Genomic DNA, 144,179 nt, shown 5'->3' on the forward strand with positions numbered 1-144,179 from the left:
TATTCAGGCCTGGACATTGACCTTGTTTGAAGAGGTGGAGGAGGATATGGAGAGGCTGAGGAGGATGATGGATCTGCTGCTGCTGCTGCTGTGGAGTTTTGGGAATTAAGAAGGATGGAAGAGAGAGTGCATTCATATGACATTGGCTGAGAGGTATGAAGCAGCAGATTGTGACTGGTTGACAATGACGGGTAACAATAAGTAGCAACATGGTAGTCCACAAAAGCCCCTAGTTCAGACATGTCAGACTCAGGCCTGGGGGCTAAATTTGGCCTGTGATATAATTATATTTGGCCCACGAGATCATTACAAATATGTATTAGAGCTGGTCCGCCGGGTTCAGACAGGCTCTAGACAGTGTTGGGGAGTAACAGATTACATGTACCAGAGTTATGTAATCAGAGTACAAATTATGAGTAACTGTATTCAGTTACAGTTACTGTTTCAGTTAGTGGTAATTGGATTACAGTTACTTTGTTGAAATAAATGGATTACACGGTGATATTTTCCTGTTTTCACATTTTGGGCTATATCCCCCCTTTTTTTTCGGTAATTCCACTCACTGCCAGACACTAAACCAGGTCTAAAACCAGGTTTAAACCAAGACTAAACCAGGACTAAAACCAAGTCTAAACTAGATCTAAACCAGGTCTAAAACCAGGTCTAATCTAGATCTAAACCAGGTCTAAACCAAGACTAAAACCAGGACTAAACCAGGACTAAAACCAAGTCTAAACTAGATCTAAACCAGGTCTAAAACCAGGTCTAAACTGGATCTAAACCAGGTCTAAAACCAGGTCTAATCTAGATCTAAACCAGGTCTAAACCAAGACTAAAACCAGGACTAAACCAGGACTAAGCCAGAACTAAAACCAGGTCTAAACTAGATCTAAACCAGGGCTAAACCAGGTTTAAACTGGATCTAAACCAGGTCTAAAACCAGGTCTAATCTAGATCTAAACCAGGTCTAAACCAGGATTAAAACCAGGACTAAAACCATGTCTCCTCCTCTTCTGGGCTTTTTCATTGTCTTTTAGCAGACAAAACATCTCGTGAAGATTTCCTCGTCTTTGCTTCTCTACAGCAAATCAAGTCATCTAAAGTATTCAGATTACATTACTCCCCTGAAGTAATTTAATGGATTACGTTACAAACCACATTCTGGAGTATGTAATCTGTAATCTCTAGGGGAATACATTTTAAAAGTCACCTTCCCAACACTGGCTCTAGAGACATTATTTATTTATTTTTGTGATTATTTTATATGATGCTTGTTTTGGATTCAATGTTTAAGCAAAACTATTATTAAACATTTATTTTAATAAGAAAAGGTTTAACATTACATTTCTCGAAAGAAGAGAAAACAGATAAAAATTTTCAATAAATATTTAGTTTGGCCCATGACATAAGTCCCAGTTTTTAATTTTGGCCCTCTGTGAATTTGAGTTTGACAGTCCTGCTCTAGTTAAAGGTCCCATATTACAAAACAATTGTCTGTTGTGAGTTTAAGTCATATTGTAATGCTGTTATCTCCTCAAACACATACCCAGAGTTGTGTTTTGCTTCATTCATACATGTTTGAGTAACCCTGGATTACTGGGATGTCTGGACCCCCCCAAAAAGCTCAAAATGTTCCACCTTGTGATGTCATGAAGTGGTAGTTTCCAGGTTATCAGCTGTCTTTTACCTTTAATTCACTAAAAAATGGCAATTCCAGGACTGAAATTATCCATATAATTCCAGTGAAGGTGTATGTATGGAGTTTAAAAACACAGTGGAGCACTTCCTGTATGACCACATGACATCATAAGGTGGAACAGAGTATTTTCTGTTTGAGAGACATCAAAAGAACTCAGCCTAAGCATGTATGAATGAAACAACTAAACTCCAGGTATGTTTTTGATGACATAGATCAGAAAATAGTGTAATATGGGCACTTCAGGTTCCTTTGACCCAAACGGTGGGACGTTTCAGAAAGTCCGAGGAGGCGGCTGCAGCATTTCCTGTTGAACTGCACAAACTCATTGTGTTTATTGACTAAAACCGAATTATTTTTTCCCATATAAATAATAGAATCTGGAATCCATTGTGTACTCCAATATTGACTCTGAGATCACAATAAAAACGTCAAAACATCCAGTGGCTTTTGTCAGTATGTTGTAATCTAGTCCTTGTGTCTTTTTAAAGTGCGTATAAACATTCACAGGAGAGTTTTTGTTTTGGAAAAAAAATCTATGCAACATTTCCATTTTTCTCAAGCATTTGGGAATTATTATAAACCCCTACAGCTGTGTGATTGAGCCTTTTGTGTGCTGGTCTGGCACACAAGATTCATATGACAACTTAATCTGAACTTTTTTTGTTTGTTTCAAGTCCATTTTGTAATGCCGATGTTTAAAGGTGCACTGTGTAACTTTTTGGTTGGGGTCCATCACCTGCTTGTTTCTGTCACCTGCTTGACGAGCCATGTAAGATCTCAGAAGTTAAACAGGGCCTGGTGAGTACTTGGATGGGAGACCAATGGAAAAATCAGATGCCACAGGGGGGTGACGGTTGCAAAAACTGTCATTGTGTCCTTAACCAAGTCTTCAACTAGCCATGCTGGTGCCACCTAGTGCCTCCGCTCAATTTCATTTCTCTCCAGCGACTAGGTTAGGAATCGGAATACACTAGACGGTTTGCATGAACCCCGAAAGTGCAAGTTCGGGCACCAGCCAATCAGCGAAGAGTCATACATTCCGTGTTGGCAACGATTCTCGAGATCAAGGATTTAAAGCTGGAACAAAAAGAATGTTTGGTGAATTTTATCAAGGAGAAAGACATTATTGCCCTTCTTCCTTGGGAAAAGCTTAATCTACCAGTTAGACCCGTTAGCGGCGCATTACATACGTGACGACCAAATATCAGCGATTGGTTAAATGAAAAAAAAGTACCCGCCTACCGTCGAGCGAACGAATCCTGACACTGCGAGGTCAGACGGTTTCTATGAAGTGAAACCGGCTGATGAATCAGGCTCGTCTTCAACCACATTGCCTATGAAAGCAGTGTGTGCGTGAGTGATGGTGGTGGTTGGGGGGGGGGGCAGCCTCACTTCTGTCAGTCTGGCCCAGGGCAGCTGTGGCTACAATAGTCATTCACCATAACCGAGTGTGTAGTGAGTGTCTTTGAGTGTCTGAAAAAGCACTCTACAAAACTGATGCATTATTTTTATTATTACCTGCTTGTTTCTATGGAGATGTCATTGCTCTGCCTGGAATGTTCCACAGTATGATGTAATTCAAACAACATATGCTTTTGTTTCTTCTTTTACGCACTAAGAGTTGTTGTTTTTCTTATCTTCAGTGTAACTAAGTGTATTTTCTTATTTCAACAACCAAAAAGACTTCATAGATAATGTGACTTGTGATGTGAAACTTTTCGTATGGGGGTCCGTCACCTGCTTGTTTCTATGGAGATGTCATTCCTCTGCCTGGAATGTTCCACAGTATGATATTAAACAGCTCTACCTTACATTTATTCAATTACATTTCGTTTTATAGCTCAAAAATAACTAGAAAACTGGCATTCTGACTGTGAGCGGGGTCGCCTCTCCACAGATCTGACCTGTAACTTGGTCTGGTTTAAATGGTAAAATGGTAAACGGTCACATTTTTATATAACACTTTTCCACCTTCAAGACACTCAAAGCGCTTTACATAAGAAGCCACTCACGCATTCACACGTACGAGTGTACACAGACACTGGGGGCGAGGTTGGTTAAGTGTCTTGCCCAAGGACACAACAGCAGCATTTATCTGGGAGCAGGAACCAATGATGCGGGATTTGAACCGCCAAACTTTAGATCAGTGGACAAACCCTCTTACCCATTGAGCTACTACTGACCTTCCACCAGAAAAGTTACACAATGCACCTTTAAGCGAGGCGTGTTATGTATTATTATATTTTAACCATGTTAGAATGTAGAGAGGGTTTCATCTGTGCTCATCTGGACTTCATCTGGATCAAGACATTTTGGCTGCATTCCAGAAGCCATTTTCAATTGATAGAACTGGTTTAAAGCACTGGGAATTTATCTGACTCTGAGTAATAATAAGTCCAACCCCAAATGGAGGAGATTTAATGTGAAACTCCCTCTCTCTAAAGCTCCTCCGTTGGGGCTGGACTTCAGAGTAGGATAAATTCCCAGCGCTTTAAATGTACATTGTGTGACTTTTCCGTTGGAGGGTCTGTCTGCATGGAGATGTTATTGCTTTGCCTGGAATGTTTCACAGTATCACATTAAACCTTTCTATCTTCAAGAAGACCAAACTCAACCAAGCTACATGTCAGATCTGTGGAGAATGCCTGTTTTTCTGGGGATTTTTGAGCTACAAAACAAACGGTATTTTAATAAATGTAAGATAGAGCTGTTTAATGTCATACTGTGGAACATTCCAGGCAGAGCAATGACCCCCCATTATCTATGAAGTCTTTTTGTAGTTGAAATATGAAAATACTCTTAGTTATACTAAAGATAAGAAAAACAACAACTCTTAGTACTTAAGAAAATAAAAATAAGAAAAGAAATCATATGTTGTTTGAATTAAGATGAAAAAAAAAAGAGACTGAATTTTACTTGTCAAGAGAAATCTACTCAAGTCATGTTAAATCTTCTTAATTTGAGTCATTTGGATTTAAATATTAGCTTTTGCAGTGTACCATGTTATAATGTTTTTCCTCAACATGCGCTTAGTTAAAGTTATGTTTCAGAACATGACACCTGCATGTTTGAATAAGTCTATATCGTTCTGCATTCGACGCTTGAGCGCTGAGAAAATTTACATTTTTATCAACCTCTTATCTCCGCCCACTTTTCATAAATGAAAATCAGCTGCTCGTTCTGGTGAAATGCGACTGTGGATGGGATATAATAAGTTCTGCAGTTTTGCCTAGGAAGTCAAGTGACCTGTGTCTATGATTAAGTTGTTTTAGATCAATATTGTGATTTGCAATGAACAAAATGTTAAATTATGATCTAAATATGCTGTAGTTCAATACAAATTACTCAATAAAAACTATATGTCTTCTTTAAAGGGTCCATATTACGCTATTTTCTGATAAATGTTACAGTGTTTTGTCATCACAATCATACCTGGAGTTGTGTTTTGTTTCATTCACATGTTAAACACATAAACCCTGCAGATTTAGGCCGAGTTCTTCTCTCTAACAGATGATGTTATGTGGTAATACAGGAAATACTCCACTGTGTTTTTAAACTCATTGTCATGGTGTTAATTTTCATGGAATTATTTTACTATTCTTCACCTGGTTTTATTTTGTATTTCTCTAGCCGTGTGAGTGTTTTGAGTTTTACTTCCTGTTGTATTGACTGTTTGTCCCGCTCAAACTTGTCTCGTCTGTGTCTCATTCATCTGTGTGCATATAAACCCTGTGTTCTCCTTTGCCCTTTGTTGGTTCATTTGTCATTATCAGTTTCATGTCTGTTTGGATTTTTGCGTTTGGTTATTCTTTGTCTTATTAAACAACTTCAGAAATGCAGTCTCGCATTTTGGGTTCTACTTCTGCTCTCTTACACCTTCACTAGAATCATTTGGAGGATTTCAGCTCTGGAATTGCCCATCTCAACTGATCTAAAGGTAAAAAGTAGCTTAAAAACGAATGCTTCATAACATCACAAGGAGGAATTGGGCATTTTGAGCTTTGGAGATGTAGACAGACTAATAATGCAGGATTATTCAAACGTATGAATGAAGCAAAACACAAATCCAGGCATGTTTTTGATGAGGCAACAGCATTATAACATGACTCAGAGCTTGTCCATTTAGCATCATATTGGTCCTCTAAGTCATTGTTTCCCAAAGACTGGGTCGCAACCCTCAGGTGGGTCGCAAGAGATTTTTTTGGGGTCGCCTTGTCACAATTTGAATGTAGATCTGCAATATACAGTTCTGGCACATGTTGAAATGTTAATACATGTTTTGTACAATTTCAGATCTTTTTGTAATTATTTTATTGTCTGTTTTGTTCCAGTATTGCTGGTTCAACTGAATGTTGAAAAGAAAAAGAAATGGTCTGCATTTAATGTCCAAATATGCGACTTATGGATCCTTTTATTGCTGGTTCAATTACTGTTTTTTAGTTAATACTAATTGAGTGCGTATACATGCACATCAATAACCCGGTTATTAGCCATATCCCGGTTATGTCAGTATTCGGGTTACTGCGTGTACATGCGCACTGAGAAACCGGGACACTCATATTCGCGTATACATGATCAAATGGAGTATCCCGGTTTCTTGACATAATCTTACAAATGCGCAGGCGCAAAAATTAACTTAAATCAATTTCATAAACCAGGAAAAATACAAACCGTGAGCTCCTTTAGCATAAGAAGCTAAGGAGCTACGAGATCTCCCACAATCCACTGTGCAGATTCTTCATTAAAATCTTCTGCATAAATAAACTCAACTTTACAACATATAAACCATAAACACTATAGAGCACATCAGCCCGTTTGATCAGATAATTCAGCTGTGATCACATTTGTTTACGTTTTACAGAAACGAAACTTAAGACCGTTTAGGCTAATTAGCATAAACTGTTAGCGGCGATAAAAACAACTCGCTCCTTGCGCCGCTGATGTGATCAGTTTCTTTTGGACTAAATGACACGACTCTGTGGATTATGTGTGTTATTTCTGTGACAGAAGAGGCGCTAATGATGGTAAGTGTGTTTCTGTGCGTATAGAGTATAGGAGATAGTTCATGTTTTAGCTTTTCAGCGATCACACGAGTGCAGGTCGTACGAGTGCAGATTGTACGTGTGCAGGTTTAGCGCAGCTCTTAATTTTACAGTCATTTCACTCGTTTGGTCACTTTATTTATGTTGGTCAATTTATTTATGTGACTACTGTTGTGGTGAAAAGGCTGGAAAGTGTCTTTTGGACGCATGCGCACTCAACTTTATGTTGCAGTAACCGGGGTACTGCGTATACATGCCACAAGTAACCCGGTTACTATCGGAAATAAACCAGCTACAGTAACCCGGTTTCTAATAACCGGGATACTGCCATAACCGGGTTACTGAAACCGGGTTACTGTGTATACATGCACCATCAAGAAACCGGGATACTCAAAAAACCCAATCATAACCGGGTTATTGATGTGCATGTAAACGCACTCACTGTTGAGAGAGACACGATCACACAGTTAACAATAAAATATCCTCTGTAAATAACCTATAGTATAATTTGTCTTGGTCAAAACCTCTTGTGACATTTTTAATGATTATTTTTATATTGCACTATTTTCTGTTTTTAAGCATTAACTTACGCGTTTATGTTTAGCGCTTTTATTTTGAAGGGTTTATTTTCGTTTATTTACCTTGACAATGAGAACGGAAAGACGTTATACGGAGCAAAAGCATACATATATATTTTTAGATATTTTTCTATGTAGTTGTTTTGAATAAATTTGTGTCTCTAGATGTTATCGTTGTTGATTGATGCTGTCAAGATAAATGTAAATAATAATCAAACTTGCATTGAGTTTTTGTATGCATATTTACACCCTGTATTTTGTATTCCTTTTAGCTCTTACGGTAGATTGGAGGATTTATTGCCATTAAATTAAAAAATCGCCAGTTCAAGTGTCAGTCTTCATTCAGAGGGGTGCGCTACATCCTCGTTAATGGTCAATAATGGTCAAATCCACCTTTATTTTTTCTTTACGAATAATGTCTATTGACTTGGGTCGCGAAGGTTTCACTTTTAAAATATGGTTCCCCAGAAAAAAAGTTTGGGAAACACTGTTTTAAAGGTTGTATGAAGGATTTTTTTTTGTTTTTTTTGTTTCAAATTGTCATTGAAAGTTTAAAATGCCATTACAGAGATGCAGCAGCCTTGTAATCATGACTAAAAAAAAAAAAAAAAAAGAATGAAAATCTACCAACTGTGAACATAGTGAGGTGAGATAAACATCAGCCAATAGACAACAAGGCTCCCTCTTTATCTATTGGCTGTTAGGTTGTCAATCAAACTCCCTACGATTCTAGTGCAACTGACTCGCGGGGATTACGTGGTTTATGCAGCATTCTTAGAGGCTTTTTCAAACTGTCGCTTCCTCTCAATTTGCACAAAGTTTGTTGCGATGGCGGACGAGAATCCATGACCAGATCACCGTTTTTGAGGTCGCTGAAAGAAGAAGAGAAGGGGAAATGGAGCGAAGACAAACTGAGGTGATTCTTGGAGATTTCTTCCAGTGACTGATGCAGATGAAGGGTCTAAAAACTGACACGTCGGTCGCCAAATTATTTCTAGATGGGTCACTTCAACAGTAATTATGAACGCGCACTGGCTGTAAACAAGCGTGATTTCTAGGGTAAAGAGGCGGGAGGAGATGTTTCTACTGAGGGAGCGGTGGAGGAGGAAGGTGGTGTCGTGCATGAACAACATTTGAAAAAGGACTGTTGCTGTATTTCACTTCCCTTAAAAAAAACCTCTATACAACCTTTAAGTGTTTTAGATCAATATTGTGATTTTGCAATGAACAAAATGTAAAATACTTAATAAATATTCTTAGTGCTGTCAAGCGATTAAGAAAATTGAGAGATTAATTCATTATGATCTTATAATTAATTAATCTAATTAATCTCTTTTTAAATCTCACCTAAAAATTGCTGAGAAAAGCCTTCAACTTGAGGTATTTTCATTTAAATTCATTATTACATTATTTTCATATACTATCATTAACGTTTTTATATAAGTATCATCATTATTACTATTACTAATCTGCAAAAATAAACTCAACTCTAGAGCCACATCGGCCTGTTTGACATTATAATGTGTTTAACGCAGCTTTGCACAAGTCTAAAAGAAATGAAACTTAAAACCGCATGGCTCATTTGCATAAAGCAGAGAAAAACAAAACAAAAAAACACTCTTGTGCGCTGATGCGGTTCAGCTTCTTAAGCCAGTGATGTTCATTTTGTCTTCTTATATACTTTAACTTCTTAGGTTCTTTTTAAAGACAGTGCAGTTCAGCTTCTACTAAAGGACACGATTCAGTGGAATATAGATGTTCTTTCTGTGACAGAGGGATGATGATGAAGGTGAGTCTGTTCTGTGTTTTTAGAGATCAGACGTGTGCAGGTTTGTCGCAGATGCGGCGAGAACGGGAATGAAAATTAGGCTACAGTTCTTTGCGGGAGCGAGCAGAGCAGGACTGCACAGTGCGGGACTGTGTCCTAACAACACATAAAAACAGATTTTATAATAAAGCAACTCGCATACAGAAACAGTAAAGTTAGAGATTAAAAATAAGATTAACGCGATTAAAAAACATGATGTGCTAAATATTATTCCGCTCTTCTTGCATGTTTCTAACACAATTTAGCGGTAAGCGTAACTCCTTTTTGGAAACATGCGCAGAATCACAATATAGTGTCCATAGCTCCAATTTATTTCTCCACAAGATGGTTCCAAAAAACAGAGTAAAACTGCAAAACAGAAAAAACTGTACTTAGCACAGTGCAAAATATAACTGAGGTTATCTTAACTACAAGCCACTACACCATATAATACCTAATCTTCAATAAAAATACATTTCTAATAACCATCCTTTACAAATATAGCAAAAATATAATTCTTATCTGTATAAAGAACAACTTACAGACAGTGAGGTCAAAGGCACGAACAAAAAGGCAGATGTCAGAGGATGAACACATGTGCTACTCAGGGCAAACAAAAACAACACATGGCTGACTTCCTGTCATGACTTCCTGTCTCTAAAGAGGCCTTCAAAATAAAAGACTGACAGCAGTAAATGCAATCTACTGTAAAAACAACTGTATAGAACAACATTTTAAACATTTTTAGGGCAAAACAATGACTAATTAATTAATCGCAATTAACGTGATAATTTGACACCCCTAAATATTCTATAGTTTGATCATACAGTAAACCACATATATCTTCTTTAAGCTGATTATTGTCGTGCATATTTGCTTACGCTCATGTCACTCCGCTGGGCCGTGTTGTGTTGAAGGGTTTTTCCAATGGGAGATGTCATGTATGTTTTATTTCTCACTCCCACTCAGTGTTAGTGTGGCTCAATGGGTGGACACACTCTTCTGTCTAATGCTTCATGACTGTACGGACCCCCGCCCCACTGCCCCCTCTCCCCCCTCCCCCGGGCTGGAAAACACTTGCATAATCTGATTGAACATACACTAGGACATCAGATACAGCTCGATGATTTACACGCGGTATTACAGACATCTTATCGGCCCTGAAATAACTTTGACGTGTTTGAGTAGAAATAATGATCATTTGAAGGCTCCACAGGCTTTTAAGAGCTAGTTTTGGACTGTAAACTCTTTAAGTGGCTGTGTGAGGGTGGTCCAGCCTCCCACCAGTGGAAATTGTACCAAAAATGTAGTGCTTATATCTATCATTTTCATCATCAGTATCATGAACTGTAAAATGGACATCGCTAACGTGCTTGCCGCAGCGTTCCAAATAAGAAGTAAGCATGTGTGTGTGTTTCTGGCTCTATTGATTCTAGTTTCCATTTACTTTGTATTGGAAAAAAAACTATGCTTCCACCCTCTATAACTGCCCCAACCAATTAACCCACTCTACATGATTTTTTATTTCACTACCGTAATTTCTGCACTATAGGGAGCTCTGGATTATAAGGCGCACTGTCATTAAATGGTCTAGTTTCGAACTTTTTTTACAAATAAACCGCACCGGACTTTAAACGAAACACAAGAGTTCGATGGGTCAGTTGGACTTTGTTTGTCGTGTTCACGGTGACTCTGGGCTTTGTTCAGTTGTGGCGTGTAGGGAGGGTGCTGTCTGGGACCGCTGGATTGTCGGCGTGTTCGCAGTGACTCAGTTGTTCAGTTGTGTCTAGAAGTGGCACATTGCACTCGCTTTTTCGGTTCGTTCCTCCGTTCCGTTCCTCGTCGGCGTGGAGTGATGAGTGTGGCTGTGGGTGTTTTTCGCTGTGCGGTCGCTGTCTGCTCCGTGCGTGTTTGCGTGTGCTGCGGGTGGTGTGGCTTTGTAGTTTACTGAAGTTGTGCTGGTTTTGTGTATGGGGCGCTCTGGATTGTGGGGCCAGCAGTTGTTTTTTGATGGGGTTAGAGGCTTAAGAGTGCGCCCTATAGTGTGGAAAATATGGTACTTTATCTGTAGAGAAAAATCCTGCACATCATCTTAGGGCCTGTTTACATGAGAATGTGGGTAAAAATGACAAAATATTTTATCGGAAGTGCCTTTCGTTTAGATGGTGAAGGCGTTTTTGGGGCTAAAAAATGCTAAAATCTGAAACCACCCTCCAGAGTGAATAGGCTCCACTGTAGCATTTCTCTCTACACTGCCCAAGACGCAAAACTCTGGTCAGATCTGCTCACGTCGCGTACACGTTTATGTCACATTAATACAGTACACAAAAAACTGGCATGCATACCCAATCGAATTCCACACACTTTTACATCACCGTATGCACGCAGATTTCCTTCCAAAAACATTTGTCTAAACGCAAAATAAAAAGTGAAGACGTGATGCTACTTTTGCATCTTCTGTTCAGACCGTCATCATATAAACGTGGCCTTAATTGCAAAATGTGAGATTTATTAGGACAAACGTACTTGTAAGAGAGTGTGCAGGATTTTTCTCTATGATCTTGGGCTGCTCCTGCTCCTCCAACGCACCGTCTCAAGTTACTGATGTGTGAAGTCATCTTTTTCTTTTAAACTATTTTGTCCGTAAATCAAGATATGAACAATAATAACAGACAAATCTGTTGCCTTCTTTCCATGAGGTCGCTCCCGCTAGCATTGCAACTGGTTTGATTGACAGCATTGCTAAGCGTGCTGGCAGGAAGGGGCTCTATCTTCAACTGCCTCACACCGGATTGGCTCTTTGGTTGCTATGATATTTCCAAATTTCCTAATATGGAACTCAGCTCCAGATTCTCCAATATAACTGGAAAGCCTAAAGGAGCTTCGTTTGACTGGAGCACTTAGTCCACTTCTCTGTACAGTCTGTGGTTCTTGCTGTGAGTGGGCTTGCATCTCCACAAACCTGACTCTTTTCCTTGCCTACACTCTGGCATAAAACGTATCTCCACTGAGAATAGGGGTGTGCAAAAATATTGAAATATCCATATATTGTATCATTTAATTTGATGATACAGTATCGATATCGTTGGCTGCTATATCGATATATCGCCAAGAGTGTTTTGTTTTTTATGTATTTTACAAAATTATTTTGTTACAGAGCTACAGTTTTGTTACATGTTCAGGGGAAGGAAACTCATTTTTTCAGTTTTCGATTTTGTGTTTAAATGAATAATGGAAAAAATGGATAAGGACCGTTTCCTGTTTCCATGATTTCAACTGCGATCCCGGACTGAACCAGGAGTGAACCTGGACTGAACCAGAACTAAAACACGACTGAACCAGGAGTGTTGGGACGGGCCCAGAGATGCACCTGTGTAAACTGTTGTGTGATCAGGACTAGGACCAGGACTGAGATCAGGACTGAGACCGGTTTAGTCATGGTTTAGTCTTGTTTCAGTCCTGTTTTAGTCCAGCATCACAGTTTAAGTCAATGAAACAGGAAACTACATACTCCCCCCCTCCATTATTCATTTAAACACAAAATCGAAAACTGAAAAAAAAAAAAAATCGTTATGCGTTTTTTCATTTTGGTTTTGGAAACAAATAATCAAGAAAACTGTTGTTTTTTTCGTTTTCTTATTTTTTGGTTTTATATTGAAAAACGAATGAACGAATGATACACGGATTCTTATAGTACCACAGCCATGATTTAGTCTTTAATTTTTATTGAACAGTATCGAATCGTGGCCTATGTACCGAAGTATGTATCGTATCAGCAACTTTTGTATGATATCCATCCCTAACTGAGAATGATCCAAAGTATGGCTTTCATTTTGTATTGGAATCAAACTGATGACGTGCAACTCCAGACTCCAGTCTCCAGTGTCGCTTTTACAGACTTTACTTTTTATTGTATTTTAAAACCAACAGTAGGCCTACTGTACTGCACATTTCTATTCAGTGGTTTACTTTACTTTTCTATGTAACTCTCTCTCACAAATACGTCAGTCTAAAAAATACAATACAATACAAAAGTTGAATTTGCACTGGCCCAACAGTTTGAACAGCTCATATTGAGTCATTAATAACTCCAAATAAACAACATTTATAGTGTATGATGTATAATGATGTGAGTTTGAGAGAAGACAGATGCTGATCGTTAACCAGAGCTGAAGCCAGGCGCCAAATATTAAAAAAAAGAAATAAAAAAAAAATCAGGAAATTGGTCAAGTGTGAGTAGATGAGTTTGAGTTGGGGTTTTATTGGTTATAGTGTGTCATATTTGGATTGAAGCGCAGTCACACACAAAGCCGTGCTGTTTCGGTGTTATGATCTCGTGCCATGAGTAGAAGTGATTTTAAGGCGTTGAATTCTCCTGACCTGACTGGACCTGTGTTTTTGCCATGCGGCGTGAGAGTGCCGCTCGAACTGTGTAATGGCTCTAAAACTAAATGTCACTTGGGCAATTTTGTACATTCATCTTTAAAGTTGCACTGTGTAAGTTTTTAGGTCGGTATACGCAACACTTTTCTCCATGGAGGTATCGCATGTTCCACAGTATTGCAATAAACGTGCCTATCGCCATGGAAACAAGCAGGTGACACCACTAGGCCAAGTTACGAGTCAGAGCTTTAAAAAGTAAAGATGCATGTTTTACTACTCAAGTTATTTTAATTAAATTTTAATTTGATTTATTTATGTATTTATATATTTATTTATGTATTTTTATTTATTTATTGTATTGTATTTATTTATTTATTTTTCATTAAAGACAACAGAATATAACATTTAACAAAATACAATAATCAACATAAAAACAAAACTCAAAAACATAGAGCAACACCCACAACAAATGCAAAACAACACGGACACAAATTTAATTAAATAAAACAAAAGTAATGTGGTAGTGCAGCATAAAGACATTGCTAGGCCCCTTTATATTGATTTTTTATATTTTGGCCAGTTTATTAATTTAAATTCCTTTTCTCTCTCTCTCTTTTGGCAAGTTATCTTTGATGCCACACTGAGGAACATTCCAGCCAAACTACATCTCCATGGCAACAACAAGTAGCGGCCGTGCTCCAGGAAAAGTCACATAGTGCACCTCAAGTTTCTTCTCCAGTCAGGAACTGTTCTAACATGTGGTTGTAATTATTTTATTAACAACTTTGTTCAGAAATGAAGTGTGAGAGTCGTGTTTGTACTGCGTCGGATGAGTTTGTATTAATAATTATAATTGATTAGCATACTTAGTTAACTTGGAACTGTTATTAGGCCTGAAATCTCTAGAAAGAAGCTACACTGCTGTACCTAGTGCCTCCGCTGAATTTCATTTCTCTCCAGTGACTAGGTCAAGAATCAGAATACAGTAAACAAAGCGGTCGAGATGGATGTAGACGAAGACATACATTCTGTGTTGGCAACAATTCCCGAGATCGAGGATTTAAAGCCGGAACAAAGAGAATGTTTGGTGAATTTTCTCAAGGGGAAAGGCATTATTGCCCTTCTTCCTACGAGATTTGGCGCATTACATACTTCACGACCAAATAGCACAGATTGGTTAAATGGAAAAAAAGTACCTGCCTACTGTCGAGCGAATGAATCCTAATGCTGCAAGGTCAGATGGTTTGCATGAAGTGAACCCGGTACTGATGAATCAGGCTACTATACTGCCCTACAAAGGCAGTAACATCATGTTTGGTCAAAAATGAGTGAATGTCATTTTGGGGCTATTTGAGACCTCCTTTATCATGTGAATAAATATCGTGAAAAATATTGAGCTCAAAATTGACCTTTGACCCTTATTTGTCAGTTCCTGGTCTCTACCTTTGTATCACGAGCCAAAAATAAGGAGTTGTGCAAAGACAAAAGGCAGTAACAGTGTATTTGTTTTGTTTGTGATTTAGTTAATAAATATATTTTATTTTAAAATCCAACCTCTCGCCTCCTTCTTTTTGTTGCAGCTTTGGCACAGGGTCTTAACACTTTAAATAAATAAACCTTTGTATCCAATTATACTTAAATTATCTTTAATGTGAAAGCACATGGTGTATTTATTCACACTGTACATACTATACTGAAAAAGTAACTCGTCTGTCAAACTGTTGAACTGTGTAAGTGTCACCGCACGATCCTGGAAATCCAAAATTCTTCCATATAATTTCAAACAAACACCATGATGCCTTGGTGAGGTGTTTTTCTTATAATGGATGGATGTCTGGGGAAAATCAAACAATAATGATCATGTCTATTCCCGCCTTTTTCCTTTGCACAACTCCTTATTTTTGGCACAAAGGCACAGTACAGGAACTGACAAATATGAGTCAAAGGTCAATTTTGAGCTCAATCTTTTTCGCATACAAATATTTCTTCAACATAGCAACTAGTTGTCAAATTTTGGGAGCCGTACCATTATACTTTTGTCTGGACTTTGAATTGTTCTCAGTTTCCCACTATATATTGTTCTGAAAGGAGATTTGGACAGTAGAATGTTGGGTGGGATGAGTATTTTGTGTTTATTTGGTTGCGTGTTACCTTCAAATCAGCAACCCAAGTGTGTAGTGTCCCAGTTCAGGCTACTTGATTTAAGTAAAGGTGCATTATGTAACTTTTCAGATGGATTATGTGCTTTTCTCCATGGAAATGTTATTGCTTTGTCTGGAATATTTCACAGTATGGTATTAAACCTTTCTACCTTCATGGAGAACCCCACTCACAGTCAGTTTTTCTAAGTATTTTTGAGCTATAAAACCACCTGTAATTGAATAAATATAAGGTAGAGCTGTTTAATGTCATACTGTGGAACATTCCAGGCAAAGAAATGACATATCCAAGGAAAAAAGCAGGTGATGGACCCTCCACCAGACAAGTTCACCTTTAAGGACTTATTTCCCAAAATAAGTCTGCTGTCTGCATCTAATTACTCATCGAACACTGCTAGTTGCTGTTACCGTATGAACTCATCACCGTGAATAATGAGAATATTGGAAATGCATAAAGTCAGGGACAGGGTGATCAGATTTTCAAATCAAAAACTGGGACACACCTGCTTTGGGGTGGTTTGTAAGAATACAATTGTGAAACGAGTGCGTAATTAAAGAAAATTGTTTGGCACTCATGACTTATTCAAGACTAACATGTGAGTCAGTAGAGTCACATTTTCTTTCTTTTGGTCGTTTTTAAGCAGCTTTTCTGTATTTTACCTAAACAAATGATACTTAATGTGTCTTTTTGGTGCTGGGAGCTATCGGATTGGTCAACAATAGGGACACCAGGGACATTTCTTGTATAAAACTGGGACAAATCACTGGTTGTGGATAAATCTGCTGGTACAGAGGACACAGGCTCAAAACTGGGACTGTCCAGAGTAAATAAGGACGTCTGGTCACACTAGTAAGTGAGGACCACTGCAAACCCTTTAAAATGAACTAGTTATATTCATGTTTTTAAGGTTAAAAAAAAAAAACTAAACAAACAACACACAAAAACAAAAAATAAAATACATAATAAATAAATACATTAATTAATTAATTAATAAACAGGTATAGAGTACCCACTGCACTAGACTATAGAGTTATGTAATAGATAATACTCCCTACAGCTGTTCAACAACAACTCACCCTTATGTAACAGATAATACTCCCCACAACTGTACAACAACAAGTCACCTTTTATGTAACAGATAATACTCCCTACAACCATACAGTAACTCACCCTTATGTAACAGATAATACTCCCTACAACTGTACAACAACTCAGACTTATGTAACAGATAATACTCCCTACAACTGTACAACTCATCTTTATGTTACAGATAATACTCCCTACAACTTAACAAATCACACTTATGTAACAGATAATACTCCCTACAACTGTACAACTCACTCTAATGTTACAGATAATACTCCCTACAACTTAACAAATCACACTTATGTAACAGATAATACTCCCTACAACTGTACAACTCACTCTTATGTAATATAATACTCCCTACAACTGTACAACAACTCACCCTTATGTTACAGATAATACTCCCTACACCTTAACAAATCACACTTATGTAACAGATAATACTCCCTACAACTGTACAACTCACTCTTATGTAATATAATACTCCCTACAACTGTACAACTCATCTTTATGTAACAGATAATACTCCCTACAACTGTACAACTCACTCTTATGTAATATAATACTCCCTACAACTGTACAACTCATCTTTATGTAACAGATAATGCTCCTTACACCTGAACAAGAGCTCTTGCGTAATGTATAATACTCCCCACGACTGTACAGCAAGTCTAAGTGTAATTTAAAGCTTAGAGCCCACCACAGTTAACTGAACATGACATTAGAACAACTGTTGCGTAAAGTGTTGTTTATTTGTCCAGACTAACACGGCGCGCAGACAGTGTGAACGCTACAACATGTGGAGGATATCTGGACATGTGGAGGATATGTGGACTGTAGCGTCGGTGGGTTTGTGGAGTGTTCATTCAGTCATTACATCCGCAGGGATCAGCTGTAGACACAGGACAGAGCGGACAGGGGTGACTCATGGAAGGCTACCGCTAACGTGCTCTGCCATGTTCACGGGCTGGCAGTGTGAGATCGGCAAATGTGCACTGAGCAATGTGTACTAATATGCTCATACAGTGTTTCTCAATTTTGTGGTACTCAGGGCCCTTTGCAGTTTTTGTTTTTTTGTGTGAAATATATTCCTCAAGGTTGCATCAACGTTTAGAGCTACCTTATCCGTGGTTTAGTCCAGACATCTCAAACTCAGGCTCGGGTGCCAAATTTGGTTTTGATATGATTATATTTGGCCCGCGAGATCATATCAAATAAATATTAGAGCTGACTACAGACAGGCTATAGAGACATTATTTATTTATTATTTAAAATGTTGTTATTATTTTATATGATGCTTGTTCTGGATTCAACGTTTAAGCAAAAATATGATTAAACATTTATTTTAATAAGAAATGGTTTGAACATTACATATCTTGAAGGAAGAGAAAACATGCAGATGTTGTTGGAATTTTTCAATAAATATTTAGTTTGGCCCATGACTTAGTCCAAGTTTTTCATTTTGTCCCTCTGTGAATTTGAGTTTGACACCTCTGGTTTAGTCGGTAATATATTTTGATTTAGTCTCATTTTTTCAACCGTGTTTGTGTCCAGTGAGGTTCATTTGGTCTTCCGATATTTTATGTTATTAGGTTCATTTTTCAGACCAGGAGATTGTTTTCATACCGGACTCACTAGCGGTCTTCCTTCGAGTGGTCATGTTGCTGTGACGTGTCCGGTTATCTGATTTAAACAGGTTCTGGCGCTGTCTTCCTATCGGAGGAGGCAGGAGGACAGCGCCATCTACAGTCCGACTTCCTCAGGACAGTATCCCAGGTGTGTGAGAGTAAAAAAGCCCCCTCGTCCCGGTTTAACGTCCTGACCCACTGACCCATTAATCAGCAGTCGAAACAAACTCTTGGTCTGAAAAAAGAACCTAATAACATATATGTTTTTAATTTAGGTCGAATACAGTCTTGGTTTAGATCTAGTGCTACTAGGAAAGCCAGAAAAGTTACACTGGGCACCTTTTACTGTAAGCACCTTGTCAACACCTTCCTGCATTCTAGTTATACCTGAAATAAATACATATCATTACTCTTATAATAACCAACAAAATACAATCAAGCAAGTAATGAAAACTGTGTTCAATTAATCCAAACAAACTACACAAATGTTACAAAATATTGTTTATATTTTCAACAAACAGAACTTAGACTTAGACAAACTTTATTGATCCACATGGGAAATTATTTGGACACAGTAGCTCACACATCACAATATAATATAGTACAAGAATACTACAATATAATATACTACAATATATATAAAAAATATTACAATATAATAAAAATATAATACAAAAAAAATACCAAGAGTAAATATGTGGTAATAATTGTAGGAAAAAAATAGAAAGAAACTGGAGTCAAATAAGGCATAATTATGTAAATGTCAAAATAATGTCAAAATAAAATAGAAAATTAAGTAATAAAATATAAAATCTCAGCTATATATAAGAGGTCATAGGAAAACAGTGCAACAGTGACATAATGGTTGACAGGATATAGGGTTATCATCTTTTTTGTGATTTTTTTTGTGTCTAAAGATTCAGTTCTTTTTTCCAGAAATGATGTGTTATTAATTTGGTAATCATTATAATATTTAAATTAGTAAACGATACATTGAATTATTTGTATATACAGTAAGTTTGACAGACACAGGTTGCATTTAGAGGAAAACGGAGCTCTCTTCTGTGGCTCTCTACAGACCTCTGCTGTCGGTAAAGAGAACTGCACCTCCATGTTTATTTGTACACATTATTCTCCAGTGGACATGAAGAGTTATATTCACTTGCGTCTTGGTTTATTCGTTTCTTTGCATCAGATGACACTTAAGTTCAGCTGTCATAAATGATGGGGCCACTGGAACCTGTAGTCTGTAATTATGCAGAATTAAACAATAAGAGAAAATGCTCCCTACATTTATATATTGGCTTAATGTCTAGACTTAATAATTATTCTATTTCAGTACACACTTGTCACTCCATGTACTTTTTTTTTTTTTTTTTTTATCATAGTACCATAAAGACTCTAACAATAACTGAAGCTCTTTTTATTGATTTTTGCAGCTTGTGTCATCAGCTTAATCGGACATTTTAACACAATCTGACCAGAAAGAACTGACTAACTAGACAATAGTTTTTCAGATAGTATTTTTTTTATTTATTTTTTGTTGAAAATCAAACACCTGAACAGGATCATGAATATTGATCTCAGGCTCCTAAAAATGAGCCTGTTTGAATTCATTTTGTATTTTTTTCTAGAGTTTTCGGATTTTTTTTTTTTGTAGTTGTTGCTAAGGTGTGCGTTGTGTCACCATGGTAACTGCTGGACAGGCATCGAGGCAGAAAATCCCCGGAGTGAGAAGTGTGAAATGACCCTGTGTGTGCATTCAGTTAAAGTGGAGGAATTAGACAATAACGCTGAAACAATAATGAACTGTTTTTTTTTTTTTTCATGTATTTGGGCAAAATTTGTCTTGTTCTATAAGCAAAGAGAAAGAGAGAGAGACAGAGAGAAAGAGGAAAGAGAGAGAGGGGGGTGGCGCAAGAGAGAGGGAGGGAGAGAAGGAGAGAGAGGAAGAGAGAGAGAGAAGGTGAGAAGGTGTGTGAGAGAGAAAGAGGGAGAGAAGCAGAGAGAGAGAGAGGGAGAGAGTGAGGGAGAGAGCGCAAGAGAGAGGGAGAGAGAGAGAGGGAAGGAGAGAGAGAGTGAGGGAGGGAGGAAGGCAGAAAGAGAGGGAGGGAGAGAGGGAGAGGAAGAGAGGGAGGAGAGAGAAAGAGAGAGGGAGAGAGAAGAGGAGAGAGAGAGAGAGAGAGAGGAGAGAGAGAGGAGAGAAGAGAAGGTGAGAGAGAGAGAGAGAGAGAGAGAGGAGAGAGAGAGAGAGAGAGAGAGAGAGAGAGGGAGAGAGAGAGGAGAGAGAGAGGAGAGAGTGGGAGAGAGAGGTGTGAGAGAGAGAGAGAAAGAGAGAGGGGGAGAGAGGGAGGGAGAGAAGGTGAGAGAGAGAGAGAAGAAGAGAGAGGGGGAGAGAGAGAGAGAGAGAGAGAGAGAGAGGGGGAGAGAGGGAGGGAGAGAAGGTGTGAGAGAGAGAGTGAGAGAAAGAGAGAGAGAGAGAGAGGAGAAGAGAAGATGTGAGAGAGAGAGTGAGAGAAAGAGAGGGAGAGAGAGAAGATGTGAGAGAGAAGTGAGAGAAAGAGAGAGAGAGAGAGAAGATGTGAGAGAGAGAGAAAGAGAGAGGGAAGGGAGAAGATGTGAGAGAGAAAGAGAGAGGGGGAGAGAGGGAGGAAGGGAGAGAAAGAGAGAGAGAAAGAAGAAGAGAAAGGGAGAGAGAGGGAAATACTTTATTGATCTTGAGGGAAATTCAAGTTTTGCTGCAGCAGACTTGCAAGTAAGTCAGCTGTGTGTTACCTGCATCTAATGACTATAGGTGTTTTACTGAAAGTGACGATCAGGAAGTGCACATTGGTACATTAGCATTCTAGTTATTGTTAATTCGGATGTACAGAATGCATGAAACAAGTGAGGAATAATTTTGAACTAGCTGTGTTTTCAAGACTCAAAAACAGCATATTTCATAATTGTTTATTGAATAACTTCTCCGGCTTATTTTTAATTTTCCTTTTAAAATGATTAAAATTCCCCACACAAAAGTTAACATTTTAGCTTAGTCACTGGAAGCAGCGAAAAAAGATAAAACACCCAAAGTTGTCGTTATCATAAATCTGGCTTTATTGTTCTTAGGAGAAAACTTTTTGTTTGATTCATGACTTTTTGGAGTTTGCGTCGGGGCTGCAGATCACAAACTCCAGACACACACTCGCATTTTTCACTCACGCGTTTGGGCTTAACGTTGTCGTAGTTCTCCGCTCGCAGGAAGTGCAGGGGGATCCTTATTTGGGCGTGTCTTCCTGAGCGCTCGCTGTGCACAGTCAGCACAGCGTTTGGAGAGGGGGGCTTATCTCCGATGTAATTTAGAGCTAAAATCCAGGCAGGTGCTTCTATAATCCAGGATCCATGTGGTGCTTGGGGAGATCTGGAGAGAGATTTAGAAATATAATATGACCGCAGATTGTTGTCTTTCATTTACTGAACATATACCAATAAAACTCAGCTCTTGCCTTTATTTCTCAGCTATGAATGCACTCTCTGTCCTTTTGTTTCCTGTACAATAAATGCTGCCTCCTCTTATAAATAGTTGAAGTGCAGCCAACTGATACTTTGCAGCTGTCACCAACATTATCTGGGGGTTGATACTCACTACTTTGTCTGAAACTCTGATATTAAAGTTAGAGTTTAATCTGATAAATTTAGATTTAGACAAACTTTATTGATCCACAAGGGAAATTACTTGGATACAGTAGCTCACACATCACAATATATTACAATAACAAAGAGTAAAAACAATACATATATATATATACACCGGTATATAAATAGGGTAATAAACTTCTAAATAAGTAGCAGTAAATAAAAAAAAAAAGGTTTGTTTTAACACAATCCGACCATCAAAGGGCCCATCTCATGTAAAATCAACTTTTCAGAGCTTTCTACCTTCTAAGAGTGATGTGTGGACCTTGTATATGTAGCTGAAGTGTTTTTTTTTTGTTGTTTTTTTTACAAATTTCTGCCACCCTCCTCCATGATAACGAACTAAAGCTGCTACAATGATGACGCGGCAGCTACACCTATGACGCGTTTGATGTAGCAGAAGCACTTCGCCTCCAAGAAATCAGTAAATTTCATAACTATTGTGTAATGGATGTTCCAAAACCCAAATTGTGCTTGTATATGTGCAGAAGATACAATGTGAAAAGAGTTATTTTGCATGAGACGGGCCCTTTAAGAACTGCTGTTGTGGATATACTGGTTTGTTAAAGCCTGATCCCGTCAGATCTCAGCAAGGCGGGCCTGGTTGGTACTTAGATGGGAAACCGCTGGGAAAATCAGGTGCCACAGGCGGGTACCACTGACAAAAACTGTTGTTGTGTCCTTAGGCAAGACACTTCGCTCACATTGCCTAATATGAAAGTGGTGTGTGTGTAACAGTGATTACATGGTATTTTATTCCACTTGTCATTACATGTATTGGACTAATATATTTTGGTTGAATAGCGCCCTCTTGTGATGTCCGGTAGTGATAAGTGCATAAGTGGTAGTTCATGATTGACACGAGGTGGGTTTTTAGCTCTGTCGGTAAAAATTGCATATTTCTGTTTAAGTACTCTTTATATGATGACAGCCTAGTTGTACAACCTACTTATGTCATCCAGAACATTTATGAGCTAATATTTTGTACAATGTATGAGTTATTACACAGTAATGGACTTTTGCACATGTCGTTGTGGGAAATATTATGTGTTGGTCATGCTAATTCACCCAATATTATGGACTTTGGAATGACAACAGGGTGGAAAACACGTATGACTATCTATAGGTCTATATAACATGTTTTTTCTGTACTTTGAGTGCCATAAAGAACATGTTTTTGTTGCCACGAAGCAGAAAAACTGACATATGTGGACCCCGTGGCATGTTCCCACCCATGATAAGGTGTACTGGGTCAGCAGAATTGTTCATTTTCTTGCTGTATATGCTAAATCAACAAGTTAATGTTTTGTCAAGATGTAGTATAAAGCTACCCCTGATTTTGAGTTGGTCAGAGACGTCGTTCCGGGGTGGCAGTTGTACTTGGACACGCATTGAACCTTCCGAAAAAACCCACATCGTGAAAGAAGCTAACTTTGAGAAGCTAATGTGACTCTCTATCTTTGTAGAGCTGCTCGCCGTGTTGAGCCGAGGTTTTCCTGACCAGCACATATTTTGTTTCATACAGATTCAAACCACAAAAGACAGCACTGTGTCCTTTTCCATTTATTCACAACACAATGCAGATAAAACAAAAGACGAACAAACAACCAATTCCTGCAACCAAGCTGGGCTTTTGCACGGCCAAGTTCAGCGTGGTTACATGTGTGTGAGTGATGGTGTTGGTTGGACAGACCTATGGTGCTGATTGGCCACCTCGCTTCCTTCAGTTTGGAACAGGGCAGCTGTGGCTACAATAGTATCTTACCACCACCGGGTATGGAGTGAATGAATAATGATCTATAAATGCTATATAAAATGCTATATAAGTAAAACATACTTATTTAATAGTCACGAGCTAGAATTAAGTTTGATATGAAAACAATATAATTTTAATACATGAATGTGTAGTATCACGTCTTGTACCTACTGTTACTTACACTTGGTACTTTGTTTATAAGTAGAAGTGTTTTTTGTAGTACTATATGTGCTTTCTACTTCACACCAAAAGTGCGTGGACTCAAATGGACCAGCCCAGAGTTGTAAAAGATGGATTCTTATGAGTTTGAAGAAAATTCAAGTTTATTTTGTCATTATACAGTTATATTTTTACTAATCTTTCATTTTGCAAAGAGCTCAGTCCCTGATTATAAAGTGTTACCAAAAGTCCCTCTAGGTCAAGGCACTTTTTTTTTTTTCCTACCCACAATGCAACAACAGGAAGTATATCCCCATGAATACATTACAATAAACAGTGCACCGAAGCAGCCTCAGCCCTGATATGATCTGAGATGATTCATGAGGCGTTTGAGATGCTTCCTGGCATATTTGTTCCCACCAAGGACAAGATAAGGTCAAGCACATCAAAGCTCTAGTTAGGAAACAAGTTCATTCTGTATTCTTATAGACACCATACACACACTTTATAAACAATGTGGTTCTGACCGAGACCACACGGAGGAGCCACTGAGATGAAAAGGGTTCAGTTTGTTTCTTTGCTTTTTATTTTGAAAAGGGCTTGAGCAGAGCCAGAGAAAAGGGGAGCTGTGGGCGCATTTACCAGTAAAATGAGATAACCAGAGTAATCAGATAACTCAATAATTAGATCTGGTTTTTTTTGGTGTTTGTTTGCAGTACAAGAGAAATCAGATTATCCAGAATAGATTGTGAGTTTCCAGTTAATCAGTAGAATTTTAAAGTAGCTGTTGTATTTTTTTAGGGCGATAGTTGACTAAAGAAATTCTTGGTCGACTAAAGACATGTCCTGTTGTCCTGTTGTCCTGTTGTCCTGTTGTCCTGTTGTCCTGTTGGTTCATTAGTCGACTAAAAAGTGGGCGTGGCAAAATATCTCATGGACGTTTTTCCAAATGGCCGGAAGTGCTGCGATGTAGGTAAATGTACGTTAATGCTTTTCTGTGACAAAATATCGGTGGAAATGTCTTGCGTATTTTCAGTGTTGGGGAGTAACGGATTACATGTACCGGAATTACGTAATCAGAGTACAAATTATGAGTAACTGTATTCAGTTACAGTTACTGTTTCAGTGAGTGGTAATTGGATTACAGTTACTTTGTTGAAATAAATGGATTACACGATGATATTTTCCTGTTTTCCTGTGTCCCCCCCCTTCTTTTTTTTTTAGATCTGAACCAGGTCTAAAACTGGTCTAAAACCAGGACTAAACCAGGACTAAAACTGGTCTAAAACAGGACTAAACCAGGACTAAAACAGGACTAAACCAGGACTAAAACAGGACTAAACCAGGACTAAAACAGGACTAAACCAGGACTAAAACCACTTCTAAACTAGATCTGAACCAGGTCTAAAACTGGTCTAAAACCAGGACTAAACCAGGACTAAAACAGGACTAAAACAGGACTAAACCAGGACTAAAACCAGGTCTAAACTAGATCTAAACCAGGACTAAAACAGGACTAAACCAGGACTTAACCAGGACTAAAACCAGGTCTAAACTAGATCTAAACCAGGACTAAAACAGGACTAAACCAGGACTAAACCAGGACTAAAACCAGGTCTAAACTAGATCTAAACTAGATATAAACCAGGACTAAACAGGACTAAACCAGGACTAAAACCAGGTCTAAACTAGAGCTAAACTAGATCTAAACCAGGACTAAAACAGGACTAAACCAGGACTAAAACCAGGTCTAAACTAGATCTAAACCAGGACTAAACAGGACTAAACCAGGACTAAAACCATGTCTAAACTAGAGCTAAACTAGATCTAAACCAGGACTAAACAGGACTAAACCAGGACTAAAACCATGTCTAAACTAGAGCTAAACTAGATCTAAACCAGGACTAAAACAGGATTTAACAGGACTAAACCATGCTGCACGGACCGTGTCTCCTCCTCTTCTATCAATAATATTTTTAATTTGGTTAAGTAAAGACCAGGATTTTCATTGTCTTTTATCAGACAAAACATCTTATGTTATGATTTCCTCGTCTTTGCTTCTCTACAGCAAATCAAGTAATCTAAAGTATTCAGATTACGTTACTCACTTTAAGTAATTTAAAAACTACATTCTGGGGTGTGTAATCTGTAATCTGTAGGGAAATACATTTTAAAATTAACCTTCCCAGCACTGCGTATTTTCCACCAGCTTCATAAATCTGCCCTATCACCAAATCTTTATCCAACAAGGTCGACAAAGGATAAACATTCCTCCATGAAGAATTTATCCACAAGTATCAAGGTAAGAAAGATGAAAACGTAAAGGCGAAAAACAACGACGCATTAGTGAACTACTCCTGAGCAAAACTAACACTATGGTCATGAATAAAACATAAGTAATAAATAATCCATTAATAAGTAACTTGTTAACTCAGACTGATTTTTGAATTAAAATTTTATTTCATGATGTAGATATTGGCATAGACAAAGAGATTTGTGTAGAATCAGTCTAAGTTCACAAGTTACTTCTGTTTTATTCATGACCATAATGTTAGTTTTGTTCAGGAGTAGTTCACTAATGTGTCGTTGTTGTTCTCCTTTCAGCTTTTGTCTTTCTTTTTTCAGTTCTGTTTAACTGTGTTTATGACTGAAAGGTTTTCATTCTACACTCTTCTCTCTAATTTATGTAATTAATGTCTCTCTCTTCTAATCTTTAATTTTATGATGATTATTTATGTTTAGATTAGGTTTTTTTATTGTGATTTTAATGTATTTCTTATTCTGTAAAGCACTTTGAATTACTTTGTGTACGAATTGTGCTATACAAATAAACATGCCTTGCCTTCCCTTCTTACCTTTATAGTTGTTGATAAATTCTTCATGGACAGAATTTATCCTTTGTCGACCTTGTTGGATGAAAATTTGATGATAGGGCAGATTTATGAAGCTGGTGGAAAATACGAGAGACATTTCCACAGATATTTTGCCATAGAAAAGCATTAACATAAGTCACGTTTACACTACATCGCAGCACTTCCAGCTGTTGTGAAAAAGGTCAATATTGCCATGTATCTGACCCAAACTGCACTCACAAGACTACATCTGCAAAAGGGTTCATGCAAAAACTACTATTTATGCAGAAAAAAGTACTATGAAAACAAAGTATTTATATAAAGACAGTTTAAACTTGTGAACTGTGCGTTTAATCTGAGTTTTTACATACATATATATATATAAAAAAAATTACCTTATCTGCACAAATGTTAATAAACACAAAGAAATCAGATTACGCACATTATTCAATCTGATAACTCCAGAAATCAGATTACGACAGTAGGTGTGCAAGAAACTGACTGTTATTGTAGTTGAAAATCTCCAAACACCATTTGGGAGAAAATGATAAAAAAGGATTTACTTTTTAGGGCTCAGATTGTACTTTTTCATTAAACTTCAAACAGAGAGCAATTTTAGCGACGTGAACCTCTGATGGTGAAAGAAAACAGTTTTTTTTTTTTTAAATATTCATGATGGATTTTTGCTGTGAAATTCGTTTTAACAGTTGAACCAAAAAGACACTGAAGTAAATGAAGTAATAAATAGTGAATAGTGAAGTGAATTTTTATTGAACAGAAACAGTTAAGAGTTTAAGAGCACATACACCCAGGCAGGTACAGATGTAAGGTGAGGGAGTCGAACCCAGAACCTTCTTGGTGTGATTTATAATAAGAACCGTACAAGGCTACTGATTAATAATTGTGAGTGAAATGTACTGATTTGTAATGTTTTAAAGTAACTATCGGTGTTCTTTTCATTCATTTCTTGTATGTTTGATGTTGTGACACTGTTAATATGTTTTTATACTTTATGAATGAAATACATAAACAAAAAAATAAATAAATAAGGTTCTCTCCCCTCTGGCTTGAGCTTGATTTAGTGGCCGCTCCATTGGCACTGCACCTGTTGGGCCTAAAAAAAATTCTCCCATAGAACATAATTCATCTTTTGTGAAATGAATCCAGCAGTGGTCCAGATAGGATCCATCACAAAGGAGAAATTCAGTTCTTTCAGTTGGACAGAGTTTTGTTGATCAAATACATTTCGCAGCTCATCTTATATCTGCCTGCAGGGCGGCCCGATCCTCACTTTTTTCTCTTTCTCGTGGGCACCAGGAGGGGGTCTCGCCCAGGGCATAAATCAGTCTAGGATGACCACTGTCTGCCTGAAGGGGGAATATACATCACTATTGAAAACAATATTGATAGCCGGGTCAGGCTCAGAGGCGTGAAAGCGCCCATCAGGGACCTTAATGATTATGTGTGGATTCTCCCTCAGTCGTCCAGGTAGAAAAGGAGAAATTCAATATGTCAGCTGGGCAAACATTTATTTTGGTCAAAAATATTTCACGGCTCATTCAAGCTGCTTCAGTTCAGAACTGAAGAAGCAGCTTTGTTAAAAACAAACAATGGATCACGTGGTGCACATCTCCATTTTCACAAAGTGGGTGGAGCTATCTCATATTGCAGCAATAAATGCAGTAGAAAAAAATCTTTATGCCAATGAGTTTGGGCCATTGATACAGATAGAACACAATCTTTGGTTTATTTTTCAGATCTTATTGAGACAGGCCTCTTCTGTGACGCTGTTTAAATCCAGGCTCAAAACATTTCTGTTTGACTGTGCATATAACTGAAAGGTTTTCATTCCGCACTCTTCTCTCCAATTTATGTCTCTCTTTTTTAATTTTTATCTTCATGATTATTTATGTTTTGATTTGTTTTTATTATGATTTTAATGTATTTCTTATTCTGTAAAGCACTTTGAATTACTTTGTGTACGAATTGTGCTATACAAATAAACTTGCCTTGCCTATTAAAACTTCCATGTGAGACTCTGAAACTGAAATTTCACTAATAAAGGGCTCATTATAGAAAAGACTTGATGATTAAACCCTCATTTTAGTTCTCCTGCTGTCACTGCCATTAGTTTGAAACAACATTTACCTTCACGACAGATTCATTAAACCTTAAAATAGCCTGGCAGCATGTTGAAAACGGTGCACACCTCTTATAGAAAATGACATGAATTTCACAGGTGATATTACTGCTCCGAAATATCGTCAGCTAATAAATGCGACGCTAACTCGCACTGACGCTTTCAAGATAACAACTTCATACGCACTTGAGTTGCTGAGATGATTGGATAGTGCACAGAGCTTTTAGTGAAAAAAATAATTTAAAAATACCTATAAATAAAAAACAGATCTAATTTCCACAGTAATGGGCTGTAATTGGGTCTAATTTGAAGGAGCCATGATGGGGAAGCTGTGACTGGTTTGTTTACAAATTGCTTCAAATTGACTCCCTAACTTTCCCATTAATGCTGCTAATATGTCATTTTCCACTTGGGCTTTTTGTGCTGAAAATACGAGCAGACAAAAGCACACTTGATTAGGATCAGAGAGGAGTCTGCGTTGGGGATTAAAGTGAAGACTGATATTTGTAAACCAAAGTGGAGATGTTAGGGAGATAATTAAGGAATAATACACTCAAAATAAATGGCAACGGAATGACTCTAAACTGCGTTATAATTGCTATCCATGGGTTTCAGAGTGATATAAAATGTTACTGTTTCCAATAACGATTAACAACTCAAAACAATATTACAGCTTTTGCTCAAAATGGAGCTTAACTTTTATTTTTTATTTAAAGGTCATGTTAGAATATTTATTTATTTATTTATGTATTTATTTATGTATTTATTTTGTGCAAGTAAGAAATTTACATTCTTTAACAACACCAACACCACCACTAACAATAACAACACCAACAACACCATCAACAACTACAACAACACCAACAACACCGACAACATCAACAACATCAACAACTCCAACAACGTCAACAACACTGACAACAACGTCAACAACAACATCAACACCAACAACACCAACAACATCAACAACATCAACAACACCAACAACATCAACAACACCAACATCAACAATCCAACAACACCAACAACAACACCAACAACAACAACATCAACAACAACACAACAACAACAACAACATCAACAACAACAACAACACCAACAACATCAACAACATCAACAACAACACCAACAACAACACAACAACAACACAACAACAACATCAACAACAACAACACAACAACATCCAACAACGTCAACAACACTGACAACAACAACATCAACAACAACATCAACACACAACAACAACAACATCAACAACAACAACAACAACACCAACAACATCAAAAACAACACAACAACAACACAACACAACAACATCAACAACTACAACAACTCCAACAACATCAACAACACAACAACACCGACAACAATCAACAACATCAACAACTCCAACAACATCAACAACACTGACAACACCGACAACATCAACAACATCAACAACATCAACAACAACATCAACAACACTGACAACAACAATGTCAACAACAACATCAACACCAACAACAACAACAACAACAACATCAGCAACAACACAACAAACAACATCAACAACACCAACAACATCAACAACAACACAACAACAACAACAACAACACCAACAACACCAACAACAACAACAACAACCACCAACAACAACATCAACAACAACACCAAACAATCAACAACAACATCAACAACAACACCAACAACATCAACAACAACATCACAACAAACACACAACAACATCAACAACACCAACAACAACATCAACAACAACACCAACAACAACACCAACAACAAACACCAACAACAACAGCAACAACATCAACAAACAACACAACAACATCAACAACAACATCAACAACAACAACCAACAACAACATCAACAACAACACAACAACATCAACAACACATCAACAACAACACCACAACAACAACACACAACAACACCAACAACATCAACAACATCAACAACATCAACACAACACACCAACAACACAACACAACAACACACAACAACAATGAACAACAACATCAAAACAACAACAACACACACAACACACACAACACAACCAACAGCACCACCACAACACCAACAACACCACAAACACCAACAACGACACTTACACCAACACCAACAACAGCAACAACAACACACCACCACCAACAATAACAACACCAACAACAACAACACCAACAACAAACAATGTGGGAAGAAGAAAACTTACATGGCACACTTTGACTCGGTATGTGAAATAAGGGAGAACCAATGAACAGTACTGGTACCTCACCAAAAACTTACCTGTCTATATCTCTAAAGCTCAGAATGCTCTGTTCCACCTTGTGATGTCATGAAGTGGTAGTTTTCAAGTTAACAGCTGCATCTGATCTTTAGTTTAGTAGAGATTGGAAATTTCAGAGCTGAAATCATCCAAATCATTCTACTGAAGGTGAAAAACAAATACATGGTGTTTTCATTTGCAACCAGTGAATGAACTGAGTTAATATTGACAATAGAGTTCTTCAAGACAACTTAGTACTTCTCCAGCTCTGCTACCTCCAATGCAGCTTTTTTCTTGTGAGTAAACATTTTAAACACATAAATTAACAAAATAAAGAACACAAAATCCAGTTGACCTGATAACATTGTTTTGAATCACATAAATTATAGGAAAAGTTGCATCTTTGCACACATCATGACCGGCGTGATTCTTCTGAAAGTTCCTTGTTCAGATCTGTTAGTGTCTAGTGTCTCGGGGAGCTTTGACCAGCAGGAGTGAGTGCTGTGAGAGAAAATCCATGTTTCTGTGGCAGCCTCAGCCTGAGCTGTCAATAGCTCTCCACAGTGAAGCCTGAAGGTTTGTCTCTTGATCTAGAACACATTTGCTGGTGGTGTTTACAATGGAGTCTGTAGACCATTTTGTAAGGTTGAGGTGATAGTGAAGTTTGTTTTTCAGAAAATTGCTCCAAGTGAAAAAAGAAACTCAAAATCTACATATTATGCAAAACAGTTTCTGAGTTTTTAACAGTTTTAGACCTGCACCTGAAATGACACCATGAAGATGCGCTCTCTCTATCTTTTTTTAAAACAAAAACTGCTATGTTTGTTTTTGCCAAAATGGAGCATGCATCTCTCTGATTGGTTAATCCGCCTGTCAATCACTCCCACTGGAATCTGGAAGACAGGATATGATTCCAGAATCTGTGTAAATAATTCGTGTATCATTTGTTCATTTGGTTTTCAAAATAAAACCAAAAATAAATAACTATTTTCTTCATTATTTGTCTCAAAAACCAAAATGAAAAAAAGGATAATGACGTTTTTTCAGTTTTTGATTTTGTGTTTAAATAAATAACGGAAAAAAATGATAATGGCCGTTTCCTGTTTCCGTAACTTAAACTGCAATGTCGAATTTTTGTGCCGCATACGGACTGAACCAGGACTAAATCAGGACTGAACCAGGTCTAAACCAGGTCTAATCTTGGACTAATCTTGGACTTGAAGGAGAGAGAGGGACAAACCTGAGCCGTGAAGTAGGGTGTCCGCAAAATGCGATCGGGTGACGGCTGCACTTAGCCTCATGGGGCGTGGAGCTTTGCGCTGGTCTTTACGCCTGTGGTCACTTGACAGTCTACGCTGGGCCCGTCCTGACACTCAGTCCTGGTTTAGTCCCGGTATCGTCCTAGTTCATTCCTGGTATGCGCTGCAAAAGTCTGGCATCACAGTTTAACTCACGGAAATTGTAAACGGCTGTTATCCGTTGTTTCATTTAAACACAAAATCGAATCGTTGTCCGTTTTTTCATTTTGGTTTGGGAGATAAATAATGAAGAAAATTGTTGTTTTTTTCATTTTCTTGTTTTTGGTTTTATTTTGAAAAACATATTAAAGAATGATACACGGATTTTCCCGACTCACTAGTATTTGTAGAGTTTTGTCAAAGCTCTATACCACATCTAAATATATCGTTTAATTCAAAGGCATACTGTGGAACATTCCAGGCAAAGCAATCTCATCTCCATAGAGACAAGCAGATTGCTGACCCTCCACCAGAAAACTTACATAGTTCATCATCTTGAGCTTACAGTGCACTTCATGTCTAACCACCAGAACCACCTCCCCTGCTCCTGCTGATTGAATGTCCACAATAAAAAGACTGGCTACGTTTGACCGAGTATTCAATAAAGCACTGCCCCCCCACCTTCCCATATACCCCCCTCCCTCTCTCTCCTGCCCCTCCCGATCCCATGTGGAGCCTGACCTCACCCGCAGAGAAGTTCATTTTAGCATCCGTCTAAATGGGAGAGCAGAGGATAAGGTATCGTCTCTCTTCCGGAGCTGGCATAAAGTTAATTGAAAACGCCGTTACTGCAGAGGAAGTATCAAAGGACAGAGCCTGGGCGCCGCGTCAGCAAATGTCATGTGTTCATATCTGCAGGTATGTGGAGCCACGGGGGTCACTACATGTGATACGGTGTTTGATGGTAGAAAAAAATCACGCCCCCCTGTGGAGAGAGGGATAATTTTGACAAAGAACACATGTTAACAGTGAGGGGACATGGGGGGATACAGTGAAGCTTGCAGTCTGAAAATATATATAGGATTTTTGGATCAAGATGTGAGTGTTCCTGGGCTTTGCTTCAGACCACAGACTTTATACAGAGAAGTAGTCTAAAGGTCGTGACACACCACAGGAGAATTTGCTCGGTTTTGGCCGCAATTTGCTTCTCCCTGAGTTCGGAAAGGTGTGACCTGACATTTTGTGCGATTTTGAAGCCGCTGCGCTCCTCATGTGTGTGGTGTCAGTGTGACTCTAAGTTGCTCTGTCAGATCGTAACCACCAAACATCAGCAACACTTCTACAACAGGCAATAAAACAAAGCGTCAGGGGCAGAGGAGTGACAGACACAGAGGTGGGCGAAACTCTGGAAATATCAAAAATAATTATTACTCACCTCTCGTAAAGTTGTAAATATAAACTAAAGCATCTCATTCACATTATCTGCAGAATTTGTCTTCCACAAATAATGACCTCCAGTCCACAAAACTGCGCTATTCATCCAGTTTGAGTCGTTCTTTAAAAGTAAAAAGGCCAGAGTAGTTCCTCATGTATGTCTGTTTACATCCACACAGCGTGCAGATCCAGGTGAAGCTGCAGATAAGCCATAGTGACTACTTTCTGTGGACTTCATCCGCCAAACTTTTATGCTTTAAAAATCATGTATCTGAAGGACTGCACCACATTTCACTGATAATAATAATAATAACTCAGTTATGACTTGTATCTAAACTAGAAGTGCAGAGCTCTGATCTTTTGAAGAGTTAAGAGCAGAGGTGGGGACTTGCAAGTTGTGACTTGGAATTGAGTCAGACTTGAGTAACTATTTTTAGGACTTTAGACTTGACTTGATAAAATGGACTAAGACTTGGGACTCGAATTGGACTTGAAGGTCAATGACTTGGAACTTGACTCGGACTTGAGACCTGTGACTTGAGAAGACTTGATGCTTTTCCTAAGAATATATATGCTTTTAGAAAATACTTTTCTCTTTACAGTTGATAAATGCAGTAATTAATTTTACAGGAACAAACTGGAACATGTCCCTCCCACTTCTCTATTTGTTACTTTGGATGAAACTGTACTGTGATATAATATCCTCAAATGTACTACAGTAATATACAGTACAATGCAGTACAATGCAGTACAGTACAATACAGTACAATGTAGAAAAATACTGAGGGAACTATAGAGAACAAGATTATTTAGCATGATTCGCACTCCAGCTCTTTACAAGACATTTAAAAAGAAAAAAAAAACAAAAACAAAACAAAACAAAAAAACAACAACTAGCATTTCTAACAATCTATATAAATACTCATATAGAAATATGCCATAACTTTTTAAGTACAGTTTAGTTTAAAATTCATACAAATTGCAAAAATCTAAAATACTTTGGTTTAAAGACTGGAAATGATTTGAGGCTCAAAGCAGACGACTTGGACTTGACTTGGACGTATGAACCAGTGACTCGAGACTCGGACTTGAAGTCAAAGACTTGCAAAACCACAACTTTTTGTTTTTCCACCTCTGCTTAAGAATCTCAGTGTGAGTTGTTTTACTCTCACTCGCAGGAAACACAATCACACTCACAACTTTATATCCAGTGATCCGCAGAAATTTAACGCTGCAGTTTTTGTGATCAGAGATTTTAAGTCTCATAAGAGTTTCCTCCTGTCTGTGGTGTGAGATTTTTGATGCACTTTTAAAAATCATTTAAGATAAAAAAAAATCCTGTAGTGTGTGGCAGCATTTAGGGAGTGTGACGTCACCACAGCGTTCATCTCCAGTCAAACGAAGCTCATCGAGGCTTGCAGTAATTGAATGTTTGTGAATCTGGAGCTGAGTTACATGTTTGGAAATCCGACTGTGTGTATCATAGCAACCAGAGAGCGCACCACGGATTTAGCAAGGAGCGGGCGCTTAGCAACGCTGTCAATCAAACCTGAGAGCAACCTCGGGGTAAGAAGGTAGAAAGAAAATTTGAGTCGATAGAGTCCAAAGTGCACCCATGCTCACCCACGAAGCTATGTCCATTAATCTATACAGTCTTTGCTCCTGACAGGTTGAAGAATGGGTCAAATACAGAGGACATATACAGTATTTCTGAATTTCTTGAATTAGATAATGCTATAATTTCAGAAGAAGGGCAGGGGCCTATATAGAAGGTCTTTTTTTTTTTCTTTCCAAAATTAGGCACTGTGTTCCCACATTTCCTTTATCATGAATTTGCATCTGATTTTATCCCAATTTTTTCCCCCAATTTGGTAATCAGTTACACCCGACCTATTATCCAGAAGCAGAATACTACAGAGGTCATGGTGCAAAGGATCCTAGGTTGAAATGACTCTGAATCATCACTTTAAATGTGGTATAAAAATAAAAATGACTTGACTTAGAGTTTAATTTTGAGAAACATTTTTGAAATAAGAAAAATCTTAGAAATAAGGCACAGGGCTGACCTCTAGATTTCCTGTTTTGTTGAACCTTATCATTATTTGTTAAGAGACTGGCGTTTTGTTTCATGCAGATAGGCCCAGTAATTACAGAGATATTAAATATAAACCAGGTCAACAAATCTGCAATCTGACAGTTAAAGAGCAAATTCTACTTTAGAAACCTGACCTGGCCTCCAGCTCAGTCTAATCTATAGGGATTCTCACCTGCTTGTCTGTGTTATTGCTTTTTCTGCAGCGCTCCAGTGTTTGGTATAAACATACTGTTTCTCTCTTTCATTCATTCACTTACAGCTGTTTGTCTCCATGGAGATGTGTACCACTTTGTGGAATATTCCAGACAAAACAACATGTGTCAGAGTAGTGGTCTGTGTAGAACTGATATTTTGCAGCTCCTCAACATTCCCAGGAGGTGTGATGCTAACTGTAGGCACTGCCGTATCTGAAGCTCCATTACTCAAATTAGACTTCAATCTGAGCTTTATTTTAACACAATCTGACCATAAAGAACTGACTTCGTTGGAACTGCATGTGAGCTGGTTTGTGCTGTTAAACAAGTCCTTCTCAAGACCTGTGTGAAGTTGACCCCCCATCAAACACAAACCTACACAAAAACTGTCTATGTTTGTGCTTCGTTTGTGCTGTTTTGTGCTGCAAAAAGTTTAGTTTGCGCTGCTTTAGTTTTTGAGATAATAACGATTCTTTTATAGGTCAAATTGGGTCAGCCAGCCCCCAGGAAGCTTAAAAAGGCTCTAAAATGGCCCAAAATGGTGTCAATAATTTGTGCTTTGTTTGTGGTTCGTTTGTGCTGCAAAACGTTTTGATTGTGCTATTATGGTTCTTAAGCAGTTTTATTTTTGGCAGATGACGTCATCCAACCCCTCGAAATGTTAAATAGCCTTGGAACAGGCAGAAAATGATATGAAATGTTTGTATTTGGTTTGCGCTGTTTTGTGCTGTGACAGTTTTCATTTGTGTGAGTATATTTCTAAAATTTTTATTATTTTTGCAGAAATTATATGACATCATTTCTGCTGAGCTGCCTGATAAATGAGCTCAGGCTGTGGACAAGTATGTATCAGTCTTTAGTAAGTTGCTTTTGGATAATAATACAGACTTTTTGAATACAGACTACACACCTCAGGACTATGAACACTCAAATCAATCACAGGCTCCTGAAAATGTGTTGTTTAAATTCATTTTGATCTTAAAACCTTTTGGCAGCGTTTGCTAATGTGAGCATTGTGTCACCGTGGTAACATTCTGCCACACACATACAGGTACAACACCCCCAGCGTGATGTCCCTGCAAAGTACCAATAGAAAGTTACACCTCTAAAAACTTACACAGAGCCCTTTAGGTAACAAGTCCGGGTGAATTAAATGAAACAGAAAACACACACCAAAGTTCTTGTGGAGGCGCAAATGCAAGGAAAAGCAAAATAAAAGTGAAAAAACGCACACTCAGACGGCCGATGTCCAGTAGCTTTTGTATTTTTGAATAACGTTTAACTTTAACTGTGGTCCGAAGCAAGAAAAATATCTGACAAAGGTTTTTTTTTTGCTGAAACGTTATTTAAAAATAATTAAAGCTTTTGGACATCGGCCATCTGAGTGTGTTATGCATTTTATTCACTTTTAACAAGAAAGGGTGAGACATGAATGAGGTAATTACGATTGATTAATTCATTACAAAGAAAATAAATTGCATTAAAAATATTATTGCAGTTTATTTTTTCAAGACGTTTTTCAAGAGTTTGAGTGTAAAAGTCATGTCTGTGTGTATTATTTGATGAAGTCGTCCACTGAAATGAATAAAATAAATGTTGTTTTTTGGGGCAAATATTGTTATGCGATTAATACACGCATCAAGAATCTCGGACTTCCGGTCATTGTGCAATGCAAACTGGGAAGGATTTTCCGAAAAAGTGAGCATCAAACCGCCATGTTTGATTTCCCAGTGGGATGCGTCTATTGACAAAGCCCATCTTTTCTAGTCTTTTGAACCATATCGCTTTTGTTTCTGGTTTTGATATTGTCATATTTTAGTTTTGGGATTCGGACATCGTTAATTGTGTGGTTGTTGGATGTCCTAACAGCGGAAAACGCCTCGAGAAATTTGTTTGCGAACTGCATAAATGCAAAAGGGAATCAGATCTGTGTGACTGCAAACCTCTGTTCAAACTGTTTCTCTTCCCATCGGAATTGAAAAAATAGTGAAAGGCGAAGGCGATGGGCAGGATTGATCCACGAGAAGGACGAAAAAGTTAACCTTTGACTGCCTAAATCATCCCGAGTTTGCAGCGAACATTTTGTATGTGGAGCGACAACAAAGCGGGAGCCCATTTGTTAAGCGAGAGTTACAGAAGACGAACAGGCCGAGCTGCACTTTCTTGTTCTTGTGGTTTTACAGCAACATCACGTCTTGGTTTCTTTGTAATGGAAGGTGTTTCTTGGTGAACAGTTGGTGCCTTTTGCTTTCGTGTTGACTTTTTAAATTCGTTACTGAGGCTGAGCGAGGGATCGGGGTTTTGCTTTGTTGGCGCTCTACATACAAAATGTTCGCTGCAAACTCTGGATAATTTAGGCAGTCAAAGGTTAACTTTTTCGTCCTTCCCGTTGATCAATCCTGCCCATCGCCTTTGCTTTTCACTATTTTTCAATTCCATTAGGAAGAGAAACAGTTTGAACGAAGGTTTGCAGTCACACAGATCTGATTCCCCTTTGCATTTATGGACTTCGCAAACAAATTTCTTGAGCCATTTTCCACTGTTACAACATCCAACAACCACAAAATTATGATGTCCGAATCCCAAAACTAAAATATGACAATATCAGAACCAGAAACAAAAGCGATATGGTTCAAAAGACTTGAAAAGACCAGCTTTGTCAATAGACGCATCCCACTGGGAAATCAAACATGTCGGTTTGATGCTCACTTTTTGGGAAAATCCTTTCCAGTATGCATTGCGCAATGACCGAAAGTCTGAGATTCTTGATGCGTGTATTGAGATTAATTAATGACAAAGCCTGTAATTAATTAGCTCTACCACTAGTAACAAGTGATGGTTTTCAGCTTTCAGGGCCCCCGTACTGAGAGGTGGGGACCTTTCTTCCTCTGCACAGCCTACAACTAATGTAACCGCCTACAGCACAAAGCAGTGTGTCTGTACATGATGTATCGGTTCCTCGCAATATCTTTTTATAATTCAACAGTGACTCAACTTTTCCCATTGTAGTTCTGTTCTTTTGTTCTGCAGCTGTGACCGTCTCAGGCACAGATGGATTTCATTGTGTTAATTTTAAGTTTATTTTTTAAAACTTCCAAAAAGACGAAGCTGCACGAGTGTATACGCATTTATTTAGATTAAAAGTGTGAGCTTTAAGTCATCTCCTCAAAAACAGACCTGGAGTTGTGTTTGTTTCATTCACACATATTTGAGTGATCCTTTGTTATTCATCTGTCTACATCTCCAAAGCTCAGAATGCTCTGTTCCACCTTATGATGTCATGTAGTGGTAGTTTTCTATGGAGTAAGAAAGCTGTCAAAAATATTCGTGCGCGTAAAATAGAAATCCGTGCGTATTTGGGAAATCCGTGCATATTTGGCTGTAGTTGCGCATAAAATAAATATTTGTAAACTCTCAAATGAGTCCAGTCGTACATAAAATATATTGTGTGTATTTTATCCATCAGAATACGAATTGAAAAATTACGACGTCATGAATTACAATCACGAAATGAAAATTTACGATTACGCTTTCATCAGTACGAATACGAATTCACAGACGGAATTTTACTGTCAAAAATACGTCATCACTTCACAGACATTATCCATCGAGCAGAAGAAACATCGATCAAGATCAAGACTGTGCAGCTCAAGTTTGTAGCAGAGGGTAAAAACAGTAATAGCACAAGAAGCTACAACAGCGACCAACAAGTGGGTTAATTAAAATCTATTGTAAAAATGTCTTGAATTCGGGAACCGAATGCTGCTGTATAATATTGTGTAGAAACACCTCCTTTGAACGGGAAATTGCACCTATATGTTAGAAAACCTAGTGGAGCCAGTTGGCTAACATCCGATGTAACGTTATCCCAGGGCTAATTAACAAATATCGGCGTTCTCTGTATGTTTAGATTAAAACATTCACGGCTACAGCCACTCTATGTTTGGTTGGGGGGTTTGAATCCCACTCTCGACATAAAAAACAAAACTAAACTAAAAAAATCATTGCTTGAGCAGAGTGATTCTAGCTTCCACAGATGAATGCTGTCATTGTGTCCTTGGGCAAAACACTTTAATCACCTTGCCCCTACTGTCTGCGTACACTGGCGTATGAATGGGTGAGTGATTCCTTGGTGTAAAGTGCCTTGAAGGTAGAAAAGTGGGAGATAAAAATATGACCATTTAGTAGAGTTTTGCAATTCCAGGGTTGAAATTATCCAAATGATTCTAGTGAAGGTGTGTGGAGTTTAAAAACACAGTGGAGCACTTCCTGTAATGCCACATGACATCACAAGGTGGAGTTTTTCTGTCTGAGAGAAGAACTCAACTTAAATATGCAGGATTTGTGAGTTAAACATGAGTGAATGAAACAAAACACAACTCCAGGTCTGTTTGTGATGAGGACACAGATTTATAACATAGATCAGAAAACAGTGTAATCTGGAGCCTGTAGATGTTGTACCCGTGTTGTAGGGGTATGTTGTGTTGTGCTGAAAACAAAAGAACCACTTGAGTGATTTCTTACTGCTTCCTTCTTGCACAAGTTTAATGCAATCAAATATAATAATCATCAAGAACATTTTACATGTGGCTCATAAGCCTGTGTGGACACAAGATGGCGGACACTAGCTCACAATGTAAAAAAACATCTGGTCTTATAAATATAAAAACACAGAAATCAAACCCTTAGCTAATAAAACATTCTCTTATGTCAACAATCGCTTGAACAATATACAGCAAACGCAAAACATTTGATAACTCTCACCTGAAAACAAAAGAACCACTTGAGTGATTTCGCACTGCTTCCTTCTTGCACAAGTTTAATGCAGTGAAGAGAAGGAGCGCGAAATCCCCCAAGTGGCGCGCGAAGGCATTACCAATCACCCGATCATTGAATCCCAGGCTAAGCAGTCGATAACAGATGTGATGGATGGTACTGAAAAATAAACTAAAATAAACGTTTTAATAAACTTTTAACTCTTTTTTAACTGTTTTTAAGGCTTATTTAAATGTATATTTATTAATATTTATTACCAATCTTTTTACTGTTTTTAACTTATTAACATGAAATCTCATGAACTGTATCACTGCCACTGGGCACAAAGCATAACATTAAGGGCATATAGCACCATTCTAACCTATCACATAGAGAGAGGTCATCTGCTTGTTTCATATCCATGTTATTGCTTTGCCTAGAATGTTTTATAGTGTGGTAATAGGGCTTCTCACAGTTGCTCAAATGAGGACATTGTTTCCCAAAGACTGGGTCGCGACCCTCAGGTGGGTCGCAAGAGATTTTTTTGGGTCGCCTCGTCTCGATCTGCATGTAGGTCTGCAATATACAGTTCTGACACAGGAGAGGGCAAGTGAATATCCTGTCCTCAGTACAGCCAGTATTTCTATGCTTATTCCTTTCACAAATACATATATGTGTGAACTGTGATTTTCTGAGCTCACAAAAATAAAGACAAAGCTCAGAAACCGACTGAATGCTGCGCCTAATCAAAAACACAGACAGGCCCACTTATCTCATTAGAAATGTTGAAATGTATTTAAGACATGTATTTTGTAATTTTTAATGTTTACGTAATTTTTTTATTGACTATTTTGTTCCAATGTTGCTGCTTCAATTGAATGTTGAAAAGAAAAAGAAATGGGCTTCATTTAATGCCCAAATAGACGATTTATGGATCCTTTTATTGTTGGTTCACTGATGGTTTTTTTTTGTGTAAAACTTGAGTAATACTAATTGTTCAGAGACACGATCACTCAGTCAACATTAAAATATCCGCATTAATGTTCGATAATGGTAAAATCCACCTTTATTTTGTGATTTACAAATAATGTTTATTGACTTGGGTTGCAAAGGTTTGTGGCTTTTAAAATATGGGTCCGAAGAAAAAAAACTTTGGGAAACACTGAGACAAAATGAGACAAAATGAGACACTGAGACACTTAAACAAACACACATCACCAGTTCTTACATTTTGTGAGAATAAAGGTCCCATATTATACTATTTTCTTATTTATGTATGTTCTATCTAAACTCAAAAACACTCTGTTCCACCTTGTGATGTCACGTGGTATTACAGGAAGTGCTCCAGTGTGTTTTTAAACTCCACACACCTTCACTGGAATCATTTGGTCAACTTTAGCCCTTGAATTGCCAGTTGCTTCTGAACCAAGGGTAAAAGGAGCTGTTAACTTGAAAACTACAAGAGAACAGAGCATTTTGATTTGGAGATGAAGTCAGACTAATAATAAAGCTCTACTCAAACATGTATGAATGAAACAAAACACAACTCTGAGTATGTTTTTGAGGAGGTAACAACATTATAACATGACTTAAAGCGCACAAGAGTCAGTGTTGCGTTATATAGGAATTGTTTTTTTTTTTTCCATTCATAATTTCTCCTCTTCATAGACCTGACCTGTAACTTGGTCTGGAAAAAGACTCGGTGGGAATTTTCGTGGTTTAATTAAGGATCGTCATTTCAACAAGCTTCACCTCTTCACTTTGACCAGCGGAGGGCATCGTGCACTCAAACCTCCGAGAAACTGGAAGGAGCATATTTTATTCATACACACTCATACACAGGTTATAAAGCGTAACGTGTACAGTGGTGTTTGAAGGCTTAAAACTGGATGAGCCTAGAATTCACGTGGACTTTGCAGAGTGTAAGAATGTTAGTCAAGGGGTCTCGAAAAACACTCACAGTTTCATAAAAAAAAGATTCTTGCCTGTCCAGCTTTCAGTGTTGGGGAGTAACAGATTACATGTACCGGAGTTATGTAATCAGAGTACAAATTATGAGTAACTGTATTCAGTTTCAGTTACTGTTTCAGTGAGTGGTAATTGGATTACAGTTACTTTGTTGAAATAAATGGATTACACGGCGGTATTTTCCTGTTTTCACGTTATTTTTACTTTATTTTATTTATTTATTTATTTTTTATTTATTTATTTAATTCAGTAATTCCACTCATTGCTGGAAACTAAACTAAGTCTAAACCAGGACTAAATCAGGACTAAAATCAGGTCTAAACTAGAGCTAAACCAGGTCTATACTAGATCTAAACCAGGATTAAACCAGGACTAAACCAGGTCTAAACCAGGACTAAACCAGGACTAAAACCAGGTCTGTACTAGATCTAAACCAGGTCTAAACCAGGACTAAACCAGGACTAAAACCAGGTCTAAACTAGAGCTAAACCAGGTCTATACTAGATCTAAACCAGGTCTAAACCAGGACTAAACCAGGTCTAAACTAGATCTAAACCAGGTCTAAACCAGGACTAAAACCAGGACTAAAACCAGGACTAAACCAGGTCTAAACTAGATCTAAACCAGGTCTAAACCAGGACTAAACCAGGACTAAAACCAGGACTAAAACCAGGTCTAAACTAGATCTAAACCAGATCTAAACCAGGTCTAAACCAGGACTAAAACCAGGACTAAAACCAGGTCTAAACTAGAGCTAAACCAGGTCTATACTAGATCTAAACCAGGTCTAAACCAGGACTAAACCAGGACTAAAACCAGGTCTATACTAGATCTAAACCAGGTCTAAACCAGGACTAAACCAGGACTAAAACCAGGTCTATACTAGATCTAAACCAGGTCTAAACCAGGACTAAACCAGGACTAAAACCAGGTCTAAACTAGGCTAAACCAGGTCTATACTAGATCTAAACCAGGTCTAAAACCAGGACTAAACCAGGTCTAAACTAGATCTAAACCAGGTCTAAACCAGGACTAAACCAGGACTAAAACCAGGTCTAAACTAGATCTAAACCAGGTCTAAACCAGGTCTAAACCAGGACTAAACCAGGTCTAAACCAGGACTAAAACCAGGACTAAAACCAGGTCTAAACTAGAGACTAAACCAGGTCTAAACCAGGACTAAAACCAGGTCTATACTAGATCTAAACCAGGTCTAAACCAGGACTAAACCAGGTCTAAACTAGATCTAAACCAGGACTAAAACAGGATTTAACAGGACTAAACCAGGACTAAACCATGCTGTGCGGACATGTCTCCTCCTCTTCTATCAATAATATTTTTAATACCGTTAAGTTTCCTCGTCTTTGCTTCTCTACAGCAAATCAAGTAATCCAAAGTATTCAGATTACGTTACTCACCTTAAGTAATTTAATGGATTCCGTTACAAACTACATTTTGTTGTATGTAATCTGTAATCTGTAGGGGAATACATTTTAAAAGTCACCTTCCCAACACTGCCAGCTTTTACTTTCAGTTAGAATCCGGAAAGATCTCGAGCCTCCATCCTGACTCGGGCGGTTTTGGTTGTTGATTCTGTTGAAATCCAAACAGTCTCTAAGTTTTCTGTCTCATTGCTTTGCCTGGTAGTTTAGCATTATTTTTGCTTGGTCCAAAAATCGCAAAACAAAAAGACTTGTTTTCAGCAAGATCACTGCCACTCAACTTTTTCAACTTTTTTGTCTAAAATTCCAACAACCACACATGCATTTACATTTTTTGTCTTATTTGTTGATCTAGACAGATAAAACAAACTTTAAAATGTTTTTTCTTCTGACGTTTTAATTGAAATTTGCGTCTGAAATCCTCTTCTGTACTACAAGGTGATCCCAAAGTGAGTTGTTTACATTCTGTCCTCATCAGCTTTTCATCTTCTCTCTCTCTCTCTCTTTCTTCCTATCTTCATCCCTCGCTCTCCCTCACGCTCTCCCTCCCTCTCAGTCTTTCCCTCCCTCTCTCACTCCCTCCTTCTCTCTCTTCCTCTTTCTCTCCCTCCCCCATCTCTCTCCCTCTCTCTCTTCCTCACTCCATCTCTCTCTCTCTCTCTCTTTCCCTCCCTCTCTCTCACTCTCGCGATGTCCCTGACTCTCTCCCTCCCTCTCTTGCTCTCTGTCTTTCTCTCCGGGCCTCTCTCTCTCTCTTTTCCTCCCTTCCCCCCTCTCTCCCTCTCTTTGTCCCTCTCCCTCTTTCTTTCTCTTCCTCCCTCCCTCTGTCTCTCTCCCTTCCCTTCTCTCTCGCTTTCCCTATTTCCCTCTCTCTCCCTCTCTCTTTTTGCTTTTCTCCCTATCTCTCTCGCTTCCTCTCTCTCTCGTTTTATCTCTCATTCTCTCCCACTCACCCTCCATCTCACTCTCTCTTTCTCCCTCCTTTTCTCTTTCTTTCTCTCTTCCTCTCTCCCCCCCTCTCTTCCTCTCAGTCTCCTTTTCTCCCTCCCCATCTTTCTCTCTCTTTCTCTTCCTCAATCCATCTCTCTCTCACCCTCCTCCTATCTCTCTCTTTCCCTCCCTCTCTCTCTTGCTCTATCTACCCCGCCTCGCTCTTTGTTTTTATCCCTATCTCCCTCCATTTCTTCCTCCCTCTCTCCCTCCCTCTCAGTCTCCCCCACCCTCCATCTCTCTCTCTTTCTCCCTATCTCTCTTCCTCTTTCCCTCCCTCTCTTCCTCTCAGTCTCCTTTTCTCCCTCCCCATCTTTCTCCCTCTCTCCTTCCCTTCATCTCTCTCTCTCCCTCCCTCCCTCAATCTCTCTCTCCCTCTCTGTCTTTCTCTCCCTCCCTCTCTCCCTCCCTCCCTCTATCTCTCCATCCCTGACACCTGAAGGATACAGCCAAGTTCATTACACCCTTTCCTCCTTTGATAGACTTTTTGTTATCGACTTTTTTTTTCTTTTTTCTTTCTTTTATCGACAGCTTTCGTGCGTTTTTGGCTCATGAGCGTTTTCATAAGTGTCGTGTTGTGACGGGGTGGAGCCGTCGTGTTCACGGGTGGCAGGTTTCAAATGTCAGTGCTTGGGGGGGGCTCGACTTTATCACGTGGAGTTAATTAGCTTTTGGGGCATTGTGAGTGCATTTCTGTGATATACATGACAAACACCGACAGCTCCATTTAGAGAACAGACATGCTGGGAATAACAACAACAACAAAAAAAAGTGCTCTTATTTGTCAATGTGGAAACAGTGACAGCGCGGTGTGGGGTATGACCTCAACTTTAAAGATCAAAGTTAAAGTTGCACTGCGTAACTTTTCAGGTGGGCGATTCAGAGCCTGTTCAAGAGTTTATGTTATAATGTTGTTTCCTCGTCACAAACAGACCTGGAGTTGTGTTTTGTTTCATTCATCTTTAAAGGGCCCGTTTCATGCAAAATAACTCTTTTCACATTAAATCTTCTGCACATATACAAGCACAATTTGGGTTTTGGAACATCCATTACACAATAGTTATAAAATCTTACTGATTTCTTGGAGGCGTCACAGACCAGGAACTATGAAAGTCCTGAGAAAGCACAGGCTCCGCCCTCCAAACGTGACGTAGGCTCTGAGTGAGCCGCCCTTCCTCCGTCCTCAGGGAGGGAGGGGGAGACAGACGTGCACCCTGATGGTGGTAGGAATAAACTTTTATTCATCATGGCAATGAGGTGCACGAAGCTCAAGCACAGGGTTGGCATCAGCTGAACATTACTGATTGGCAAAGTATTAATAAACGCTAGTAGATAAACTTATTGTATCATGTTCACTGCAGTGTAGAACAATGAGCTTATGCTGTTGATTTTGTTTAGGTGTTCATGTGGGAATTGTCAGTCGATGTGGATGGGGGGGTGTGTGGGGTGGAGGCGGTGCAGTGGGGGAGGGGTGCGGGTGCCACGCACTTTCTGCTACGTCAAACGTGTCATAGGTGTAGCTGGTCGCATCATTATTGTAGCAGGTTTTAGTTCGTTGTCATGTGGGAGGGTGGCAGAAATACGCTGCAATTTGTTTTAAAAAAAAGCCAAATCAATCTAAAAACCACTTCAGCGACACATACAAGGCCCACACATCACTCTTAAAAGGTAGAAAGCTCTAAAAAGTTGATTTTGCATGAGATGGGCCCTTTAACACACAAACCCTGCAGAGTTCTTCTCTCAAACAGAAAACACTCTGATCCATGTTCTTTGTGATCCATCCATCCATTTTCGTCCCCATATTTGGGGCCTGGTCGCCAAGGCAGCAGTCTGAGCAGGGTATCTCACACTTCACTGCAAAAAAAAACAATATCTAGTTAAATTAAAATGACTTAAATTAAGAACATTTTACGTTATTTGAGTAGATTCAACTTGACAAGTCAAATGAGCAACATTAGATTTTGTTTCTTATTCTAGGTGCAAAGAGTTGCTGTTTTTCTTATTTTAAATGTAGTCAGATGTATTTTCATATTTTAATTACAAAAAGTCTTGTTCTACTGGCAGATTTAATTTGTCAAGTGAAATTTACTCAAATCATGATAAAACTTTCTTAATTGAAGTCATCTTGGCTAGATTTTGTTTTTTCGCGGTGTTTCTTCACTCCAGACACGTCCTCCAGCTCCTCCAGAGGGACCCCAAAGCGTTCCCAGGCCAGCCCAGAGACATAGTCCCTCCAGCGTGTCCCAGCTGTCCTGAGGCCTCCTTCCGGTGGGACATGCCTGGAAGGCGGAGGTGCCCAGGAGGCATCCGGAACAGATGCCCGAGCCACCTCAGCTGGCTCCTCTCGACGTGGAGGAGCAGCGGCTCTACTCCCAGCTCCTCCCGTGTGACTGAGCTCCTCAGTCTCTAAGGGAGCGCCCAGCCACCCTGCGGAGGAAACTCATTTTGGTCGCTTCTATCTGCGATCCCGAGGTTTCCTTGTGATGTCTTGTGGTAATATAGGAAGTGCTCCACGGTGTTTTTAAACTCCATACACTTTCAGTATAATTATTTGAATGATTTCAGCTCTGGAATTTCCAATCTCTGCAAAACAAAACAAAAGATAAAAATTTGCTGTTAAAGGTGCACTACGTAACTTTTTGGTTGTATGTAACACCTACTTAGTTCTATGCATACATCATTGCTCTGCCTGGAATGTTCCACAGTATGACATTAGACACCTCTACCTTACATTTATTCAATTACAGGTGGTTTAATAGCTCAAAAATACATAAAAAAAAACAGGCATTTGATTGTGAGCGGGGTCGCCTCTCCACAGATCTGAGTTTTAACTTCTGATATGGTCTCCATGAAGATAGAAAAGTTTAATACCAAACTGTGAAACATTCCAGAAAAAAACATTTGGTAGAAAAGTTACATAATGCACCTTTAACTTGAAAACTACCACTTCATGACATCACAAGGTGGAACAGAGCATTTTGAGTTTTGGAGATGTAGACAGATTAATTTTCCAAGATATCCGTGTATGTTTTTAATGATTTAACAACATTCTAACATGACTTAAAGCTCACAAGAGTCCATTTTGTGTGTTCATCTTTACGGTTGCATTTATTTTCAATCCCTCGTGATTTTTTTTCCGTTTCTTTTTTCCTCATAAGCAGTATTTTTTTTTTGACTCACATCTTTGTTTCTTTATTGGAGAAGTGTGTATTGTGGATCCCAGTCAAACACACGGCATTACTTTTACATTACGGGTGTTTTGTTGCTTAAGAATATATTGGCTCTTCACGGATCCAAGCTGTGACGCAACCTGTTTGTTGCCATGGAGATGGGTACGTTTGATGCCGTATGTGGGACTTTTTAGGCAGTAATACGTCCTTGGAGATAAGCAGGTGGTGGTTTTCTTGCCCCACATGTTACACAGTGCACTAAAAATACACACACACACACACGTAATTCAGTAGAAACTCTTTTTGTCTTGCAATGTGGAAAAATTCAACGTTTAAAGGTCCAGTATTTGTTTACTCCTGTGATTTTTTTTAGCCATGTTAAAATGTTGTTTCCTCATCAAAAACATACCTGCAATTGTGTTTTGTTTCATTCAAATGTTTGTCTGCATCTCCAAACCTCAAAATGCTCAGTTCCACCTTGTGATGTCACGAAGCAGTAGTTTTCAAATGAACAGCTGTCTTTTTTTTTTCTTATTCTGGCAATTCCAGGTCTGAAATTATCCAAACGATGACACAACTCCAGGTTTGTTTTCGTTTGTGATGAGGAAGCAACATTATAACATAGATCAGAAAATAGCGTATGAGCCCTTTAAATCCCAATGCCAAAAACACAAAGCTGCATTAAACACATTATTATTCAGTGTATATTTGAGTCCCCCTCATGGGAAATAAAAAAATCTCAAGTCTCAAGTGTCGTCCATTTGTTTCGCTTAATGTGCCTTATAATCCGGTGCGCTTTATGTATGAAAATAGACAAGAGAATTCAACATTACTGATATTGCGCCTTATAATCCAAAAAATACGGTAATGCTAATTGTTCAGAGACACGATCACTCAGTCAACAATAAAATATCCTCATTAATGTTCAATAATGTTCACAAATTTATTTAATGATATACGAATCGTGTCTATTGACTTGGGTCGCGAAGAATTGTGACTTTTAAAATATGGGTCCCCAGAAAAAAAGTTTGGGAAACACTGGTTTACATCTCCAAAGCTCAAAATGCTCTGTTCCACCTTGTGATGAATTCCAGGTCTGAAATGATCTAAATGACGACACAACTCCAGGTCTGTTTGTGTTTGTGATGAGGAAACAACATTATAACATACATCAGAAAACAGCGTAGGAGCCCTTTAAATCCTAATGGCCCAAAACTTTTGAGATTATGATCAAATAAAATCGTATTTCAATAGAATAAAACAATATATAAACTACAATAAAGTCCTTCATTGTGTGTGTCACGTCGGCCGTTTAATATGTTTGGTGTCTGTGTCGTAAGCCATGTATTATTCAAAATCCCTTTAGACTTCACATTTTCAAGGCTGTTCAGCGGCTGTTGTATTTGGCGAATGTATGAATAAAAGATGCATCAGGAGGAAACGGTGGAGGAGGGTCACTGCACATCACTGAATGGACGGGATGGAGGAGAGAGAGTGCATGTATATGAATAGAAAGAGACATGATTGGTTGGGTTAGTTACTGGTTAATTTCATGCTGCTACTTTATTTTTTAGTTAGTTTACGTTGTATTTTGATTGATTCATTCACATTGCAAGTGTTGTATTACTAGTTGGACTCTGATAAGCAAAACTACTCTTAAATTAGCTGAAACTATCTACAAAAAAATCACTGAAGGTATTAGACAAAAAGTCCACAAATTATCCCTATTGCAGAATACTTGACAAATACAAATTCCTAAATTGGGACAACACAATCAAATATGCAGATTTAATTTTGGTTTACAAAGTTTGTAATAATCTTGGTCCACCTCCTCTAAAGGAATTTGTGAAAAGAAATTCAAATCGCACAACAACAGCAGCTCTAGAGGCGACTGCTCTGTGCCGCTCAGGAAAAGTACTTTTGGACAAGCAGCTCAAACATGGAATGGAGAACTTTCAACATTGGCAGCATTTTCTAAAGCCTTAAAACAGTGGTTGTTCAATGGTCAAATATGTAACCATGTTTAACCAATTTACATTTTCTTTTATATTGAGGGGTTGTTGGTTTAACTCTTAGTTTAACTCTTAAACTCTTGTCTTTGAACTTCAATTAAACAGTTTGAAACTAATTGTATGTACAGTGAGTGTGCTGGTGCTGTGTACTTTTGTGTGATTGTTGCTGTACTTTCCTTTGTCCTGTAGATGATTTTACATCAGGCATGTCCAAACTATGGCCCGGGGGCCAAATGCGGCCCTCGTACACATTTTTCTTGGCCCTCAGGCTTCCAGGTAAATTGGCCCAAATGACCTTGCATCAATTAAAAAGTAATTTTTTGCTGCAAGTTTTTTGAAAATCTACCTTGATAAAGCAAATATTTAATATTTCGTGTGTAGTTTAAGGATTTTAGCATGAATAAAGACTGATGGCTCATTCTAACATGATAAACAGGCACATATTTCAATTATTCCCTGTACTGAGCACCAGTCTACGGTCCTCGATCGGCCCTCTGCTTCATCTGTGTTTAGAAATGTGGCCCTTGACGAAAAAAGTTTGGACACCCCTGTTTTACATCAACCTTTCGAGGGACTGAAGATTGAAATTAGCTACGTTGGCTATAATCGTTACATATGTACATTATTAATCTTTATTAATATGTGCTGTCCCTTTACACATAAATAAAATAAGAAATACAATGTTTTGGTAATCCTATTGTTCTGTATTTGAGGCTTGAGTGCTCAGAAATGTTCAGTTTGCACATACCCCATAGCCCCATACCTCATGGTCATGCAAACAGAAGGTTCAAACATGTCAAATACAAAATGTAGTAAAAATATATTCATAAAAAATCTGCCGTTACAAAGAAACTATGAAGAGGTGGGCACAACAGCAGCAGTTTTAATACATTTTTAAACAGGAAAGGTTTAAAATAGTAAGTCAATTAAGCCTTTTCTATTTTTAAATCGTTTTATCACTGGAGTGGTTTATAATGGTCACTGTGTAAAGTAGTGTAACAGTGAAATGCACGATGTCTCCTTTTATTGAGAACAACCAAACACAGACAAAGCAGAGGGTCGATCAAGGGCCGAGTCTATGGCTCTCAATCGGCCCTCGACCATCAGTCCAGATGGTCTGTACAGTGAATAATTCAAATATGTCAAATATGTGGACCACTAAGCCGCTACTAGACGAGACTTAGCTCAGATCCTCAATAGGACACACTCAATATTTGATATTATGAAGGAAGATTTTCAAACTCTCGCAGTAAAATGTAATGGTCAATTCATCTGGAAGCCTAAGCGCCAAGAAAAACTTCTCAGATAAGTTTATCTTGTCCCCTAGGCCATAGTTTGGACATCCCTGATAGTTAGTTATGAAGTATCAGAGAAAAAACTAAACTGACATATTTAAACTCATAGTATGTAACTCTTTATTTAGTATGTAATTATGTAGTTTAGTATGTAATAGACTAGAACGAATGCATGTCCACAAACCTGACTTTTATTTGACCTGGAGAAGTGCCTCCTCCTGCCTGTTTCCATGGAAATGTTGTTCATTTGGCTATAATTGTGAAGGACCATGTCCTAATTTTGTTTGGCCTTGCCTCCACCCACCTCAGATCCGCCCCTCTGATCAGCCTCACCTCGCCGGCTTGATCAGCAGGGGATATAAAAGCCTGGAGCTGCCACAAGAAGAGTGACCAGTGGGTCCACCACTACAGCTACCTTAGTTGTTTATGTTTGTGTTATCCTTATCTGATTTTTGTACACCTTTTTGTACTGTACCACCCCCTAGACACCTGTGGCATGTAACAGTAATCTTGTAGCCTGATTCTTGAGCAGGTTTTACTTCGTTTCACTTTGTAGAAACCGTCTGACCTCGCAGTCTTAGATTTCATTCGCTCGATGCTATGCTGGTACTTTTTATAATTTTCACCAATCGCTGCTATTTGGTCGTGACGTATGTAATGTGCCACTAACAGGGCTAACTGATATTTTAAGCTTTTCCCAAATCCCGTAGGAAGAAGGGCAATAACGTCTTTTCCCTTGATGAAATTCACCAAAACATTGTCTTTGTTACGGCTTTAAATCTTCGATCTCGAGAATTGTTGACAACACTTCTGGGGTTTTTTGCGAACCGTCTATTGCAGGCGTGTCCAAACTATGGCTCGTGGGCTAAATGCGGCCCTCAGACAAACTTTTCTTGGCCCTCAGGCTTTCAGGAGAATTGGCCCAAATTACTTTGCATCATTGAAAAATTTACTTTTTATTGCAAGTTTTTTGAAAATGCAAGTGCAATTATTGCTTATATTTGTACTTTTAGTTATTATAGAATAGAAATATTTACTTTTTGTGTTATATCTATGTTTTTATGTTTTTTATTTATGTTCAATGTATTACTGTCCGAATAAACATTCATTCATTCATTCAAAATCTACCTGGATAAAGCCGATATTTAATATTGAGTGTGTAGTTTTAAGGTTCTTAGCATGAATAAAGACGGCTCATTCTAATGTGTTAAACATGCACATATTTCAATTATTCACTGTACTGAGCACCAGTCTGCAGCCCTCGATCAGCCTCTGCTTCGTCTGTGTTTAGATATGTGGCCCTTGATAAAAAAAAAATGTTTGGACACCCCTGGTCTATTGGTTATGGTTAATAATCTTGCACAGTGTCTTATATAAATGATATAAATATATCTACCTCCACGGAGAATGTCCCGAAGTACGTTTTTTAACTTTGCGTTTCCTTGGATTCATGCAGTGACAAGCCGCTTTCAGATATTACATGCTATTGTTTTAAATTTTCCAATCTAATTACAGGACAGAAGTTTACAAGGTTCACATGCCAACACCGCACCGCCACAGGCAAACTGGCACTGCACATGATTGACAGGGAGGATTATGACGACTTTGTGTTACACCAGCAGGTTCCTACAGGTTCAGTCGCCCAACCTGATGAAGTAGTCCTATTATTTATTGTTACGGGTCATGTGACGCGCCAGTCATGTGACCTGCTCTGGGGAGAACTATAGGAAGTTATCAATGGAGACGCAACAAGGTACGGCTCTCTACTATACTGTGGGATTATAGTGAGGTTGAAACACATGCTATCTTATACGGGCAATTGAAATCGTTTATGTAGTTAATGTTATGCTCATGTTTGTTGCCTTTTAATGGATTTATGTGAAAATATAGTTATTAAACAAGATAGAAAATACAATACAATTTCTTTTGCTTGCTGCCTTTACTACAAGCATAAGGATACAAGATTACTGTCGCTTTATAATGAAGTAAAAACAGATGCTTTACTTGCCGTTTTCTTCACCATTGCGTAAAGATACAAGACCTACTACACGTGTCAGCTTTGCCGTGAAATCTAATCCTGCAGGCTGTTTTGGTGGTTAGAGTAAGGGCTGGGCGATATCACGCTTGTTGCTTCTCGTACTGATCGATTTTGAGTTTTTGATTGAAGATAATTTTGTCTTACTAAAAGAAATTTAAAAGTGTATATATTCTGTGAACATAAATGGTACTATATAAAAAAAAATCTGTCTTCTTTAAATCAAAAATAAGTCAAATTTCTTTCTTCAAAGTCTGACCTTTGCTTCAAACCACGTTTTTCTGACAGAATTTTGGCTCAGGCTTGTAGTGCATTTATTGTTGTTGTTGTTGTTGTTGTGAATAATGACGAATGTTACAAATATGGAGATAGGGAAGTCAAAAGAACATGCAACTACAACGCTTATACCATTCTGTGCTCTAACGTGTGAATGAAAAATAACATTAAGAGTTTAAAGGTCCGAAATTAAACCATCTTAAACCATGTTATAATGTTGTTACCTCCTCAAAAACAGACCTGGAGTTGTGTTTTGTTTCAGTCACACATGCTTGAGTAACCCTGCGTTATTAGTTTGTCTCCATCAAATCATTGTTTCCCAAAGACTGGGTCCCTCAGGTGGGTCACAAGAGATTTTTTGGGGGGTTCGCCTTGTCACGATCTGCATGTAGGTCTGCAATATACATATACATACATCTCTGCTTCTCAATTTTGCCTAAGCAGTTTTCTGTGGGAAACACTGATTACTGTTTTTCCTTGTTTAAAACGTGAGTCCCGTATTTTTCCGACTATAAGGCACACTTAAAATCCCTTCATTTTCTGAATAATTGACAATACGCCTTATAATCCCGTGTGCCATATGTATTAATTCTGGTTGTGCTTACTGACTTTGAACTGATTGTCACACATATAATCCACTGAGTCATGTTCTTTAGTCCGACAGAAGTTGACGGCATCAGCACACAAGGAAAGAGCTTTTTTTTTTTTTAATCGCTTATAGTTTATGCAAATGAGCCATGCGGTTTTAAGTTTTGTTTCTGTAAAAGGAAAACAAATGTGCACAAAGCTTCATTAAACATATTATTACTCAATCTATATTTGAGTCCTCCTCATAGGAAATAAAAAAGTCTCAAGTCTCAAGTGTCGTCCGTTTGTTTCGTTTAATGCGCCGTATAATCCAGTGCACTTTACGTAGGAAAATAGACGAGAGAATTCAACATTACTGATATTGTGCCTTATAGTTCGAAAAATGTGGTAATACTAATTGTTCAGAGAGACACGGTCACTCATTCAACAATAAAATATCCTCATTAATGTTCAGTAATGTTCACAAATTTATTTAGTGATTTACGAATCATGTCTATTGACTTGGGTCGTGAAGAATTGTGACTTTTAAAATATGGGTCCCCAGAAAAAAAAGTTTGGGAAACACTGGGCTACATCTCCAAAGCTCAAAATGCTCTGTTCCACCTTGTGATGTCATGTAGTGGTAGACCAGGACTGAACAGGACTGACACCTGGACTGAGATCAGGACCATACTGGGACTGAAACCAGGACTGAGACCGGGAACAGACAAGGACTAAATCAAACCTATCTAGCAGACCTGGATTAGACCTGGTGTAGTCCTGTTTTAGTCCTGGTCTCAGTCCTGGTCTCTGTCCTGGTCTGGTCCTGGTCGTGGTCTCAGTCATGATCTGGTCCCGGTCTGGTCCTAGTCCCAGTCCTGATCATTCGACAGTCTAGCAGGTGCACCTCCGGGTCAGTCCAAGATTAGTCCAAGATTAGACCTGGTTTAGACCTGGTTTAGTCCTGGTTCAGTCTTATTTCAGTCCTGGTTCACTCTTACTTTAGTCCTGTTCTAATCCTGTTTTAGTCCTGGTTCAATCCTGGTTCAGTTCGGCATCACAGTTATGTTTTTCCCATTATTTGTTAAACACAAAATCAAAAACTGGAAAAACGAATCATTATCTGTTTATTTCATTTTGATTTTGGATACAAATAATGAAGAAAATAAATAATAGTTGTTTTTTCATTTTATTATTTTTGTTTTTATTTTCAAAAACAAATGATACACAGAGATTGAGATTCATTTATAATCCACAAACGCATTGTTATAGAATCATCACATTAATCTCATGGTTTAAAGTCTTTTCAATTTACAGCGTTTGTTATTTTAGTTTGAATTATGGCACCGCTTAGGCCATTATAAAAAAAAAAATAAAAAAAAATCCTTAAGCATTCTGTATAATTATGCTTGCAGAGAAGACGTAGGAGTTTGGGTGTGTCAGCTGATGTAGGTCCAGTAATTACAGGGATATTATTATATTATTATATTATTATATTAATCGTAAACCACAAACACTTCTAAATGAAAGTATTTATTTAGTTAGATAATCTTCTTATGTACTTTGGTTCAACATAACATAATTAAATAGTAAAAGATAACAGAAATTTCTAGGTAAAGCGTCAGGTTACCTAATTGTCTCCATGGAGATGTTACTACCTGGAATGTTCCACAGTATTCCATTAGCACTTAGATAACTTAATCAAGTGAATTACAGGTCTTTTTATAGCTCAGAAATATCTGCCTCTCCACAGATCTGACGTGTAACTTGACCTTGTTGCATCAGTTGGTTGCGTCTTTGGAAATGAATTAATGGAAATGTTCTGTAGAAATTTCCAGGCAAAGCAAAGTCATCTCCATGGAAACAAGCCTCCACCAGAAATGTTACACAGTGCGTCAACAGTTCATTTTTTGAGGAAAAGCTGCACTGTCTGAACGAAGGAGCGCTAGGACGAAATGGGAAGCGACATGTAAACACTATGCATAAATAATGTTGTTTATGTATGTAGCGTATGGGAGAATCTGCATACGACATCAGGGCCGGTAAACTGTCCTTCACAGAGCTGTCCGATTTGATCAAGTCGCTCCTCTGAATTCTGTATGATTTTACTGCACGCTGCAAAATGACCTCCAGTTCTGAGTTGTATTGTAAAGAGAAAACACACAGCAAACCACATCCCGCTTACTGAAACATACCGTATTATTCGGACTATAAGGCACACTTAAAATCCTTTAAAAATCAGTAGTGCATCTTATAATCCAGTGCGCCTTATGTATTAATTCTGGTTGTCCTTACTGACCTCGAACCGATTTTATGTGGTACACGGAGCTCAAAAATCTGTCAAAATGTTTAAGTATGACTTTGGTAAGCTACGAAGCCGCACCACTTTATTGATTGTCGGATCATTTCGCCTACTGTAAGCAGGAGCTTCGCAGAGTCGTGTCCTTTAGTCTGAGAGAAGCTGACCACATCAGCGTACCTGGAGCGAGCTGTTTTTTCAGCGTGTATAGTTTAAGTAAGGTTAGGTTCAACTGCTTTATTTGTACCCGTAGGTACATTTTTTTTGCAGATTTGAGAGGCAGATCCCGCATTTCACATTTCATTCATCCACATTATATCCAATAACACCTATAAAAACACAATTACAAAATAAAGTGTTACAGTGCTCCAGTGCAGAATGTTTTGTACCATAAACAATTAGTTAACTTCATCCATCATGCCTGGCTAAAATCACAACAAATATTAAATATATTAATTAGCCATGTGGTTTTAAGTTTTGTTTCTGTAAAACATAAACAAATGTGCACAAAGCTGTATTAAACACATAATTATTCAATGCATATTTGAGTCCTCCTCGTAGGAAAGAAAAAACTAACTTAAATGATGCACCTACATTCACATTCATAATACACATTCACCAAGACAGGGAGGCAATGCCGGGTGAATTACACCACGATCTGCCAATGGATCGTGGACACCTGGGCTAAAGTACAAGTCTCAAGTGTCGTCAGTTTGTTTCACTTAATGTGCCCTATAATCCGGTGCGCTTTATGTAAGAAAATAGACGAGAAAGTTCAACATTATTGATATTGCGCCTTATAATCCGGTGCGCCTTATAGTCCGAAAAATACGGTAGACTACGCTTTTAATTGGGATCACGGTGGTAAATTTGTACAGGGATTTCCTTATTTTTCTTTAATGTGCCATTTTATTTCCATTCTATTTGTCGTATGTGTTTGACCCAGGTCCGTTGACAGAAATTTGGCGTCCCGGGGCAAGAAGCCTCACATACGCCCCCCTCTAATATAAATTAAAAGGAAGAGGGTCCAATTCGGGTCCCCTAAACCTCTGGGAAACCCTGCCTACTGCCCTGATTTGACCCATCCATCAATGCCAACCTGCCATAGACTCATCTGTAGATCTTGAGCTAGGTTTGGTCAGGATTACCCGGACTATTCACGGTTAAATCTAAGATTAGTTCTAAAAGGTCACAGTAATCCCTGTTTTAAGTGTTTTTTTCAGTCAGTGTCTGTATAGTCTAGTTTTGACAGTTTTTAGACTTGCTTGTCAATCAACATCACTTTATTTGTTATTACTTTGTTTGTTATTGTTATTTGTTTTGTTTTTTATTTGTAACTGCAGGAACATTCCACCATAGAACATCATGTAGAACACACCCAGCACAATGTCACTGCTAAGTGTCACTTGAAAGTTTGTGTAGTTAATTTATGTAAGTAGCTGATAATTTGCATACTATTGAGTGGTTAATCCGGCTCTTACTCTACATAACCTAATTATACGTTACTAATACTTTTCCTCATACAGAAGAGTAAGATATACTTGTTAAAGGTACACTGTGTAACATTTTCGTTGAGGGATTGTCACCTGCCTGTTTCTATTAATATGCCATTGCTAGATTGGAATGTTTCACAGTATGACATTAAACAACTCTACTTTACATTTATTCAACTACAGGTGGTTTTATAGCTCAAAAATACGTAGAAAAAACTTGCATTCTGACACAGGTTTGACTTGTAACTTGATCTGGTTTGCTTTCTGTGAAGATAGAAAGGATTTAATGCCATAGTGTGTAAAGACAAAGCAATAACATCTCCATGGAGAAAAAAGTTGCACCTTTTCTCTTGGACTACAACATCCTTATTACCAAAATCATTTTAGAATTATAAGTCATGTACAAAAAGAGTTCAAAGCTGTTTCCAAATGGCAGCAGAATTAGCTGTTAAAGATGAATCCATGTGTCATTCGTTCATTTGTTTTTCAATATAAAATCAAAAATAAGTAAACAAAAAAAAACTGCTATTTTCTTCATTATTTGTCTCCAAAACCAAAATGAAAAAAATGGATAGTGATTTGTTTTTTCAGTTTTTGATTTTGTGTTTAAATGAAGAACGGGAAAAACGGATAAAGGCCGTTTACTGTTTCTGTGACTTAAACTGTGATGCTGGACTTTTGCGCCAGATATGGACTGAACCAGGACTAAAACAGGACTAAACTGTTTTCAGTCCCAGGTCCCAGTCTCAGTCCCCGGTCTCGTCCCGATCTCAGTTCCGGTCTGGTCCTGGTCTGGTCCCAGTCTCAGTTCTGGTCTGGTCCCAGTCTCAGTCCTGGTCTCAGTCCTGGTATGGTCTCGGTCTCAGTCCCGATCTGGTCCCGGTCTCAGTCCTGGTCTGGTCCCAGTCTCAGTTCTGGTCTGGTCCCGGTCTCAGTCCCGATCTGGTCCCAGTCTCAGTCCCGGTCTGGTCCCCAGTCTCAGTTCTGGTCTGGTCCCAGTCTCAGTCCTGGTCTCAGTCCTGGTCTCGTCCCGGTCTCAGTCCCCTGGTCTGGTCCCCTGGTCCTCAGTCTCAGTTCTGGTCTGGTCCCGGTCTCAGTCCCCTGGTCTCAGTGTCAGTTCTGGTCTGGTCCCAGTCTCAGTCTCGATCTGGTCCCGGTCTCAGTCCTGGTCTGGTCCAGTCTCAGTCTCAGTCCTGGTCTCAGTCCTGGTCTGGTTCCGATCTGGTTCCGGTCTGGTCCCGGCCTGGTTCCGGTCTGGTCCCGGACCTGGTTCAGTCCTGGTCCAGTCTGTATGTGGCACAAAAGTTCGGCATCGCAGTTTAAGTCACGTAAACTGGAAACGGTCATTATCCATTTTTTCCATTCTTCATTTAAACACAAAATCGAAAACTGAAAAAATGAATCGTTACCTGTTTTGTCATTTTGGTTTTGGAGACAAATAATGAAGAAAACAGCAGTTTTTTTTTTCATTTTCTTATGTTTTGTTTTATATTGAGAAATGAATGAACGAATGATACATGGAGTAAGTATTGTGTAACTTTTTAGCATTAAACTTGTCTTCTATCACAGGTGTTATTGTCTTTAAAAAAAAACATTTATTCTAACTATAAGTGGAGTCGCCTCTTCACAGATATGACCTGTACTCTGACCTCGTGCTGCCACCTGCCTATCTCCATATAGATAAGTTTAATCAATGCCATACTGTGGAACATTCCAGACTAAGAATAGCATCTCTATGGACACGAGAAGCAGGTGTGCAACGCAAGCAACCCGCCCCCAGAAAAGTTACACAAAATTTAATAAACCTTGAATAAACACCAATAAACGCCAAATGAACTTATTACAAATATGCAAATTAGCAGCTAGTTAATTATTGATATGTTAATAAGTGTACTGTAAAATAAATTGTGGTTGCCATGGTTGCCCAGCTCCCGTAGTTTAAACACGGAGGCAGGAGCAGGTGTAGGTTAAGAGTTATTAGGACAGGTAAATAGAGGACGCTTGTGTAACTGTGCTGATAATTCACTGACCTTTAGCGATCGCAGGCTAATGCATTAGAATAGGCCCTTGTGACCACACACATAAACATGGTGTTTCTGAGAGGAGCTGCGTGTTCCAGAAGGAGGTGTATATTTAGAGATGAGGTTTGTGTACGGGGCAGTGTTCCATGGCTTTGTGCGCGCTGGGTCGGAAAAAGGTTAGAAGGGGAAACTAAAAAAAGCTCAAATCTGATAATCCAGGTAGTATTTCTGGTTCGCTTGTTCGTAAATAGCCTATAACTCTGCATGAGCGTGTGTTGTTGTTGTTGTGTTGTTTTGCAAGGCACTTTCTCAGCATTGCACACTCCAATATAGAAAGGGAATAAACAAAAACAAAAAAACAGCCCGTACTTCCTTCTAATTAACAGACTCACACAATGGCTGCAGATTAACAATGAAATCAATTTGTTTTATGGCCACTTACTCACAATATCATGATTTAATTGGGAACATTGTCTGTCATTAACACTATAACAAAGATTCGCAATTTGTAGTGTCAAAAATAGATGCCCAGATACTCTAACTAGGATTTCAAAGAGATACTTAGAAAATCAGAAATTGAGCAAAATTAGATCATCATATTTTCGCACAAGCCCAAAAAATGCCTAATGAAGAAGAAAAACATATAAGTCACACTTTTTGGGGGAAATTTATTTTATAAAATTAGAGACCAGGAACTGTTATTTCATATCGAAAGTTATATACTTGCCTTTCAATATGAATATGAAGCAAGTAATAACTATAGAATAGAGAACAACAGGCTGTTAATGTCACATATGAACAGGTGTTCAGATAAACTATAACATAAACAACAGAACAGAACAAGTTTACCAAACTCTCCCAAACTCTCCCATCTCACTCCAAATCACCTAATCCATTGATCATCCACTTCTGGGCAACTCCGCGACCTCTGGAGGTAAACGGAGAGACTCTTCCTCTTCTGCATAGCTGTCGTCATTAGTTCTAGTTACAATTATTCTGTCCTTTCTGAATCCCGACAGGATGGTTTCCGTTGTCACTGAAGTCCAGGCTTTGTCGATCCACCCACTGACTTCCAGGAAAGTTGAATGGTGCACCTTCCCGGTTGTCATAAGTTTCTCGCTCACTCCAAACTTTCTTTCTGCTGCTCAATTACCGTTTTCAGCTGCAGATTTCACTACTTGATTACAGGATGATAGGGCACTTCTGTTCAGTCTTCTCAATTGTCTTTATAAGTTTGTTTAAATTTAAAGTGGTACAAAAGTAATGGTGTGATCGACTGACATGATACAGACAGAACAATGGTTCTTTCTGCAGGAGACATGCGCAGTAGAAATAAGTAACAGTGGTACAAGAGTAATAGGAGTAGCAGATACTGACACACAAGCCTAGAGCGCCCTCTTGAGGCTGTCATTGTGAAAACTTTAATATATAAGTCGCACTAGAATATAAGTCGCAGGACCACCCAAACCATGAAAAAAGTGCAAATTATAGTCTGAAAAATACGTTAAATATATATATATTTTTTTTAAATATTGGAACAGAAGTATAAGGACACATGGTAACATTAAAGAAAAAAAAAAAAACATTCTCTTATTATATTAAAAATAATAATAATAACAACCTCTTTCATTTAGAGCCACATTTATTTCTTAAATTAAATTAAAATTAAAGCATGTTTTCTGGCAATGTTTGTGGCACAGAAAACACAGGCTCTTATTCTGAACAGGCCCCATCTGCTTTTCTCCACAGAAATGTTGTTCCTTTCCACAGTAACACATAAAACATATTTATCTCCATGGACAATGTTTGAGGTTTTAACTTACCATTTCCATTAATAATACCTGTGACTTGGCACCTGCAGAAAGTTACATATTGTACCTTTAGTTTATGAGTGGATCCAAAGCCAGCAATTTAAATTTTAAGATAGTAAACATTCATTTATCAGAATTAATTTAGGTGAAAAACAACATTTCAGCATCTTTTTATGTACCCATTTTTAATAATGAAACCCTCCCTTTACTGCGCTCGGAAGTTGTTACATCCTCATTTGAGTTTTATGTCATGCAAAAGTAGGAAAACCCAAATTAGCTCAAACTTTTAATGAGCTTTGCACAGGTACACAGTGGAATGAGCTGACGTGACATTTTTGCGGTGAGGAAATGTCACGTTTGGCTTGTTTTCCGCTTTAAACCTGCTCCTGATGAACTTTTGTGTGTCTTTTTCCAGAGGAGCCAGACACCATGCAGCACAATGACTTCAGCCTGGAGCCTCACACTATGGAGGAGGTGAGTGGTCTCTGTGGTCTGTCTCTGGATGTCATGAAACTGTCTCATTCTCCACATTAATACACGCAAAAACCAGGCAGTGTGCCAAATAAGGTGACATTTACCGCGGCTGTGGTGGTATGGGTCATGTGCATTCATACTAATTAAGCCAAAATGTAGTAGGAATGATAAAAGGACAGTTGCCATAGCGTTCAGTTTGACAGCGTGCTTGGGTTTTTCTAATTTAAAACTATAGAGTATAAAAGTGGACTAAGGGAATGTGACGTCGCCGTGTTTTGTTGCAATGAAGCTCATCGAGGCCAGCAGTTATAGCTCTAATCTGCAAAAAGGAACCATATTTGGAAATCCGAGCGTGAAACCAAAGAGCGATACTGTTGAAGATGCACGCCCTAGCTCAGCAACGAGACCATCAATCAACATGTTGCTACCACTAACAGAAGCGATCTTGGGGAAAGCAGGCACCGAATTGTGTGTTATAAATGTTTATATCTTGGTTTAGGATGTGTGTAAAATCCCTCAGTCTTCTGGGTAGAATCCATGGCAAAAGGAGAAATTCAGTTTGTCATTTTGGTCTTCAAATGTTCATATTAACCCACTCTACATGATCCTAGTGTTTTTATGTTGCAGTTTTGTCCCTAAAGAAAGATGGCAAAAGAAGAAATTTAATTTGTCAACTGGACAAAAGTTTATTTGGTCAAATACATTTCGCAGCTTCTTCAGTTCTGATCAGACACTGGTGGACACTTCCTTATATCTGCCTGAAGGGAAGAGCTAACTACACTGAAACTACTCGGAAACTAACACATCTACTTGTTTACACTTTCTGTTAGTTAGCTCAGCCTATGCCATGTTGCTTTAGGACAAAACTGCAACATAAAAACACCAGGATCATGTAGAGTGGGTTAATATGAACATTTGAAGACCAAAATGACAAAACTGAATTTCTCCTTTTGCCATGGATTCTACCCGGACGACTGAGGGATTTTACACACATCCTAAACCAAGATACATAACATAAAAACACCAGGATCATGTAGAGCGGGTTAATATGAATATTTTAAGACCAAAATGACGAGGTTCACAGCAGCAGTTACACAGAGAGGGGCAAAAATTTGTTTACAGAAAGTGCATTAAAACTACAGCTTGAAGGAACTATTCGATTTAAAACTAAATATTATATCTTCCAAATGGGAAAAAATCCTCAAAATACTGCATACAACAGGAAGCTGAAACCTATGAATAGGTTTAGATTTAAAGTAGTAAAATTTGGCACAGTGTTTATTCACATTTTAAAATCTTTGCGTATATTTCAACTGGAAAGGGCGGTTGCAAAGAATGACAGTACTGTGTTAATTTGTTGTTTTAAAGGCTGCTTGTCAGAGCGCGCTGGGACAGGGGTGGAGCACAGAAATGAAAACGGCTGTGGACCTGACAATAAAAACAGTTGCATTAGACCTGATGAAATTTTCAGTGTTACACCAGTCTGTGTCCCAGATTTAAATGAAGTGTTCTTGGTAAAACAGGTGTAGCATGAAAAGTGTATAGGCCCATGACTTATAATGGTAATTATAATAATTTTAGATGTAATGGTGCATTACATCTAAAATACACCAGAATATTAGTTTGATTTTTAGCCAGTTTCATTTCATGGAAACCGTCTGACCTCGCAGCATTAGGATTAGTTTGCTCGATGGTAGGCGAGTACTTTTTTATTTAACCAAACGCTGCTATTTGGTCGTGATGTATGTAATGCGCCAAATCCCGTAGGAAGAAGGGCAATAACGTCTTTCCCCTTGATAAAATTCACCAAACATTCTCTTTGTTCTGACTTTAAATCGATCATCCATCTCGACCACTTTGTTTACTGTTGTGCTGAAAAACAAAAGGGACCCAGACAGGTGCTTGAGTTTGACGTCATTGCTTCACAGCTCTTTACTGATTGGCCAGTGCAGGGTCTACAACTTCTTAGTCTAGTGTATTCTGATTCCTGACCTAGTCACTGGAGAGAAATAAAATTAAGCGGAGGCACTAGGTGGCCCTAGCCTGGCTACCAGAATATAGCAAATATGATGTAATTTACCAAAAAAAAAAAATCCTGGGAGAGGACAACCACATTTACATATTAAATTACCTCAGAAAACATTGCTCCTAGATTTCAAATATCCATGGGTCATATTTCATTTTTGTGCACAGAAGCTTAGACTACGCTTACACTCAAACGAATCCGCGTATCACTGTGTCACCGTATCATAAACAGTCTTTGTCCAGACAAGTTTCCCTATCCACACATATTTGAGCATATTTGTTTACGTTTTACAGAAACAAAATTTAAAACTGCATGGCTAATTTGCATAAACTGAGCTCATAAAACAGTTTGTAATTGTGCGCTGATGGGGTTCAGCTTCTGTCGGACTAAAGGACACGACTCAGTGGATTATGTGTGTTCTTTCTGTGACAGAGGGGTGTTCTGCTGATGGTGAGTCTGTTCTGTGCTTCTGTCGCGTTGGAGATGATTCATGTTAAACTTTTCAGAAATTGTACATCTGCAGGTCAAACGCATAAACCATATATATGAATGGACATATATTCTAGCCTCTTAGTGTTTTGGCGGTGAATTACTTCACGGTGCATAAACCTACATCAGCGTATCAGCGTTTTCAGGCGTCCACACAGTGCCGGATCAGATTCGTACTCAGATGAATTCGTGGGAGCTGACGGCACCACATCGTTCCGTCCTTGGAACTGTTTTCAATCGGATTAGTGTGGACGAACACTGCATCCACAACGAAAACGACTCGAATACGTACTAGTGTGGATGGGGGCTTAATTAATACATACCACCATGTACCGTTAAGTTTGTCCCCCCTACCTGGTGCCCCCATGGAAAAAAAATAGATCCGGCCCTGCTGTGAGAGTGACGGAAAACTATGATAATAAATGCTGTGCTACGGTGAGAAGCTTGACAAGCTTGTAAATCGAAATATAAATTCAAACTATTATTCTGATTTATGTGGCATTTATTTTCCCACCATACTGCACCTTGACAGATTTTCCTTGTTGTGCACTATCTCGCGCCATTATCTTTTCCAAACCCAAACCAAATAATTGATTCAGTGCTCCTTCAGCCCGTCCCACCCACACACTGAATCTCTCCATATTCATGCTTGCATCCTCATTTAGTCCCACCTGACATTGCTGGAGGTGGGACGCTCGCGGAGACCATCACGGGATAGGTCAAAGCCGCTCATGTGTTTGTATGGAAATATTCAATCATCCTGACCAGTGCTGACCCCTTGTGGAGGGGCAGACACCAGTATATACCAGAGTCTGACAGGAAATCTATTTCATATGCATTTACAGAAGGGGGAGGAGGAGGAGGCTTATCTCGTGAGGTTTTGAGGTAACATACGTGAAGCTGCAACCGGGGTAATGGGCTCGGTTTGCGTCACTACTTCCTTTTTGCAGAGCTGTGCTAAAATGAATAAATATTTACGATTATATCTATAATATATAAAGAACTTATGGGTTTGGATGTTCACTCAACAGTCAAGATTAGACGAACCTGGGAACAGGAATTAGGAATATTTTTCTCAGACCAACAGTGGGATAGGGCAATATCTACTGTCCGTTCTAGTGCACCCAGTGCTAGGTTGCAGCTTATTCAATTTAAAGTATTATACAGAGTTCATTATTCAAAATCTCGCTTATCAGAAATTTACCCACAGGTTACTGACCAATGTGAGAGATGTCATGCCAGCCCATGTAACTTGAGTCACATGTTCTTTTTGTGTCCAAAATTACTTAATTACTGGAGACAATATGCTGAAATACTTTCTAACGCTTTACAAGTTAAAGTTGACCTTAACCCATTTTTAGCTATATTTGGTATCCCAGTTAATACCTTACTAACTGACAGTACTCATTTCAAAATACTCGCCTTTACTTCACTCATAGCCCGACGTAATATTTTGCTTCTCTGGAAATCTGCTGCAGTTCCTTTAATATCTCAGTGGTTTCGTGATGTCTTAGGATTTCTTAAATTAGAAAAGATTAGTATTGCAACCAAGAGCAATGAAGAAAGTTTTGAACAGACATGGGGTTTGTTTATGGAATACTGTAAATCTTTAAAAATTCTGCCTTTAGACTAATAGGCTGATCCTCCCCCACCCTACTGTCTTCTTTTCTCTCTCTCTCTTCCTCTCTCTTTTTACTCTTTTTTTTAAAATATATTTTATTTTATAACTTTTTATTTTATTTATTTATTTATTTATTATTATTATTTTTTTTATTTATTTATTTTTTCACCATCATAATTATTATTATCTTTTTGATTGTTTGCCTTTGCTTCATTTTTGATAATATTTAGATTTGGTATTTATTAGTAAGATGGTGTTTTCCCTTTGGAAATAAGAAAAATATAAAAGGAAAAATAATTGTGATTTGTAAATCTTGTATGAGTATATTGTGATTCCTTAATAAAAATATTTATAAAAAAAAAAAAAAAAAGAATAAATATTTAAAGAGCTCATATTACCCTATTTTCTGATCTAAAGTGTGTTATAATGTTGTTTCCTCATCAACAAGATACACTTTGTTTCATTCGCAAATGTTTAACACACAAAACCTGCATATTTACGCTGATTTCACTTCTATTTTGTGATGTCACGTGGTAATACAGGAAGTGCTCCACTGTGTTTTTAACTCTGTAGAGCTTTACTAGAATCGTATGGGTAATTTCAGTCTCAGAATTGCCAATCTCTACTGAACAAATGGGAAAAGTAGCTTGACTTGACTTGAAAGTATACAGCTTCATGACATCACAAGGTGGAACACAGCATGGGGTTCCCACTCTTTTTCACTGACAAAATTTCAAAACTTTTCTAATTTTCTGAATTTTCCATGACTTTGCGGCATCTATGTGTAGAATTGAGAATGCTTTTAGGGCTAAATATGAAATGTTAACCCTTTACACTCACCTAATGCAGAGGCGGTGCTACCATTAGTTAAGAGTAGGCAGCCACCTTGGGCCCCCGAACCTGGAGGGGCCCCAACCAATTGCCCTCAGTGGCACTGATGGTCGAGGCCTCAGAGGAATTTGAATTTCTCTCAATATGACAATAAATGAGAGTAGTTTACTTTTTAACAAGAAAACACTGTCAAAATATTATCTGATTTTCAAATCTGTTTTAACTGTCAAAGCATTCCCCCCTTTCAAGTTAGAATGGACTAGTCAGCTTGACCCTGATTTAACATAATCATAATCATATGTAATGGATGTAAACAAAAAAGTAATTGTACTAGCAAAAACATAAAACTACTTTCAACTCTGGTTATCTAGTTGGCGACCGAACTAATAAGACAAGTTTCTAATCCACCATAATTCAAATAAAGATGTGTGTGTCTCAAGAACAATGGGAAAAAATAGACAAAACATATTAAAGAAAAAACAAAACAAAAAAAACAAAAAACAGTGCATTATAGTGAGGGCGCCATACTCAAGTTCACCTGGGGCCCCCAAATTGCTAACTCCTCCACTCACCTTATGGTTTGGTGTTATAGTTTTTTAACATTCAAAATACTGTCAGTGCATTTATTGTCGACTTTTTTAAACAAAAGGCACATGCGTTCAGAAGTAATCACAATAGCCTAATGAAAACTTAACGCTGAGGTTATGTGAAAGAGATACTAAAATTCCATGATTTTTCCAAAAGTTTAATTGAATTTACAAAATTCCATGACATTTGAAATTTCCACAACTTTTCCAGGATTTCCATGACCGTGAGAACCCTGAGAACATTTTCACCTTTGAAGATGAAGACAGACTAATAATGCTGGATTACTCAAACACGTGTGAAGAAAACAAAACAGAACTCCAGGTATGTTGAGGTAACAACGTTAAAGCTCACAGGAGTCAATTTTGTGCAATATAGGACATTTAAAAATAAGGCAGTGGACTGGGAGCTGTGGGTGGACGTCTCTGGCAATATGTTAAAAAGTACACAAATAAAATGAATACTTCAGTGGAGGATGCGTGAGAGATATTTGTATCTCAAGGCTCTAACTCTAATGCTAATTTTGAGGCATTATAAATATTACAACAACACTACAAACTGAAGTACTCTACATTTAAAATAATTTGGTAGTCTTTATTTTAATTAATTTGAATCATAACAGGTTGTTCATTTTATGTTATTTGATTTTAATTAAAGTCCTTGTTAGCTGTGCACAGAGCCTGTTTTGGACGGGACAAGATTTGATTAAATGTTTTCATGTATCTTTATTTATACAGGGAGAGCCCAATGACGGTGCCAGCGTAAGTGCTGTGTCAATACAACCAAAACAAACAAACACCCAATATTGCCAATCCAAACTAAACAAATAACTGCATGCCACAAGATTTTGCCAGATAAAATTGTTGCCTGGCAAGTCCAGAATGATATCTTGTGTTTTATTTATACAGAGGAATATCAGCCTGGACACCGCTCCCTCTGCTGTGCCCACAGACTGTTTAAAGACGTGGACCAAAAGAGTCTGACGTCACCTATAGAGTTCAGCTCCAGTCAAATGAAGCTCATGGTGTTGGCGGTTATAGGAGCGAATTTGGAGTTGAATTCCATATTAGGAGTAGGAATTGATTTACGGACAAAAATAGCTAAATGAAAACACCAGGATCATGTGGAGCAGGTTAATACGAACATTTTAAGACCAAAATGACGAGGCTCAGCAGCAGTTACAGACAGAGGGGAGATAATTTTTCAATGTAAAGTCAATTAGAGATGGAGAACTAGAGTTAGTGGCCAGTGGGTTAGCTGTGTCCATTCGTATCAAGCCCTGGGGCCTCAAAATGGCCACCCATTCAAGTCATTGGGCCCAGCTCAATGGCGCACGTGATCTCTTTGACCATCAGAGAGGAGACAGACCGGTGCAGAGCGGAGTGGGCACTAATGATTATAAAGCGTTTTTTAATACAACTGAAGGATTTTGAGCTGAGAAAAAGTTTATGATCTAAAAATAGTTAAAAATCACCACAAAATCCGACATTTTTGAAAGTTGTAGGTGTCTTGTCAGTCGAACACGAGCAGTTTGTGATTATTTTGCGCTCTATGAGAAAAAACCTTTCTCAGCAGGAGGGATTTTTTCGCTGAAGTACCAGTGAGTGTCCACTACGTCAACTGGAGGCAGCTACAGGCAGCAATAGCCTATCCAGTTATTTTAATAGATCCATGATTCGTATACACAGTCTGTGGTGGTGCCAAAATCAGATTTAGACAGCACTGTGGTATTTTAAAATCAAGTTTTTATCATTTGCTGCTTTTATCTAAAGTCAAACCTTTTTGATCTTTTAAACTTTTTGAACAGGTCATGCACGCTTTTATTTCATCACTACTGTAACGCACTTTACATCTCTCAAAACACACTTTACCAACTACAGTTAGTCTAAAATTCTGCAGCGCGACTTTTAGCAGGAACAAAATAGGAGAGAGCACATAACCCCAATCCTTGCGTCTTTGCACTGACTTCCTGTTAATTTCAGAATTGATTTTAAGATTTTCGTGTTTGTTTTTAAAGCTTTGAATAGACTGGCCCCACAGTATGTCTTGGACCTCATCCAAATTTATACCCCAGCGCTCTCTGAGGTCCGAGGGCCGGCTCCAGCTCTTGGTGCCTAAGACGAGACTTAAAACCAGGGGGGACAGGACCTTCTCTGTGGTTGGCCCTAAACTCTGGAACGCTCTGCCCCCCCCCCATGTCCAAACAGCCCTCACAGTGGAGAGTTTTAAGTCTCGTCTTAAAACCCACTTTTATTCTCTGGCTAGTTTTATTATTATAAGACTAGTATGATTAAATCTGAGAGTTTATTTTTATCATTTTATTATTGTTGTTATTATGTACTTGTGCAGCACTTTGGAAACTGTTTGTTTGTGACATGTGCTATAGAAATAAAGTGGCCTGGATTGGATTGGATTACTGTGCAATCAGATTTGTTTATTTGAGTGATGCGTGTGAAACAAAGGAGCTCATTGGTCATTTATCATTTATAACAAAATCACATTTCTCACCTCAAATTAACAGTGTAGTACTTTGCTCATTGAGAAGAACTGACTACGTTTTTCAGTACCATAGTGTTAGATCGGGACGCTACTGTCCAAACCCAATAATAGAGTCTAGCTGCAGAGCTCCACCCAGACGACCCTACCCCCACAGACCTCCACCAGGATGCACCTCCTCCCACATGCCACGACTTTTCATTAGTTTACTTTATAAATGACTTAATTACACTTTCTATCAGTTGTTGCCTTAGTTCAATATCTATTAAATGTGATTAAATCTGATAAAGCTCATTTAAAATGGTTTAGAGTGAACCACTCCACAGACATTTAATCAGCAATAGATTTTATTTCTACTTTGAAATGAACTTGCTCCGTGTTGTCGCTGCTCTACTCTGTTGTAACAAACAAAACACAGATATTTAACTGTCAGCATGGGCGTTTTAGATGTGCAGTAGTTTGTCAGTGAATGTGTTGCCCTTAGAGATGCACGGATTGCGGTTACAACCGCGGTATCCGCGGTTAATCCGCGGGTCGGGTGGATGACGTGACGAAAAATTATATTTTAATTAAATTCGGGCGGGTGGCGGTTTAACTACTGAAAAAAAAAAAAAAAAAAAATAAAAAAGTTATTGTTAGTATTGTTACCTACATCTGAAAAGACGAGTCTCATTGTCTATGCTTGTAGTATGAAGTGTACGTCATATCCTTAATTAGCCCATTTGACCTCGTGTTTATGTTCTGAAGGTTAAGGTTGTGTCGGGTTATTGATGCCTAAGGTTTACGAGGCACATATTATATGCAGTTTATTTTATTATTTCTAATTTATTTCAGCTGTTTGCCAACACGTAAGTGGCTATAGGGCCATATTTATTTAGTTATGCATTATTTTTTATTTTTTTTCGATATCAGATATATTTTAAAACACGCAGACATTATAGCGTAGACTGCCACTCGGGGTATTTTAAAACTTAAAGAAAGACCGATGGAGTGAGGCTATGACTTTGAAATAACATCGGGCAATGGCAGAACAACATCCAACACGAAGGCAAGAAGGTTCAAAAAACAGCCTAGTTGGAAAACGTTGTCAGTTAATTAGCTGCGCAAGAAAACCAGGTAAGTTTGGGGTTGTTACGGACAATTAACTGTGTCGGCGGCAAGGGGGGGCATTTGAGGGCCGTGCCCCCCCTAGCGGCCACTGGTGCCCACCCCCCAACAGGCCGTTATTATTACTATTTTAAAATGATTTTGATTGGCGCATTTCACTTCGGGCTGAGGACAAACTTTACTGTGACATCAATGACGTCACAGTCTCTGTTTATTTAGTGTAGTGTGATTGGACAACTGTCCTGTCACTCACGTCACGTCACGTCAACCTGCTGCGTCAACTCGTAGCAGCTCCACGATTAGCGGCAGCTGCTACTTTAGCCTAAAGCTCCACACAGGAAATGACGAGAACAGAGTCAAAGACACACGGACAGACCCGCCGCCGACCCGGGACTGTCGCCGCCGGGACCCGGACTGTCGCCGCCGGGACCCGGGACTGTCGCCGCCGGGACCCGGGACTGTCGCCGCCGGGACCCGGGACTGTCGCCGCTGGGACTCTCGCTGCCGCCGCCGGGGCCAGGGCAGTCGCTCGCTGCTCTATCCGCCTTTGCCCGCTCGTTTCTGGGTGTAAAAGTTTGACCTGAGCATAGCGCGCAGAGGCATAATTCTACCTGGTGTCCTGGTGCTGATATGGACTGACCGTAACTTTCAGATTTAAGTGGGAAGTGGGATTAAGACTAATTTTACAACCATCTTGTGCACTCGGCTCCCGGACCTCGAGTCACGGACCAGACTGGACCAGGATTTGGACCAGTTTCATCTCTTCATATTGGACAATAGACTTTTGGAAACAGAACCAGTGGGACAGTGGATAGAGGAAACATTCTGCTTCAGTCTCTGGAGAAGGTAAGAGGCTGGTTTTCATTAGTTTGCGGCAAATCTGAACTTGGAGCCTCACAGGTAAATAGTGTTATAGTGTTAATAGTTAAATAGTGTTATAGTGTTAATAGTTAAATAGTGTTATAGTGTTAATAGTTAAATAGTGTTATAGTGTTAATAGTTAAATAGTGTTATAGTGTTTATAGTATAGTTAATAGTTAAATAGTGTTATAGTTAATAGTTAAATAGTGTTATAGTGTTAATAGTTAATAGTGCGTAAATGAGCTGGTGGGTGCGATGGAGCTGCTCTGGTTGTTCTGTCGTGTGCTGTAGGAGCGGCATCTGTGTTCATGTCTCTTATTGTAGTTTTGTTGACGTTGTTGGGTCTGGGTGTGAGCGGTGTGTTACGTTGTGTTACGTTGTGTTGTTGCATAAAGTTTGTGCTTGGCTGTTCATTGTGCTCTGATCGATACTGTTCAGCCAATACTAACCAAAATGTCTGTTTCTGGTATTTGTTATAATACTACAGCCTATATATATAATACATATATTATTCATAATATATATTTATAATTTTGCCCTTGGTGCCCCTCCCAAAAATTATACCATCAGCCGCCACTGGTCCTGGTTTAGTCCTGGTTTAGTCCTGGTTTAGTCCTGGTTTAGTCCTGGTTTAGTCCTGGTTTAGTCCCGGTCCCTCAAGTCTCAGGTCTCTATAGGACAGGACTGGACGGCGACTCGTGTACCACGTTCACTACAGCCCTGGTGCTGTCCGATGCGTGGCTATTTCTAGTTCAGAGGTGTTTTTGACGAGAGGCTGTTGTTTAATGTTTACAACCAGTGGCAGGACTTATTGTTTTTTAATAAACCTCAACCTTTTATTATTGTCTTGTGTGCGTATCGTCTACCACACAGCCTCAACAACTATTGCAGCTAATAATAATAATAATAATAATAATAATAATAATAATAATAATAATCTTAATATAATAATGATTATAATAACAACACATAATTAGCCTAATACTGTTAAAGAAAAACGTGTTTGATAGCATGTCTGCTGTGTATGACTCCACCGCGTTAAAATATTTCTCAAATGGCAGTGCGCCCCCTGCTGGTGACCCACGCCCCTCCAGTAGATTTGATATGATCTGTAATGGTGGACGTTAGGGAAAGGGGTTTGGGCTTTATATAAATGGACAGTCACTGCAAAAAACAAAAATCTAGCCAAGTTAAGATGATTTGAATTAAGAAAGTGTTTATCATGATTTGAGTAAATTTCACTTGACAAGTCAAATTATTTACCAGTGAAATGAGATTTTTCGTACTTAAAATATGAAATTACGTCTTGCTACACTAAAAAAAAGAAAAAACAACAACTTTTTGCACTTACAATAAGAAACAAAATTGAATTGTTGCTTGAATGAATAAAAACACACCTGTTCCACTGGTAGATAATTTTACTAGTCAAGTTGAATCTACTCAAATAAAGTAAAAGTGTTCTTAATTTAAGTCACTTTAACTTATCTAGATATAGCTTTTTTCCCAGTGCAGCTAACGATCTAGCAGTCGTGTTCCAAATAGGAAGTTCGTATGCCGGAGCTTCCGACTCCACCTAATCCCTAGCTCCCGTTGACTTACATTAGAATATTGTCGCCCCTCTCTCTGTAACTGCTGCTGTGAGCCTCGTCATTTTGGTCTTAAAATGTTCAAATTAACCCACTCTGCATGATCCTGTTTTGTTTTATCACTGTTTTGTCCATCTGGTTGCTATTTGGTTACTTTCCGTCCTGTGGGTGGAGATGAATCACGTGAAGGTCGTCCTGGTGAAGGTTTGTGGGTTGGGTCCTCTGGGTGAAGGTCTGCAGCAGATCAATCACAAACTCGACGCACTCACTCCCTGCATGTCTGAGTCCAAACTGACCCAGAGCCACACACATCGCGTTCAGTAAATATTTTTTCTACATATTGAGTTTTATTGTGAGAATAAGTACACTCTGATAGGACTCATGCACGTACTCTGTAGTGGACCAAACAGAAAGCTAAAGACAAGGTATAAAAAAAAGTTTACATTTAATAAAGTCAAAAAAGAGATAATTTAACAAAGGCTCAAATTAGGTAAATCATGAACAAAAAAAAAACGGGCCCAACTGGGGTAACTTAAATCAAACTGAACAGAATTAAACTAACCCAACCAGACAAAGGAACAGGGGTTTTTAAACACCTGAGGCCCAACTAAAACTGAACACAAGAGGGGATGATTACACTAAATAATTAACTAAAACTACTAACTTAATTAAAGTAACAAGAAGGCAAATAAGTATAATACAGAAAATAATAAGTGATGACAAAGTGACCTTAACGCAAACTCAACAAACTTAATAAAACTAATTAAATAGTGTGTTCTGTGTTCGCAAGCCTTCCTTCTCCACACAGCTTTGAGTGTATTTGTTTACTTTTTACAGAAACGAAACTTAAAACCACATGGTTAATTTGCATAAAGTCAGCGCTCAAAAAACAGCTCGTTATTGTGCGCTGATGCGGTTCAGCTTCTGTCGGACTAAAGGACACGACTCAGTGGAATATGAGTGTTCTTTCTGTGACAGAGGGGTGTTCTGCTGATGGTGAGTCTGTTCTGTGCTTCCATTGCGTTGGAGATAGTTCATGTAAAACTTTTCAGAGATTATACGTCTGCAGGTCATACGCATAGACTGTATATAAATGGACATATATTCTAGCCTCTTAGCGTTTTGGTGGTGAATTAGCTACTTCATGGTGCATAGATCTACATCAGCGTATCAACGTATCAGCGTTTTCAGGTGTCCACACAGTGCCAGATCAGATCCGAGCTCAGATGAATTTGTGGGAGCTGGCGGCACCAGATCGTTGCGTCTCACTTGGATTAGTGTAGAGGAACACTGCATCCGCAACGAAAATGACTTGAATACGTACTAGTGTTGATAGGGCCTAAATAAATTAATTTAATTATGTGTTGTAATTTACTTAATGTAAATAAAATAAAATAATACTGACACTATGGAGTGGAGGCAGAGGTATCCACCACATACTCTTTACATGTTAGTGTGCTTCCTGCAGTCGTCTCTAGTACCAGAATCACTTGACCCTGTCCTGACCCACATCGTGTCTCTCCTTGTGGTCTCTGATTGTGTTTTTTGTATTGTTGTCCTGTTCTGTGAAGCACTTATAGGTTGTGGTTAATGTGCTATATAAATAAACTTGACCTTGATCTCCTTAACTTTTTTCTTCAGCTCTTTCAGGGGAGGCATCTGAGTCTCTCTGGGAAGCTAAGCAATAGGGGTGTAACGATATCCAATGTTGTCGAAGTTTTCAGCTTTTCCAAGAAAGGGTGGAAGTAAAAGACTGGAGACCAACTGGATGTCTTAAGCAGGAGAAGTTTATTTACCAAGAAAAGTCAACTTAGTATGATTTCAAAAGTGAACATAGAATGATCTTTGACTCTGCTTCCAAGTGGTGAGACTATGAAGGCCAGTAGACACCGTCGCCACAATTTAGATAACGGTATGCCAATGGTACACCAAGGGAAGATCATGGTGTAAATATAACTTTTGCGTCAATGTTAAACTGAGATGTAAGTGGACGATAAATTACTTAAATTCTCTTACAACCAAGTCTCACGATATGATATTGTCACAGTATGAACCTCACAGTACGATATTTATTGCGATATCGTGGGAAAGCTCATGATATGGTGGAGAGGCTTATGATTAGGGATGCAACAATATCCAAATCTCTCGGTATGATGTTTTCACGATATACATCTCACGGCATGATATTTATTGCGATATTTTGTGGAGGCAGAATTGTTAATATGCGAGCTTTTCATCTTAAAATGCCTTGACAAGACTTAATCCCAAAAACTAAGACTTAAAAGTGCTTAGAACTGTTATTTCTTCATGTAGTCTACACTGAAATGGAGCAAAGGATCATGGTTTGTGTAGTTCCCTCTGTTTTTTTAGCTATTACTGCACCATAACTCTTCATTTAAGCAAATAGGCTTATAATTCGATATATTGTGATGGTCCACGATATTATTGTGAGAACTTTGACGATACGATATCACGATATTTGGGTTATTTTAACATCCCTACTAAGCAATGCCGGGTCTGGTTAAGCCTTGAAGTAGCAGGTGTAGTGCCTGGTACCACAGTGGACCAGCAGTGACTCTAGCGGAAACTATCCTTGTGTCCTAAGGCAAGACACTTCCCACATTGCCTAGTATGAATGTAGTGTGAGCGTGGGTGATGACAGTTTGGCAGCCTCGCTTTTGTCAGTGTGCCCCAGGGCAGCTGTGGCTATGAATAATGCTCTGTAAAGCGTTTTGGTCTCTTGAAAAACACAATATACTAGTAAATACAATGCGATACAACATGTGGTAGAAACGAACAAGTTATTTCGTTAAATAAATAATGCCCTTTTGTATATTTATCCACAGTATTTCTCTTTAGACTTTGCACTCATTTCAGATTACTGACGATAGTACTCGAAAAGCCAACAATTATCTGCGTCGGAGGTGATCCCTGTTGATAAACCGGCAAAGAGAACGCCAAGGACAAGCTGAGTTACTCTTAAAAACATCTTACATTTTCTTGAGGACCTGCTTGACTCTGAAATAGTCCTCACGGGGGCTCCTCTTGACATATTCTGAGCCCAGTACATTTATAAACTCAAACCATTCAATTTTCTGACCTGGATGTTAAACCTGAGGAGGTGGTGTAGCTTCAAGGATGTGCCTGGAGGTATAGGGTTCATGCTGGGAAATTGAACAAATGATGCAGCAAAAATAGAACTAACCGCATCATATTTTGGTGTGAGATTGGATTTGTAAGAGTACAAGTTTGTTATAAGTTTGTTATTAGCTGATTTAAAAAAATATATAATTTCCTTGTACTACACATTAGTAGGTGAAACATAACAAAGTAAAATGTATTAAAAGTAAAAGTATTGAGTACAGATGTTAGGTTTCTATGTACTTTACTTGAGTGCATTTTTAACTGGATGCTTCACTACATTTGAGACCAGGTATCTGTACTTTCTACTCCACAACATCTTTGAACAAGAATGGGGAAAAAAAAGTAGTTTTAATTTTGAGACCTTCTGAAAAGCCTCAGGGGTTTATTTTTATCAAGTTCATAATTTGAGCTAACAAAAATGTACAAATAAAAACAACTCGGGGAAAAAAAAACCCAAAAAAAACTATTGATTCCGTTGTTTCTATGGAGCACAATTCAGTCCAAATCTTGATCAAAATCACTACATTTGAAGCTTCATTAGATCTCCAAATCTGTGCGAAATACTTTTACTTTTTACTCTTAAAGTACACTTTCAAAACTAAAAATAGTAGCCATACAAAATTAAAAACACTGTTAATGAAAATCTGCTGCTTGTTATAAAATCAGCTTGTCAGTTTTGGAAAGTAAGTCAACAGATCTGTTTTGATTTACGTCATTTTAGATCAATACTGCATACACTCCCTCACCCACCTGCTGGTCATGGAGATTTCATTGCTTTGCCTGGAATGTTGGAGCCAGGTCGGTGCTACCGAGTGCCTCCGCTCAATATCATTTCTCTCCAGCGACTAGGTCAGGAATCAGAATACACAAGACGGTTTGCAAGAATCCTCGAAGTGCGTGTTTGGGCACCAGCCAATCAATGAAAAGCCATACATTCTGTGCTGGCAACAATTCCCGAGATCAAGGATTTAAAGCCAGAGCAAAGAGAATGTTTAATCAATTTTATCAAGGGGAAAGACATTATTGCCCTTCTTCCTACGGAATGTGGGAAAAGCTTAATATACCAGTTAGCCCCATTAACGGCGCATTATATATGCCACGACCAAACAGCAGTGATTGGTTAAATAAAAAAAGTAAACACATACCATCGAGCGAACGAATCCTAATGCTGCGAGGTCAGACAGTTTCCATGAAGTTAAACCAGCTTATGAATCTAGCTTGATTCATAAGCTGGTTTAAAAGAGAAAGTTTGGTGAATTTTATCAAGGAGAAAGATGTTATTGCCCTTCTTCCTACGGGAAAGCGACGCATTACATACGTCACGACCAAATAGCAGCGATTGGTTAAATGAAAAAGTACTGTATTTTCTGCACCATAGGGCGCGCTCATAAGCTTCCAACCCCATCAAAAAACGACTGCGTGCCCCACAATCCAGAGCACCCTATACACGAATCCACTCGGGTGTCCCAGCACGACTTCAGTAAACTACAAAACCGCACCACCCGCAGCCACACTCATCACTCCACGTGGACGAGGAATAGAATGGAGGAACGAACCGAAAAAGCGAGTGCAATGTGCCACTTCTATCCACAACTGAACAACTGAGTCACTGCGAACACGCCGACAATCCAGCGGTCCCAGACAGCACCCTCCCTACACGCCACAACTGAACAAAGCCCAGAGTCACCGTGAACGCGCCAAACAAAGTCCCACTGACCCATCCAACTGTTGTGTTTTTGTTTAAAGTCCAGTGCGGTTTATTTGTGAAAAAAGCTCGAAAATAGACCATTTAATGACAGTGTGCCTTATAATCCAGAGTGCGGAAAATACAGCACCCGCCTACTGTCAAGAGAATGAATCCTAATGTTACAAGGTCAGACAGTTTCCATGAAGTGAAACCGGCTGATGAATCAGGGTAGGAATGTTCAACAGTCTGGCATAAACCATCAATCTTACATGTATTAATTTACAGAGGTTCTTATTGCGAAAAACATAATTTTTCTGTGACAACATGTGTCGTGAATCATCTGCTTTTTTTCCCACAGTAATTAACAAGTCATGGTGCTCCTTTCATAACACTTTCTTTCATCGTATACTGTGCTGTTAAGATAATATTCCATCACTGCAATAAGGTGAGGCATGAAGGACTTCAGGGGAAATTAGTCCATGCGTTGTTTGTGAATAGAGAAGTATTTAAATGATAATAATAATTAAGCGTAAATACAGTATTTTATAGAGTATGTTTGGTAAACAGGACCCAGCTTCTTATGTCCCTGATTAGTTACTCCACCTCCAATGTTTTGCCCATTGAATAAACTTCTTTGTGTAGAACAGAAAAATAATTAGTCTGTCTGGCGAGGCTTTTCAATAAGAGACGTGTTGAGCGCTAAATGCAAAAAACCCAACCTTGAACTGACTAATGGCTGGAAGGTCCCCTGTTCACATGTCGCTCCACGCACCCACAGAAAAACAAAATATATTATGAAAAATGGGATGAAATTGCAGCAACCAAGACATATGACCTTTAAAACAGCCTAAAACATGATCATTTACATTGCAGATCTGCTGAATGATTCATAACAGTGTCCAAACGAGGCAGTACATTCTCAGGTTGTACAAGAGAGCGCTGCTAAAATTTCCAATGTCTGGGGGAAAAAAGTACGTGCCCATATTTATTCATCATTTGTTAAAAGCTGCTGTGAAGTGGCTGCCAACTTGTTGCTCCGGGCTCCAGAGGGGGGGAGATTTGTAACAAGAAGCCCAGAAACATTGTTCAGACTGGGCCATAGTTCAAGTCCACTGCAGCTCAATCAATTAGCAGGAAGCGGAGAGAAAATGGAAGGGACAGGGCCGAGTGGAGAACAGGTACTTAAGTATAGGGGTTAGATGGATGTAATTTGCAGTGGATATGAAGGCATGAAAAGTAAATGTCAGGCTAATTTCACTGAAGGCGTATTTAAATAGAGATTTTCGACCACAGGCGCTGGGAGTTTCAATTGTTTTGTTTTTTATTTACGTCGGTGAACCCACACATTTATATTAACGTGCAGATTTTCTTGCACGGGGGGACAATGCATAGCTCAAATTTTCTAATCCTAATCTTAAAGGTGCATTGTGTAACTTTTCTGGCAAATACTTTTCTCCATTTAGATGTTGTTGCTTTCTCTCAAATAATTCACAGTATGGTATTAAACCTTTCTATCTTTATTTTTTTCTAGGTATTTTTGAGCTATAAAGAGACCTCTTATTGAATAAATGTAAGGTAGAACTGTTTAATGTCATACTGTGGAACATTCCAGGTAGAGCATATGACATATCCGTAGAAACAAGCCGGTGATGGACCAGAAAAGTTACACAATGCACCTTTAAGGAGGGGGGTGTTAGGCAAAGTCGGCTTTTTGAAGTTATCTACCATGTTATAATGTTATTCCCTCATCAAAAACATGCCTGAAGTGGTTTTAGATGTGATCCATGCATGTCAGAGTAATTTAGCAGTCTCTCTCCTTATGGTTTGCTCTAAGATTCTGTCCAATGCTCCTTCCACAAACCTACATCACCCATGCTCACACATGACAATGCTCCATAAATATACAAAAGCATGATACTGAACCACAACTCCACAAACATGGTGTGATGTGCAGTCGTTTCATGAAATGCATGTAGACTGTGTTGTGATAGCGCTCTGAAGGAGGAGTGACTAAGCACGAGAAGCAGGGACTCAAAACAAAACTCATTCAACATGTTAATATATCTGTTGCGATTATATGGTATTTTCAAAACAATAAAACGAGACATGGGATATGTTCACACTGCAGGGCTTAAGGCTCAGTTCGGATTTTTGTGTGAAATTTTTGTGAGGTTGTCACATTTCCAGTTAAATGTTGTATGTTGATCTTCAGTGGGAACTTTAAACTCCCCAAAAGTGTCCCGCATGCGCATTGGACGAAACAACAACGTCACATGCAGCGAGTGTGCTCAGTGTTTACAGAAGTAGCTTAAGCGCTGAGCTTGTCTCCCAAAATATGGTCCAGTTCTTCGTAAAATGGACAGGTTACACGTCCAGGGCCGCTTCGTTTGTTTGAGTCTGTAGCCTCTTTGTATTTGACTCTTTATTTTTCGTTCACACTGAAGCCAGGATGCCTGTAGCCGCGCTCAGCCATTTCTTTCTCAATCATTTCTAACACGGCCTGTTTCCGATAAGACTCCTTCAATTCTGCCTGAATACAGCGATCCCCCCAAATATTAACTTAACTCACAAACTTTGTTTTCCCTCCATTGACTAGACTCCAAGCTGGACGTGTAGGTGGGATAAATGTGACCTGGCCATCAAAAGATCAGATATGCACTGGTTTTAGGAGCACATATCCAGTGGCCTGGGTCGCATTTGGTTGCAAACATCAGATCTGTGTCGTTCAGACTGTCATTAAAAGATCAGATACAGGTCACACTGGGGTGAAAAAATCGGATTTGAGTCACTTCAGGCTGCAATCTGAACGAAGCCATGGTGATCTAAATATGTAATGTGTAAGCAATAAAACGCTATAAAAGTATAATACATTATTTTCAACCACAGTTACTACTTGCCTAACTTGACTTAACTTAACCTGAATTTGTTATTGCTCATCTAATCTTGATTATAGTGATCTGCGATTTACAGACAATGGAATCAAGGCGGTTTAAGTGTTTTGTGGAAAGACATAAGAACAAAATGCACTGATGTGAACAAGGTTTGAACCTCAGACCATTTTGTATGTGGTGAAACACTTGAAACACCAACTGCCCATTAGGTGACTCAGAATCTTGATTTTAAGCCAGTACATTTGTTTTCTGCTTGATTTCAGTCTGAGCAGTAACAGGCCAGTTTCAGTCTATTTTGTTCCATTTTCAGGAGCTAAGATCATGTGGAATAAGAAATGGCCTGTTTCAAGTGCACTTTTCCAACTCCACAGATGGTTCATTTGGGCCGTCCGTGGTGAAGTGGGCTCAGCTTTCACCCTGTAACCAGAAGACTGCCAGCCCACGCATATTGTCACATCCTATGGGAAGACATTACCTACTCCAAACACAGAAATGTAGTCTGACTTAACGCTCCTATATTACACAAAACTGACTCTTGTGAGCTTTAAGACATGTTATAACGTGGTTACCTCATCAAAAACATATCTGGAGTTGTGTTTTGTTTCATTCACACACATTTGAGTCACCCTTTTTTATATGGGGTCACTTTTGTCTCATTAGTATTCACAAATGCACAGATGGTCAAATAGTCCTGGTTTACAGGGTAGCCGCAAAACATCTTAAAAGTCTTAAAAAGGTCTTAAATTTCATTCAAAACTGGGACTGTCTCGGGTAAATAGGGACGTCCGATCGCCCTAGTTTTGCCATAGTACACACATATTGTAAAAGCAGTTGTTGGGGTCAAAATGAGAGCTTAGTGTTTTTATTGACATCAAACCAGGTTGTAAGTGCTGATTTGCTGTTAGTATGCTAGTTGTTATTAGCAATGCCAACAAAACTCCGCACTGGCCTTTGAAAGTTATAAACTCATCGTAAAGAATAATTAAGATACTCAGAAAGCAAAAGATTATGGTCCTGTCACACCTTGATGATTTAGCCGACGTACCAGAATTTCCCTAAAACGCTGACATTTGCTGAACTATCGATGTTTTTTGTTTTGTTTTGTTTTGTTTTTCCAATTTTGGGCACATACATAGTGTATTCGTAAAGAGCTGGATGTATACATAACGTATTAGTAACTTATATAGAATGTTTTGATAACTTATATATAACTCACAGCCTGGTACAATGCATCTCTCCTGTTAAGGTTAATATAAAAATTGTGCGCTGTCCCTGTCTCAAACAAATATACAAATAAACTTATACCAACTACTGCTTACTACTTTGCCAGTGTCCACAACTTATGCCCAACGACAGTCTAACTTATGAGGCTTATCGTCAGCATTCATGTGTTGTCACCTTTAAAAAGACTGCAGCTCAACGATTCATAACTGCACTAGACATCGCAGTAGCAACATTAATCAGCGTCAAGACAACTCTGAAGAATGCTGCTCTCTTGGATGATATGTGTAGCGGGTGGTACCACGGGGTCTGCTCACCGTGAAGTCTGGAGGAGTACTGACGATTTCCCCATTTTTATAAACCAATTTCCCTACACACAGCCAATACGCCATTATACGGTAGCTATAAGTTAGAAACACATTCATTAACTTTTGTGGTCGTCAGAACATGTCAAATACATCAATGTGCGTATGTTCGATATAAGTTACACATAGGTTCAAAGCAGGTTACTCATAATTTAAGAGAACGCTAGACATTATCTCAACATATTTGGACTTATGAGTAACTTACAATTAACGTGTGAATGTGTGTCAACAATCACATAACTTACCTACAACTTGTGGCTCACATATGCAGGACGTTTAAGCATATGCAGACATACGTTGAGAAATTATCAGCATGCTCAAAATTTTTCGATGACCTTGCCGTATGTTGACGAATGCCAGTGTGCTTCAGCTCATAATTTATACAAAACTTACCTATAACTTATCTGACGTACATCAGCGTATTTACCAAATTTTTCACATGTGGGCATACGCTGTCTAAATCATTCATGTGTGACAGCCCCTTAAGTGACAAATAACTTTGGACAACTGCAACGGTTTTTAATATTTTTTAAGGCAGTAAAAATCACGTACAGAGGCTTTTAAGAGTTTGCGTAGAAACAATAATTAATGCAGATAGCACGCAAAAGTATATTGTTTAAGACTATAAATGTAAAATGTGCTTAAGCAAAACTGATTTCCCTGAACCACAAGAATAAATTAAAGTAAATCACACAGGACATTGTACAGTCTAATTATTTTTCCCAATAAACATTTCTTACCGAGCGAGAGGGAGCAGGGCCACAACACACGCTTTATGAATACGTTTCCCAGAGTGCTCGGGGGCTATCCAATCAGACGGCAGCCATTGATGAATAGTCATGAGTCACCTTATCGCCGTCGCCATGGTTACGCGGATGTGGTTAGGGCCCCGTGAATGTGGCGAGGGAGCAGAGGCGGCCGGTCCGCGCGCCCTGTACATGCTGATCGCCAATTACCCGAGCGACAGGGGAGAGGGGAAGACTCGTGTTTTGGGTCTGGTACTTTAAAGAGATACGGGGAGAGGGAAAGATACTGCAGTTTTATGTAGGTGTGTAGTACTTTTGAAATCTCAGATATGTTTTTTACATGAAATAGACACAACATAGTCATAGGAAAGGTATACAAACTTAAAAAAAAACAACACATTATTGAAAATTTAAGAATGCATGTTCAAAGATAAGATATTCAATTCAAGTTTATTTATATAGCACATTTAAAACAACTTCAGCTGACCAAAGTACTTCACATACAAGTCAACAAAACAGAACAGAAACAGTAACATATACAAATTGATACATACAGATAACATGTCAAAACTACAATAAAAACACCAAGATAACCTGACTAGCTCGTACTAAATGCCAGGGAGAAGAGCTGAGTTTTTAGTCTAGTCTTAAACGGTGCTACAGACTGAGAGGATCTGACAGGAAGAGGGAGGTTGTTCCATAGTCTAGGCGCGGCCACAGAAAAGCCTCTGTCACCTCTCGTCTTCAAATTAGTTTTGGGTAAGACCAACAGGAGCTGGTCGGCTGATCTCAGGGCTCTGGGCGGAGTACAGGGCTGCAGTAATTCCCCCAAATAGACTGGACCCATAGAGTGCAAACATTTGAAACAATTAATAACATTTTGAAGTGCACCCGATATAAGACAGGGAGCCAGTGCAGGTGTGATGTGTGCTCATCTCTTAGACTGCGTTCAGACTGCAGCCTAAAGTGACCCAAATCCGATGTTTTGGCCTCTGTGTGACTTGTATCCGATCTTTTAATCACAGTCTGAATGACACAGATCCGATTTTTTCAAATGCGACCCAGGACACTTGGATATGTGGTCCTGAAACCCATACATATCTGATCTTTTGACATGCGACTTCAGTCTGAACGGCTAAACGCATTCATCCGACCTACACGTTATCAACTAGCCACAAACATCACTATTCTGCGCTGAAGTAGGTGAACATTTTTTATGAACTCCGAGTCACTGAAGTGAAGCACATCACCACTCACCACTCTTGGCTACGTCTACACATCCACGCGTTCCTTTCAACGGACGTTGTTGCCGCTGCCCCACAAAACACCACGGCCAAAAACCTTGTCCTTCTCCTTCTCAATCTCCTCCTTAAAACAAGTTGTTCATGTTCTGGCTCCGGTACGAGAGGAACTTTAAAATCTCCAGGTGCTCAATGCTCGCGTCCATGTTTGGACTTCTGTAAACACAGAGCACGTTCACTGCGGTTGACGTCATCGTGTCCTCCAGTGCGCATGCGGGACACTTTCGGGCCGTTTAACGTTCACACAGGGGATCACATACAAGTCGCATTTAATTGGAAATGTGAACAACCTCGCAAAAACATCGGATTTCACAAAAAAATCGGAAAAGAGCGTTAAGCCTTGCAGTCTGAATGTAGCCTTAGTATTTGTCAGCAGATGAGCTGCAGAGTCCTGGACGTGGTGTAAGCGCTACAGGAAGCCCTGTCCAACCCGACATACAAAGAATTGCAATAGTCCAGGCGTGATGTTACAAAAGCATGGATAGCTTTTTCAAAATCCGCCTGAGGGAGTTCGGGCTTTATTTTAGCGAGGAGCCTCAACTGAAAGAAGCTGGACTTTATCACAGCGCTAATGTGCTTGTCCAGTTTGAACAAAGAGTCCACAATCACACAATCACTCACTGCAGGGAGACATCAGGAGGACAGAGGACCAATCACAATGTCCTGCCCAAACAGTGGGTTAGTGTGCCCAAACACCAGATATACAGGCTAGAAGATTCTCTAAAGCTACACTGTGTAACTTTTCTGGTGAAGAGTCTGCCACCTGCCAATGCTTGAAATGTTCCACGGCATTTTTTTTTCAATTACAGATATTTTTATTACAAAATAAGTGACAAGGGAGAAGGGAGGACTTGTGTTACGGGTCTGGTACTTTAAAGAGATATGGGGAGAGTGAAAAATACTGCAGTTTTGTGTAGGCGTGTCCTACTTTTCAAAACTTAAAAATGGTTTACATGAAATAGACAGAAGATAGTTAAAGGAAAGATATACGAAATAAAAATACATGTTATTGATGATTGAATGTTGTGCAAAAAATAAAAAATAAAAAAATAAATAAAAATTGAACAAATGTACAAAGATACTGTATTTATATGGGCTAGAAGAATACAGATTCTTTAAAGCTGCACTACGTAACTTTTCTGGTGGAGAGTCTGCCACCTGGTTTATTGCACTACCTCAAATATTCCATGGCATGGGATTAAACATATCTATCTTTCATTTATTTGCTTACGTGTATTTTCATAACAAAAATAAATACATTGTAAATAGCTGTTCTTACTGTGAGAGTGCAGGTTCACCTCTCCACAGGTCTGACTTGTAACTTGGCCTGGTGAAATCGCCTTGTCTTCATGGAGATGTCTGGTTAAGACTGTGGAACATTACAAGGAAAGCAATAATAATATTTCCATGGAGACGAGCAGGTGACGGAGAGAGAGAAGTTACAAGCTATCAACACTAAAACTACAGTAGAATTAAACCTACTTTTTGCACAAATCTTAAAATATGAAAACAAAGTAATAATAATAATCTTAATTTATAATAAATACTTATAATATTTTTCATTTTTCATTGAATTCATACCTCTACAGTTACTTTCCAATCATTTTCCAATAACAGATGATAGATTTGACAGTTTTGACAGTATCAATTAATACTTGAAGAAATCACAGAGGCGTATTGTGTTCTCAGTTATATTCATGACTTGTGTATTAACAAAACAAAACAAAAAAATTCACCAGCCAAAGTCTATCTCCTCCTCAGCTACATTTTCACTTCAGTCTGAAAAAAGATCTGCTGATTAATTTCACCTTCTTGAGCTCTGTTGGGACAAAAGTGTTTAGCAGCGTGTTCTGTCCAATTTACAGAGAACAACATGAACCAGCAGCATGGCACAATCACGAGAACACAGAACACACCAAACAACAGCAATAATTACACCAAAAGTCACTAATACACTAGCTGAGGTAGCAGGAGTAGCAGTAGTAGTAGTAGTAGTAGTAATAGTTGTAGTAGTAGCTGCTGTTGTTGTAGAACTTGTAGTTGTAGTAGTAGTAATAGCGGTAGTAGTAGTAATTGCTCTTGTTGTAGTAGTAATAATAGTAGTAGTGGTTGTAGTAGTAGTTGCTGTTGTTATAGTAGTAGTTGTTGTAGTAGTAGTAATAGTAGTTATAGTAGCCGCTGTAGTAGTAGTTGCTGTTGTTGTACTAGTTGTAATAGTAGTAGTAGTAGTAGTTGTAGCAGTAGTAATTGCTGTTGTTGTAATAGTTGTGGTAGTAGTAGTTAGTAGTAATAGTTTTAGTAGTAGTAGTAGTAGTAGTAGTAGTTGCTGTTATTGTAATTGTAGTAATAGTAGTTGTAGTAGTAGTAGTTTTAGTAGTAGTTGCTGTTGTTGTAGTTGCAGTAGCAGCAGCCAGCAGTAGTAGTAGTAGTAGTAGTATGAGTATGAGTAGTTTTAGTAGTAGTTGCTGTTGTTGTAGTAGTAGTAGTAGTAGTAGTCGTTGTATTAGTAGTAATAGTAGTTTTAGTAGTAGTAGTGTAGTTGCTGTTGTTGTAGTAGCAGTAGTAGTAGTAGGAGGAGGAGTAGGAGTAGTTGTAGTAGTTGTAGTAGTAGTAATAGTAGTAGTTGTAGTTGCTGTTGTAGTAGTAGTAGTAGTAGCAGCAGTAGTAGTAGTTGTAGTTGTAGTAGTTGCTGTTGTTGCAATAATTGTAGTAGTAGTAGTAGCAGCAGTAGTAGTAGTAGTAGTAGTAGGAGAAGTTGCAGTAGTTCAGGAGGCATCCAGACCAGATGCCCAAGCCACGTCAGCTGCTCCTCTTGACGTGGAGGAGCAGCGGCTCTACTCCAAGTTCCTCCCGTGTGACTGAGCTCCTCACCCTATCTCTAACGGAGCACCCAGCCACCCTGCGGACAGACTTATATCTCTCTGTATTTGTTAAACAGATTGAGATCAGTCCACTCCCCACACCTTTCGTTGAGTCTTAAGTCCGGTCAAATGTGATCGTGCAAGTTTTTTTCAGCACCACATGTGAAATGAAGGAGCTCATGGGTCACCAAAATGACATTTCTCTCACCTCAGATTAACAGTTTAATGCTTCGCTTATTGATTCTATAGAAATATACAATGTTTCCAGCGCCCTGTGATATTTTTTTCTTTATTTTTTCCCGATACAACAGACCATGCTCTGATTGGCTAACCCACCTGTCAATCATGCCCATTTGAAAAAGAGCAGATTCACTGTCTCACATTTTCTTAAAGTATTGAAGATGTCAATTATTTGAGGATAAATATGCACCGTCATTGTCAAGACAGTAACAGTGATGCAGTTGTAGTTTTAGTAATAATAAAAGTTATGATATAGAAGATATTTATGTATGAAACGTAGTCAAACTGTTTTGTTCCAGCGCTGTAGTCTTCAACGTAAAATTGAAATCCTGACTGACCATTCTCTGGGTCAAACGGTCTATTTTCACTTTATTGAGTACAATAAAACCCTATGCCTTACTTGACCTTACTGTAATAGGTAGATCACAATGCAGACTGACAATCTAAAATGGGGGGTTATGAAACAGGAGCCAGCTCATATCTGCGAGGCGGAGGTGAGGTTACAGTTGACGCGAGGATAAGAGGAAGTATAAAGAACATCAGTGTGATTAGACTGTGAATATTTAGTCGGGCTGTGGAAGAGTTAGCCTTGGCTGTATTAAGAGCTAATGGTTTTTCATCATCACTAACCACTCAGCCACTGGAGACCGCAGGCCACTCCAGGGAACACCGCTGATTCACTACAGTGTCATCCTGGAAACTAAATACCTCTTAAAAACGACACTATCTACAGTCTGTCTGGGGTCAGTGAAGTGTCATTTCTACTGCCAAAAAGACAAAGCATCAAATTAACCACTGATAATTAACTTTACGGTTGTTTGAATCCATACGTTTAAAACAGAATTACTGACTGGAAACTGGAGGAGGAAAATCTGCCGGATCAAGCAATAGTGAATATATATTTTTAAGCCAAATCATTATTTCAAGTTATTTATTAAGACATTTGAACAGTCTATAAATTGAGTTTTAGGATAATTTAACTCGTAAATCATAAAACTCACACAAAAATTCTCAATCTCAAGCATATCTGGACCTCAGTTTTAATGCAAGTTCGACAAGTTGGGATAAATGTAGCCTGATTCATTAGCCGGTTTCACTTCATGGAAACTGTCTGACCTCGCAGCATTAGGATTCATTCGTCCGACGGTAGACGGGTACTTTTTTATTTAACTAATTGTGGCTATTTGCTCATGACATATGTAATGGGCTGCTAATGGGGTTAACTGGTATATTATGCTTTTCCCAAATCCCGTAGGAAGAAGGACAATAACGTCTTTCCCCTTGATGAAATTCATCAAACATTCTTTGTTCCGGCTTTAAATTCTTGATTTCGGGAATCGTTGCCAACACAGAATGTATGTCTTCGTCTACATCCATCTCAATCGCTTTGTGTACTGCAGCTCTTCGCTGATTGGTCGGTGCACGGTCTACAACTTATTTATTTATTTAAAATTTTTGACATTATTTATTTAAATTTTTGTTATTATTTTATATTATGCTTGTTCTGGATTCAATGTTTAAGCAAAACTGTTATTAAAGATTTAATTTAATAAGTAAAGGTTTAACATTACATATACACATATAAAATAGACAGACATTGTTGACATTTTTCAATAAGTATTTATTTTGGCCCACAACTTAGTCCCAGTTTTTTTTTTGTCCCTCTGTGAATTTGAGTTTGACACCTCTGGTCTAGTGTATTCCGATTCCTGACAGTCGCTGGAGAGAAATGATCCATAAATCTATAAATAAACCTATAATGCTAACAACGTCACCACTTTGCTCTCCAGTTAGCAACATACCGCTAAAACATGAGATAAAAATATACTAACAATATTATAATAAAATTATGAAAGAAATATGCACAGTATGAAAGTACAGGTCAAGGCACAACTTGGGGTGGATTATGTGTACAGTTATTATTCGCATATCTGTTTTTATCTACTCAATAAAACCAACATACACTTAGGCTGTATCATTTTAAGCCCTATTCAAATACCAAATAATGAAACAATACAGCTCTGACAATGAAAAATCCATATCTTCTCCTGCTCAGAATATGTTTTAATATAGAACAGTGTCTTTGAAAAGTGCAAGCCTCTGTGTGCAGCCCTCAAACAAACACTGTTTTATGCCAGATGTATTTATAGTGAGAGGTTGATTGTGGTTCTCTATAAAAAGGGATGCAAATTAAAAAACTGTCTTGGAGAAGGCAGGGTGTGAGGTTGTTAGTGCATTCGGTTAAATCCCAGCTTAGACGATGCATTCCTGTTTGGGAGAAAAATGACTGATGGCAATTTCCCCTCAAAATGAAACCTTATTAGAGTCTGTATTTATTTGTATGAGGCAGAGATGAGTTTAGCTCACAAACTCTGCACATTCAGACAGAGCTCTTCCCTCAGAAAGAAAACACTGTTCAGCCTTGTGATGTTATGTGGTAATACAGGAAGTGCTCCACTGTGTTTTTAAACTCCATACACCTTCACTAGAATCACTGAGATAGTCTCATCCCTAGAGTTTCCAATCTCTACTAAACTAATTTTGAAATGTCATTTTTTAAATTATTTTTTTCATTTAGTGGTGATATTCCTACACCAATTTTCTCCTAAACTTGAAACTTGGAAACCATAATCATACTTGTTTTAACTTAGGTTTTGAGAGATCAATACAGAAAATATTTGCTGAGAGGTTCACAAATCACAAACGTGGTGATTCAGGCAGTCACAATTTAAACAACAGGCAAAAAAATTGATGCGTTTTACTATAATTAGTACACAGAAGTCTTAATTTATTAAAATGTCAATGTATAAGTAGGTAGAGGAGATTTAATGTAATGTTTTGTAAACCATTTTTGATAAAAGGATCATAAAAAGTAATGGGCCCAACACTGAACCTTGTGGCACACCATCTTTTTTTAGAGTTTTGACTTAACTCTTTCCCCCATGAAGACGACATTTGACGACCCCCCCTGAACCCTTAATGACGACTTTTGACACCTCCGCCGTATCACTAAAGACGAGATTTGACGACCTTTAGAAACGGCTCGGTTTTTCACATTTAAACAGAGACTGCGATAGGTGGGGGCCACTACAACCCACACTAGACTGACCAATAGGATTCAAGGATATGTTTTCGCCGATTTTTTCCGAAGTTAATCGAAATAGTGACGATGGTAGCTTCCGGAAAAAACACAACATGAAACACGTGCAATGGAAAGATCGCGGCGCACAGTTTTAGAAATAATGAGGAGCGGATGTATTTTATGGATAAGTTTAGAGAAAGTGACTTTTATAGATTTCAAAGTGATGATGTTGAAGTTGATTATAAAGTGGAAAACAGCGATAGCGACGGACTTTCGGGGAGAAGGTGAGAATGCCGCTGATGCGTCTGTGTGGAGTCCTGCGATATCCGAACAAACTATCTGAGCTTTATACTCGATTATGAACCAAAATTGCCCTGAAATCTGGATGTTGCCCAGGCGAGTCCTTTAAAATATTTCAGTCTTTTTTTCCAAGATGCGATGTATAACAGAATCGCTACAGAAAAAACGCTCTGCGCACGAGAAAATAGCCAAGATGACAAATACTGGACACACACTGACGAGGAAGAGTTTTATTATTATATTATTATATTATAATAAGCTAAATGAGTTGAATAAATAAAATAAGTTGAATAAGTTAAATGAGTTGAATAAGTTAAATGGAAAAAATGAATTAGGTGCACACAGGTGTACAACAGGTAAAAACAGGTGCACACTTGGCTATACTGTATCTGGTGATATGAAATCTGTTTAAATACTTTGACAAAGTATATTTTTTAGTTTTTTATGAATATAGTACTCAGAACATGCAGATATCAGATGCTGAATGTAGTTTTTTGTTTTCGAGTTTGCACCTGACCAGGTAAACTCTCATGTTCAGTGAGCTGTTATACACCTATAAATGAGTTGAATCACATTTAAACATCCATAAATGAAGAGTTCAGAGTCTAAGGTTTCCAGAGATACCAAATATGTCTGTGTTACAATTAAGTTCATGAGTGTAAAAATCATTTATAATCACTCGTGGAAGTCTGTTTTCTTTTATGCAATTATGCTCTATGGGTAGCCCTAGTAACATATGTATGGGTTGTTCCTAGTGGGCGTCCAGGGGGGAAAGAGTTAAACCATTAACAATAACTGACTGAAAAATGGTCAAATAACCCTAAAGAAGTGTGGCACTTTAAGAACTGCTTTGCACAATTTCCAGCTTTTAAAATATATACATACAATGAATAATTTCTCGAAAATAGTTCAGTTTGAGCAGACAAGAAACAAAGAAGGATAGCAGGATTGTCCAACAAGAGACGCTCTGTTTTGTTTTTGATCAAGGAACATTTAAACAAGCTCGAGGCCTTACACAGTGACGTCTGCACGCCTACACACAGTACGTAGGTGACGACTCGCAGCAAACTTCATCGTATCATATTGTATCAACTAACACGCTGCACCTCCACCTCTCAAACTAAGCTATAAATCTACCCACTTATGAACTCCTTCGTCTGTGTCTGATAACCATTGCCACCAGGGAGGCCTGACATTTGTACCACTCCACCCCGCTCACCCTCCCCTGTCCCCGCCCCCACCCGGTGATGGAGCTTCATTTCACATCCACTTGACTGTGTTTAAATTGTGATTAATCTTGCATAAAGTCTTTGGCTGGGACGTGGGGCTGCCAGGTTAACATGGAGGATTCACGCTCTGGAGAACATGACAAGCAGTTAGCGCTTAGCATTGATTCCCCCCTGCTCATGAGACAATAGAGGAAGAGCAATCCTATCAGATTATCTCCATTGTGTGTTGATAGGAAGAATGAACTCTCAAGTGGATACACGCACATTAAATCTTGAAAAAGTATTTATGATAACGCCACATTTGAACTTCTCTGAGACTAAGACTAACAATGCGTTTGATTTGTACAGAACTTTTTTCTTGTAGGACTGTATGCCTTTAGTTATTTAATTGATTATTCAGTCAGTAGTGTCTTAGACCAAAATTTGGACTAGTGGACTAATTATGTTATTTACATAATAAGGAAGTTTATCCTCGTGAGACTAGGCTCATTAATTTGTGTCTTTTATAGTGGACATTGAGTTAACTAGTCTATCTTTTAAGTGTTTTGAGATACACTCTTACTGGAGGTCTAGGTGCCTCTGCGTAAATAGAGCTGGGGGATTATACGCTACCATCATGTCCAGGATAAAAAAATAAAAAAAAACTCAATAGGAGTTAGTTTGTGGCTGCACTATGATAAAAAAAAATAAAGAAGTAATTAAAAGGGAGTCTAAAAACTTTTTGAGGCGACTGTAGAAGCTTGTCAGAGATGTTGGTCTTCAAACAAGTTGTTTTTGTTCGGTTGTCAACTTCATATGGATTTAACACAAAAATGTCCCCAGTGTCCTATTACAGAGGACATGTTATAAAATGTATAAACAAACATAAAATGTTTATAAAGATGTTCATTTACCTCCACATTAATAAAAACACACACACAAAAAAATTGCAATACACTTTTTTTCTTTGGGTCCCAGGAGGATATTAGCCTGATTTATCAGACTGTTTCACTTCGTGGAAACCCTCTGGCCTTGCAGCATTAGGATTAGTTAAGTCAACAGTAGGCAGGAACTTTTTTTATTTAACCAATTGCTGCTATTTGGTCGTGACGTATGCAATGCACCGGAACGCTCAGTGGTGTCCAAGTAATTGCCGACTTAACAGCAAACAAAGCAGAAAGTCAACATGTCTGTCAGCGATCATTGTCGTTTCTGCGAGGTGAACTTGCAAATTAAAGGTGCAATAAAAAATGCAAAGTTTGTATTTGACAAAGGAAGTCCAAAGGAGGATAACGTATGCAATCTGCTCTCGCAACTTGGGTTGGCTCTTCGCTGATTGATCGGTGCACAGTCCACAACTTCCGGCGTTCTTGCAAAACTGTCTAGTGTATTCTGATTCCTGACCTAGTTGCTGGAGAGAAATGAAATAGAGCGGAGGCACTAGGTGGCACCAACCTGACTAGGAGGATATGGGACAACAGCAGAAATTAGAAGTTAATGAGTTAGTGAGTTACTCTTTAGTTCTTTTATTTTTTTGGTATTTAAAGATGCACTATGTAACTTTTCTGGTCAAGGGTCTGCCTACAATTTTGTCTCCACGGCGATGTAACTGTTTTGCTTGGAATGTGTCACAGTATGGTATTAAACTTAACTATCTCCATGGAAACAGGCAGGAGATGCCACCAGACCAGAAGATACCAGTCAGATCTGTGCAAAGGATGTAATTACTGGTATATGGATAAGTTTAATGCCACACTGTGAAACATTTCAGACAAAAATAATACCATCCTTGACGATAAGCATGTGGCAGTCACATAATACACCTTTAAATATAAAAAGGCTGGCAATTTACAATTCACAAGTTTATTCTTAATCTTTAAATTGTTTCTTAGTACTTTTTTCTGCATAAATAGTTGTTTTTGCTCTAATTCCAGTGCAGGTGTAGTTTTGTGATATCAGTAGTAGTTTTGAGAGCTTATGCCACGTCTTCTTTTTAGTCAATGAATTAATCAGTGGGACATGTCTTCAGTCGACCAATATTGTTTTTTGCCGACTACAGCTCTGTTTTCTTGCAGAGAAATCAAGTCTGTTTTGTCCGTACTGGGTTTCAGGGTGTAATAATATGATGGCTCCTTGCTATTCCAGTCTCTTTGTTTGTTATTGATAAAATCTGAAAATCACTCAGTGTCATTGCAGTTCTGTCTCTGGACTTAAATTTCCCAAGTTTGTCCCTCACTTTCAACATTGTGTGCCTCTTTTTCTGCAGTTTGTTGTAGTCACATGAATTGGCTCCTGTGATCACCAACGCATTCATATACTAGACAAAGTGTGTGAAGTAGAGCCCGACCGATATATCGGTTGGCCGATATTATCGGCTGATATGGGCAACTTTGGGCATAGCAAGCATATCGGCTATTGGCCGATATGCTTGCTGATAGGGGCCGATGTTTCACGTGGGCATCTTATACCTCGTTATAAAGCTTAGACTCTCTACATTCTGTTCATTTAATCCAATTTACAGACAGATAAATGTCCTAATATGTGGCTCCACATCAGTATTTATCTACGGAGTCATTTGTCTGTGTGTGTCCGTACTGTCCCTGAACACACCACAGAGTCGCGTCACTCACGTGTGTTTGTTTACACCTGCAGATACAGATCCAAACACTGAGATTATATTCTTTTTACGGACAATCGGTTTGAGTCTGGATTAAAAGGACATTTATTAGTGCAGATTTGTGATGTGAGGAGGAGCCTGTATGAGCGGTGAGTGTGGGAAATATGTCGACTCGGAAGCTAGTTTTTGTCATTTGTTATGGGTTAGCTGCTGTAGCTCCCGCACATAAACAGCTGTTTTCTATTGGTCTGTTCTAAAGTGACTATATTGGCCGTATATTTGCTACTGGACCTGCACTGATATGTAAATGAGCTGTGAACAGACGTGTGAATTATGACATTTGCGCATATAATTAATTACCGCGGCGCGCACGTATTTACGGCTAAAGGCTAATAGCGCTACTTTCTTTTACTAGTTATAGGTCCGTCGCGAACGAAATGACTCTTAGAACCGGCTCTTTGAAGGGAACGACGGGAGCCTGATCCTTATTGGGAGCCGTGTTTTCTCTTTCTCTCACTTTTTTTCTCTTCACGCCGCGTGATTCGTGGTTTGACAGCGGCAGCGGCTAAAAATGAAACTTTGAGAAATTTGCGTGTACGTAGGATTAAAAAAAATAAAAATTAAAAAAATGAGCATATTTGACTGTAGTTTAGCATAAAATAAATAAGTCCCGGTTTAGTTCTTTTTCAGTCCTGGTTTAGACCTGGTTCAGTTCTGATTCAGTTCTGCTTTAGACGTGCTTTAGTCCTGCTTGCAACAAAACAATCTGAAGAGCCACTTGGGAGCCAAAAGAACCAGCAGCTTTTAGTGAGCCGAGCCAAAAGAGCCGGTTCTCTAAAAAGAACTGGAATACCCATCACTAGTGTCTAGAATGTGATGCAAAAATGCCATTAAGCCAACCTACTGTCTGTAAATATGATGTAAAGAGGCAGAATAACAATAAATGTTGCCCAAATAAACCCAATTTAAAATCCACCAGAGCCAAACCTAAGTTTTTTAAACAATTCAACATTTACAGTGAATTTTTACATCACTAAATATATCGGCGATTATATCGGCTATCGGCAGCTCCAAATCCCATTATATCGGTTTCATATCGGCCACAGCAAAATCCATATCGGTCGGGCTCTAGTGCGAAGTATATTGCCTAATGACACAGCGGCAGTTATATACACCTCGTCTGACACCGGGGTTAATGGACTAGCGCTTTATCTACTGAACCACCGCTGTCCCAAAAGACTCTTCCCATAAGGTCTGTGCTCTGTGCGGTTCATCTGAGGACACCATGAATAGTGAGAAAGCCACGATGTCCTGAGCTCACATCTGTTTGTACAATCACAGTGATGTGTCAGTACTGCGCCTGGTTTAGACATTATGAGCAGGTCCCATGTACAAAGTCAACTACAGGCTTGGGAAAAATATCTCTCTGTACAGTATTGTCATTATATTATCTTACTTAAAGCTCCTACATTATGCAAAACTGACTCTCATAAGCTTTAAGTCATGTTATAATGTTGCTGCCTCTTCAAAAACAAACCTGGAGTTGTGTTTTGATTCATTCACACATTTCAGTAATCCTGAATTATTAGTGTGTCTACATTTCCGAAGCTCAGGATGCTCTGTTCCACCTTGTGAAGTGTTTTGAAGTTAACAGCTTGAATATTTTGTTCATTCGAAATCATCCAAATGATTCCAGTGAAGGTGCATGAAGTTTAAAAACAGCACTTCCCGCATAACCACATGGCACCACAAGGAGCAGAGTGTTTTCTTATGGAAGCATAAATGTGCCAGAAGTTTTGGATTAGAATACTTCATGATTAATTAAATAATAAATAATAATAAAAAAAATTTGAAATGGAAATAATTGAAAAAAAAAAAAGCATTAACACGGGACAGGTGGGTATGATTTTACATTACTTTTCAGCATCTTTAATGAATTCAGATGGAAAAAACATCAAGTTGAAAAATTCTGAGAAAAGACAAACAAAACAAAACAAAACAAAAGTCAAGTTGCCAAATTCAGATTTAAAAGTTATTTAATTCATCATGTTCATTTAATTCATCATCAAATATTCTAATTCAAAACTTCTGGCACATCTGTACTTCCATACTTTTTGAGGGTTTGTGTGTTCAACATGTGTGAATAAAACAGAACAAAACAGCCGCAGGTCTGTTTTTGATGAGGAAATAACATTATAACATAGATCAGAAAATAATGTAAGATGGGTTCTTCAAAAAAAAAAAAAAAACATTAAGTACTGCTAAGTCTTCTAACTATCCTATCCATTTAAATCTATCCATTTAAATCGTTTGTGTGATGATTTTTACAGCTCTGTACCTGATGTGTTCTGTTCCAGCTCATTTTAAATTGTTTGCAGTGCTCCATTATTCACTTCCCTTGCATTCCTAGTATTCCTAATTATTCTCCTCACTGAGCTTATTAGCACTTTTCCCAACTTTCAGAGGCCAGAACAGAATTTGCCGTCAAGGTTCTGCTTACAACTAGCATGCAAACAGTACACCAGCCTTACTTTCTGGTTATTTGTTGATGAAAATGCTGTATAATTAGATACAAACGGCATTCAGTCTTGCCTAAGAGATGATTTTATCCGTACTGGGGCAATTTTTACTTTATTACATTAAGACAATGGGTCGAATAGCATAATTTGACTTTCAAAAATGTAGAAATGATTGAAATTACTGCATCAAACTGATATTCAACATATTTATTAGTTGCCTCCATAGATTGTAAAAGTTTGCAAAAATATTGATATATCGTGTAGTTTAATGTGATGATACAATATCGATATTGCGGGCTGCTGTATCGATATATCGCCAAGAGTATTTTTTGGTGTATTTTACTAAATTATTCTGTTACAGGGCTACAGTTTTGTTGTTTCTTTTGAGGAACGAAACTCTTTAGGTGACACATTTGACATTTTCACTGTTTTGATGAGTAAAATGGGCGTTTTTCATATTCACTTTGCACTTGTACTTTTGACCTGGCCTCAAACATTTCACTACAGTCATCCAGTTAAGAAGCTACTTTATCTTAACAATAGTCATCGACTGCCACAGTCTCATACGGATGACTGTACTACTCTGTTTCAGTTAGAGCTACTTTACTAACTGGGGTCTCCGCGACCTCTGGCCTGGTCTCAACAGAATGAAGATTTTTCTACTCACTCGTGTCGTTCTGGTGTTCTTCGTTCGAATTCCGTCGGCAGCACCAGCGAAGGATGATCTCCGTGTACTGGCCACGGGAAAAGTGGTCTTAGTCGAGGCAGCTATTTCTCACCTCGGCTGTGCGCACAGACTTGCAGTCCACGGTGATCACCCCTCCCCCGAGCTGAACCTGGAAATCGGCTCCGAAGGACCAAGTAAATGTCAGGGAATTTACCCTAAGACATCAAATTACATTAAATAAAGACACACCAAAACGAGACAGTTAAAAGTAATACTTGCGCAAGAGAGAGAGAGCTGTCAGAGCCTGTCAATACCACTGGCTGAGCCTCTCTACTCTGCAGCTCTCCTCCCAACAGCACAATGGTTACAATGATCACATGCTAACAATCTTTAGGCTAAACCACCCCCCCATTTCACACTTGATTACAGGCTCCAGGTGATAAACAATTTGGTCAGTTTTCTCCCAAAAACTTATGCTAACCACATGAGGGAAAAAACCCTTCGCTGTCTTCTCATGGGCGACTCAGTAGATTATCTTAATGAGTCAGGAGTTCTTGTACTAGGACATATGACATACATATGGAAAAACACAAAAACGCAATTGTTGATAACTTTAATCACACACACAAATGATTATGAAATTCTTTCACAACATTTGACATTTTCACTGTTTTGATGAGTAAAATGGGCGTTTTTCATATTCACTTTGCACAAGAAGTGGTTTTACAAAGACTTTTGGTATCACAGCCATGATATAGACTTTATTTTTCACTTTGGAATATATTGTATTGAATCAAAAATGCACCGTATCGAGTTATGTATCGTATCGTGGCCTATGTATCGAGGTACCCAGCCGTAATAGACTGTATACATAAATGGACATAGCTCTCCCACTAGCCGCCATGTTCCTAATAGGAAGTGAGCATGGAGGTGCTTTCGGCTCCATTGACTCTGTCTCCAATTTACTGTACATTAAAAAAAAAAGTCGCCCCTCTCCTGCGTCTGACTGGAGCCGAACGCTATGGGTGACGTCACACATCCCCAGTCCACTTCTTTATTTGTCGTCACGCAAGGCAAGAGACGGTGTTTTTGTGGTAGAGTTGCGGTGAGGACAACGTATAGATCAGAGCTAACATGACAGCGCAATCAGGAGCATTGGACAACGGAGCTGAGTGGATTTTGCAAAGCATCATGGGAGCAATTATCGGTCCCTCTCCAGTGCCGTGTGAGTCAGACTTAACCTCTGATGTGGTCCACAACGCCAGGGGAAAGTACCAATCTATTTCTAACAGATTTGATTTAGTCGAGATTATCAAGACAAGAATGGCTCTGCAGGGGCTCAGGAGACGGGGAGAAACTTGTGCGAGTAGATGTTGTTACAAAGTGAGGCCGTGACACTTGGACTAAATGGATTTACTGAAGGATTGTAGTGTTTTGTCATAGTTTTAGATTATTTAAAGGTCCTATATCACACTATTTTCTGATCTATGTTATAATGCTGCTTCCTGATCAAAAACATACCTGGAGCTGTGTTTTGTTTCATTTGCAATTCATTCATTTAAGGTCGTTTTCACACCGCTAGTTCGATTATTTGGTCCGCACCAGGCAATAAAATTGTTATTATGTAGCAAATACACTCCAGTGTGGTCCGCGTTCACACCGGCAAACAAACCAAAACTGGTTCGATTCACGTGTCTCTGTTTCCCCGGTAAAACAGCGATACTCCAGTTATCAACACCGATGTTCCTGTTAATACCACGGGCCGTCCTCATCTCAAATTATCACCATGAACTCATAAAACAGCAACATGTAGAACTTTGTACAAACTCACCGCATCAGCCCAGAGTTCGGGTAACAGCAGCAGCCAACAGTGCTCAAAGTAGCGCGCAGCTCCTCAGGACGGGGCTGGGGTCTGGTCCTTGTTCTTCTGTTACAAGCTCGTTGGTCAGATGGTCCGGAGGCTCCATCCTCCATGTGCTGGTTCCAAACGGTGGCGAGCAAGACCAGTGCTTGATGGACTGAGTCTGAGCAGGTACATTCCGTCGTCTGCGCGCTGGTTCTGTACGGGAAAGCGAGAATGCGCTGTGGACTACAGGTCCGGGCGCGCTGCTCCGGTTCTCCGCGCTCAAGAACCACGGCTGGTTCCGAGGTGGTGCAGCATCCGGACAGAAGCGTGAGTCCAGTTTGGTTTGTTATATGTTGTTCTGAGCGTCCGTCCTCCGCGCATTTGGTTCTTCCCGGGGAAAGCGCTTCCTCAGGTCGAGGCTCCCCGCTCCAGCTCCTCTGAGCCCGGCCTGAACTGGAGCTGCCCCCGCTGGTTCAGGACTCTGGTTTGGATCTAGTCCGACTGTATTTCTCACACTAGGCTAAAAACAGGAATTTTTAAAAGTTGTATCAAATGAATGGGCGATTGCCTATTGCCATAAAATTATTTGGTTAATTAAAGCCTAAAATAACAAATTTTGGTTGCTGCATGATCACGGGGGAACACCGGGACTTCTCTGTGCGTGTAGGTCCCGAACAGGGGTTCGCACCCCAAATTTTGACTCACTCTGGAGCCACACGTTCGCACGTACTTGCTCTGATCTTCGTGTATTACGTTCTCAGTAATGGCCATTGTTGGTAAAATAATTCGAAAATGAATCGCGGCTGCGTCTGGACAACAATCTGTTACTGCGCTGGAGTCGTACAGCGCGTCATTACAGGCAGAGGAGACGCGTGTCCCTCCCATGATGCATTTCGAATAGTCCGGTTGTCCATACTGTCTGTGGTTTGGACCCGGGTTCGCGTTCACACCAGAGGAACCGCACCAAAGTTGGTCATTTGGTGCGGATTCAAGCGAACTGAGACCACCTCTTTTTTGCGGTCTCGGTCCGCTTGATTTGGTTCGGGTCCGAGTCCGATTGACGCTTTCACACCAATGCAAACGAACCGAACTAACCACTTTTGGTTCGAATGGATCGTTTGGTGCACCAAATACTGTCGGTGTGAAAACACCCTTACACACAAATCCTGCATCTTTAGGCTATGTTCAACTCTCAAACTAAAAACACTTCCACACGTACACGGGACATTTCCCTTCATTTGTTCCCATCTTTTACAATCAAACGGTGAATTCGCCTCTGAAAACTAAAAAGCTAATGTGGAGATTCTGGAAAACTACGGTTTCACGTTTGCGGTCGCATTTTTTCCGGTGCAAACACTTTTCATGCGTTTGCATTTGCATTTGCACACTCAGCTGATGTTTCATATCCATGACCAGAGACGAATGAGGCTCGGAGGTCAGCAATTTTGCCACTTCTTTAACATATTTGTGGAGAGGCAACCATGCCTAGTAATGCACGTTTTTCAAGGATTTTTGAGAAATACTTACGTTGTAATGAAATAAATGTTACAGGTTTGAATCTAATCCAGGTGCCGCTTGGCTTGGCGTTGTTATGACGGCGCTCGATGGCGTATTTATGTGGGTTGATGTAAATGAAAACCTTTTTGAAAATGATGCTATGTGCATGATGTTATTTTGGAAAACGGAGGGAAGGAAATCAACATACCCGGCTCTGTGTAAACGTCGCCTGAGTGTTGTCATGTGGTAATGCAGGAAGTGCGCTAATGTATTTTTAAACTCCATACATCGTCACTAGAATTATTTGGATGATTTCAGGCCTGGAATTGCCAATCTCTACTCAACTAAAGAAACAAAACACAACTCCAGGTATGTTTTTGAGGAGATAAAAACAACACAGTTTCAATTAAATTTGTGTGTAATATAGAACCTTAAAGGATTTTTGGACACTTTTTTTCTTTTTAGAAGATATTACATATAAACCGTGTTGGGAAGGTAACTTTTAACTCTTTCCCCCTTGGATGCCTACTTGGAACAACCCATACATATATTAGTATGTGTGGGTTGTAGTGGCTCCCACCTATCACAGCCTCTAATTACATGTGAAAAACCGAGCCATTTGTAATGGTCGTCAAATCATGTCTTTAGTGACACAGCGGAGGTGTCAAAAGACGTCATTAAGGAAACCAGGAAGGGTCGTCAAGTGTAGTCTTCATGGGGGAAAGAGTTAAAATGTATTCCCCTACAGATTACAGATTACAGATTACATACCCCAAAATGTAGTCTGTAATGGAATCCATTAAGTTACTTAAAGTGAGTAACGTAATCTGAATACCTTGGATTACTTGATTTTCTGTAGAGTAGCAAAGACTAGGATATCTTCACATAAGATGTTTTGTCTGCTAAAAGACAATACAAAGCTTGGTCTTTACTTTACCAAATTAAAAATATAATTGATAGAAGAGGAGGAGACACGGTCAGTGCGGCCTGGTTTAGTCCTGTTAAATCCTGTTTGAAACCTGGTTTAGTCCTGGTTTAGATCTGGTTTTAGACCTGGTTTTAGACCTGGTTTAGATCTGGTTTGGACCTGGTTTGGACCTGTTTTAGTCCTGGTTTAGTCCTGATTTTGTCCTAGTTTAGATCTAGTTTAGACCTGGTTTAGACCTGGTTTAGACCTGGTTTAGTGTCCAGCAATGAGTGGAATTACAAAAAACAAAACAAAACAAACAACAACAACAAAAAAAAAAAAGGGGGGATATAGCCCAAAATGTGAAAACAGGAAAATACCTCTGTGTAATCCATTTATTTCAACCAAGTAACTGTAATCCAATTACCACTCACTTAAACAGTAACTGTAACTGAATACAGTTACTCATAATTTGCACACTGATTACGTAACTCCGGTACATATAATCTGTTACTCCCCAACACTGCATATAAATTAAATTCTCACTTGCTACCCATGGATATAACACTATAGAAAATGTCAAGTTGAAATAATTAATGAAACCAAAACGCAATAGTGACAGTTTTATCTGAAAAAACGCAGTAACAGAGATATTAAAAGCACTGCACCTGATTTTTACCATTTCAAAAACATGGTCCAAAGTTATTTCTTACTTTCGTTAGTTGATTAATTGAGAGCATCCTAATTATTGACGGTGATGAGGCCAGAGTTAAGTTTTGGTGTCATGGTAAAGCTAACAAATAACATGTTAATGACACACTTCCTGATTCTTGGAGGAGAAAAAGCTTCATGCATGCAGATAGTCCACAGCGCACTGATTTAGACCTCAAGAGCCGCTTATACAATACATCAGTACTGTGGCAAGAACATAAACCAGGTCCTGCTCTCCAGCTTAACGTTAGATTAAACAGGCTCTATAGAATGTTACTCAAATGCCATGTTTACAATGTTTGCATTTGGAGTTAAAAAAAAAGTGTAAAGTGTAGAAACCCATTTTGCATACAAGTTTAACAGTGGGCACGTCCATCATCTAAGCAGGAGACGCTGGAGACTGCTGCCAGAGCTGGGCACACTGTGAGATAAAGGCACGATTTTATGATTCCCAAGACCTTTAGAAAGAGCAGAAGACTTTAGAAAAATACTGTTTATCAGAAAATCCTCTGGCAAAGACAAGGGCTTCTAATCTGTTCTGTGTCCCAACAGGGTGTCAAAAGTAAAAATGTTCTGCTTTGTGTCATAAATTGATTTTTGAAAACTTGTAATATTTTCAGATTTCCTCTTGACAAATGTTGGTAGATTTTTAAGACCGATGCCCCTTCAGTTGTCAACGAGCAGCCACTAAGAATAAATAAAGGAGGTGCGTTATGGAACTTTTCTGGTGGAGGGTTCGCCTGAAATGTTCCAAATTATAACATGCTCATGATCACTAGACCAAGTTATTTGTCAGACCTATAGAGAGGCGAGCCCACTTAACTTTAAACAATAAAAGCACTTTGAACATATGCAAGATCGATTTAAAGGTTGTATAGAAGATTTTCCAAGGAAAGAGAAATGCAGCGACTGTTTGTCCTTAAATGTTGCGCTTCGCACCTTTTCCCCTATAATTCTTCTTGCAGCAACATCAAAAACTGACTTTCTTTTGCGGCGAACCGAATTCTGAATTCTTCTCTGCCATTAAAACAAAATTTGTGCAAACTGAGAGCTACAGTTCAAAAAAGATGCCAAGAACCGCTAAACATGAACCGCGAACATAAACCACACAATCCCAGCGCGTCGGCAAGTCAGCGACGCTAGAAACGTAGGGAATTTGATTGACAACCTAACGGCCAATAGATAAAGAGGTAGCCTTGTTTTCTATTGGCTGATGTTTATCTGCCCTCACTACGTCCACAGTTGATGGATTTTCATTCTTTTTTTTTTTTTTTTTTTTTTTTTGGTCATCATAATTACAAGGCTGCTTCTTCTTTATAATTCTATTTTGAACTTTCATTGACAATTTGAAAAAATATTTTAAAAATCCTCCATACAACCTTTAAGTTAAATGTAGAACACTCCAAGCAAAGCACTGACATCTCCATGGAGACAAGCGAATGACCTACCGAAAAGTTACATAGTGCACCTTTAAAAGAAATGAAAAACAAGGAGTTAAGGGTGTAGTATGTCTTTCCAAGTGTCTTGATACTTTGCAGCGACATCGTGCTGGGGGTGTTCTACGTATATCTCTATTGTTTTCTCTAATGTTATTACCATGGTGACACAATAGGCTCTAACCAAGAAGATGTTTGTAAAGATATTCGTGTGCATAGGATAGAAATCCCTGCATATTTGGCTGTAGCTGAACATAAAATATATATTCGTAAACTCTCGAATGAGTCCAGTCGTGCATAAAATGTACTGAGTATGTTTTATCCATCAGAATACAAATTGAAAAGTGACGATATCAAGAATTACAATCACGAGGCTTTACTGTCAAAAATACATCAGAATTCACAGGCATTATTTATTGAGCAGAAGAAACACCGATCGAGATGCTGGACTTCTGTGCCTCATACGGACTGAACCAGGACTGAACGAGGACTAAACATAAACAAATATACACGGATTTTCCAAATGTGCACAGCCTTGGCCTGATTCATCAGTCTGACCTCGAACCATTAGGATTCATTCACTCGACAGTAGGCGGGTACTTTTTTATTTAATCAATCGTTGCTATTTGGTCCGTGCATATTTGGCTGTAGTTGAGCATAAAATAAATATTCATAAACTTTCAAATGAGTCCAGTCATACATAAAATATATCGAGTGTGTTTTATCCATCAGAATACGAATTGAAAAGTTACGACATCAAGAATTACAATCACGAAATGAAAATTTACGGTTACACTTTCTGCAGTACGAATGCGAATTCACAGACGAGAATTTACTGTCAAAAATACATCAGAATTCACAGGCATTATTTACTGAGCAGAAGAAACATCGATCAAGATGCCGGACTTCTCTGCTTCATACGGACTGAACCAAGACTGAACAAGAGTTAACCATAAACAAATATGCACAGATTTTCCAAATATGCACAGCCTTAGCCTGATTCATCAGCCGGTTTCACTTTGTGGAAACCGTCTGACCTCGCAACATTAGAATTCATTTGCTCAGAGGTAGGCAGGTACTTTTTTTATTTAACCAATCATTGCTATTTGGTTGTGACGTATGTAATGCACCAAATCCCATAGGAAGAAGGGCAATAATGTCTTTACAATTGATAAAATTCGCCAAACATTCTCTTTGTTCCGGCTTTAAATCCTCGATCTTGGGAATTATTGTCAACACAGAATGTCTGGCTTCGTCTACATCCACCTCGACCACTTTGTTTACTGTTGTGCTGTACCACAAAAGGGACCCAGACAGACGCTTGAGTTTGGCGTCATGCCTTCACAGCTCTTTCGCTGATTGGCCAGTGCACAGTCTACAACTTCCGGAGTTCTTGCAAACCGTCTTGTGTATTCAGATTCCTGACCTAGTCGCTGGAGAGAAATGAAATTGAGCGGAGGCAGTAGGTGGTGCCAGCCTGGCTACAGATTTCTATCCTATGCACACAAATATTTCTCAAAACTTTCTTACTCCATAGATGTTGTTAGCTGCAAAGTGTCAAAACAATACAAACCTGCAATCCTCCGGTTCCTAATTGACTGCCCAGCCCACTACACTAGATTTCACTGTCAAACTAGAGCTATAAAATATGTTTATATTATCTCTTATTTTCCTTCCACTAGCACATGTTTTCTACACCAGCGTTTTCTCTAAGGAAAACACGCTTTGGTCCTGTCACACCTTCTGACCCGCCTCGAGCGACCAGCAGGGGGCCTTGGACATAATCGACTCATCTTTCTTCTCTCTGTTTGGACTTTTTCTGCATCACTCCTTCCAATTCTTAGCTCCCACCAGCGCTTATATTATTTAGAGGACATTTATTTTCATCACACACAGCGGGACGCCATTTTTCATTCCACGTTGGTGCAGAACATTGATTGCGAGAACTATATGAGCAGGAGTATGACTAGAGACACAAATGGGGGAGAATCATTGCAGCATGTATGGCACAGCTAAGAATAGAATGAACATTTGCATAAAACTGTAGCTGCAGGATCTCCTCAGCTCTGTACAGGGTGTTTGATTTCCTGTACTTCTTTTGTCGCGGTAATGGTAGCTAGAACATGCCATTACCAACGCCACGCACACTCCGAGATGAAGGCGAGATTTCCTGATGATGGATAGAACCTCGACCTCTGGAAAATATATATGAAGCTCTTCAGGCCATTTATCTTACAAAGGCTCACTCAAAGGTGCGCTGTTATCACGCTCTTTGCAGACTGCAGTTTTCTGATCAACAAGTGGTTTACAAGTCCAGGAAAATGCAGCCAGAAATACGCGCAGTGTATCCGGACTTTTTATCATCGTGACAGACTATATGCATTTTAAAGCAAGCAAGCCTATTATGCAAAATCAACTTTCAGCACTTTCAGAGCTTTTAACCACGTTGTTGTAGTTTTCCTTCATCATTTACTCACCCGAACTTGTGATTTTTGCATGTTTGAGCAATCTTTAATCTCTTTATCTCCAGTGTTGGGAAGGTGACTTTTAAAATGTATTCCCCTACAGATTACAGATTACAGACCCCAAAATGTAGTTTGTAACGTAATCCATTAAATTACTTAAAGTGAGTAACGTAATCTGAATACTTTGGATTACTTGATTTGCTGTAGAGAAGCAAAGACGAGGATACTTAACTGTATTAAAAATATTATTGATAGAAGAGGAGGAGGCATGTCCTCGCAGCATGGTTTAGTCCTGTTAAATCCTGTTTTAGTCCTGGTTTAGATCTAGTTTAGACCTGGTTTTAGTCCTGGTTTAGACCTGGATTTAGTCCTGGTTTAGTCCTGGTTTTAGTCCTGGTTTTACTCCTGGTTTAGTCCTAGTTTAGATCTAGTTTAGACCTGGTTTTAGTCCTGGTTTAGACCTGGTTTTAGTCCTGGTTTAGTCCTGGTTTAGACCTGGTTTTAGTCCTGGTTTTCGTCCTGGTTTAGTCCTAGTTTAGATCTAGTTTAGACCTGGTTTTAGTCCCAGTTTAGATCTAGTTTAGACCTGGTTTTAGTTCCTGGTTTAGTCCTGGTTTTAGTCCTGGTTAGATCTAGTTTAGACCTGGTTTTAGTCCTGGTTTAGATCTAGTTTAGACCTGTTTAGTCCTGGTTTAGTCCTGGTTTTAGTTAGTTTAGACCTGGTTTTAGTCCTGGTTTAGATCTAGTTTAACTGGTTTAGTCCTGTTTTAGTTTTAGTCCTGGTTTAGACCTGGTTTAGTTTCCAGCAATGAGTGGAATTACCGAAAAAAAATAAAAATAAATAAATAAAATAAAAAATAAAATAAAATAATGTGAAAACAGGAAAATACCGCCGTGTAATCCATTTATTTCAACAAAGTAACTGTAATCCAATTACCACTCACTGAAACAGTAACTGTAACTGAATACAGTTACTCATAATTTGTACTCTGATTACGTAACTCCAGTACATGTAATCTGTTACTCCCCAACACTGTTTATCTCTAGCATTTGGTGGCGTTGCATTGTAATTTCAGTACAAAAAAATAAATAAATAAATAAATCTACTATACTCGCTGTCTTGATGTACAGTTATCCATCTTTATTGTTTCCTAATGGGGAAGTCAGCGGGCTTGTTTCTTTTATTAAGTCATTTTAGACGCATATTGCGATATAAAATATGCAAATTATGACATAATGATCCATACACACCCACAACGTGATCACAATTGTGAGTGATGAAGCTAGGAAACGGCATCTCCCCAAAGAACACTTGGACGTTTCCATTTATTATTATTAATTTACCGTAATTTCCGGACGATAAGCCGCTGCTTTGAACCCTGTGGCTAATAAAACAATGAGGCAAATATATGGATGGATTATTTGTTTGGCACATTGTCCATTCATATATACGGTTTATGGTTTGGAAACACAGCGGATACGAGCGCAGCCTGAGTGCAGAAAACGCTGCTGTCTGTGCAGGTAACACATGGATCTAGGGTTAACATGAAGTTGCTACACTAGCTTGCGATATTGTCTGCACACTCAAGCAGTTTATCGCCGTGTGATAAAATAAGTTTTGATGCTAAATGAACATTAGTGAGGGGGAAATGTCTTACTTGTGTGCGTAAATGACGAGAAGAAACGTTCAGTTAGCTGGACATCCACTCAGACCTGATTGACAGAACTAACGCCGCTCCCGAGAGAGTCTGAAATCTGAAATCCTCCAAGACACTGACATGATACAAACAGGACAGTGGCTCTTTCTGCAGGAGACATGTGCAGTAGAGCGGGCGGAGAGATGAGGTGATGCGCCGGGGAAGATTCTAGTTCGATTGTGTTTTGAACAGTTATTTTGCGCTTCATACACACACCCTGCTTCTGGAAAATGCACAAAGAAATGCAGATGATGCAGCTTTTAAGTTAACGGCAATTGATGTGGCTGTGGAAGAAGGAAACAGAGCTGCTGCACTTGGACGCGACATCAATGAATTGATGGTGAGATTTTGGAGACAGCAGCGTGACGAACTGACTCAAAGCAAAAAGACGACAAAAGCTTTCAGAGGCAATAAAAGTAGAAGGCCCGAACTTAAAAACGTTCTTGCGGCTTATATTCAGGTGCCGCCTATATATGTACAATTAAATTTTTTTATTATTTTTTTCAATAGTCTGGAAATTACGATATACACTTGGGAGTGAGAAATACAATATTGATTCTTCATAATGTTGAAGAATTGACAATAAACTTTTTTGAACTTTGAACTTTAAATGGGTGTCATAGATTATAACTACAGAGCAGACACAAGCCCAATAGATCTTCTTCAACAAACTTTGCGACTATTGTTTTGTTCTTAAGTAGACTGTAATTTGACAGGCTTGATTAGCTATACTTACTTGTCACTGTGGGGAAATGCAATCTCTGTGTTCATTAATAGCAGTAATGCACTGGATTCTATATAAAGCCTTTCTAGACATCCTAAGTGCTTTCGGATGAACTGTTCATTCACTCGGTGGTAGTAAACTACTGTAGCCGCAGCTGCCCTGGGAAAGACAGACGGAAGCAATCTGCCAATCTGCGTCACCAGTCCCATCGGCCAACACCAATCACACACACGTACTGTATTTGTACTATAAGTGCAGGTGTAGTATCTTACCTTGCCATAAGTCCAGTTTGCACTATACACTAAAAAAACAAAAAACAATATTTAGGTAAGTTAAAATGACTTAAATTAAGAACATTTTACTTTATTTGAGTCGATTCAACTTAACAAGTAAAATGATCTACCAATGGAAGTGTTTTTTTCTTAATTCAATCAACATTTGATTTTGTTTCTTATTTTAAGTGCAAAAAGTTTGTTGCTTTTCTTATTTTAAGTGTAGCAAGATGTATTTTCACGTCTTAAGTACAAAAATCTTGTTCCACTGGCAGATCATTTTACTTGTCAAGTGAAATTTACTCAAATCATGATAAAATTTTCTTAATTCAAGTCATCTGAACTTGAAGATTTAGTTTTTTGCAGTTTAGAGCCACTGCTGTCCCACCAGCTATTCTCAGCAATCAATGTGAATTTACTCACTTAAATAAATGCCATCTCCATGGAGACAGTGCACCCTCCAACAGAAAAATTACATAGTGAACCTTTTAAATTGTAATGGGTGCATGGCAATAAGGCCAGTTTGTGTTGTTAATACAGCTAAACCAAGACTAAGACTACGTTCAGACTGCAGCCTGAAGTGACCCAAATCTGATTTTTTTGCCCCTAGGTGATCTGTATCTGATCTGAATGGTATAGATCAGATTTTTTTCAAATGCAACCCCAGACCACTTGGATATGTGCTCCTAAAACAGATACATATCTGATCTTCTGACATCCGACTTCAGTCTGAATGGCCAGATCGTATTTGATCCACCTACACATCGTAACAACACGGTAACAAGAGGCTGTTGCGAGCCAATACATCCCAAAGGCGAGAGTGGTAAAAGCAGGCGCTCACATATGTACACATGTTCTTCTTGTCATATGAAAATTGTGTATGAACTCTGTGTCAGTGAAGTAGTGAAGCACAGAACAATCCCACCACTCTTGACTGCGACTCTGCACCCACACATTCCTTTCTACGGATGTTGCTGCTACAACCCCACAAAAAGACCTCATCCTTCTCCTTCCTCCTTAAAACAAATACGCTGTACATGTTCTGGCTCCGGTACCACAGCAACTTTAAAATCTCCAGGTGCTCAATGCTCGTGTCCATGTTTACACGACTTCCACAAACACTGAGCAGAGCACGCGCACTGTGTGTGACGTCGTCGTGTCCTCCAGTGCACATGCGGGACACTTTTGGGGCTTTTAAAGTTCACACTGGAGATCACATACAAGTCACATTTAACTGGAAATGTGAACGACTACGCAAAAAAAATCAGATTTCACAAAAAAATCCAAATTGAACATTAAGCCCTGCAGTCTGAACGTAGCCTAAATATGAACAAAACCAAAAACAAACAGCAGTCGGTTTTAGTTTACTGAATAACACTCAGCAAACATCATCTACATGGAGACCAGTCAAATTAAGAACCCTCCAACACAAAAGTTACACAGTGCACCTTTAAATTGTAATGGGTTCATGCTAGTCAGGTCTGTTTATCTACTGTTAATCAATTTGTAACCGTAACTAAGCACCTAATCCAGCTAAACCAAGTCTAAATATGAACTAAACCAAATCAAGAACCTTCCAGCAGAAACGTTATGGCACCTTTAAATTATAATGGGTGGTGCATGGCAATAAGATCTGCTTGTCTACTGTTAATTATTTTGCACACGTAACTAAGCACCTAATCCAGCTAAACCAAGTCTAAATATGAACTAAACCGGAATCAAACAGGGTTAAGCCGTGACTAAGCCCTGGCCTTTATCTGGGTGGATGTATGCGGAGCTGCTGAACGTGGCCCATAGGGGATCACGTATGTCTGTCTGTATCATATTTCCCTGATTCGATGCAACTGCAGCCATGCGATTTCTTTGTACACAAGCCCAGGTCATTGTGCTATTATTACCATAGAATAAACCAGCCCCCGCGTCCCCGCCCTGCCTCCCCCCTGCTCCGACGCTAACTCGTGTGAAATCAGCTGTGAGGTTTGTGTACAAGAGGAGATGAACTGAATTAATTTTTATGACCCCGAGGAGCGGAGTTTTACAGCCATGGCAGACTGTGCAGTAAAAACACAACGTAAGCACAAGGTATCCTGGTCATAAATGCCTCTAACGCTATAACCAACCGACAGCGTGGAGCAGCAGGGAACGCACTCAATAACCCAAACATAACATGAAGCGTGCGTGCTTAATCATGTGTTTAATACATGTTCATAAAAAGTAATAGGTTAAGATTAAATTTGTGTGAGTTTAATTGCAGAGAACAATTTAATAAAAGAGACAATAACATGCAGCTTAAAGGGCCCGTATTACGATATTTTCTGATCTATAGTCCAGTGAGATTCATTTGGTCTTCTGATATTTTATGTTATTAGGTTCTTTTTACAGACCAAGAGTTTGTTTTTCATATTTGACAGTTTCGACTGCTCACTAGCGGTTTTCCTCAGAGTGGTCACGTGATGTTGCTGAGACGTGTCCGGTCAGTAGATTTAAACAGGTTTTGGTGCTGTCTTCCTACCGGTGGAGGCAGGATGACAGCGCCATCTGCTGTCCGACTTCCTCAGGACAGTATCCCAGGTGTGTGAGAGTAAAAAAGCCCCCTCCTCCCGGTTTATAGTCCCATGGGCACGTTTCCGTATCTTCTGCCTCCACTGGTAGGAAGACAGCGCCAAAACCTGTATAAATCAGCTGACCGACATGTCACAGCAACATCACGTGACTCTGAAGAAGACCGCTAGTGACCAGTTGAAACTGTCAGGTATAAAAACAAACTCTTGGTCTGTAAAAAGAACCTAATAATATTTTCTGATCGATGTTAGAATGTTACCTCCAGTGGTGTAGTCTGGATTTAGTACGCGATTCGTGACGTCATCAAGGCCCCCCATCCACCTCCAAAAGCCATACACTCAACTTGACATGCTGAATACACACAGGTGTCATATAGATCAGTGTTTCCCAAACTTTTTTTTTTTTTATCTGGGGACCCATATTTTAAAAGTCACAAACCTTCACGACCCAAGTCAATAGACTAAAGTTGGATTTGACCATTACTGAACATTAATGAGGATATTTTATTGTTGACTGAGTGATCGTGTCTCTCTGAACAATTAGTATTACTCAAGTTTTAAACAATGAAAAACAGTAATTGAATCAGCAATAAAAGGATCCATAAGTCACCTATTTGGACATTAAATATAGCCCATTTCATTTTCTTTTCAACATTCAGTTGACCCAGCAATACTGGAACAGAATAGTCACTTGGTCTTTCATGTGTCAAAACTGTATATTGCAGACCTACATGCAGATCGTGACACAGCGACCCCTAAAAAAATCTCTTGAATCTCTCTCTCTCCCAGTCTTTGGGAAACAATGATATAGATGGTTTGTTTATTTAAAAAGAAAACTCACTTTCAGTACAAACATAAAGTTGCCAACCCAGTAAAAATCAGTAATATTTAATGAATCATGTTATTGGGGCATGGAGCTCTCGCCGGTCCTTTCACCTGCGGTCACCCAATGATCTACCTGGGATACACCTTTGGGCCTCTCCCAACACTCAGTCCTTGTTCAGTTCTGGTTTCGTCTTGGTTTAGACTTGGTATAGACCTGGCTTAGTCCTGGTTTAGTTCTGGTTTAGTCCTGTTCAGTCCTGGTCCCTCATGTCTCAGGTCACTATAGGACAGTACTGCAGATATCATGAGCCTATGCGGGTTGTTTTCACCATTGCTTCGGTTTGACATTTAGTTAGTAGCTATTTTATATTTATAATTTTTTTTATATCTCACATTGGGAGAAGTGGGTGGACGGCATTCTCCTGCGTACCCACTACACCCCTGGTTACACCTTTCCTCCAAAACATTCCTGCAGTTGTGTTTTGTTTCATTGATGCATGATGAGCAATTTCAGGGCTGAAACTATCCAAATGATTCTAATGAAGCTGTATGGAGCCTAAAACACAGTGGAGCACTTCCTGTATTACCACATGACATCATAAGGTGGAGCAGAGTGTTTTCAATTTGAGAAAAGAACTAAATATGAAGAGGTTTTGTGTGAATGAAACAAAACACAACTCCATGTTTTTGAGGAGGAAACTAAATTATGACAGATCAGAAAATAATGTAATATGGGGCACTGAAGGTACACTTTACTGTCTCCATTGTTATATTTGTCCTCTGCGTTTGACCCATCCGTCAATGCCTCCTGCCACCTGTCAGGAGCAGTCATAATAGACCACTGGCCCCGCCCACGTAGATCCTTCTCTCTGATGTTGAGCCATGACAGAGAAACAGCTGTCTGGGATATTCGCAGGCACTTGTTTTGACAGTGGACATTTTTCATTGGAAGACTCCAGCTGAGAGGTGATGAGGAGTGATACACTTTTAATCAAGTGTAAAATCTGCTAATTGGTAATTGTGACAGTGTTAATGAAGGCAGTTATACTAGTCAATTAGCTCTTGCTTTTTAACCATGAATTGTTAATTAGTTGTGATGGGAGAAACCAGTGACTTTTGTGTATTTATTTGAGACCAAACCAAGTAACTCTCATGATAAACTGTACATACAATGGTAATAGCAATAAGAGTTTTGTATAAATGCATGGAAACTCCTCATCCATTATTCCTTGAAGAAGAACCAATATTTTATTCAATTGATGCAAATAAACTGAAAAATAAATAATAAATTTCAAAAAATTAAGTGCCTGTACTCGATTTTTTCGAAGTATTAGTGTAAAATTTGTCTTGCCCCAGTATAGATATATAGACCTTTTTCACGACAGCTGAAGTGCCTCGATGTAGGGTAAACGTCACTCCTGGTTAACCCTCTCCAGGCAGGCGTTGCAGATTTGCAACAGCTAAATTCCAAGTACCTACTTACTCCACATCCATATTATATGAGCTTTTTTTACTCAGGAGCCTTTTTTCCCATCCATGCTGATAAACGTGGATGATGCAGACTGTGCAACAATGGCTACACGCAAACGGCCTGCCAGAAGTGCAAAATACTTTTTTTGTTTACAAAGGATAAAAAAGTCAGAATTGTATATTACTACCCCATATTATAATTTTCCCCAAATATCAGATTTTTCCTGATACTAAAAATTTATTTGAGCCTGAGAGGGTTAATGCTTTTCTGTGGCAAAATATCTGTGGAAATCTCGTGTATTTTCCACCAGCTTCATAAACCTGCCCCATCACCAAATCTTCATCCAACAAGTTTGACAAAGGACGAAAACTTAAAGGCGAACAACGACGATGCATGAGTGAAGTACTACTGAGCAAAACTAACGCTATGGTCATGAATATAACTAACTGACTTGTTAACTCAGACTGATTCTAGCCTGATTCATCGGCCAGTTTTACTTCATCTCACTTCGTACACCCCATCTAATCTCGCAGCCTTATATTTCGTTCGCTCGATGTTAGGCGGGTGCTTTTTTTCATTTAACCAATCGCTGCTATTTGGTTGTGATGTATGTAATGCGTCGCTAATGGGTCTAACTGGTATATTAAGCTTTTCCCAAATCCTGTAGGAAGAGGGGCATTAACGCCTTTCACCTTGATAAAATTCACCAAACATTCTCTTTGTTCCGGCTTTAAATCCTTGATCTCGGGAGTCGTTGCCAACGCAGAATATATCCCTCTTCGCGGATTGGCTGGTGCCCAAACTTGCACTTCCATGGTTTTTGTGAACCGTCTATTTTATTCTGATTCCTGACCTAGTTGCTGGACAGAAATGAAATTGAGCGGAGGCACTAGGTGGCGCCAGCCTGGCTAGACTGATTCTAAAATTAAAATAAAAAATCGAAGTCATGATGTAGATATAAGCATAGACAGATTTGTGCAGCTTAAATGCTCGACATGTAATCTGTGATCATCTGTAGCATTTAAACTGGACAAATCTCTCTGTCTATGATAATATCGACATCATGAAATCAATTTTTAATTTTAATTCTAAAATCAATCTGAGTTCACTAATTACTTATTAGCGAATTACTTATTACTTTGGTTTTATTCATGACCATAGCGTTAGTTTTGCTCAGTAGTTCACTAATGCGTCGTCGTTTTTCGCCTTTACGTTTTCGTCTTTCTTACCTTGATAGTTGTGGATGAATTTGACCTTGTTGGTTGAAGATTTGGTGATGGGGCAGATTTATGAAGCTGGTGGAAAATACTCAAGACATTTCCACAGATATTTTGCCATAGAAAAGCATTAACGTAAGTCACGTTTACCCTACATCACGGCACTTCCGGTCATGAAAAAGGTCTATTGTATAAGCAGCTCTTCAGGCCAAAATAAGCCAACTGTGTACTATCTGCTTCTAAGTATAAAGCGTTTTGTTGTCAGAGAATTAGAAGTGTGTGGTTAGCATGCTAGCTGTTGCCAGCAAAACTCCGCTCTGGTCTGGAAAGTTATGAAATGCTATTATGAACTCGTCACGGTGAATAATTGAAATGCCCTGAACGCATTACAAGTGAGCAATGAATTGTGGAGCTCTACAAACTGTTAAATGAGTTTGGTTTTTCACATTTTTAATTTTATTTTTCACATTTTTTAAGCTGAAAAACTATTAACTAGACTGAACATTTCGTCTCCCACCCAGGCAGCATTTCTCCCCGTCTGTGCAGCGCCGCATTAAGCAAAAGAAAAATACGAGCCCCGGTTTTTAATGCTTCGGAAGTTGCTTTTCGTTCTGATTGACTGAAGCAACTACAGACCTTACCGTGCTTGTAAATACCACCAGCTCCACACACGCAAGTATAAGATGCGTCGTAAAGTTCCTAGCGACCTTGGTGTTGTTACATGAAAACACAAATCAATCACTCTTCATTGACGACGGCGTTCAACAGGTAATAAAAGGAAAATATCTATAAATTGAAGCTCTTTTCTTTACAGCTTGCGTCCTCCATCTTTGCAGACACTTCTCCGCCAAATTGTCTTGTGTAGCCGGGTGATTTACGATATCCCACTCAACCAATCTCTCCTCTCCATCTGCTTCATCTTATTCCCTCCTTTGTCTGAGTTAACTTGCCTCCCCAGCCTCCACGCTCCTGGGCCCTTTACCCACAATGCATTTAGGATTCATTCGCAGATACAATCAATTGCCAACTTTAAAGCTCGGAGATGACTGATGGTGCTTAAAATGGAGGGTTACTCAGAATGGTGGCCTCTGGCTTTCGACCGGCGTTGGCCATGCTATTTTAAACCCGATGTACAGTGAGGCAGTTCAGGAGAGCTTTGAGACCGATGCACACTGTTTGTTGGAGCATAGCAACAAATGAGAAGACCAGTGAGTAAGGTGTAGTTATTTGTAGATGTCAGTAATGCAATAAAATAAAACTAATGGATGTATCAGGGACATTATCTGTCCTCAGGTCTAGACAATGGTGCTGGTGAAGAGGAGGAGATCGTAGACTGTATAGAGACGTGAACTGAGGTGAGCAGCTATGAGGCGAATTTGGAGCCCAGTTCCACATTAGGAATTGATTTACAGCCCGTTTACACGAGAACTAGGGTGCCTCATTTGCCCCAATGTCAGAAATTCAACTTGTACCCAATTTTTAAATGTGACAATACCAATTAAAAGAAAATCTGTGGAATATTAGCTCAGTTGTAAAATATCTAGTGGGTCCACCAGGCCTCTTACGTTCCATCCTAACAGTGTCCATAAGGCTCTGGCAGGAAAATCAGTTTTTCTCAAATAACTTTAAAAAATAATGCATTTAAGACTATCGTGTCAATGAAAGTTGAATATAAATCTTGCTATTGTGCTTCTTTTTGTACCAAATCTCTTTCTAAGTTAGGACAATTTTGAGTGTTTTTTCATAATTATCCAATTTCCACAAAGGCCAAAGATGAAATGAGAGACATAAAGTTTGTATTCTTTCTGTCGTGCTCATAAACTCTATAAAAAAGAGGAATAAGCGAGTGTGATTTCACTCAGAGCGTCTTAATGACAGGTATGGCTCACTCCAAGTTTGCAGAAAGGAAAAGGATGTTATTAAAGAAAAACAGATTTTTCAGCTCAGATTTAAGGCTTCCACAGGCACTAAATTTGAGAGGCTTGGTGGACCCAGTAGACATAAATAGAATTACATAAAATTTCTCATTCAATTTCACTTTGGCAAGTGTACAAAATTGAAACTAGGTACAGATTGATTTTCAGAACTTTTTCAAAAAGTTGGGCAAATGATGCAGCCTAACAAGAAAGTTTGTGGGTAAAAACGTCAAAATATCTTTATCAGAAGTGCCTTTCGTTTAGACGGTGACGGCGTTTTTGGGGCTTAAAAACGCAAAAATCTGAAACCACCCTCCAGAGTGGAAAAGTTAAATACGCTCCGCAGTAGCATTTCTGTCTACACTGCCCAAGACGCAAAACTCTGGTCAGATCTGCTCACTTGCATACACGTTTACGTCACATACATACAGTACACAGAAACAAACATGTCAGATGGCATGCATACTCAATCGAATTCCACACACTTTTGCTTCACTGTATGCATGCAGATTTCCTCCCGAAAATATTCGTCTAAACGCGGAATAAAAAGTGCAGATGAGACACCACTTTTGTGAATTCTGTTCAGACTGTCACCATATAAACGTAGCCTCAATAAAAAGATGTGGATCATGTAGAGCGAGTTAATGTGAACATTTTAAGACCAAAATGATGAGCTTGACGTTTTTTTCAAAAAATTAATTAGAGCCGGGTCGATGGAGCCAGTAGTGCGCCAATGTACACATCCTATTTGGAACGCGGTGGCTAGAAGATTATCTATGTTCATTTATATATACAGTCTATAGAGCAGATGATGAGGCTGAGAAGGCTGGTGGTGCCAGTCTTAAGTAGAGAGGAGATGTTTTATTAAAATTTGAGCAAAATGTACAATTACTTACTTATTATGTAACTATTGCGTATGCTGATGATGCACTATGCAAATTTTCTGATAGTAGGGAACACAAAGATGTACCATATTTTATGGGCTATTAGGCGCTCTGGATTATAAGACGCACTGCCATTAAATGGTCTATTTTCGAACTTTTTTCACAAATAAACCACACCGGACTTTAAACGAAACACAACAGTTGGATGGGTGAGTGGGACTTTGTTTGTCGCGTTCTCGGTGACTCTGGGCTTTATTCAGTTGTGGCGTGTAGGGAGGGTGCTGTCTGGGACCAACGGATTGTCGGCGTGTTCGCAGTGACTCAGTTGTTCAGTTGTGTCTAGAAGTGGCACATTGGACTCGCTTTTTTGGTTCATTCCTCCGTTTCGTTCCTCGTCTGCGTTTTCGCCACGCGGTCGCTGTCTGCTCTTTGCGTGTTCTGTGGGTGGTGCGACTTTGTAGTTTACTGAAGTCGTGCTGGGACACCCGAGTGGATTCGTGCGGTCGTTTGGGGTTAGAGGCTTAAGAGCGCGTCTAATAACCCGGAAAATACGGTGACTGTTTTGTCTGGAATGTTCCATAGTATGGCATTAAACCATAATGATGTAATTTGGTTCATTACCGGTGTTTTAATTGCTCAGACATGCTTTAAAAACATGCATTCTTCTATGAGTCTAACTTGACCTTTATGCCAGACTGTGCAAGATTATAAGATAAGCACTAACATCTCCATAGAGACAAACGCACCCTGCACCAGGAAGGTTACACAGTGCACCTTTAACTTCAGGTCAACTTAGTTCTTGAAAAGCTATCCAAACATTCTGCTCCTGGCCCCTCTCCCATTTCATTCTGATTTAATTTAACCTTTCCATATTTCCGACAGCTTGTCTGTGGCACTGTGCACATGGAGAAAGGGACTGGCTCGGGCTGCTGAAGAAAAAATCAAATTAATCCTGAGAAACTATAAAGTAGCATTAAGCACATGTTTGGGCAATTCTCCATCTGCTTTATAGAGCAGTTTAGCGTAATGTGGATGGTGCCAAATGGTGGCCAACGAGGCTATATATACACAATTTTGTACTTCCTTTCCAAAAACCTTTCAACTGTGTAATATTAAAGAGGTTCAGAAAGGTCTATTGCTACTTCCACAGATGTTACCCATGGGTCCCCAGTATTTGGCAAAAGCATGGTTTTTATAAATCAGTCTTGTAGTTGAATTGTTGTTCTTGTATAGTAAGAGTCATAGTTAACCCTCTGTGTGGGTCTGTATCTCTGTTTACTTAAATAGATGTACTCTCCAGTTACTCCATGTATCTCTCCTCTGGTACACAGCAAAAAGTGGAGTGTTAAAATTGACTCTCACAGAATCAACTTTAACATTTTCTCTGAGTTTTTATGAGTCCAATCTGTTCTAGAGTTAATTTAGCATTTTTGGAAATGTTAATTAAGTAACACTGGACCAAAGTTTCTGTTTAACCCCAAAATCCAGAGTTACATTAACGTTTTGAGAGTAAACAGATACACTTCGTAGAGTTATTCTGATTTAGCTAAACAACACACAGGTGTTTTATTTTATTTTAACTTTATTTTAGTTAATTTAAGATGAAATTATGTACAAAACTGGTTCAAACTGGTCTTCTCTCACAAGAGTTTGAAGTGGTGAATGGGAGGAGCCAACTTAACACTAAGGAAAGTTGAATTAACACTAGAGGAAATTTAATTAATATTAAGGGAAGTTGAATTAACACTAAGAGAAGTTGAATTAACACTAGAGGAAATTTAATTAATATTAAGGGAAGTTGAATTAACACTAAGGAAAGTTGAATTAACACTAGAGGAAGTTGAATTAACACTAAGGAAGTTGAATTAACACTAAGGGAAGTTGAATTAACACTAAGAGAAGTTGAATTAACACTAAGAGAAGTTGAATTAACACTAGAGGAAGTTGAATTAACACTAAGGGAAGTTGAATTAACACTAGAGGAAATTTAATTAATATTAAGGGAAGTTGAATTAACACTAAGAGAAGTTGAATTAACACTAAGGAAAGTTGAATTAACACTAGAGGAAGTTGAATTAACACTAGGAAGTTGAATTAACACTAGAGGAAGTTGAATTAACACTAAGGGAAGTTGAATTAACACTAGAGGAAGTTGAATTAACACTAAGGGAAGTTGAATTAACACTAAGAGAAGTTGAATTAACACTAAGGGAAGTTGAATTAACACTAGAGGAAGTTGAATTAACACTAAGGGAAGTTGAATTAACACTAGAGGAAGTTGAATTAACACTAGAGGAAGTTGAATTAACACTAAGGGAAGTTGAATTAACACTAGAGGAAGTTGAATTAACACCAAGGGAAGTTGAATTAACACTAGAGGATGTTGAATTAACCTCAACCACATGAACTCTGACAAATAACCCCAACTCAAACCCCCGTTTAACTTTCAAATAGTTAAAATAACACTATCGGTGTTAAAAAAACAACAACTCTGAAATATTTTACCCTAAAATTTTAACCCTCCACTTTTTGCTGTGTACATTCTTAAAATACATCTGCTGTACTTATTCATATATGCACACACACGTTTTTACTCTCATTAGCATAAAAGTATATATGCATTGTCCCTTCTGACTGACTTATGTGAAGTGGAACATCCTGATCTGTAAACGTCTGTCAGGCATCATCCTTAAGCCTCGTTTCCATAGGGCCAGTACGGAGCAGCGGTACGTTGTGGACCCCGAGTGTTTCCAGTGCGTAAAGCCATCCGTACCGCCTCTTTTTATGGGTCCAAAGTGGCCGGCTGGAGATACTACCTTCCAAAGCGATCTGCAATGTTTGGGACCTGGGACTGGCTTATGTGCGGTCACTGGATCAACATGTAAATAGTGCAGTCCTTGTAACTGTTATTTACTGTATTTTATTTTATTTATTAATTAATTTATTTATTTTTTTTATTATTTTTATTTATTTTTATTTTTATTTATTTTTATTTATTTTATTTATTTTATTTTTATTTATTTTATTTATTTACTATATGTTATTTACTGTTATTTACTGTAACTGCGCTTACTGGTAAAATAGAAGAGCCGAGGAAACAGCGTGCAGCGTGATATATCGTCCCCAAAAACATATCCCGTCTCCAGTGCGCAGGATTTACAGTGTCTCAAAGCCAAAGTGTTGTGCGTAATAATAAATCCACATCCAGTCAGAGTCTGCTGTGTCCGTGTAAAGCTGAAAAACTGAACCAAACTTTGCCAACGGCCTCCTCAGTCCTGATAAAAGCGTAAAAGAGTGTGTAAAGTTACCCATAATCCTCCACCTTAGTCCAGGTAACGTAGAGTAAAGTTTTCTTTTTAATCAAAACAAGAGTGTGTCATTTGGGATGGTCCAGTTGGGACAAAGTTAAGCCTCTTTCACAAACATTATTCCTTATTAGGAGTTGTACAAAATTATTTCTTATTATTTTCAGATAATTCATAAACTGTGTGAGTGTGACACCAAATTATTATTTTGTGGTTTGAGATTTAGGGTCTGTCTAGAGCAGTAGCAACCCTCATCAAATTAAAACTAATAATTCATTATCAATCCATGGTTTGCAGTGAACTTGTCCTGTGATTTTTTTTCTTTTTCTTTTTACATCAGATGCCTTTCCTGATAATCGTCCATTGTCAGTGTTGGGGAGTAACAGATTACATGTACTGGAGTTACGTAATCAGAGTACAGATTATGAGCAACTGTATTCAGTTACAGTTACTGTTTCAGTGAGTGGTAATTGGATTACAGTTACTTTGTTGAAATAAATGGATTACATAGTGGTATTTTCCTGTTTTCACATTTTGGGCTAAACCAGGACTAAAACCAGGACTAAACCAGGTCTAAATCCGGACTAAAACCAGGACTAAACCAGGACTAAAACCAGGACTAAACCAGGACTAAACCAGGTCTAAACCAGGACTAAAACCAGGACTAAACCAGGACTAAACCAGGACTAAACCAGGTCTAAACCAGGACTAAAACCAGGACTAAACCAGGTCTAAACCAGGACTAAACCAGGTCTAAACCAGGTCTAAACCCAGGACTAAACCAGGTCTAAACCAGGACTAAAACCAGGACTAAACCAGGACTAAAACCAGGACTAAACCAGGACTAAAACCAGGATTAAAACCAGGCCTAAACCAGGTCTAAACCAGGACTAAACCAGGTCTAAACCAGGACTAAAACCAGGACTAAACCAGGTCTAAACCCGGACTAAAACCAGGACTAAACCAGGACTAAAACCAGGACTAAACCAGGACTAAAACCAGGACTAAAACCAGGACTAAACCAGGACTAAACCAGGTCTAAACCAGGACTAAAACCAGGACTAAACCAGAACTAAACCAGATCTAAACCAGATCTAAACCAGATCTAAACCAGGTCTAAACCAGGACTAAAACAGGACTAAAACAGGATTTAACAGGACTATGCTGTGTGGACCGTGTCTCCTCTTCTTCTATCAATAATATTTTTAATTTGCTTGAGTAAAATCTGGGCGTTTCATTGTCTTTTATCAGACAAAACTTCTTATGTTATGATTTCCTCGTCTTTGCTGCTCTACAGCAAATCAAGTAATCCAAAGTATTCAGATTACGTTACTCACCTTATGTAACTTAATGGATTTCGTTACAAACTACACTTTGGGGTATGTAATCTGTAATCTGTAGGGGAATACATTTTAAAAGTCACCTTCCCAACACTGTCCATTGCAGTTGGATTATTATTAGGGTTTTTGGAGGTTCTGAATTTATAAGAGCCACTGTGAGCACAAACTTTGAGGCAATGGCTGCTACGGTTGACAAATGTATCAAAAATCAGATACTAATTAATTCTGAAACTAGTATCGAAAGTAGATAATCATTTGTGGAAGTATCGATACCAAAAAAGTCACATTCGCAGACAGAAATGAACCTTTGCTGAAGAGCTTTAGAATGATCTTGAATGTGTTTTTGTTATCACTGTGGTATCGGAATTAAGTATCGAGTCTATTCTTTAGTATCGAAATTGAGCTTTAAATTTTAGTAACCCTTTCCTCCAAACCAGGACAGGACATGTTTCACAGTTTATCAAATCCAGCAGATTTTGCAGAAGCTTGAAGTTTCACTAATTTGACTGAATTTTAATTGTTTCATTTTTTATCACTTGCATGTGCTAAAAAAACAAAACAACAACAACAACAAAAAACATCTGCCACTTTTGTACCTTTTGACAGCTTAAGGTTTTATCTCTTTAAATGTCAGCACAAGTTATAATGGAAAATATATACAAAGGGAGACAAAATGAGCCTTGCCGTTAGCTGACAGAATCGTCCAATTAGTAGACTCCATAAATCCTGCATACACAGAAAGCTGACATCCTGTAAAATTATTTTTGTAACTACATCAGTTGTCTTGTGTGGATATACTGTTTAGAATATCTGTGTTTTTTTTCCTCCCAAACAACTCCTATAAGCATTGGCTTTTTTGGCAGATATCACAATAAAGAAAAGTAAAATTAAAGGAACATTTCAGTCGCTACAGCCCAACAGAGATGTTAAAAATGTATATATTTCTTTTTAGTGCTTATTTGAATAGGCCTTTATTGTTTTGGCTTACAAGTATGTTGAGGAATAGGAACTTCTAATGCTGGAAAATATTTAATGTTGAACTCATATATCATGAAACTTTGATGTATTTTGCCTGCAGTGGTGGAAAATAACAAAGTACAAAACTAAAGTTTAATGCTTAAGTAGAAACTTTAGGTATCTGTGATTTATTTAAGTAAATCTCACGGTGGACATTTTCTACTTTTCCTTCACTACATTTGAGAGCTGTACTTTCTACTTCACTGCCTTTTAGATCTGGACTGACAAGTAAAAAGTAATTTTTTTTATGGTTTGAAACCTGCTGCAATGGCGAAGATTTAATCTGAGTTAACATTCCAACTTTGAGCAAACTAAATTCACAAAAGCAGCTAGAAAAATTAAGACTTAAAATGAGCTAAATTATTTTCTAAATTACTACATTTCATCCTTTTAATTGTTTAAAAAATTTCTGCAAAATACTTTTACTTTTTAACCTTAAAGTGCATTTTAGACAGATACTTTAATCCTTTTTAAGTGTTTTTTTTATTTTTATTGCTTACCGTATTTTCCGGGCACCCCAATCAAAAAACGAGTGCGCTCCCTGCAATCCAAAGCGCCCTATACACAAATCCAACCGGGTGTCCCAGCACGACTTCAGTAAACTACAAAGCCGCACAACCTGCAGCACACGCAAACACGCACGGAGCAGACAGCGACCGCATAACGAAAAACACCCACAGCCACACTCATCACTCCACGCCGACGAGGAACGGAACGGAGGAACGAACCGAAAAAGCGAGTGCAATGTGCCACTTCTAGACACGACTGAACAACTGAGTCACTGCGAACACGCCGACAATCCAGCGGTCGAACACAGCGCCCTCCCTACATGCCACAACTGAACAAAACCCAGAGTCACCGTGAACGAAGTCCCACTGACCCGTCCAACTGTTGTGTTTCGTTTAAAGTCTGATGTGGTTTATTTGTGAAAAAAGTTAGAAAATAGACCATTTAATGACAGTGCGCCTTATAATCCAGAGCCCCTAATAGCCCGGAAAATACGATATTTTTACTTGAGTAACATCCACCACTGATATATACACAGCCTGTATATAAAGTATGTAGTGTACATAGTCTATTTTATATTGATTAGGCTATTATTAAATCACACACAATTAAGTGGCTTGCTGCCTGCATCTAATTATCCATCCATTTTCTTCCGCTTATCCGGGACCGGGTCGCAGGGGAAGCAGTCTAAGCAGGGTCTCCCAGAATTCCCTATCCACACACACTTCCTCCAGCCCTTCCGGCGGGATCCCGAGATGTTCCCAGGCCAGCTGAGAGACACTGTCCCTCCAGCATGTCCTTGGTATTCGCTGGAGTTTCCTCCCGGTGGCTCGTCCCACACCTCTCCAGGGAGGCGACCAGGAGGCATCCAGAACAGATGCACCAGCCACTTCAGCTACCTCCTCTCGAGATGGAGGAGCAGCGGCTCTACTCCGAGCTCCTCCCATGTGGCTGAGCTCTTCACTCTATCTCTAACGGAGAGAACCCAGCCACTCTGCGGAGAAAAATAATTTCGACCGCATGTATGAGCATCTAATTATAGAGAGGGTTTTTGTTTGTGAAACAGGAAGTAATGGTGCACTGTTAGCATGCTAGTTGTTGTTTGCATTACTGTGAAGGCAAAACACTTTTAACTAACCTAACTACCTGTATGGATGGATTATGTGTTTCTTGGACTTTCTCTCTCTCTCGTGTTACTTCTTGAGTGTTATTTCCTGGTGTCACCCTGGTGTGTTCTGTGCTGTTGAAGTGTGCGTCGCTGGCGTTGTAGTAGTTTTGTTTTGACAGCTGCGTGTTTGATGTGAGGACTGGTTTATGTTTTTGGCGTCAGGATCAGAGCTTTTGTGAGAGGAGCTGGGTTCACTGTTTGAATAAAAAGTACGAGAGGGATTTGAACGCATTTGTCTTGGCAGCAGCTGTACGTACAACTCCGCTGAGTTTAGATGTTATCCTGATATCAGCACGCACTTCTGTCAAGATGTGGTTTTTAAGATTACAATTTGTATCATCCTTTAAAGTCCTGTATTACACAAAGTTGACTCATGTGAGCTTTAAGCCATGTTCAAATGCTGTTATCTCCTCAGAAACATATCTGGAGTGTTTTGTTTCATTCAATCATTTATTATTAGTCTGTTTACATTTCACAAAGCTCAAGATGCTCTGCTCCACCTTGTGATGTCTGTTTTTAAGTTAACAGCTCCCTTTCAGCTCTAGTTCAGTAGGGATCGGAAATTCCAGGGCTAAAATTATCCAAATGATTCTAGAGAAGGTGAGTTTAAAAACACAGTGGTGGATGTGTCTTCTGTTTTGAGAGAAGAACATGCAGGATTTGTGTGTTAAACATGTGTGAATGAAACAAAATACAACTCCAGGTATGTTTGTGATGAGGAAACAACATTATAACCATGGACTGTATAAAAGAAATGGACTAAGCGAGTGTATTGTCACCCATAGCATTCAGCGCCACTCAAACAAAGCTCCCTATGCCACAGTTACAGGAACGAATTCGGAAATCAGATCGCGAGTATCATAGCAACCACAAGAGCCAGTCATGATTGAGGTGGTTAAATGTGCCCGCCCTTCTCAGCGGAAAGTGGGAAGGGGGCTTACTTAGCAACGAAATGCACGAGCTTTTAATCAAACCCATTTGATTGGTCCTGATTGGTCCATTATTTATGTTCATATCTTGATTGAATAATAATAATAATAATAATAATAATAATAATAATAATAATCAGGCATAATTTTTATATAGCACTTTTTTCTTTTTTGGGCACTCAAAGACGCTTTACAGATCATTATTCATTCACTCCATACCCGGTGGTGGTAAGCTTCTATTGTAGCCACAGCTGTCCTGGGGCAGACTGATGGAAGCGAGGCTGTCAATCTATGCCATCGGCCCCTCTGACCACCACCAACACTCACACACACACCACTTTCATACTAGGCAATGTGGGTGAAGTGAATTGCCTAAGGATACAACGACAGCTTTTGTGACTGGCACCTGATTTTCCCAGTGGTCTCCCTTCCAAGTCCTAACCAGGCCCGGCCCTGGTTAGCTTCTGAGATCTGACAGGATCAAGCTTTGACAAGGTGACATGGCCACAAAACAAGGGACAAAATAGCCAAAGTAAATATTCATGTAGAGTCAATTAATACAAACATTTTAAGACCAAAATGACAAGGCTCACAGCAGCAGTTACAGAGAGATGGACAACAAGATCGCACTTCCTATTTGAAACGCGGTGGTGAGAGCGTTAGATATGTCCACTCATATATACGGTCTATGAATATAACATAGATAAGAAAATAGTGTAATATAAAATTCAATTCACAGTATGAAACTTTTTAAAAACAGATTTAAAAAAGATTATGGTTGTTTATTCCACTGAAAAACACACTTTCTCACTCTGAGCAGGCTTGCATCTCCACAGACCTGACTCTTATTTGGCCATGAGAAACGTTGTTCCTTTGACTAAAATCTTCCACAGTATGGCATAAAACTTAACTCCGTGGAGACTATTCCAAAGTGTAGTTTTAACTTGCAGGTGATGTGCCCCCTCCAGAAAGTTACATACTGTTTCTTTAAATATGTATAGCATCTCAGAGCAAAATAAAGAGACATATTGGATCTTTATACCATTGTTTTTGCAAAATGTAGAAGCCGTATTAACTTTTCATAGAATTGCTGCTTGGGCGCCTCGGGGGCTACAGTCATGAATAAGTTACATAACAAACAATCATAATAGAAAGCTTTAAATATTTGACATATTGACTACAATAAATTACAATGTGAAAACGATATACACACACAGCACTATGCAAACTAATGTCATCAGTTATTTAGAGTACATTTGTATATATAAGATAATACACTTTAATACTTTTCTATTTTATTTTATGATATGCTATTTTACAGTATAAAATTGCCAGTAAAGTTTTTTACACTACACGGTATGTTGTACGGTATGTACGGTATGTTAATTTTAGAATTGATTTTAAGATTTTGATTGTTTGTTTGTTATTGGACTGGCCCCACAGTACGTCTCGGACCTCATCCAAATGTATTTATTTATTTTTATGTGTTATTATTGGTTTGGTTGGATGATTTAATTTATTTATTGGTTTATTTATTTCTATTCTATGATTTTTTTTTACATTTTATTATTATTTTTATTTTACTTTTTTTAAGACTAGTATTATTTTAGTAGTTTATTTTATTGTCTTATTATTGTTGTTATTATGTATTTGTGCAGCACTTTGGAAACTGGTTGTTTGTGAAATGTGCTATAGAAATAAAGTGGATTGGACTGGATGTAAGTGCGGTGACATAATAGTAATAATAACCCAGCCTGTTGCCATGGGGACAGATAGGGCAGGTGAATGGACAGGTGTGCTGGAAAGGAAGGGGCGGAGTCAGGAAACAGGAAGTTGGCTCCAACAAACTCAGATTCTTGGGCCTTGGTCCTCAGCAGCTGCAAAGTAAGTCTTAATCTTTACAAATGCTTGGCTGGTGTCACTAAAATTATAATTTGTTGTCATGGTAGGCTAACTTCTAGGGTAGCTGTTTTGCATGAAGTTGAATGTAGGTCATGTCCATGTCTTGTCTAGGAGTGATCAGTTTGGACTTTTTGAAGGCTAAATGCAACTAGACTTTCCATTTTATTTCAAGTTATTTTGTTTAGACTTGACAGTTGAGGGGTGGTGTTGAAAAATAAGGCTACATATGCTAGTTTTGACCATGCTGGTTTGATCTCCTGACTCTTGATCTTTTTAGTTGAGTTTATTTTTAGAAGAAGTGGACTGGCTAAGTTTGTGTTTGTCAGGTTTAATATGTAACCACTTCCAGCTATAATAGGGTGACCAGACGTCCCAATTTACCCGGTACAGTCCCAGTTTTGAGCCCTGTGTCCCCTGTCCCACCAGGTTTGTCCCAGTTTTATACAAGAAATGTCACTACAGGTGTCACTATTTTTGACAAATTTGGATAAAGAGAGTAAAGACAGTAAAGAGAGGCATACATTGTCATTTGTTGAGGTAAAATACAGAAAAGCTGCTTAAAAATGAGCAAAACACAAAGAAAATGTGACTATACTGACTCACATGTGCAGAACAATTTTTCTTAATTACTAAGGCACAACCCCCCCAACCGCACCTACCTTTATTTTCCCCTCTTTTATTTTTTTTTTTCTTTTTGTATGCGTTTTAGTCTTACATTCTCTTTTGATATGTCTACTTTGTTATTAATGTGCTGGGTATACATTCCCTCAGAAATGACAAATTATATTAAAAAGAAGTTGTTGATACGATACATGTCTCGATACAGTGAGCTTTTGATTCAGTACAATTCAATACAATATATTTCTAATCGATTCAATAAAAAATAAAGGCTAAATCATGGTCGTGATACTATTAGTCTTTGTTAAATCACTTTTTGTGCAAAGTTCATATGAAACACAAACATTATAATCATCAAAACAGTGAAAATGTGAAATATGTCGCATAAACGAGTTTCCTTTCTCTAAACAAGCAACAAAACTGTAGCTGTAACAAAATAATTGAGTAAAATATACAAAAAAATACTGTTGGCGATATATCGATACAGCAGCCAGCGATATCGATACTGTCATCACATTCAATGATACGATATATTGATATTTTGATATTTTTGCACACCCCTATTAATTACACACTCATTTAACAATTTTATTATTACCAACTAACCCAAATCGAGAATTTCCCAGTTTTTACTTTTGAAAATCTGGTCACCCTAAGCACCCTAGAGAATGGATGTTGATATTGGCTTATTTTATGGCAGAATATTGACTATTTCTGATGAGATTGTGAATAAAATTTCCCTTTTTTCTCAGTTTGGTTGAAGGATTCTTTATGATTTTCATGAATTTTCTCAGTATAGGCTATAACCAGCAGTGTTGGGGAGTAACGGATTAACGCCGGTGCGTTATGTAATCAGAGTACAAATTATAACTGTATTCGGTTAGGGTTACTGTTTGAATGAATTTATTTTATTTTTTTTGCCATTGCCAGACACTAAACCAGGTCTTAAACCAGGTCTAAACCAGGACTAAACCAGAACTAAAATCAGGTCTGAACTAGATCTAAACCAGGACTAAAACCAGGTCTAAAGTAGATCTAAACCAAGTCTAAACAAGGACTAAAAACAGGTCATGTCTAAACTAGATCTAAACTAGGTCTAAAACCAGGTCTAAACTAGATCTAAACCAGGTCTAAACAAGGACTAAAAACAGGTCATGTCTAAACTAGGTCTAAACTAGGTCTAAACCAGGTCTAAACCAGGTCTAAACCTGGACTAAACCAGGTCTAAACTAGATCTAAACTAGGTCTAAAACCAGGTCTAAACTAGATCTAAACTAGGTCTAAAACCAGGACTAAAACTAGGGTCTAAACCAGGTCTAAACCAGGTCTAAACCAGGACTAAACCAGGACTAAACCAGGATTTAACAGAATGAAACCATGCCGCACTGACCGTGTCTCCTCCTCTTCTATCAATAATATTTTTTAATTTGGTTAAGTAAAGACTCGGCCCTTTCATTTTCTTTTATCAGACAAAACATCTTATGTGAAGATATCCTAGTCTTTGCTACTTTACACAAAATCAAGTAATCCAAAGTATTCAGATTACGTTACTCACTTTAATTTAATGGATAAGGTATGTAATCTGTAATCTGTAGGGAAGCACATTTTAAAAGTAACCTTCCCAACACTGATAACCAGATACATAAAGGACCCATATTATACTATTTTCTGATCTATGTTATAATGTTTCCTCATCACAAACAGACCCGGGTTTGTGTTTTGTTTCATTCACACATGTTTAACACACAAACCCTGCATATTTAGGCTGAGTTCGTCTCTCAAACAGAAAACACTGTTCCACCTTGTGATGTCATGTGGTAATATTTGAATCATTTGGATAATTTGAGCCCCTGGAACTGCCATTTTCCACTGAACTGAAGGTAAAAGGTAGATGTTAACTTGAAAACTACCACTTCATGACATCACAAGGTGGAACAGATCATATTGAGCTTTGGAGATGGAGACAGACTAATAATAAAAGGTTACTCAAACATGTGTGAATGAAACAAAACACAATTCCAGGTCTGTTTTTGATGAGGTAACAGCATTATAACATGACTTAAAGCTCACAAGAGTTGATTTTGTGTAATATAGAGGAACATTTATTAGTCTATTGTTTAATCCTAACTACAGCTCGCCATTAAATCCATATTTTTCTCATGTAGCCTTTTCAAACTGTCTTTTAATAATGTCCCCAGCCTTAAGTTTCTAATGTCAGAACAGTAATAAAGGACATGCAGTGACCTGTCAGTTTGTAATGAATCAGCCTGGAAAAGGACTTGCCCCATTGCAGAGTCTGGGGAATAGTGAATGGGCCCAAAATGCCCATGTTTCACTGTTATAGTACGACTTTATTAAAACATTAACATTTTCCAATAAATTATTCATTTTTATAGCTCACAATAGCTTCTTCTTTAAAGACGGAGCTGCCAGTGTGCCGTGGGGAGGTTTCATAGATACTTTTGCAGCTGACTATTGCTCATGGTGGAAGAAGTGCTCAGTTTTTTGTTTTTATTTAAAGGTTGTATGGAGGATTTTTTTTTGTTTCAAGTTGTCAATGATAGCATTATAGAGGTGCAGTAGCCTTGTAATTATGATGACCAAAAAAAAGAGAATAAAAATTCATCAACTCTGGACGTGGTGGGGCTAAACATTTGCCAATAGATAACGACACTGCCTCGTTATCTGTGAGCTGACAGGCTGTCAATCAATCTCCCTACGTTTCTAGTGTAACTGACTTGCCTGCGCGCCGCCGGTACGTGGTTTACGTACGCCTGTCACGCAGTCCACAGACGCAAGACGCACAGACGCTGTTTACTCCACCAACGCAACAGTTCTTAGCGGCTTTTTTTGACCTATATCTTCCTCGCAGTTAGCACAAAGTTTGTTGCAATGGCGACAAGAATCCAGGAGCAGTTAGCTGCAAAAGAAAGTCCGTTTTTGAGGTCATTGAAAGAAGAAGACAAGGGGAAAAGCAGCGAAGCCAAACTAAGGTGATTCTTGAAGATTCATTCCAGCGATGGCGCGACTGAAGCAGACGCAGGGTCTAAAGACTGACGCACTGGTCGCCAAATTACTCCTGGACAGGTCACTTCTGCTTATTATGAAAACGTACTTTATTTCCAAGAGCTAGACAAACGTTTTTCAGGACACGAAAGCGATATCCTATGTCTGAAAACGAACGAAATGTCCGCACACCCGCTCCCCCCGCTCCTCACTTCTCCGTCTTGCCTAACCAACACTGTAGTTAGTTGTTTACAAGTCATGTGCACCGGCTGTAAACAAACCTGTTTCTGGCGTAAGGAGGAGGAGGGAGGAGGTGTTTCTACGTAGGAGCTGTAGGGGAGGGGGGGTGGTTTCACGCATGCGCAACATTTGAAAAAGGACAAACAGTCGCTGGATTTCTCGTTCCTTGGAAAATCCTCTATACAACCTTTAAGTTAAAATACAGATACCAGAGCAAGTAAGAAAAAGTAAAAATGTACTTGGAGAGCAAAAAGTAAAAGTATTCCAGGCAGATTTTGAGCTAAAAATAAAAGATAAATAAATAAATAGATAATAAAGCTTCAGATGTACTGATTTTAATAAAGAGTTTTATTTTATTTTATTTTCTAGCTGTTTTCATTTGTATATTCATGTTTGCTCAGAGTATGAATGTGTTAAAAATAAACCCTTCAACCTTTTCATCAGGTTTCAAACTATAATAAAAAAAAAACTTTATCTTTTCAGTCTAGTTAAAAAATGTAGTGGAGTAGCAAGTAGAGACACCTTCCCTCAAATGTAGTGAAGTAAAAGTAGAAAGTATATACATATACTCAAGTGAAGTACAGATACCTACAAATTTCATTAATGGTGCACTGTGTAACTTTTTGGTTTGGTGTCCTGCCATTGCTCTGCCTGGAATTTTCAAACAGCTTACATTTATTCAATTACAGGTGGTTTATAGCTCAAAAATACCTGAAAAACATGCATTCTGACTGTGAGCGGGGTCGCCTCTCCACAGATCTGACCTGTAACCTGGTCTGGTTTGATCTCCGTGAAGATAGAAAGGTTTAATACTGTATTACTTGGATGGGTGACTTCTCGGAAAATCAAGTGCCACAGTACCACCACCACAGTAGAAAAATATTGTCATTGTATCCTTAGGCAAGACATTTCACCCACATTGCCTATTTATCTGACATACAATTGTGTTTTATATTAAATCGGGCCTAGTGTTGTGTATAAACATCGCTGCTCTGTTATTGTAGATTCAATACTTGGGAGGTATTCCATCAAAGTCGCTCAACAAGCCCAAGCTTATCCTGAAACTGTCTCATTAAGCCAAAGATGTTCATTTTGTCTTCTTATAAACTTTAACTTCTTAGGTTCTTTTTAAAGACAATGCAGTAAAGTGTGTTTACCTTGTTGACATGTTTCGGCTGCTAGCTGCGAGCCATCTTCAGAACTGTCACCGCTGTTGGTGGTGATGTGTCGTATATCAGCTGTTGTTACTTCTTTTAGGTGTGGTCAGCCCAAAGATAAAATCCCACAAGAACAAAAATGCCATATACGAAATTCAATGTAAATCATTCAATAAATCCAATACATAGGGGAAACAGGCCGGACATTCCACATTTGAAAAAAGGAACACCAAAAGGAAAACATCAGGGAAACTCACCAGAACACAAAAAGATAAAGCAAAACAGGAAAAACCTAAAATGCGCCATATCAGACACTGTAAAAGGAACAACCACATTATGGATCGGGACGGGGCTCGGATCATTGGATCGGAAAAAAACAAGTTCAAACGCTGGATCAAGGAGGCCATTGAAATCAGGAAACGAGGCACGGACAGCATTAACCGTGATGACGGCGTGTTACTCCTTTCACACACCTGGGACACCCTCCTCCAGAGACACCGGGCGATGGGAGGCGTGGTCAGTCTGAGCGACCTGCCAGGTCCATCAGGTCTGACCACGCCTACAGGAAGTAACAACAGCTGATATACGACACGTCACCACCAACACCGGTGACAGTTTTGAAGATGGCTCGCAGCTAGCAGCCGAAACATGTCAACACGGTAAACACACTTTACTGCTTTGTCTTTAAAAAGAACCTAAGAAGTTAAAACTGAAACTGTCTCCATCTCCAGTTTAAGCCTCAACTCGTTCCATGACAGAAATAATCCCGGTGTTTGACCAAAGCTAAGTCAGGCCTGAAGTTTAAGCTGCACTTTGTTGCGATCCCGAAGGTCAGAGCAATGGAGCGACGACATCACAGAAAATGGGCTCAAATTGTGACGTTTTTAAATGACCTGATTAAACAAGAGAGGAGCCACAGCGCGCACGGACAAGAGTTTGATATGGGACACTGAACGTTTCTGGTCATTCTGATCTGAGGAGCGAGAGGAAAGACACGACTTGCTGCACCCCTTCCCGATGGTGCGGTAGTACGTGCGGAGCTTAAGTTCCACTGCGCATAAAAGTGAAGCTGTAATGGAACTCTTCACAATAAAATCCTGACCGACGTGTTTGCAGTTTTGACAGGGAGCGAGAGATGATGGAATCAAGAGAGAGACAGAACCCACTGAAAAACAGTTCATCCTCAACCTTCAAAAAAACAAAACAAAACAAAAGATTTTGCAACCCCCCTCCAGTACCTCGCGACCCCCCTGTTGAAGACCTCTGGCCTAGTATGAAAGTGTTTTGTGTGACTGAGTGTCGGTGGAGATCGGAGAGGCCGATGGTGCAGATTAGCAGCCTCGCTTCTGTCGGTCTATCGCTGGGCAGCTGCGGCTACAATAGTAACTTACCACCACCGAGTGTAGAGTGAATAAACCTCTGTAAAGCGCACAAGGGTCTAAAAAAGCTCAATATAAAACTGATTGGTTTACTGTATTTTCCGGGCTGTTAGGCGCTCTGGATTATAAGATGCACTCATGTCATTAAATGGTCTATTTTCTAACTTTTTTCACAAATAAACTGCACCGGACTTTAAACGAAACACAACAGTTGGATGGGTCAGTCGGACTTTGTTTGTCGCGTTCACGGTGACTCTGGGCTTTGTTCAATTGTGGCGTGTAGGGAGGGTGCTGTCTGGGACCGCTGGATTTAGGGATGGGCATGATTAATCGATTAATTGATAATTGATCATTAAGAAATTTCATTGATTACATCATTTTAACAAATCGACAACATGGTGTCCGTACATGTGTCTCTGCACTCAGAAGGAGCGAGCAAACAGAAACATTCGGTCAGTCTGCAACGTACCGAAGCACAAATGTGTATTCAACGATGACTTGTACAAGAAATTCCACACTTTCCGTTCCTGGTCGGGACAAGTGTGAGTCCATGTGCACAGTGTACAAAGCAACACATATGTTTTTGGTGTCCAGTGGGAAAAAGCTTTGCCAGGTGAGAGTCGCGCAATGTCAATGACGAGTCCCCACCTCCCTCCCCGGTGTCCTGGTTTTGACAAACACAAATATGGTCACACTAACCTGTATTCAACTGAGTCATGCCTTTTAATCCGACAGAAATTGACCGCATCAGCGACACAAGAGCTGTAGTTTTATCTTCGCTTAGTTTATGCAAATTAGCCATGCTGTTTTAAGTTTTGTTTCTGTGAGAGAAACTGAATTAAACACATTATTATCTCAAACGGATTGATGTGGCTCTAGAGTCGTTACGGTTTATTTGTCGTAAAGTTGAATTTTTTTATGCAGATTAGTAGTGCAGATAGTAATAATAATGATGATCATTTTAATATAAAAACGTTAATGATTAATCAATAATCTATCGTTAATTCTTCCGACGATTGATTAAGAAAATTTCATCGAATGCCCATCCCTAGCTGGATTGTCGGCGTGTTCGCAGTGACTCAGTTGTTCAGTTGTGTCTAGAAGTGGCACATTGCACTCGCTTTTTCGGTTCGTTCCTTCGTTCCTCGTCGGCGTGGAGTGATGAGTGTGACTGTGGGTGTTTGTCGCTGCGCGGTCGCCGTCTGCTCCGTGTGTGTTTGTAGTTCACTGAAGTCGTGCTGGGACACCAGAGTGGATTCGTGTATGGGGCGCTCTGGATTGCGGGGCGCGCGGTTGTTTTTTGATGGGGTTAGGGGCTGAAGAGCGCGTCTAATAACCCGGAAAATATGATATTATTTTTACTGTGAAACATTCCAGACAAATCAATAACGTCTCCATGGAGAACAGCACCTGACAGACCCTCCACCAGAAAAGCTACACAATCCACCTTTATGTACAATACTTGACTACATTTACTTCATTATGTTCCACCGCTGACTACTGCACGCGGCTTTGAAATGGTAGGAAATATTTTTAGTTAAAGATGTCCTAACTTTGAAAACTGCTATAACCTGACAGGGACGTGCACAGGCCAACTCCCCGAGGACAGATTGTAACTGTTTTCTTTGACACTGCTGCAGGGCAAGAGCTATGGCCGGACTCTTAACAAGCATCTGCGCTGGAAGTGCTGAACCACGGATTCTCCTCTAGTGTTGTTTACGCCATTTTACTGTTTTTTATGATCTTGTCCGAGCGTTTTGTTTTTGTAATGAGTTTGAGGCTGTGTTTAAAGAGCCTTATTACACTGTTCTCTGATCCAGTTATAATATTGTTTCCTCGTCACAAAGTTATGTTTTGTTTCATTCACACATGTTTAACACACTAACCATGCCTGTGTTCTTCTGTCAAACGGAAAACGCTCTGTACCACTTTGTGATGTCATGTGGTAATCCAGGAAGTGCTCAACTCTTTTTTTTTTTTTGTTTTTTTTTGTTTTTTTTTTAAACTCCAGACACCTTCACTAAAATAATTTGGATGATTTCAGACCTAGAATTGCCAATCTCTACTGACCAAAAGATAAAATGTTGTTCCGCTTCATGATATTAAAAGATGGAACATTTTGAGCTTTGGAGATGTAGACAGATACATTTATAGAAATAAAGGATTACGCAAATGTGTGAGTGAAACAAAACACAACTCCAGGTCTGTTTTTGAGGAGGTATCAACATTATAACAGGCTCACAAGAATCCATTTTGCGTAATATTGTTCTTTTAAATTAGTGATGTGCATTGTTTTCTTAATGGTAATGAAGAATAGATTTTAAAATAGTCGATGTGATATTTTTACTATGGAGATTGGGAACCATGTGAAGTGAGACACATTTGTGATATGGTGCGGTTATGGAACAGGTTGGTTAATATGCCAGACACAAGATTAACCAAACATGTATTTAACTGGAGTCTGTTACATAAATCGTCCTGGAGTAGAGAGATGGAGAAAATTTTTGAGATTGCAGATCTCCAGTTTATTTACAGATAGTAAGTTTCATCTGTAGTGTTAGACAAGCGAGGAACATTTACTTTGATAAGTATAAACAAAAGTGGCACAATGACATCTTATGTAAACCAAAATTAAGAACATATATCTTAATTACAGACTGTTTTGGACCTGAACCATATGTCACCATGAACCTGAGCAGAGGTCAGAGGTCAGTATGTGCCCAGTTGAGGTGTGGGACTCTGCCTCTGGCTTTGGAGATGGGACGCTTCCACTCAGTCCCAGAGGAGGAGCGCACATGTGTTCTGTGCGACTTAAAGGACATTGAAAATGAAATGCATTTTCTGTTTTACTGTCCTTTGTATCATGACCTTCGCTGTCAGTTGTTGTCTAATGTGTCTTTCTGTTGGTTTGTTATGTCTGATGAGGAGAGACTGAAGTATTTCTTTAAATGTAATGTTTTTAAGTTGGCTCAGTTTGTGCTGAAAGTCTGGGACCGCCGTAAGAGGACAATTTATGTTTGATGTGTGATCTGTCTGCTTATTGTTTTATGTGTCTTATAAGCCCATGCGGGCTGGCACCAACTAAATGGTGCATGACGCTAAATAAGTAAACTAAACTAAACTTAAATTCACTTAAAAATGTAGGTGGAGTATACTGTACGTCACCATCTTGTCATCCATGATTTTATAATTCGGAATGGAATCCATATTATTGCACTGAACTTATTTATCTCCATGGAAACAATCAAGTAATGCGACCAAGCCAAGTTACAGGTCAGATCTGTGGACAGGCAAACTCATATTTTTCGAGTAAACACATGTAGAACACTTGGACCCCAGGAAGAATAGTCTTTAACCCAGTAAAGACTAATGGGGATCCAATAAATAAATAAATAAATAAGTAAATGAATAAATAAATGAGTAAAAGCAAAGTAGGTATGTTTAATGCCATTAGGGCTGGGTATAATTAAATTGAATATGATACATACCTCGATCCATAAGCCACTATACGATATGTTTTTTGGTACAGTGAGCATTTGATTCTCAACAATTTGATACAATATATTTCACATTGATTTGATACAGTTCATTGAAAAAAAGGCTAAATCATGGCTGTGATACTAAAAGTCCACTAAGTTAATATGAAAAACACCAATTTTACTCATCAAAACAGTGAAAATGTCAACACTTTTGACGCTCTTACACAAAATAATTTAGTAAAACATACCAAAAATTACTCTTGGTGATATGTCGATACAGCAGCCCACGATATCGATACTGTATCATCAAATTAAACGATACGGTATATCGATATTTCAACATTTTTGCACACTCCTAAATGTCATGCTGTGGAAAATGCAGACAAAGCATCTCCACAGAGACGAGCAGAGAGCTGACTTTTCAACAATAAAGTTACAGAGTGAACCTTTAAGTAAGAATTTGTCTTGTTTTTGAAGATAATGATCAAAACACTCAGCGTTCTGAAGACTCAGCTAAGACTTAGGCAATTGAATTCACTTCCCAGATGAACCAGCGTCCCTCTTTAGTAGTCGTACCACGTGTGTCGTCGAACTTTTACTGTATTTATTCTTCTCATCTGCAGTAATTATTGAAGCGGCCGTGTGTTGACTTTTAAAGGGGACATTTGGATAGCTCCCTGTGGGATGCCCTGGTGGTGCACGAGAGACACTCCAGACCAATTAACCTTTTACTGATCCTATCCCTCATAAAGAGCCTCTCGACTGACACTCACAACTGACCAGGACTGACCGCACCTGACCTCATGTGAAGGGCTATGATGAAGTCAGTGTTTTTGAGCTTGAAAAACAGAAGAACACTTTCAAATCAAAATGATCGTTAAAGGACAAATATTATGCTAAATGTATTTTTGTTGAGCTTCTAACCATGTTATTGATACTTTGCAGCAGCATCAACAGTTCCTGGGGTTGTGATGTGAACTAGAGGCTCTGCTCTGTTTGAGGCTCTGATAGATTTTAAACTGTTCTTTATTTTAATGCAGTCTGCAGTCTTAGTTGGAACAGGTGAGCTCATTTGTCTGTCTCACACACAAGTCCCAGGGTCTCAAAATGGCCGTCTATTCAAGTCAATGGGCCGAGCTCAATGGCGCTTGACTCCAGATTAGTCTTTAGTCTGGCTCTGGGCCGACTGAGCATGTGCAGTAGTGCTCATTCTCTTGTAGCCCAATGCGAATACATGCGAGCACATGCATGGAGCGCGGTCTCGTGTATCACATGATCACTTTGACCAATCAGAGCGAGAGGAGAGAGAGCAGAGCAGAGCGGAGCTAAAGATTAAAAAGCATTTTTTAAGACAACTGAAGGGTTTTGAGCTGAGAAAAAGTTTATTATCTAAAAATTGGTAAAAATTGCAAACAAATCTGACATTTTTGAAAGTTGTAGGTGCCCTGTCAGCCGAACACGAGCAGTTTGATTACTTTGCACTCTATGAGGAAAAATCCTTTCTCGGCCAGAGGGATTTTTTTCGCTAAAGTACCAGTGATTGGCCACTACGTTCAAAGGAGGCAGCTACAAGCAGCAATACCCTATCCAGTTATTTTAATAGATCCATGCTCACACATGAAATTACAGTCGAGAGATAGCTAGAATTATCCAACAGTTTTTCAGTTAGTCACCATGTTTGTTGAAAATCAGACACCTAAACAAGACCATGAACGCTCAGGTTGACCACAGACTCCATTTTGTAATTTTTAAAGCTTAATGGACAGTCTTTGTTAATCTTTGCATTGTGTCTCCAAGGTAACTTCTAAACATTCCACCTTAGACATACAAGTAGAACACCCCCAGCGTGATGTCACTCCAAAGTATCAATACTGGTGGTTTTCAGATTCTGATGATGACTTCCAGATGGGGCACAATAGACAGTTTCTCTCTAGTGATGACACTGAACTTTGCCAAGAAATATAATATACAAAAGGAAAATTTACAAATGTTTAACCTGATGATTTTTATTATTGACTAGATGCACAAACTCACTAGCCAGGCTGCCTCCGCTCAGTTTCATTTCTCTCCAGCGACTAGGTCAGGAATCAGAATACACGAAACAGTTTGCAAAAACCCCGGAAGTGCGAGTTCGGGCACCAGCCAATCAAGCATTACATACGTCACGACAAAATAGCAGTGATTGGTTAAATGAAAAAAAGTACCCACCTACCATTGAATGAGCGAACGAATTCTGACGCTGCGAGGTCAGACGGTTTCTACAAAGTGAAACCGGATGATGAATCAGGCTATAAACTCACTGTATTACAACAAAAATCTACCCTCCACCTTTATTAAATATGACTGGCCTAATGTTATTGTTGTTAGAAACCCTGCAATTGTTCTCCCAAAACATACGTGGAGTGATCTTCTCTAAGCACTTGAAAATGCTGTTTAGAGTTGTAACTCTGACGCAACAATTTAGGCAAAATACAAACTGCACTTGAGATTTTTTTCAAGTCCACAACCTATGACAACACTCCACAGTCCAAAAGTGGTACAATCTCCTTGAACATAGATACAAATACTATACTGTAAAACTACAGTACTGTATGGGCAAAACAACAACATCTCCATGGAAACATTACATAGTGCACCTGTATAAACAAAAGCCTGAATAATGAAAATAAGTGTTAATTTGATGGTACAAAAGACAACAGTTGCATTAACAGATCATGTACAGGGTGGAATCCATTAACATCTCCTCCTCTATTCATTTGTATTGTTTAGCCTTTATGGAGTCTAATCACTGCACAATAACACTGGCCTCCATAAGCCACTGTGTATGTACGGCTATGGGTCTGATTCACGTGTAATTATGCTGCTCGGAATGGTTCAATAGCTTCCTGGATGAAGATTGGCATGTTGATGGATGGAGAGGTGCAGGCCGGGTGAGGACAGAGTCTGGCAAACAGTAGTCACGATTCTCTCTCTCTCTCTCACGCACACAAACGCACACACACTCTCATAGACACACACTGGGTTTCGATGCTTTGTAGGGAATTTACATTGACTCATGGTGCACACACTTAGACCTTTGAGAATTTGTGTATCATTTGTTAATTGTTTTTCAAAATAAAACCAAGGATAACGACTGTTTTTTCAGGTTTCGATTTTGTGTTTTAGTGAATAATTCAAAAAAATGGATAATGACTTATCGTGACTTAAACTGTGATGCCGGACTTTTGCGCCGCATACGGACCGAGCCAGGACTGAACCAGGTCTAAATCAGGTCTAAAACAGGTCACCCGAGGGCCTACACGGGTGCACCTCCTGGCCCATCCCTATACTCAGTCCTGGTTCAGTTCTGGTTTAGTCCTGGTTTAGACCTCAGTAGTACTGGGGTAGTCCTGGTGTATACCTGGTTTAGTCTTGGTTTAGTCTTGGTTTAGTGCTGGTTTAGTGCTGGTTTAGTCCAGGGGTAGTCCTGGTTTAATCTTGGTTTAGACCTGGTTCAGTCCTGTTTTACCCCTAGTTCAGTCCTGGTTTAAACCTGGTTTAGTCTTGGTTTAGTCTTGGTTTAGTCCTGGTTTAGTCCCGGTTTAGTCCTGGTTTAGACCTGGTTTAGTGCTGGTTTAGCCCATATGTGACGCAAAAGTCCGGCATCTTTCATTTTGGTGTTGGAGATAAATAATGAAGAAAACAGTTTTTGTTTTACTTTTGGCTTTTATTTTGATAAATGAATGAACGAACGATACACAGATTTTTGACCAAGACAAAAAGAAGACAAAGATGTATGAATGCAGTATAGATCTTGCAAAACTTGAATTTCCCTTGGGATCACTAAAGTGCCTCTCTCTCTTTCTCTCTTTTTGATTCAAGCACATTCATTTCCTGGAGACTTAAACTTTGCATATAACTCTAACTTCTTATTTAAAGAATGCAGTAAACTTGTTGAATGTTTCGGCTGATGCAAGCCACAGAACTGTCAGACGTGTCATATATCAGCTGTTGAAGACTGATGAATGTTCTCTGGAGACAGGTGTGTGAAAAGGAATCAAGTTAATGTATGATTCAATGGCTCCTTGATCCAGCGTTTGAACTTGTTTTTGATCCAATGACCGAGCCCCGTCAATCCATAATGTGGTTGTTCCTTTTTGTCCTTGAATCGGGTCATCGGAAAACAACAAGTTCAAACGCTGGATCAAGGAGGCCATTGAAATCAGAAAGCGAGGCATGACAGCATTAACCGTGATGACGGAGCGTTCTCTTTCACACACCTCTCTCTCCAGAGAACACCGGGCGACGGGAGGCGTGGTCAGTTGAGCGACCTGCCAGGTCCATCAGGCTGACCATACAGGAAGTAACAGCTGATATTCACCACCAACACCGGTGACAGTTCTGAAGATGGCTTGCAGCTAACATGTCAACAAGGTTAAACTTTAAAAAGAACCTAAGAAGTTAAAGTATATAAGACA

This window comes from Boleophthalmus pectinirostris, unplaced genomic scaffold, assembly GCF_026225935.1.
Source record: "Boleophthalmus pectinirostris isolate CB_2022bp ecotype Guang Dong unplaced genomic scaffold, ASM2622593v1 HiC_scaffold_4, whole genome shotgun sequence".
NCBI classification, from domain to species: Eukaryota; Metazoa; Chordata; class Actinopteri; order Gobiiformes; family Gobiidae; genus Boleophthalmus; species Boleophthalmus pectinirostris.